This window comes from Styela clava, chromosome 12 (assembly GCF_964204865.1).
Source record: "Styela clava chromosome 12, kaStyClav1.hap1.2, whole genome shotgun sequence".
In the NCBI taxonomy this organism is placed as follows: Eukaryota; Metazoa; Chordata; class Ascidiacea; order Stolidobranchia; family Styelidae; genus Styela; species Styela clava.
Window position 1 is genome coordinate 19,178,565 of NC_135261.1, and position 119,370 is coordinate 19,297,934.

The window sequence follows — 119,370 nt, forward strand, 5'->3', positions numbered from 1 at the left end:
ATATCATTTTAACTGAAGGATGTAATTTTGGTGAAATCAGCGACATAGTTGAAAATGACCTCAATTGAATTACATAGTTGGTTTTTTGTATCTTTAGCATAAGCATAGCTTTGTAGTGTCTCTGTCAAATAACATTTGTGGGAATTAACTACCTGAAAATGGCATAGTTGGCTCAACGAAATTTAGTTTAATTCAAATTTAGAATTGGCTTACACAAAATCACGATCTATATATTGATTTTCAGCGTTTTAAAACACTGCTTGAAAGTCGACAGAACAATTTATCATTGCACCAAAAGAAATTCGTCAAGTGTCAGATTTTCATCACTGAGTGAGATGGAGGCCTATCAAGTCTGAAGAGCAAGTATGTAATCATATCATTTGAAATCTTTCAATTTACATGTCTATAAATAAATAATATGTTGTCTTATTTTTTCGGGAAATCGACAGACAAATTATTACTTTTAATATTTTGAGTATAATCGCGAAATTAACTATTCTGTACTACAAATTAACTGTAGCAATATCCGGTGATTAATGGCGTAGTCAGTATAGCGCTGCACGTTCAGGGGCTAACTGCTGTGTTGTCCCATCTGCTGTTGTTTCGTTTAATCGTCCAAACCGAAAGACCAATTACTATTTTGTAATGTCAGTTTAGGTAAAGTTCATTGGGTCAGCATAAATAAAAGGCGTTTCATCGCAATAGGGCGTCACGTTGTGATTACTACAAACAGTGAATTTTTTTAAAGTGATACTATAAGTTAATCCAGCAGTGTATATCTGCAGAGATACTGAAAGGATTTGAACTATGCCTCGTTGAGTGCAATTCGGTTAAAACACAAACCCAACTTAATAACCATGCAAATATTAAAACTTATTGTTTAATCGTAGTCCTGGTCTTTTTTATTAATCTGATGAGCGTTTTTGCCACAAATGGTAATGGTAATCAAGACTAATTTCTTAAATTTAACTGTAGCTCATCGTGACCTGCACGCTCTGGTAGTAAACAGTTGATAACCATGTCATTGAGGTTCCCAACTATACTTCAAACTGAAATCGCGCCAAATTTCCAATAATGATATTATAAGAGTGAGTCATACTAAGTGTATTAAGATAGCCGTTAATCTTACACCTTAAAGAACTCGTATCCCAACTAAAATTTTCAAAAACGATACTGTGTAAATTATATTCAACCAAGTGTAAACTTTTTTTTGTCCATATCCCCTTGGTAAAAGTGCTAAGTATTCATATGTTCATGACTGTTTAAATTTAGAGACATGGAAATATATGTTATATTTTCCCTATTGTTGGTGCAGGTCACGTCGTGTTATGCCTAACCACGTGTGAAGAGCTTAATTCATATAAACTCTCGTTTATAATCTCTACTGAATGGTGTTAGTTGAATCGTTTATACGGCACACACCGTCAATATAAGATATAGTAGTTTCAAATCTCTGGAATTCTTACTTTTTTAATTAGATATTAGAAACTTGGGTGTCGCTGCTCGATAACCAGTTTAAAGATCACTATATACATGAGATCCCACCAAATTGTAAATCTACTATAGTCAGCCTATATATCCGTTGCTAGTAAGTAGTCTCAGTAATCATACCATCCCATGTTCATAAGTTTTCGAATCTGGAAATATAATTCTTATTTCCTTATCGTTTATTCCGTAGTAATAATCTGTCCTGTTCTTATTTATATATATATATGTCTACAATGTCTGTGGCTGAAAATATTTATTGACCTATATTTTCAGGAAGTTGCTGGGAGGGAAAGACTAGAGAACTTGAAGGTAAAATATAACACACTAATAAACTATTAACTATTTAAGATTTAGATAATGAGATACAACATAGCACACTGACAGATCATTCAAAATAAGTAATATTTATTGATTTGTTGAGGGGCGTAAAGGAAAAATTTGTTAGATTTTTTCTTACCAGCTTAATTTTTGATATTTTCATTTCTTGAATATGTAGCCGTATTTTCAACGTGCTCTTCATGAATATAAATATATTTTATATGAAGTGTTGCAATATTATACGCTGACAAATCATTCCAAAGTAATATTTATAATTTAGAGGGAAATCTGTGAATAATTTGTTGATGAACTGAAAATTAATATTTTCATTTTTATGTATCTAAACTCTAAAGTATAAGCATAGTTTCTCTGTGCTCCTGTCAAATTACATTTTCTGTAACTTATAAACCTCAAACTTAATAATGAGGTAGTTCGAACATCTATATATAATTCAAATCAATATCATACAAAAGTTACCTACATTTCATTATCTCAAATAAATTTCAGCTTTCTGAAACACTTCTTGAAAGAGGGAAAGACAATTCATCATTATATCTAAAGACATGCGGGGTTATTCGTCCGAATATGCATCACTGAGAGACGTGGCTGCCTCGAGTCTAAAGAGCAAGTATGTTATTAAAATCTTTTGAATCTTTCTAATTTACATTCATCACCACTATTCACGGATCCCCACAATCAATTTTAAAATTGGTATCTATTACTATTCCTAAATAAGTTAAAATTACTTTACTTAATTTAAATGCTAAACATTTTAATAGGCTTAATACCAGGTGAATTTGCAACCCAATTTCTTAATTGAAAACCGGCATTATAAAATATTAAAATTAAATCTAAAACGGAAGATATCACCATAAGTTTTGTTCTAGCAGTCTCACAGCAGATTGAAAACGCTTTTCAGACATTGTAAATTTGTGTTATGTTAGGATTTCTTTGAAATGTATACCATATAGGAACTGAAATGGAAACACAGTAAATTGTTCGCGCGATGTACCTTTTGTCTATTTTGAAACTACCGATGGAGCCCAATACGACTTTTTCTCTGTATGTGACGATATATAAGATAATTAATGCAAAATATATCGAACATTTTTTTTTGCAATATTTTAAATTACAATCGTTCGTATTTTGTCGATATCTTTAAAATAATTTTGAGTGCCGAAAAAACAAATCAAATTTGATTAACTTCAAAATACGATTCCGGTTTACTTATAGTTGGCAGTTTGGGACGTATTTCGTGTAATTTTCAAATAGTGATTTTTCATTTATTAAATAATCGTAAAAGTTTTCCCGACTAAAATTCGAGTAACGAAGAACACAAATAAATTACTATGACAAGATATTTTGAATGCTCGCACTGGCTATGAATTGAATATTTTACTCGAGAGACAACTTTTTATCCTCTGCGATCTTACTTATATATAATGTCACATTTGAATTTGCGCTCGTTGTCATATTTCGACACTACTGATGTCAAAGTTTATTAGTGTTATTACTTCTTTGGACAGTCACAAAATTGGACAAGTCAGTATTTTATTAAGTAATCGGAGCGCCTAAGTTTCTCCCACGGAGCACTTTGAGAAATTTTCGTAAAAGTGTTTGAAGTATCGTTGTACATGTTTAATAGCTGAGTTTTAGGCGGAATATTGTACAATTTTAGCATCTCTTTAAAAATTAGCTGTTTGCATCTAATAATAAAATATTCACTCCAGCTCACCATATTAAGATTTTGTGTCAACGCTTCCGAGTGGCCAAAAACTTAATATGGATACGCATTATCGCAAAGTTACCTTATGTCCAGGCTTGTCCATGGGAAACGTGCCATGAGATGGGATGGGATAACACACCTTTGTATTTCCCATGGGACGCGTGGGACACGAAAACCATATGATTTTCAGGCAAAGGATGGTAAAAATTTTCGTTATGGATTTCGTGTCCATATATTTGAGCATAGCTCTCTTGTTAGTTATAAAGAGCAAAACATATTCAGCATTAACAATATACTTCGTGAAAGAGCTGATGGACACATATATAATAGTTATGAATAAAAAGTTAACTAAGTCCGTTTTTTCGGGAAACCTGCTGACAAAGTATTATTTTTATTATATTGAGTATAAGCTCAGCTTCGGATTGTCTGTCAAATGGAATTTGTTTTGGTAAACCCCCCACATACTTTATAATATCATGATTCGGACAACTATCGTTTTTTTGTGGCTAATGAGCGAATAAGACAAGAATGAATTTTAGCAATAAAAAAACCGTGTTTTTGTTATATTACCACCCAATATTCGGAATAAAACTTGCATTACTTTGTTCCAAATTTTGTCAAATTTTCGTCATTGTTGAGAAGGAACTTTTCCCCTTGTGTTTGCAGTAATACTGTTAGTTTAGGCACCAATGCGCGCTAATAATTTTATATGGCAAAGTCTTTAGAACCGGACCAGTGTTCATTTCTCAGTATCGTTGGAATGAAATTTAATAGTATCAGCGATTATTCACTGGGGCAATGGTTTTCAAAGGGTGGGGCGCGCTTTGCAAAAGGGGCGTGGACAATTTTTGAGGGGGCATGTAGCTAATTAAATCTATTTTTTGTTTGTTGGTTTGGATATTTTCATTCCATCCCCGTCCATCCCCGTATTTTCAAGGTATTTTTGAATGAAACATAATATTTGTTATATGTAGCTTATTGCTAGCTAGTTATTTTTGAGTTGTTGCGAGCATTTTCATAACAAGAGTTACATTGTAATCACCACAATTCGTAAAAATATTTCCATAGCTATACTAAACTTATGAAAAACAATTATACTCAAGATATAAGTACCAGTACTTCTTTATCGATTTCTCCTTGAATCCTCCCTTGAAAACGTCTACCTAACTGCTAGAACAGCATTGTATCAATAATAATATAGAGAGGAAATCATTAATTCTAAAACATTGAAACTCATTTCTATGTATAATGAATTAAATTGAGTACACACTGAGTTTTGCGGATACAAGGATGTCTATATATCCTGTGTCATATTTATATGTATATTGCCTTCTTTTATTGATAGCATAGTCATTATTTTCTTGCATAGAATTTATTGATTTAATTTTCTAGGCCAATCTGGCTAATCTTATATATGTAATTTGAAAGTATCATGGTCTATGACCATGGTAGTAACCAGTTAACCGTGTCATTCGTGTTCCAAGCTAGAATTACATTAGCTTTCCAATAACGATGTGATATAAGTAATTCCAACCGAGTGTATCAATGTGAATTCTATACCATTTGGCACTGGTTAACTACGCCATGCAAGCCCCGAACTAAAATATCGTTTCAAGTGGCGATACTGTAACGCAGCAAATCAGCAATTAATTTTATTTAAACGAAAAATTAATATTTTTTTTTTTTTAACTTCTAGTATAGGCTTAGCTACTCTGTGTCCATGTTAATTACAGCTCGGTACAGCCGGTAATCAGACTAATGTCTTAAATTTAACTGTAGCTCATCGTGGTAGTAAACGCTCTGGTAGTAAACAGTTGATAACCATGTCATTGATGTTCCCAACTATACTTCAAACTGAAATCGCCCCAAATTTCCAGTAATGATATTATAAGAGTGAGTCATACTAAGTGTATTAAGATAGCCGTTAATCTTACACCTTAAAGAACTCGTGTCCCAACTAAAATTTTCAAAAACAATACTGTGTAAATTATATTCAACCAAGTGTAAACTTTTTTGGTCCATATCCCCTTGGTAAAAGTGCTAAGTATTCATATGTTCAGGACTGTTTAAATTTAGAGACATGGGAATATATGTCATATTTTCCCTATTGTTGGTGCGGGTCACGTCGTGTTATGCCTAATCACGTGTGAAGAGCTTAATTCATAACTCTCGTTTATAATCTCTACTGAATGGTGTTAGTTGGATCGTTTATACGGCACACGCCGTCAATATGAGATATAGTAGTTTCAAAACTCTGGAATTCTTACTTTTTTAATTAGATATTAGAAACTTGGGTGTCGCTGCTCGATAACCAGTTTAAAGATCACTATATACATGAGATCCCACCAAATTGTAAATCTACTATAGTCAGCCTATATATCCGTTGCTAGTAGTCTCAGTAATCATACCGTCCCATGTTCATAAGTTTTGGAATCTGGAAATATAATTCTTATTTCCTTATCGTTTATTCCGTAGTAATAATCTGTCCTGTTCTTATTTATATAAATATATGTCTACAATGTCTGTGGCTGAAGTTATTTATTGACCTATTTTTTCAGGAAGTTGCTGGGAGGGAAAGACTATAGAGAAATTGAAGTTAAAATATAACACACTAATAAACTATTAACTATTTAAGATTTAGATAATGAGATACAATATAGCACACTGACAGATCATTCAAAATAAGTAATATTTATAATATTAAAATCTGCAAATAATATAGAATGAATGTAAATGGATATCAGTATGCTACAAGTTGTTGTCTTTGTATCTTTAGAATAAGCATAGCTTATCACAAGGGCGTGGACAATTTATTGAGGGGCGTAAAGGAAAAATTTGTTAGATTTTATCTTTCCCGCCTTATTTTCGATATTTTCCTTTCTTGAATATGTAGCCGTATTTTCAGCGTGCTTTTCATGAATATAAATATATTTTATATGATGTGTTGCAATATTATACGCTGACAAATCATTCCAAAGTAATATTTGTAATTTAGGGGGAAATCTGTGAATAATTTGTCAATGAACTGACAATTATTATTTTCATTTTATGTATCTAAACTCTAAAGTATAAGCATAGTTTCTCTGTGCTCCTGTCAAATTACATTTTCTGTAACTTATAAACCTCAAACTTAATAATGACGTAGTTCGAACATCTATATATAATTCAAATCAATATCATACAAAATTTACCTACATTTCATTATCTCAAATAAATTTCAGCTTTCTGAAACACTTCTTGAAAGAGGGAAAGACAGTTCATCATTATACCTAAAGACATGCGGAGTTATTCGTCCGATTATGCATCACTGAGAGAGGTGGCTGCCTCGAGTCTAAAGAGCAAGTATGTTATTAAAATCTTTTGAATCTTTCTAATTTACATTCATCACCACTATTCACGGATCCCCACAATCTATTTTAAAATTGGTATCTATTACTATTCCTAAATAAGTTAAAATCACTTTACTTAATTTAAATGCTAAACATTTTAATAGGCTTAATACCAGGTGAATTTGCAACCCAATTTCTTAATTGAAAACCGGCATTATAAAATATTAAAATTAAATCTAAAACGGAAGATATGACCATAAGTTTTGTTCTAGCAGTCTCACAGCAGATTGAAAACGCTTTTCAGACATTGTAAATTTGTGTTATGTTAGGATTTCTTTAAAATGTATACCATATAGGAACTGAAATGGAAACACAGTAAATTGTTCGCGCGATGTACCTTTTGTCTATTTTGAAACTACCGATGGAGCCCAATACGACTTTTTCTCTGTATGTGACGATATATAAGATAATTAATGCAAAATATATCGAACATTTTTTTTTGCAATATTTTAAATTACAATCGTTCGTATTTTGTCGATATCTTTAAAATAATTTTGAGTGCCGAAAAAACAAATCAAATTTGATTAACTTCAAAATACGATTCCGGTCTACTTATAGTTGGCAGTTTGGGACGTATTTCGTGCAATTTTCAAATAGTGATTTTTCATTTATTAAATAATCGTAAAAGTTTTCCCGACTAAAATTCGAGTAACGAAGAACACAAATAAATTACTATGACAAGATATTTTGAATGCTCGCACTGGCTATGAATTGAATATTTTACTCGAGAGACAACTTTTTATCCTCTGCGATCTTACTTATATATAATGTCACATTTGAATTTGCGCTCGTTGTCATATTTCGACACTACTGATGTCAAATTTTATTAGTGTTATTACTTCTTTGGACAGTCACAAAATTGGACAAGTCAGTATTTTATTAAGTAATCGGAGCGCCTAAGTTTCTCCCACGGAGCACTTTGAGAACCTATGCCTTAATAGACCAGGGAAGAAATTTTCGTAAAAGAGTTTGAAGTATCGTCGTACATATTTGATAGCTGAGTTTTAGGCGGAATATTGTACAATTTTAGCATCTCTTTGAAAATTAGCTGTTTGCATCTAATAAGAAAATATTCACTCCAGCTCACCATATTAAGATTTTGTGTCAACGCTTCCGAGTGGCCAAAAACTTAATATGGATACGCATTATCGCAAAGTTACCTTATGTCCAGGCTTGTCCATGGGAAACGTGCCATGAGATGGGATGGGATAACACACCTTTGTATTTCCCATGGGACGCGTGGGACACGAAAACCATATGATTTTCAGGCAAATGATGGTAAAAATTTTCGTTATGGATTTCGTGTCCATATATTTGAGCATAGCTCTCTTGTTAGTTATAAAGAGCAAAACATATTCAGCATTAACAATATGCTTCGTGAAAGGGCTGATGGACACACATATAATAGTTATGAATAAAAAGTTAACTAAGTCCGTTTTTTCGGGAAACCTGCTGACAAAGTATTATTTTTATTATATTGAGTATAAGCTCAGCTTCGGTTTGTCTGTCAAATGGAATTTGTTTTGGTAAACCCCCCACATACTTTATAATATCATGATTCGGACAACTATCGTTTTTTTGTGGCTAATGAGCGAATATATACAAGAATGAATTTTAGCAATAAAAAAACCGTGTTTTTGTTATATTACCGCCCAATATTCGGAATAAAACTTGCATTACTTTGTTCCAAATTTTGTCAAATTTTCGTCATTGTTGAGAAGGAACTTTTCCCCTTGTGTTTGCAGTAATACTGTTAGTTTAGGCACCAATGCGCGCTAATAATTTTATATGGCAAAGTCTTTAGAACCGGACCAGTGTTCATTTCTCAGTATCGTTGGAATGAAATTTAATAGTATCAGCGATTATTCACTGGGGCAATGGTTTTCAAAGGGTGGGGCGCGCTTTGCAAAAGGGGCGTAGACAATTTTTGAGGGGGCATGTAGCTAATTAAATCTATTTTTCGTTTGTTGGTTTGAATATTTTCATTCCATCCCCGTCCATCCCCGTATTTTCAAGGTATTTTTGAATGAAACATAATATTTGTTATATGTAGCTTATTGCTAGCTAGTTATTTTTGAGTTGTTGCGAGCATTTTCATAACAAGAGTTACATTGTAATCACCACAATTCGTAAAAATATTTCCATAGCTATACTAAACTTATGAAAAAAAATTATACTCAAGATATAAGTACCAGTACTTCTTTATCGATTTCTCCTTGAATCCTCCCTTGAAAACGTCTACCTAACTGCTAGAACAGCATTGTATCAATAATAATATAGAGAGGAAATCATTAATTCTAAAACATTGAAACTCATTTCTATGTATAATGAATTAAATTGAGTACACACTGAGTTTTGCGGATACAAGGATGTCTATATATCCTGTGTCATATTTATATGTATATTGCCTTCTTTTATTGATAGCATAGTCATTATTTTCTTGCATAGAATTTATTGATTCAATTTTCTAGGCTAATCTGGCTAATCTTATATATGTAATTTGAAAGTATCATGGTCTATGACCATGGTAGTAACCAGTTAACCGTGTCATTCGTGTTCCAAGCTAGAATTACATTAGCTTTCCAATAACGATGTGATATAAGTAATTCCAACCGAGTGTATCAATGTGAATTCTATACCATTTGGCACTGGTTAACTACGCCATGCAAGCCCCGAACTAAAATATCGTTTCAAGTGGCGATACTGTAACGCTGTGGTTCTCAAACTTCTTCGTATTGTGACACCCTCCAAAAAATATGATCAAGTTGCGACTTTTCGTGGAAACCGTATTAAACTGTACCTTCTAATATAGGACCTTTTTTGCAATGAGTTTTATTTAAACGATCAAAGAAAACTAAACCAAAGTCAGTAAAATTGCATTTAATGGGATGGGAATACTTGCGTCTTTTTACAACTGTTACTAAACCTTGGTAAGATTTGTGAGAGCCGCACGCATTTCTCTCTCAACATTTACTCGAGATCGATATTTTGTTCGTATTACGACCATGGTCGCAAATCTTGCTTCGCATGAATACGAAATCGCAAAAGGGATCAGAGTGCGCAACGCTTTTTTTTACCAATGAAGGATGATCCTTATTGAAGAAAATCCAAATTTCTTTTTACATCGATTTCGTTTAAAAACGACGAAGAAAAGCAGCAATGTTTTGTTGAAGCAAGATTTTGGCCAGTGAAACATGTTATCTAATAAGCCCAAACGGCATTTAGTATCATCGCATCCCCAGTTGCAACAAAAATCACGGAATTTTACTACTTGAACGATTCAAAGTCCATGTAGCCTACGTCGTACTTGAGTTTTTAGCCTTTTCTTGTTTAGTATCATTTTCACGCTTGTATTATTACTTTTTCTACGTGCCGCAAAAGAGATTCCGCAAAAAAAAAAACTTACGACGCCCACTTTGAAAACCACTGCTGTAACGTATCAATATAGCCGTAAATCCTATTGGTAATAGTTCGTTCATGTTCATAACTGTCTGAATCTAGAAATATATTTCCTATTGGTAATAGTTCGTTCATGTTCATAACTTTTTGAATCTAGAAATATATTTCCTATTGCTATATCGTTGATTGCAGGTACTAATATGTTAGGTTATTATGTGTATACATCTATATAAATGATCCAATAGAATAAATACACGGATTTGTCTATATTTCTTATGTTTTATTTATATGGGTATTACTTTATTGATAACATGGTTCTTTTCTGTGTAGAATTCACTTGTTTTTTTCCACAAAAAAGTATCATACTATAAAAAAGAATCCGACTAAGCGCAGAAATGTATCTGTAAATTTTCATGGTCTATATCAGTGGTGCCTAAACTTTTTATTCGCAGTAATATATACCCACCCAGTTTACAAAAACATTCGAGGTCAGAAACGAATAGAATACAGAACAAATAAACAAGGTAAATCATAGTTTATAGTGTTTTTTTCAATGAGATATATAAGCTTATTGGTCTTCCAGAGAGTATTTTTTTTTAAATTTTTGGTGACATTTTCGTCAGCCACAATCTCAACTCACCGCGTTTACTAATTGAATGGCGATGTTTTTTTTGATAGCACTTGTTTCATTGTTACAAACCCCTTCTCTACCACAAACGAGGTCGTAAATGAAAGAATCCAGGTTTCTGCCTTCTGTCTTTTTTGCATGGTTTGTCAAATTATGAGATATTTTCATTAAAAAGATACATCTTTATAAAAATCACGTATCGATGCATTTCTCAAATATAACATATGGATTTTATTTCCTCATTTCATTGCATTTCAAGGAGCTCCATTTAAATTAAATATTTTCTGCGCTATTGAACCCCTGCCCATTGCAGCGTGACTCATTCGTCGTATTATATTTAAATTGTAGGCTCGTTAAACGATTAACTCTTCACTAAATTATCATGTTATAATATAATTATAACCGCCCACTTTGGGAATCCCTGGTTTATACCACCTGGTAGTAAACAGTTAATAACTATGCCATTCATGTTCCAATCCAGAATCGCAATAAATTTTCAATACTGGTAATATTGGAGTGAGTCTAATCAAGTACATTAATATACCCGTGAATCTTACTACCTTCGATACTGGTTAACCATGTAATTTGTGTCCCAAACTGAAATTTTCAATAAGGATAATATATAAATTAGGCCAATTGTACACCCGACTTATACTTCCCTTGGTAGTCCTAGTAACCAATAACCATACAATTCATATTGATAAGTGTTCGAAGCTGGCAATCGATGGTAGTCCAAGTAACCATACGATTCATATTGATAAGTGTTCGAAGCTGGCATTCCTTGGTAGTTCAAGTAACCATACGATACATATTTATGAATGTTCGAAGTAGGTTGATAAGTGTTCGAAGCTGGCAATATTCCTAATGCGCTGTTATTAAGTGCGAGTATTCATATCTTATATTCGTGCGTGTATGTAATATGTATGACGCTTTATTATTGCAAATATTACGACTCTAAAATCGTTTATCATGAGGTACCAAAGCTAACATGTCCTTATCATTCTGCATACCATATACCATTTTTTTTTATCTCGAAACCCGTTTTCACCAGAGGGTATTAATGTAGTTGTTAATCCCCTCTCCCAAAATTCGTGTCCTAAAATTAAATTTCCTATGATATACTATAGCCGCAAATACCTTATAACCAGTATAGACCTTCATTGGTAGTGTTCCTAGAACCCATGCCCCTCATGTCCATAAGTTTTCAAATCTAGAAATATATTCCCTATTTCTCCATAGTTTATTTCGAGTATTAATATGTTATGTTCTTATAATGAATGTAGAATGTCTACAATCCCTGTGGCTAATTTAGAAGACCTCAATATTAGGTAAATATAACGCACAATGCCTGTGGTACACAAACATTTTAAGCCGTTCAAGTTTGGAATATCTCGCGTCTCGTGTAAATTACTTGTATATCCATCAATAAATAATATCTGCAATTTTTTCGGGAAACCTGCTGACAAAGTATTATTTTTATTGTATTGAGTATAAGCTCAGCTTTGGTTTGTCTGTCAAATGGAATTTATTTTGGAAAATCCTCTAGTCTAAATACTGTATAATATCATGATTCGGACAACTATCGTTTTTTTCTGGCTAATAAGTAATTCCAACCGAGTGTATCAATGTGAATTCTATACGATTTGGCATTGGTTAACTACGCCGGCGATACTGTAACGCAGCAAATCAGCAATTAATTTTATTTAAACGAAAAATTAATATTTTTATTTTTTTTAACTTCTAGTATAGGCTTAGCTACTCTGTGTCCATGTTAATTACAGCTCGGTACAGCCGGTAATCAGACTAATGTCGATGTATTATTTTTATTATATTGAGTATAAGCTCAGCTTCGGTTTGTCTGTCAAATGGAATTGTTTTTGGTAAACCCCCCAAATACTTTATAATATCATGATTCGGACAACTATCGTTTTTTTGTGGCTAATGAGCGAATAAGACAAGAATGAATTTTAGCAATAAAAAACCGTGTTTTTGTTATATTACCGCCCAATTTTCGGAATAAAACTTGCATTACTTTGTTCCAAATTTTGTCAAATTTTCGTCATTGTTGAGAAGGAACTTTTCCCCTTGTGTTTGCAGTAATACTGTTAGTTTAGGCACCAATGCGCGCTAATAATTGTATATGGCAAAGTCTTTTGAACCGGACCAGTGTTCATTTCTCAGTATTGTTGGAATGAAATTTAATAGTATCAGCAATTATTCACTGGGGCAATGGTTTTCAAAGGGTGGGGCGCGCTTTGCAAAAGGGGCGTAGACAATTTTTGAGGGGGCATGTAGCTAATTAAATCTATTTTTTGTTTGTTGGACTTAATCGTGCATTTTTTGGATATTTACATTCCATCCCCGTCCATCCCCGTATTTTCAAGATATTTTTGAATGAAACATAATATTTGTTATATGTAGCTTATTGCTAGCTAGTTATTTTTGAGTTGTTGCGAGCATTTTCATAACAAGAGTTACATTGTAATCACAACAATTCGTAAAAATATTTTCATAGCTATACTATACTTATGAAAAAAAATTATACTCAAGATATAAGTACCAGTACTTCTTTATCGATTTCTCCTTGAATCCTCCCTTGAAAACGTCTACCTAACTGCTAGAACAGCATTGTATCAATAATAATATAGAGAGGAAATCATTAATTCTAACTAACTTGTTGAAGCAAGATTTTGGCCAGTGAAACATGTTATCTAATAAGCCCAAACGGCATTTAGTATCATCGCATCCCCAGTTGCAACAAAAATCACGGAGTTTTACTACTTGAACGATCCAAAGTCAATGTAGCCTACGTCGTACTTGCGTTTTTAGCCTTTTATTGTTTAGTATCATTTTCACGCTTGTATTATTACTTTTTCTACGTGCCGCAAAAGAGATTCCGCAAAAAAAAAAAATTTACGACGCCCACTTTGAAAACCACTGCTGTAACGTATCAATATAGCCGTAAATCCCATTGGTAATAGTTCGTTCATGTTCATAACTGTCTGAATCTAGAAATATATTTCCTATTGGTAATAGTTCGTTCATGTTCATAACTTTTTGAATCTAGAAATATATTTCCTATTGCTATATCGTTGATTGCAGGTACTAATATGTTAGGTTATTATTATGTGTATACATCTATATAAATGATCCAGTAGAATAAATACACGGATTTGTCTATATTTCTTATGTTTTATTTATATGGGTATTACTTTATTGATAACATGGTTCTTTTCTGTGTAGAATTCACTTGTTTTTTTCCACAAAATAGTATCATACTATAAAAAAGAATCCGACTAAGCGCAGAAATGTATCTGTAAATTCTCATGGTCTATATCAGTGGTTCCTACACTTTTTATTCGCAGTAATATATACCCACCCAGTTTACAAAAACATTTGAGGTCAGAAACGAATATAATACAGAACAAATAAACAAGGTAAATCATAGTTTATAGTGTTTTTTTCAATGAGATATATAAGCTTATTGGTCTTCCAGAGAGTATTTTTTTTTAATTTTTGGTGACATTTTCGTCAGCCACAATCTCAACTCACCCCGTTTACTAATTGAATGGCGATGTTTTTTTTGATAGCACTTGTTTCATTGTTACAAACCCCTTCTCTACCACAAACGAGGTCGTGAATGATAGAATCCAGGTTTCTGACTTCTGTCTTTTTTGCATGGTTTGTCAAATTATGAGAGATTTTCATTAAAAAGATACATCTTTATAAAAATCACGTATCGATGCATTTCTCAAATATAACATATGGATTTTATTTCCTCATTTCATTGCATTTCAAGGAGCTCCATTCAAATTAAATATTTTCTGCGCTATTGAACCCCTGCCCATTGCAGCGTGTTCTCATTCGTCGTATTATATTTAAATTGTAGGCTCGTTAAACAATTAACTCTTCACTAAATTATCAGGTTATAATATAATTATAACCGCCCACTTTGGGAATACCTGGTTCATACCACCTGGTAGTAAACAGTTAATAACTATGCCATTCATGTTCCAATCCAGAATCGCAATAAATTTTCAATACTGGTAATATTGGAGTGAGTCTAATCAAGTACATTAATATAACCGTGAATCTTACTACCTTCGATACTGGTTAACCATGTAATTTGTGTCCCAAACTGAAATTTTCAATAAGGATAATATATAAATTAGGCCAATTGTACACCCGACTTATACTTCCCTTGGTAGTCCTAGTAACCAATAACCATACAATTCATATTGATAAGTGTTCGAAGCTGACAATCGATGGTAGTCCAAGTAACCATACGATTCATATTGATAAGTGTTCGAAGCTGGCATTCCTTGGTAGTTCAAGTAACCATACGATTCATATTGATAAGTGTTCGAAGCTGGCATTCCTTGGTAGTCCAAGTAACCATACGATTCATATTGATAAGTGTTCGAAGCTGACAATCGATGGTAGTCCAAGTAACCATACGATTCATATTGATAAGTGTTCGAAGCTGGAATTCCTTGGTAGTCCAAGTAACCATACGATTCATATTGATAAGTGTTCGAAGCTGGCATTCCTTGGTAGTTCAAGTAACCATACAATTCATATTGATAAGTGTTCGAAGCTGACAATCGATGGTAGTTCAAGTAACCATACGATTCATATTGATAAGTGTTCGAAGCCGGCAATCCTTGGTAGTTCAAGTAACCATACAATTCATATTGATAAGTGTTCGAAGCTGGCATTCCTTGGTAGTTCAAGTAACCATACAATTCATATTGATAAGTGTTCGAAGCTGACAATCGATGGTAGTTCAAGTAACCATACGATTCATATTGATAAGTGTTTGAAGCTGGCATTCCTTGGTAGTTCAAGTAACCATACAATTCATATTGATAAGTGTTCGAAGCTGACAATCGATGGTAGTTCAAGTAACCATACGATTCATATTGATAAGTGTTCGAAGCCGGCAATCCTTAGTAGTCCAAGTAACCATACGATTCATATTTATGAATGTTCGAAGTAGGTTGATAAGTGTTCGAAGCTGGCAATATTCCTAATGCGCTGTTATTAAGTGCGAGTATTCATATCTTATATTCATGCGTGTATGTAATATGTATGACGCTTTATTATTGCAAATATTACGACTCTAAAATCGTTTATCATGGGGTACCAAAGCTAACATGTCCTTATCATTCTGCATACCATATACCATTTTTTTTTATTAATCTTGGAACCCGTTTCCACCAGAGGGTATTAATGTAGTTGTTAATCCCCTCTCCCAAAATTCGTGTCCTAAAATTAAATATCCTATGATATCATATAGCCGCAAATACCTTATAACCAGTATAGACCTTCATTGGTAGTGTTCCTAGAACCCATGCCCCTCATGTCCATAAGTTTCTTCATAGTTTATTTCGAGTATTAATTTGTTATGTTCTTATAATGAATGTAGAATGTCTACAATCCCTGTGGCTAATTTAGAGGACCTCAATATTAGGTAAATATAACGCACAATGCCTGTGGTACACAAACATTTTAAGCCGTTCAAGTTTGGAGTATCTCGCGTCTCGTGTGAATTACTTGTATATCTATCAATAAATAATATCTGCAGTTTTTTCGGGAAACCTGCTGACAAAGTATTATTTTTATTGTATTGAGTATAAGCTCAGCTTTGGTTTGTCTGTCAAATGGAATTTATTTTGGAAAATCCTCTAAATACTGTCTAAATACTGTATAATATCATGATTCGGACAACTATCGTTTTTTTTTCTGGCTAATAAGTAATTCCAACCGAGTGTATCAATGTGAATTCTATACGATTTGGCATTGGTTAACTACGCCATGCAAGCCCCAAAATAAAATATCGTTTCCAGTGGCGATACTGTAACGCAGCAATCAGCAATTAATTTTATTTAAACGAAAAATTAATATTTTTATTTTTTTTAACTTCTAGTATAGGCTTAGCTACTCTGTGTCCATGTTAATTACAGCTCGGTACAGCCGGTAATCAGACTAATGTCTTAAATTTAACTGTAGCTCATCGTGGTAGTAAACGCTCTGGTAGTAAACAGTTGATAACCATGTCATTGATGTTCCCAACTATACTTCAAACTGAAATCGCCCCAAATTTCCAGTAATGATATTATAAGAGTGAGTCATACTAAGTGTATTAAGATAGCCGTTAATCTCACACCTTAAAGAACTCGTGTCCCAACTAAAATTTTCAAAAACAATACTGTGTAAATTATATTCAACCAAGTGTAAACTTTTTTGGTCCATATCCCCTTGGTAAAAGGGCTAAGTATTCATATGTTCAGGACTGTTTAAATTTAGAGACATGGGAATATATGTCATATTTTCCCTATTGTTGGTGCGGGTCACGTCGTGTTATGCCCAATCACGTGTGAAGAGCTTAATTCATAACTCTCGTTTATAATCTCTACTGAATGGTGTTAGTTGGATCGTTTATACGGCACACGCCGTCAATATGAGATATAGTAGTTTCAAAACTCTGGAATTCTTACTTTTTTAATTAGATATTAGAAACTTGGGTGTCGCTGCTCGATAACCAGTTTAAAGATCACTATATACATGAGATCCCACCAAATTGTAAATCTACTATAGTCAGCCAATATATCCGTTGCTAGTAGTCTCAGTAATCATACCGTCCCATGTTCATAAGTTTTCGAATCTGGAAATATAATTCTTATTTCCTTATCGTTTATTCCGTAGTAATAATCTGTCCTGTTCTTATTTATATATATATATGTCTACAATGTCTGTGGCTGAAGTTATTTATTGACATATATTTTCAGGAAGTTGCTGGGAGGGAAAGACTATAGAGAACTTGAAGGTAAAATATAACACACTAATAAACTATTAACTCTTTGAACCCTGAAAGCCGCTTCAGCGGCTTTCCTGAGAAAGTCTTCTGACGTTGAAAGCCGCCTTAGCGGCTTTCGCATCCCGTAAGAGGTATGCAACTTTGAAACCTCATATCTCGCGAACCATTTATTATATTTAGACAAGTTTTACATCGTGTGAAAGATGATCTACAGGACTGAGTATAATTTTAAAATTGAGATAAAATATTGTGATCATCTTATGAAAATTGGCAAAATTAAAAAGCATAAAAAACTTCTGAAAATTGCTCAAATCTAATTAACAAAACTTCAATTTGTTTTCGATTAAACCTAGTACATTATCGACAAAATTTGTAGCATTTGAAAATAGCTTTCCAGAGATACCATTAGATTGAACTTATGTTGCACCATTCAAATTTTAGAAGCATTTTTATTCGTGATTTTGTTTGTCGCAAGATCGAGGCGACGTCAAGGTGACGTAAATAACGACCTAACACATTTACGCCGTTACGCAGCGACGTTAAGCAATTACGTTGGCACGTAGCACGTTTACGTTTCATACGGGAAACACTTTTCCTCGCGTGCTCGTAACGTCATTTACTTAAGTTCGTACTCGTGAAGCGACTAACGACTTGTAAACGATACACGGGGAAATTTACCCATTACATCCAGCCTCAAAATCGGTTCGACTAAAACACACAATGCGCAGTGTTATTTCCGTTTTAATTGCATAAAGATATGAAAAATACGAATAGCAAAAATAAGGATTTCTAAAAACGGAATGATGGAACATATCGATGGTTGCATTGTTTAGCGCCATTGCTGAGTTTTATTGTGCCCTATTTTCTTCTTCCGATAGATGAATACTATCCAATATTTCATCTGGACAAAGCTTTCTTTTAAAATCCATTGTAAATATAGCGATATCAGGAATGTAGCGTATACGCAGTAATTTCGAAAATCTAATGAGGCCGCAAACTGTAAAACACTGACCAAGTGAGCTACTGGTGCCACCATGTCTTCCGTGTACCCGTTATCAGTTTTTTTTATTATTCAATTTTCATGATATCCAACGGTGAATAATTAGCCTTGATGTTTCCGGCGGAACCTCATAAATGCATGAGGATCAAATATTTCGTTTTGGCCATTCATTTTCGTCCCATATCCAAATAATAAACGTCTATAAAATGGCCTTTATATTCTAGCAATTTTACTATGTTCAATCAAAATTCGTCTGAAACGGTTTTATCTGCGGCCGAGGATATGATACTGATGCAATGATGACACAATCTGCACTCAAGCTGTGAACGACCAGATGTGCAATTGCGCAATATACCTCACGCAAGGAGTTACGCACGATACGTCGCATGAACGTTATCACGACAATGTCGTCGTCGCCCTTTGCGTCCTTACGCAAACTTGGCGTCAAAATAGTTGATCAATTTTGTTCGCAAACCATTTGAATCGATAGTACAAATTCTGCAATAAAATGAGTTATGCGTATGTTAAGAAAGTCATCCGTATATTCTTCGAAAGGTAATTTTGTCTACTTTTCAAAATTTTACTTATATTGATGATACATTTCTAAACAATGTATTAAATATTACCAAAATACAAAAAAATAGTAGATGGGGCTAAAAATAGGCTTACACATCTCATCAAAACATCTCATGAAAAATAATGCCAGTTAAAAATAAAAGACTAGATAAGCTTTTATATGACATATTACAGACCATCTGATATCTAATGGTTTAGAAGTTATTTTGATTTGAAATTAGGGATATTACAATTTTTTTACGCGTCAAATCGATGCGACGCCGTGGGAGGTCAGGGTGAGAGAGTAGCATCGTTCTGGGGATTCAGAGTTCAAAGAGTTAACTATTTAAGATTTAGATAATGAGATACAACATAGCACACTGACAGATCATTCAAAATAAATAATATTTATAATATTAAAATCTGCAAATAATATAGAATGAATGTAAATGGATATCAGTATGCTACAAGTTGTTGTCTTTGTATCTTTAGAATAAGCATAGCTTATCACAAGGGCGTGGACAATTTATTGAGGGGCGTAAAGGAAAAATTTGTTAGATTTTATCTTTCCCGCCTTATTTTCGATATTTTACTTTCTTGAATATGTAGCCGTATTTTCAACGTGCTCTTCATGAATATAAATATATTTTATATGATGTGTTGCAATATTATACGCTGACAAATCATTCCAAAGTAATATTTGTAATTTAGGGGGAAATCTGTGAATAATTTGTCAATGAACTGACAATTAATATTTTCATTTTATGTATCTAAACTCTAAATTAAAAGCATAGTTTCTCTGTGCTCCTGTCAAATTACATTTTCTGTAACTTATAAACCAAAAACTTAATAATGACGTAGTTCAAACATCTATATATAATTCAAATCAATATCATACAAAATTTACCTACATTTCATTATCTCATATAAATTTCAGCTTTCTGAAACACTTCTTGAAAGAGGGAAAGACAATTAATTCCTCATTATATCTAAAGACATGCGGAGTTATTCGTCCGATTATGCATCACTGAGAGACGTGGCTGCCTCGAGTCTAAAGAGCAAGTATGTTATTAAAATCTTTTGAATCTTTCTAATTTACAATCATCACCACTATTCACGGATCCCCACAATCAATTTTAAAATTGGTATCTATTACTATTCCTAAATAAGTTAAAATTACTTTACTTAATTTAAATGCTAAACATTTTAATAGGCTTAATACCAGGTGAATTTGCAACCCAATTTCTTAATTGAAAACCGGCATTATAAAATATTAAAACTAAAATCTAAAACGGAAGATATCACCATAAGTTTTGTTCTAGCAGTCTCACAGCAGATTGAAAACGCTTTTCAGACATTGTAAATTTGTGTTATGTTAGGATTTCTTTAAAATGTATACCATATAGGAACTGAAATGGAAACACAGTAAATTGTTCGCGCGATGTACCTTTTGTCTATTTTGAAACTACCGATGGAGCCCAATACGACTTTTTCTCTGTATGTGACGATATATAAGATAATTAATGCAAAATATATCGAACATTTTTTTTTGCAATATTTTAAATTACAATCGTTCGTATTTTGTCGATATCTTTAAAATAATTTTGAGTGCCGAAAAAACAAATCAAATTTGAATAACTTCAAAATACGATTCCGGTCTACTTATAGTTGGCAGTTTGGGACGTATCTCGTGCAATTTTCAAATAGTGATTTTTCATTTATTAAATAATCGTAAAAGTTTTCCCGACTAAAATTCGAGTAACGAAGAACACAAATAAATTACTATGACAAGATATTTTGAATGCTCGCACCGGCTATGAATTGAATATTTCACTCGAGAGACAACTTTTTATCCTCTGCGATCTTACTTATATATAATGTCACATTTGAATTTGCGCTCGTTGTCATATTTCGACACTACTGATGTCAAATTTTATTAGTGTTATTACTTCTTGGGACAGTCACAAAATTGGACAAGTCAGTATTTTATTAAGTAATCGGAGCGCCTAAGTTTCTCCCACGGAGCACTTTGAGAAATTTTCGTAAAAGTGTTTGAAGTATCGTTGTACATGTTTAATAGCTGAGTTTTAGGCGGAATATTGTACAATTTTAGCATCTCTTTGAAAATTAGCTGTTTGCATCTAATAATTAAATATTCACTCCAGCTCACCATATTAAGATTTTGTGTCAACGCTTCCGAGTGGCCAAAAACTTAATATGGATACGCATTATCGCAAAGTTACCTTATGTCCAGGCTTGTCCATGGGAAACGTGCCATGAGATGGGATGGGATAACACACCTTTGTATTTCCCATGGGACGCGTGGGACACGAAAACCATATGATTTCCAGGGAAATGATGGTAAAAATTTTCGTTATGGATTTCGTGTCCATATATTTGAGCATAGCTCTCTTGTTAGTTATAAAGAGCAAAACATATTCAGCATTAACAATATACTTCGTGAAAGGGCTGATGGACACATATATAATAGTTATGAATAAAAAGTTAACTAAGTCCGTTTTTTCGGGAAACCTGCTGACAAAGTATTATTTTTATTATATTGAGTATAAGCTCAGCTTCGGTTTGTCTGTCAAATGGAATTGTTTTTGGTAAACCCCCCAAATACTTTATAATATCATGATTCGGACAACTATCGTTTTTTTGTGGCTAATGAGCGAATAAGACAAGAATGAATTTTAGCAATAAAAAACCGTGTTCTTGTTATATTACCGCCCAATTTTCGGAATAAAACTTGCATTACTTTGTTCCAAATTTTGTCAAATTTTCGTCATTGTTGAGAAGGAACTTTTCCCCCTTGTGTTTGCAGTAATACTGTTAGTTTAGGCACCAATGCGCGCTAATAATTGTATATGGCAAAGTCTTTTGAACCGGACCAGTGTTCATTTCTCAGTATTGTTGGAATGAAATTTAATAGTATCAGCAATTATTCACTGGGGCAATGGTTTTCAAAGGGTGGGGCGCGCTTTGCAAAAGGGGCGTAGACAATTTTTGAGGGGGCATGTAGCTAATTAAATCTATTTTTTGTTTGTTGGACTTAATCGTGCATTTTTTGGATATTTACATTCCATCCCCGTCCATCCCCGTATTTTCAAGGTATTTTTGAATGAAACATATTATTTGTTATATGTAGCTTATTGCTAGCTAGTTATTTTTGAGTTGTTGCGAGCATTTTCATAACAAGAGTTACATTGTAATCACCACAATTCGTAAAAATATTTTCATAGCTATACTATACTTATGAAAAAAAATTATACTCAAGATATAAGTACCAGTACTTCTTTATCGATTTCTCCTTGAATCCTCCCTTGAAAACGTCTACCTAACTGCTAGAACAGCATTGTATCAATAATAATATAGAGAGGAAATCATTAATTCTAACTAACTTGTTGAAGCAAGATTTTGGCCAGTGAAACATGTTATCTAACAAGCCCAAACGGCATTTAGTATCATCGCATCCCCAGTTGCAACAAAAATCACGGAGTTTTACTACTTGAACGATCCAAAGTCAATGTAGCCTACGTCGTACTTGCGTTTTTAGCCTTTTCTTGTTTAGTATCATTTTCACGCTTGTATTATTACTTTTTCTACGTGCCGCAAAAGAGATTCCGCAAAAAAAAAAAATTTTACGACGCCCACTTTGAAAACCACTGCTGTAACGTATCAATATAGCCGTAAATCCCATTGGTAATAGTTCGTTCATGTTCATAACTGTCTGAATCTAGAAATATATTTCCTATTGCTATATCGTTGATTGCAGGTACTAATATGTTAGGTCATTATTATGTGTATACATCTATATAAATGATCCAATAGAACAAATACACGGATTTGTCTATATTTCTTATGTTTTATTTATATGGGTATTACTTTCTTGATAACATGGTTCTTTTCTGTGTAGAATTCACTTGTTTTTTTCCACAAAATAGTATCATACTATAAAAAAGAATCCGACTAAGCGCAGAAATGTATCTGTAAATTCTCATGGTCTATATCAGTGGTTCCTACACTTTTTATTCGCAGTAATATATACACACCCAGTTTACAAAAACATTTCAGGTCAGAAACGAATATAATACAGAATTTCAATGAGATATATAAGCTTATTGGTCTTCCAGAGAGTATTTTTTTTAAATTTTTGGTGACATTTTCGTCAGCCACAATCTCAACTCACCCCGTTTACTAATTGAATGGCGATGTTTTTTTTGATAGCACTTGTTTCATTGTTACAAACCCCTTCTCTACCACAAACGAGGTCGTGAATGATAGAATCCAGGTTTCTGACTTCTGTCTTTTTTGCATGGTTTGTCAAATTATGAGAGATTTTCATTAAAAAGATACATCTTTATAAAAATCACGTATCGATGCATTTCTCAAATATAACATATGGATTTTATTTCCTCATTTCATTGCATTTCAAGGAGCTCCATTTAAATTAAATATTTTCTGCGCTATTGAACCCCTGCCCATTGCAGCGTGTTCTCATTCGTCGTATTATATTTAAATTGTAGGCTCGTTAAACGATTAACTCTTCACTAAATTATCAGGTTATAATATAATTATAACCGCCCACTCTGGGAATACCTGGTTCATACCACCTGGTAGTAAACAGTTAATAACTATGCCATTCATGTTCCAATCCAGAATCGCAATAAATATTCAATACTGGTAATATTGGAGTGAGTCTAATCAAGTACATTAATATAACCGTGAATCTTACTACCTTCGATACTGGTTAACCATGTAATTTGTGTCCCAAACTGAAATTTTCAATAAGGATAATATATAAATTAGGTCAATTGTACACCCGACTTATACTTCCCTTGGTAGTCCTAGTAACCAATAACCATACAATTCATATTGATAAGTGTTCGAAGCTGACAATCGATGGTAGTCCAAGTAACCATACGATTCATATTGATAAGTGTTCGAAGCTGGCATTCCTTGGTAGTTCAAGTAACCATACGGTTCATATTGATAAGTGTTCGAAGCCGGCAATCCTTGGTAGTCCAAGTAACCATACGATTCATATTTATGAATGTTCGAAGTAGGTTGATAAGTGTTCGAAGCTGGCAATATTCCTAATGCGCTGTTATTAAGTGCGAGTATTCATATCTTATATTCATGCGTGTATGTAATATGTATGACGCCTCATTATTGCAAATATTACGACTCTAAAATCGTTTATCATGGGGTACCAAAGCTAACATGTCCTTATCATTCTGCATACCATATACCATTTTTTTATTAATCTTGGAACCCGTTTCCACCAGAGGGTATTAATGTAGTTGTTAATCCCCTCTCCCAAAATTCGTGTCCTAAATTAAATTTCCTATGATATACTATAGCCGCAAATACCTTATAACCAGTATAGACCTTCATTGGTAGTGTTCCTAGAACCCATGCCCCTCATGTCCATAAGTTTTCAAATCTAGAAATATATTCCCTATTTCTTCATAGTTTATTTCGAGTATTAATTTGTTATGTTCTTATAATGAATGTAGAATGTCTACAATCCCTGTGGCTAATTTAGAGGACCTCAATATTAGGTAAATATAACGCACAATGCCTGTGGTACACAAACATTTTAAGCCGTTCAAGTTTGGAATATCTCGCGTCTCGTGTAAATTACTTGTATATCTATCAATAAATAATATCTGCAATTTTTTCGGGAAACCTGCTGACAAAGTATTATTTTTATCATATTGAGTATGAGCTCAGCTTTGGTTTGTCTGTCAAATGGAATTTATTTTGGAAAATCCTCTAGTCTAAATACTGTATAATATCATGATTCGGACAACTATCGTTTTTTTCTGGCTAATAAGTAATTCCAACCGAGTGTATCAATGTGAATTCTATACGATTTGGCATTGGTTAACTACGCCATGCAAGCCCCAAAATAAAATATCGTTTGTAGTGGCGATACTGTAACGCAGCAAATCAACAAATAATTTTATTTAAACGAAAAATTAATATTTTTATTTTTTTTTAACTTCTAGTGTAAGCTTAGCTACTCTGTGTCCATGTTAATTACAGCTCCAAAGATTGATAAGGACATAGTTTAAAAGACTATGTCTTTAACCAAATCTCTTTTCTGTATTTCTGTTAAATAGCATTTTTTGTGATTTAAATAACTTAATAGTGTCTTAGGTCAACGAAATTTAGTTTCACCTAAAGTTAGATGGACTCGGTATACACATGAACATAACATTGGATTGATTTTTTTTTATGTATTTTTAATATAAGTTTACCTTTGCTTTACCTCTGCCAAACAGCACTTTTTGTGATTTATAAATCCCAAACTTGATAATGAAACTATATATTTATTTTCAGTTTTCTAAAACACTGCTTGAAGGAGTCATTGCATCAAACAGAATCGACATTGTTAATAGTCTGGTGCATCACGGAGTGAGATTGACGCCTATATAGTCTAAAGAGTAAAGAGCAAGTATATATGTAATCTTATAATCTTTCAATTCATATTTTGTCACGTATAAACTGATATATATATCATGTTCAATCCCGCTAGTCAGGAAGAGCTGCAAATATTTCAATTATCGCACAAGATGTCCAAAATATTATTCATTGGGAACCACTACATTAGACCGTTTTCCTTTATCAATTTTACCCTTTCATTTTTGTTTCGCGAGGCGAGATAAAAAGTGTAAAAGTTCCGTGGCCGAAAAAGTTTGGGAAACGCTGGTCTAAAACAGTAGTTTTTTTTACCTGGGTTCAATCGAATTTTTGGTGTTCGTTGGAGCTGTTCCAGGGGTTCGACGAGGGTTCTTCAAATTAACACAGTTTTATATTATGGCACTTTTCTATCACATCGTCTACAAATTATGCAAATTTAGCTACAGTTCATCTCAGATATTAGAACTTACACGTTCAACAACTAATAAATTAGCAATCAGTAGAGGTTGCGCGAGACTCCCAATCCTTTCTCTATGCCTTTGCGCTAGTGGAATTCACCAATGTGTTTAACATTTATCAATGTGTTCTAGGCTCAGATCTTGATAGCCAGGGTCCTTTTAATGTGATTCTTTTAAAGGCGTTGAATTCTTTTTAGTATTGCTTCTAAATTCTTTTCTTGTGGTAGTTGTCGAGTCCGGAATTTGGCAGGATCCATTCGGATACAGAAGTCACGCGAAAAGACTAATATAACGATCAGTAGAGGTTGCGCGAGACTAACTCCCAATCCTTCCTCTATGCCTTTGCGCTAGTGGATCCGTATGCATGTAATGCAAGGATGCTGTAGCAAGAATAAAATACCATACTATGCAATTCAAGAGTCTGCTGTGCACACTAACACAAATATATTTCTGTAACGTTTCGTCTGACCAAAATCAGACTTCCTCAAAAATCAGACAAGCAGTTTACAACAATGACAAGAAAAGAGCAATCATGCAGTTTAAATATGGCGATAAATAAATTTGTTTGAAATTAATTGTGACCAAACAATGAAAAAACAATTATTGATATTCAGAAACAGATTGCGAAATAAAGAAATGCGATCGGTTCTCAGCATGGAATAATTGTTCCGCGGCGTGCTTGATTTCACAATAAGTTTTACTAGAACATTTATCAATGTGTTCTAGGCTCCGAACTTGATAGGATCTTGATCTTGATAGATCTTGATAGGAAAGGTCTGAGCCTAGAATGATTTTTCAATTCTGATTTTTTTTCGCCAAGTTAGATCGAAACAGCTAGCGAGTCCGATCGAACGCTAGAATACGCGTGTTTCAGCAGTCTTTGGAGTCTAAAAAGCGTTTCTAGGTACGGAAGATTGCCATCTATGATACAGAAAAATCTTTTTTTTTCTTTTTAAGAGGGGAGGGTGGGTCGACCCGCAAAACCACCCCCGGGCTACGCCACTGTACAATGGTTAGTTCACGGGCAGGTGTGCAGTTTTAGCCGGTATGCAATAAATTTTTCTGCTTTGTTAATATATCCAATTCCAATATATCCAATTCATATCTAAATTATCAAATTACATTTTCTGTCATTCATAAACCCAAAACTTGAAATAGTTCATATAGTTCACATAATGACATAGTTCGAAAAATTATTGGTACATTCAAATTTTTACCCCCCAGCCGAAATTAAATCAAAATAATTAATTATTTTTTTGAAATTAATCACATTGAGCCACCACAACTTTTTGTTGAATCAAGTTTTTTTTATATTAGTGCTCGATTTAATGAAATATTCAATTTTTCCCCCGCTATTGTGTTTCATTCCCAATCTCGTTTGCACTGTATATTAAATATTTAAGTATATTACCACAGTTGAATATGTTTCTTTGGAAAAATGAGATTTCGGAAAACACCCCCGCTGCTTTAAAATAACAAATTAATAGTTGTTCAGCTTGGGTTATATGGTTCGGGTTAGGAATGATTTGAAAATTTGAAATCTGCGTTCGGGTGTTTTTTTTTGAAGTTGATGTTTCCATTGGATTGAATTTAAATCTGTCATTAACTTAACTCAATCTACCCGCCCTCTATTTGAGCTAAATCTCATCGGAAAACTTGATTAGGTCGCTTTGTGCCAGACGCTTCCCAATACGCCTTTCGCTCAGCCGTGTCGCGTTGAAAATGAGAGAAATTTTTCATTTTTATTTTTTTTAAGTTTTGTTTTGGTACCGCTCTGATAAATACAAGCAAAATCGACTCGACAACAAAGTCTCTCACGAAAGAAAAAATTACGCCACCGTTCTGGCAAGCCCAAACCTTGCTTTTGAAGCAAAGTGAATATTCAATTAACAAAGGGCGCATGTTTTCGCGAGTAATTTCGAGCGAGCGCATTTAATGTTTGTTTATTATTGTGCGGGTAATGATTACTAGCTTATATACGCGCTGAAAACGATTGCTCGCTAGCTCAAATTACTTTCTTTCAAGTAATAACATATTCCTCTGTGTATTTCTAACTTTGAAATACTTACAGACATAAAACTCGGAGAATTGAAAATATGATAAAGAGAAATTACGTGCTACCGTGGCCACAAACAATCGGACAAGCATATATCATGCTTGAAAACGACGCAAAAGTTTCTTATTGCTTTTGTTTTGATTTACTCTTTTGACTTAGTGCACGATGAGACGTATACGTAAAGGATATTAACTCTTACTCAACAAACATATTAGGGTCACATTTTTATGAGCACCTAAGTGCTTTCCCGGCATAACAAATTAGTAGTTGTTCAGCTTGGGTTCGGGTTAGGAACGATTCAAAAATTAAAATCTTATTCAGGGATGTGTTTTTTTTTCTGAAATTAATTCTTCCATTGAATTGAATTTAAATCTGTCGTAACTTAAATGCCCGACTCAGATTTGTGTTTGGTGAATTTGAATTTTTATTTAAATAGAAAAAAATTCTGATAAATAATAATTTATTTCTGAGTCATTGTCGCATGGATGTCTTAGCTGTACAAAAATACATTGGAAAATGCCCAATGATGTTTATTATTCTTACTTAAGTAAAACAGTAAAGATGGAAAGTAATAATGTTAAGCTAAATATTGGAGAAATGCAAGCAAACGTATCAACAAAAAAGCGCTGAACGTTTCCATGAATTTAAGAAAGAAATGAAATGGTCACTTCTAATTCTCTGATAAAGCGTAATAAATTGGTAGATTTAAAAACACGCAACATGAGGACTTTCCTTTATTTTTCTAGAATTTTCTGATTTTGTCGTATTGATACTGATCAGTTTGTTTTTCATTAGAGCTTGCGAGTACTTTTGCAGAACAATGCTTTATTACCCAATGGTATTTTGCGAAAATCTTAAGCTACGTGGTGAAGAGATGAAAATGAACTGCATAATTCTTGTTCCTAATACCTTGTTTTATTTATACAAGATTCCCCACACTATATCTCCGCCATAACAAAAACGCTTGATCAGATGTTTGAAAGCCATGCACAACAACAGATTCATAAAAAAGCCCAATTTATTGGTGCAAATATTTGACTGAAAACATATTAATTGAAAGCGAAAGTTTTTCGGATTTTGTCTCCATTAGTAAATTCATTAGAACCGTTAAGTTTTAATGTCAGACGCGACATAGTTTTGGTGGTAAAAAATGTAAATCAAACAGCTGGGGTGTACAAATTATAATACAGGAATAATAATACATACATTCATATAGTTTTTGATTGTTATCAAATTGTTGTGTTTGATTATTACTCGATCTGTTTATCCTGGGTTTGTGCGCTTGATATTCCAACGGTTGATGTTTCTGACTCCTTTTCAAAAGGTGCAGTCCGTCTGTCGGGTATCTGATGTAGCAAAGAAATGTGATTTCTTGTGATTGGTTGCTAAATCTGTTGAAGGCTGCAATGTTGCATATATTTGACGCTTACACTGGATATTCATATTTTTGAGCGCATAGAAAACAGTTCCAAACAGGCTGGCAGGCCAGAAAATATCCAATTTAGACTGCACACATGCCGAGTCATATTAATTAAGCCCTCGCTTAATCGTTTGTTCTTCTATTTTAGCTGATCCTCTGCTAATAAGTGGACATTTAAAAACTTGTTTGGGTATACCAAGGGCATGCCACTATACTGTATTATCATACAGTTCTTCAAATAGCCGCGTTTTCATTACTTTAACTTGTCTCTAATTTCAATGTTGGATAGTGTTAGATTAATTTCAGGTTAAAACACGTCCAACTAACTGTTAACTGAAGGCGCTTATATTCACCCAATATGCTGGATAATGCCTCTGCTACAAATGCCTAGCACTGGTTAAACTTGTGCGTGCACTGAAAAATATACACAAAAGGAAACTGATTCATAAGTGAAAGCCGAGATAAAATAATGATTATGAGACAGAATGTGCTTGGGCGCTAAACTGTGGAAAGACAAAGTTTTGGCGTTGGATAGTTTTAAATTTCGCCGACGGAAATGCTTTGCTTTTATTCATTCCGTATCACATTAATGAAATTTGAAGCGTCAAAAAATAAATAAAAATACGCTCGTTGCGTAAATGAGCCTTGTTGGTTGTAATTGTGACAAAATTATACTACTTTGAGCATTTGAAAAAATAAAAATGCGGATTCTACTTGCTTTCATGCAGAGGAAAATATGGAATACATGTAAAGAAGAAAAATGTCTGACCATTCCACATTTTTTTCTGTAGCTTCTTGCGTTTCAGACTTATTCATTTTTTGTTGTTGTCAAGATCGTTTTTGATTTTACAGTTTTTTTTCTCTTGATTTTAAAAAGACCATTTATTGTGAATGTTTACACGCATTTTTTACTCGAGTCTCTTGCTTATCGTTTGTTCTCCTTTTCCCCCTAATAAGAGGTCATCTATGAACTTGTCCTGGAATCACGATGCCATGAAAATATAATGTAATTGTAACTTACGGGTTGTCTTGTGATAGTCTCGCTTTATTACTTCAACTTGGTTCCAATTTTAATGCTCGATTCAAATTAGAATAATTTTAAGTTGAAACACGTTCAAATATTAACTGAGGGCAGCTAAACTAACACAAATTGCTAGGTTCATTTTGCAATAATATCGTCTGGCTTGAATATTAATTTTTTAACGAATGCTCATATTACTATCGTGTATTGTTTACTTGTTTTATTTCATTATTAATTGAGGTATATTGGCTTTTCATTAATTTCAATTTCGGGTTGGAGTGGTTAAATGAGTGTTCGACCTTCTGCTTAAAACAAACATCAATGTCGTTATACAGTCAGTGCTGGTCAAAACTAAATTAAAAGGCTTTTGGTAAAAGGTATCGGGCATCGGTGATAATATTTGGTATCGGTATTCGTATTGATATCGGCTAAATGTAGACTGATATTTCCACGATAAGTAACTTTTGATCAATTCCAGAATGTTTTTAAAAAGTAGCTCGAAATACTGATATGAAAATTATTTTTTGCTTTTCACGGTATTAGCCTCGTTAAGTATGGGCAATGCTGTTTCCCAACCGCGCGAATAGAAACGGGAATAAGATTATGACCTGATTTTAGCCATTTATCAGCCCAACTAATTCGGCTATTTTTGCAGCCCATTTTTTATATTGACATTTTTAACATTACATGGAAATTAAGAGGAAATATATCAAATGGGAATTTTTAGATTTGTAAAATACAAAATACGACGTTATAATGGCATAAAATTCTGCGCACGCAACTCGATGTATCAGTTAGATAGAGTGAGTAAACATTTATTTATTTTACCCCCCCACAGTAGCCAAACCCGATGAGTTTTCTAACCGAACACCGATATTATTAGCGTCAGTGTGCAATGTATTTAAACCAAAAAACGTATCAGGATTCAAATATTAATTTCTTATTATCTGAAATATGTCTCTTTCAAACTGAAAAATTGTGTGGCATGAATAATGCTTGTAAACTGTTACTTCAACTAGTTTGGACTGCACACTTAAATAATAATTACATAGCATGTAAATGTCGGCAATTTCTGCTTTAAAATATTGATATCGGCGTTTTATCGTTGTTGTCGGATCGGTATCGGCGACAAGTGGTATCGGTACATCTCTCTTGTTGGAATCTCTAGTATAATGTAATGGACGTTAATGTTATGTTTAAAATAGACATCCATCCCATGCGTTATTGTATCAAATGATATGTTGTAAAACAATGTACACTTTTACTGCAAACATTAAAACCTCGTATGATATCGAATAGCATCCCTTATTATGCCACAATAGCATGTAATTGGTTACACATACTAATAGTAAGATTCATTTCCTCAGCTACAGACAAAGTTTAATTGTTTTATTCCGTATATATGTTTGATCCGAGGTTATTTTGAAAGTTATCGGCCATTGTACTTTTAGTGAATGACCGTTCATAGACTACTCTCTTTAAGGCAATTTAATCTCCTGTTCGTGGGACGAAAATAAGCATGTTGACGTAAACAAAATCTTGTATCGTCTTGTCTTCTCATATTCTTGTTTGTTTATTATTATTTCGGTATTTCGGATCATTGCAAGTCGGCCATTTAAGAGTTAATGCTCGCATTAGAGGTTTGTAGTTTAAGTAGTGTTAATTTAATTGCCGTAATAAACGGATTGTTTGCTTGTTTTATATTTTGGTTAAATAGGTTCATTCATATTACATAAATTATTAATGTTGCTATTGTTTGCATCTTTTGAAATTAAGTATGTTGTCGACATACTTAGGTTGGACGTAAACTTTAGCAACCCTATACATCTACAATATGCGTTTCGACCTCTACAATAATCATTTTTATCACCACACTATTTGTCGTATTTCATCACATATTATTCGTCTCTCGTACATTGTTCATGTAGATTGGATATTTCATTGCCAGTAATGGACTACAATCTTATTCAAAGTGGTGGAGTTGTTAATATTGTGAAACTAGAAGGTTATAAGTCTGAGGGAGTTGATGACGCGCAGCGTCACCGCCCAACACATTATAGGCGCCTTGTAGAGCCCCATCATACGTAATAAGTTTCTTATAATTTACTTCCTCTACTATAAAAAGGCATAATAACTAAATGTATATATATTTTTACAGGATTACTCAATTATGAAACTTGACGACTCTTTCTGTTTTTCAAAAGAAAATGAAACTCAATTATGAAACTTGACGACTCTTTCTGTTTTTCAAAAGAAAATGAAACTCAATTATTCAAATAGGAAGAAGAGTTTTATTGAAGATAACTAAGATGTGCTAGCCACCAAATGCGTTGAGTCCACACACAAGACTTTGATATAGAAAAATTGACTGTTGGTTTGAAACTGTATCCCATTGTCATACGTACTTTGAGATCGTATGCATGTGCACTGATTACCAATATGTGGTCGCAAACAAATGCACTGGGCAGTACACACGAATGTATTTATATCAAATAAGACTGTTGTTTAAATCTATACCAAAATGCCATACACACTGTAAAAGGATTATAAGCGGAAGTTCAACATGGCTCGACCCGTGAAGAACTATTTATGTAATTTGAATAATTGCAAACAAATTCTTGATTATATATTCATTAATGAATTGAATAATAGCTCAGAAAACTAAATACAATTGTTATTTGTATTTTAACACCCCGTAATGCAATCGTTTATTTGACGTCCTGGTATGAAAAAATTAAAATATTTCTTTCGTTTTACGTTATACTTATATTTTTATTACTGTTATCGTATATTACTGATTTATTATTTATATTATTGTTTTTCACTGATATTGTACATTTTTTAATAAGCTTTTTTTGAAAATATGCTACTTCCATGTTTGGCTATCTTATTTGTTATAATCATTATTTTCTATAGTATTTTTAGATATTTTTTAACAGAAAAACAAGATATCGTGAAGACAAAGGAAAAGTATTTACAGAGATTGCCATGGCTTTTTTTTTAAATATTTGTTTCGTTATAGATAGATTTAGACCCATTTCCGCCATTAGGAAAAATAGGGTTTTTATTAGGCTTAGATATTTTTAATGTTATTCTAGCTTCTCAGACACAGAACTATGAAGGGACCTGGAAAAATTAAGAAAAGACGGATACAAGAAAAATCTACAAATTACATGTAAATATCTTTACTAATTTTATTAGGCTTAGATATTGTTAATATTATCTTAGCTTCTCAGGCACAGAATTTTGAAGGCACTGAAGAAATTGAAAAAAGACGGAACCAGAGACAAATCTAAAATACCGGTAAATATGTTATTATTATTATTGAATAATTATTAATAAAGCTTTTTTGATAATATGCTGTATCCATAATTGCCTATCTTATTTGTCAAAATCATTATTTTCTCTTCTATTTTAGAGATATTTTCAACAGGAAACAAGATATTGTGACACCGACAAAAGAAGAAAAGTATTAACAGTGCTCGCCACGGCTTTTTTACTATAAACATTTTATTTGTTATAGATAGATTTAGACCCATTCCCGCCATTAGGAAAAATAGGTTTTTTTTAGGCTTAGATATTTTTATTGTTATTCTAGCTTCTCAGGCACAGAACTATAAAGGGACTGGAAAAACTAAGAAAAGACGGATTCAAGGAAAATCTACAAATTACATGTAAATATTTTTACTAATTTTATTAGGCTTAGATATTGTTAATTTTATCTTAGCTTCACAAGCACAGAATTTTGAGGGCACTGAAGAAATTGAAAAAAGACGGAACCAGAGACAAATCTAAAATACCGGTAAATATGTTATTATTATTATTGAATATTTATTAATAAAGCTTTTTTCGATAATATGCTGTATCCATATTTGCCTATCTTATTTGTCATAATCATTATTTTCTCTTCTATTTTAGAGATATTTTCAACAGGAAACAAGATATTGTGACACCGACAAAAGAAGAAAAGTATTAACAGGGATCGCCATGGCTTTTTTACTATGAACATTTTATTTGTTATAGATGGATTTAGACCCATTCCCGCCATTAGGAAAAATAGGGTTTTTATTGGGCTTAGATATTTTTAATGTTATTCTAGCTTCTCAGGCACAGAACTATGAAGGGACTGGAAAAATTGAGAAAAGACGGATACAAGGAAAATCTACAAATTACATGTAATTATTTTTACTAATTTTATTAGGCTTAGATATTGTTAATATTATTTTAGCTTCTCAGGCACAGAATTTTGAAGGCACTGAAGAAATTGAAAAAAGACGGAACCAGAGACAAATCTAAAATACCGGTAAATATGTTATTAATATTATTGAATATTTATTAATAAAGCTTTTTTTGATAATATGCTGTATCCATATTTGTCTATCTTATTTGTCATAATCATTATTTTCTCTTCTATTTTAGAGATATTTTCAATAGGAAACAAGATACTGTGACACCGACAGAAGAGGAAAAGTATTAACAAGGCTTGCCATGTTTTTTGTTTTGTTTTCAATATTTTATTTGGTATAGATAGATTTAGACCCGTTCCCGTCATTAGGAAAAAAAAGGGTTTTTATTAGGCTTAGATATTTTTAATGTTATTCTAGCTTCTCAGGCACAGAACTATGAAGGGACTGGAAAAACTGAGAAAAGACGGATACAAGGAAAGTCTACAAATTACATGTAAATATTTTTACTAATTTTATTAGGCTTAGATATTGTGAATATTATCTTAGCTTCTCAGGCACAGAATTTTGAAGGCACTGAAAAAAGACGGAACCAGAGACAAATCTAAAATACCGGTAAATATGTTATTATTATTATTGAATATTTATTAATAAAGCTTTTTTTGATAATATGCTGTGTCCCTATTTACCTATCTTATTTGTCATAATCATTATTTTCTCTTCTATTTTAGAGATATTTTCAACAGGAAACAACATATTGTGACAACGACAAAAGAAGAAAAGTATTAACAGGGATCGCCATGGCTTTTTCACTGTTAACATTTTATTTGTTGTAGATAGATTTAGACCCATTCCCGCCATTAGGAAAAATAGGGTTTTTATTAGGCTTAGATATTTTTAATGTTATTCTAGCTTCTCAGACACAGAACCACGAAAGGACTGGAAAAATTAAGAAAAGACGGATACAAGGAAAATCTACAAATTACATGTAAATATTTTTTACCAATTTTATTAGGCTTAGATATTGTTAATATTATCTTAGCTTCTCAGGCACAGAATTTTGAAGGCACTGAAGAAATTGAAAAAACACGGAACCAGAGACATCTAAAATACCGGTAAATATGTTATTATTATTATTGAATATTTATTAATAAAGTTTTTTATGATAATATGCTGTATCCATATTTGCCTATCTTATTTGTCGTAATCATTATTTTCTCTTCAATTTTAGAGATATTTTCAACAGGAAACAAGATATTGTGACACCGACAGAAGAAGAAAAGTATTAACAGGGATCGCCATGGATTTTTCACTGTTAACATTTTATTTGTTATAGATAGATTTAGACCCATTCCCGCCATTAGGAAAAATAAGGTTTTTATTAGGCTTAGATATTTTTAATGTTATTCTAGCTTCTCAGGCACAGAACTATGAAAGGACTGGAAAAATTAAGAAAAGACTGATACAAGGAAAATCTACAAATTACATGTAAATATTTTTTACCAATTTTATTAGGCTTAGATATTGTTAATATTATCTTAGCTTCTCAGGCACAGAATTTTGAAGGAATGAAGGCACTGAAAAAGTTGAAAAAAAAAGGAACCAGAGACAAATCTAAAATACCGGTAAATATGTTATTATTATTATTGAATATTTATTAATAAAGCTTTTTTTGATAATATGCTGTATCCATATTTGCCTATCTTATTTGTCATAATCATTTTTTTCTCTTCTATTTTAGAGATATTTTCAACAGGAAACAAGATATTGTGACACCGACAAAAGAAGAAAAGTATTGACAGGGATCGCCATGGCTTTTCACTGTTAACATTTTATTTGTTGTAGATGGATTTAGACCCATTCCCGCCATTAGGAAAAATAGGGTTTTTATTAGGCTTAGATATTTTTAATGTTATTCTAGCTTCTCAGGCACAGAACCATGAAAAGACTGGAAAAATTAAGAAAAGACGGATACAAGGAAAATCTACAAATTACATGTAAATATTTTTTACCAATTTTATTAGGCTTAGATATTGTTAATATTATCTTAGCTTCTCAGGCACAGAATTTTGAAGGCACTGAAGAAATTGAAAAAACACGGAACCAGAGACAAATCTAAAATACCGGTAAATATGTTATTAATATTATTGAATATTTATTAATAAAGTTTTTTATGATAATATGCTGTATCCATATTTGCCTATCTTATTTGTCATAATCATTAATTTCTCTTCTATTTTAGAGATATTTTCAACAGGAAACAAGATATTGTGACACCGACAGAAGAAGAAAAGTATTAACAGGGATCGCCATGGATTTTTCACTGTCAACATTTTATTTGTTATAGATAGATTTAGACCCATTCCCGCCATTAGGAAAAATAAGGTTTTTATTAGGCTTAGATATTTTTAATGTTATTCTAGCTTCTCAGGCACAGAACTATGAAGGGACTGGAAAAATTAAGAAAAGACGGATACAAGGAAAATCTACAAATTACATGTAAATATTTTTTACCAATTTTATTAGGCTTAGATATTGTTAATATTATCTTAGCTTCTCAGGCACAGAATTTTGAAGGCACTGAAGAAATTGAAAAAAGACGGAACCAGAGACAAATCTAAAATACCGGTAAATATGTTATTATTATTATTGAATATTTATTAATAAAGCTTTTTTTGATAATATGCTGTATCCATATTTGCCTATCTTATTTGTCATGATCATTATTTTCTCTTCTATTTTAGAGATATTTTCAACAGGAAACAAGATATTGTGACACCGACAAAAGAAGAAAAGTATTAACAGGGCTTGCCATGTTTTTTGTTTTGTTTTCAATATTTTATTTGGTATAGATAGATTTAGACCCATCCCGCCATTAGGAAAAATAGAGTTTTTATTAGGTTTAGATATTTTTAATGTTATTCTAGCTTCCCAGGCACAGAACTATGAAGGGACTGGAAAAATTAAGAAAAGACGGATACAAGGGTAATCTACAAATTACATGTAAATATTTTTACCAATTTTATTAGGCTTAGATATTGTTAATATTATCTTAGCTTCTCAGGCACAGAATTTTGAAGGCACTGAAGAAATTGAAAAAAGACGGAACCAGAGACAAATCTAAAATACCGGTAAATATGTTATTATTATTATTGAATATTTATTAATAAAGCTTTTTATGATAATATGCTGTATCCATATTTGCCTATCTTATTTGTCATAATCATTATTTTCTCTTCAATTTTAGAGATATTTTCAACAGGAAACAAGATATTGTGACACCGACAGAAGAAGAAAAGTATTAACAGGGATCGCCATGGATTTTTCACTGTTAACATTTTATTTGTTATAGATAGATTTAGACCCATTCCCGCCATTAGGAAAAATAAGGTTTTTATTAGGCTTAGATATTTTTAATGTTATTCTAGCTTCTCAGGCACAGAACTATGAAGGGACTGGAAAAATTAAGAAAAGACTGATACAAGGAAAATCTACAAATTACATGTAAATATTTTTTACCAATTTTATTAGGCTTAGATATTGTTAATAATATCTTAGCTTCTCAGGCACAGAATTTTGAAGGAATGGGGGCACTGAAAAAGTTGAAAAAAAAAGGAACCAGAGACAAATCTAAAATACCGGTAAATATGTTATTATTATTATTGAATATTTATTAATAAAGCTTTTTTTGATAATATGCTGTATCCATATTTGCCTATCTTATTTGTCATAATCATTATTTTCTCTTCTATTTTAGAGATATTTTCAACAGGAAACAAGATATTGTGACACCGACAGAAGAAGAAGAGTATTAACAGGGATCGCCATGGATTTTTCACTGTTAACATTTTATTTGTTATAGATAGATTTAGACCCATTCCCGCCATTAGGAAAAAAAAGGTTTTTATTAGGCTTAGATATTTTTAATGTTATTCTAGCTTCTCAGGCACAGAACTATGAAGGGACTGGAAAAATTAAGAGAAGACTGATACAAGGAAAATCTACAAATTACATGTAAATATTTTTTACCAATTTTATTAGGCTTAGATATTGTTAATATTATCTTAGCTTCTCAGGCACAGAATTTTGAAGGAATGAAGGCACTGAGAAAGTTGAAAAAAAAGGAACCAGAGACAAATCTAAAATACCGGTAAATATGTTATTATTATTATTGAATATTTATTAATAAAGCTTTTTTTGATAATATGCTGTATCCATATTTGCCTATCTTATTTGTCATAATCATTATTTTCTCTTCTATTTTAGAGATATTTTCAACAGGAAACAAGATATTGTGACACCGACAAAAGAAGAACAGTATTAAGAGGATCGCCATGGCTTTTTCACTGTTAACATTTTATTTGTTGTAGATGGATTTAGACCCATTCCCGCCATTAGGAAAAATAGGGTTTTTATCAGGCTTAGATATTTTTAATGTTATTCTAGCTTCTCAGGCACAGAACCATGAAAAGACTGGAAAAATTAAGAAAAGACGGATACAAGGAAAATCTACAAATTACATGTAAATATTTTTTACCAATTTTATTAGGCTTAGATATTGTTAATATTATCTTAGCTTCTCAGGCACAGAATTTTGAAGGCACTGAAGAAATTGAAAAAACACGGAACCAGAGACAAATCTAAAATACCGGTAAATATGTTATTATTATTATTGAATATTTATTAATAAAGTTTTTTATGATAATATGCTGTATCCATATTTGCCTATCTTATTTGTCATAATCATTAATTTCTCTTCTATTTTAGAGATATTTTCAACAGGAAACAAGATATTGTGACACCGACAGAAGAAGAAAAGTATTAACAGGGATCGCCATGGATTTTTCACTGTTAACATTTTATTTGTTATAGATAGATTTAGACCCATTCCCGCCATTAGGAAAAATAAGGTTTTTATTAGGCTTAGATATTTTTAATGTTATTCTAGCTTCTCAGGCACAGAACTATGAAGGGACTGGAAAAATTAAGAAAAGACTGATACAAGGAAAATCCACAAATTACATGTAAATATTTTTTACCAATTTTATTAGGCTTAGATATTGTTAATATTATCTTAGCTTCTCAGGCACAGAATTTTGAAGGCACTGAAGAAATTGAAAAAAGACGGAACCAGAGACAAATCTAAAATACCGATAAATATGTTATTATTATTATTGAATATTTATTAATAAAGCTTTTTTTGATAATATGCTGTATCCATATTTGCCTATCTTATTTGTCATGATCATTATTTCCTCTTCTATTTTAGAGATATTTTCAACAGGAAACAAGATATTGTGACACCGACAAAAGAAGAAAAGTATTAACAGGGCTTGCCATGTTTTTTGTTTTGTTTTCAATATTTTATTTGGTATAGATAGATTTATACCCATCCCGCCATTAGGAATAATAGAGTTTTTATTAGGTTTAGATATTTTTAATGTTATTCTAGCTTCCCAGGCACAGAACTATGAAGGGACTGGAAAAATTAAGAAAAGACGGATACAAGGAAAATCTACAAATTACATGTAAATATTTTTACCAATTTTATTAGGCTTAGATATTGTTAATATTATCTTAGCTTCTCAGGCACAGAATTTTGATGGCACTGAAGAAATTGAAAAAAGACGGAACCAGAGACAAATCTAAAATCCCGGTAAATATGTTATTATTAATATTGAATATTCATTAATAAAGCTTTTTATGATAATATGCTGTATCCATATTTGCCTATCTTATTTGTCATAACCATTATTTTCTCTTCTATTTTAGAGATATTTTCAACAGGAAACAAGATATTGTGACATCGACAGAAGAAGAAAAGTATTAACAGGGATCGCCATGGATTTTTCACTGTTAACATTTTATTTGTTATAGATAGATTTAGACCCATTCCCGCCATTAGGAAAAATAAGGTTTTTATTAGGCTTAGATATTTTTAATGTCATTCTAGCTTCCCAGGCACAGAACTATGAAGGGACTGGAAAAATTAAGAAAAGACGGATACAAGGAAAATCTACAAATTACATGTAAATATTTTTACCAATTTTATTAGGCTTAGATATTGTTAATACTATCTTAGCTTCTCAGGCACCGAATTTTGAAGGCACTGAAAAAATTGAAAAAAGACGGAACCAGAGACAAATCTAAAATACCGGTAATAAGTTATTATTATTATTGAATATTCATTAATAAAGCTTTTTTTGATAATATGCTGTATCCATATTTGCCTATCTTATTTGTCATAATCATTATTTTCTCTTCTATTTTAGAGATGTTTTCAACAGGAAACAAGATATTGTGACACCGACAAAAGAAGAACAGTATTAAGAGGATCGCCATGGCTTTTTCACCATTAACATTTTATTTGTTATAGATAGATTTAGACCCATTCCCGCCATTAGGAAAAATAGGGTTTTTATTAGGCTTAGATATTTTTAATGTTATTCTAGCTTCTCAGGCACGGAACTATGAAGGGACTGGAAAAATTAAGAAAAGACGGAAACAAGGAAAATCTACAAATTACATGTAAATATTTTTTACCAATTTTATTAGGCTTAGATATTTTTAATGTTGTCTTAGCTTCTCAGGCACAGAATTCTGAAGGCACTGAAGAAATTAAAAAAAGACGGAACCTGAGACAAATCTAAAATACCGGTAAATCTGTCAATAATATTATTGAATATTCATTATCAAAGCTTTTTTAGTAACATGCTGTATCCATATTTGCCTATCCTATTTGTCATAATCATTATTTTCTCTTCTATTTTAGAGATATTTTCAACAGGAAACAAGATATTGTGACACCGACAAAAGAAGAAAAGTATTACCAGGGATCGCCATGGCTTTTTTACTATAAACATTTTATTTGTTATAAATAGATTTCGACCCATTCCCGCCATTAGGAAAAATAGGGTTTTTATTAGGCTTAGAGATTATTAATGTTATTCTAGCTTCTCAGGCACAGAACTATGAAGGGAATGGAAAAATTAGGAAAAGACGGATATAAGGAAAATCTACAAATTACATGTAAATATTTTTACCAATTTTATTAGGCTTAGATATTGTTAATATTATCTTAGCTTCTCAGGCCCAGAATTTTGAAATCACTGGAGAAATTGAAAAAAGAGGGAACCTGAGACAAATCTAAAATACCGGTAAATATGTTATTATTATTATTGAATATTTATTAATAAAGCTTTTTTGATAATATGCTGTATCCATATTTGCCTATCTTATTTGTCATAATCAATATTTTCTCTTCTATTTTAGAGATATTTTCAACAGGAAACAAGATATTGTGACACCGACAGAAGAAGAAAAGTATTAACAGGGCTTGCCATGTTTTTTGTTTTGTTTTCAATATTTTATTTGGTATAGATAGATTTAGACCCATTCCCGCCATTAGGAATAATAGAGTTTTTATTAGGCTTAGATATTTTTAATGTTATTCTAGCTTCTCAGGCACAGAACTATGAAGGGACTGGAAAAATTGGAAAAAGACGGAACCAGAGACAAATCTAAAATACCGGTAAATATGTTATTATTATATTGAATATTTATTAATAAAGCTTTTTTCGATAATATGCTGTATCCATATTTGCCTATCTTATTTGTTATAATCCTTATTTTCTCTTCTATTTTAGAGATATTTTCAACAGGAAACAAGATATTGTGACACCGACAAAAGAAGAAAAGTATTAACAGGGATCGCCATGGATTTTTCACTATTAACATTTTATTTGTTATAGATAGATTTAGACCCATTCCCGCCATTAGGAAAAATAGGGCTTTTATTAGGCTTAGATATTTTTAATGTTATTCTAGCTTCTCAGACGCAGAACTATGAAGGGACTGGAAAAATTAAGAAAAGACGGATACAAGGAAAATCTACAAATTACATGTAAATATTTTTACCAATTTTATTAGGCTTAGATATTGTTAATATTATCTTAGCTTCTCAGGCACAGAATTTTGAAGGCACTGAAGAAATTGAAAAAAGACGTAACCTGAGACAAATCTAAAATACCGGTAAATATGTTATTATTATTATTGAATATTTATTAATAAAGCTTTTTTTGATAATATGCTGTATCCATATTTGCCTATCTTATTTGTCATAATCATTATTTTCTCTTCTATTTTAGAGATATTTTCAACAGGAAACAAGATATTGTGACACCGACAAAAGAAGAAAAGTATTAACAGGGATCGCCATGCCTTTTTCACTATTAACATTTTATTTGTTATAGATAGATTTAGACCCATTCCCGCCATTAGGAAAAATAGGGTTTTTATTAGGCTTAGATATTTTTAATGTTATTCTAGCTTCTCAGGCACAGAACTATGAAGGGACTGGAAAAATTAAGAAAAGACGGATACAAGGAAAATCTACAAATTACATGTAAATTTTTTTACCAAATTTATTAGGCTTAGATATTTTTTATGATAAGAAGTTCAATTAGATGAATTTTATTAATAAGTTCGATTTTATTGAATATTTTATTAAATGATATTTTTTTCAGAAGATTACTTACCAAGAAATAGAAGAAGCCGAACAATATCTGTGAAGACAATCACGATAAGGTATAATATAATGCATTAATGACTGGGTTTTTATAATATTGGTAAACTCTTGTTTCCCAAATTAGTTAATTCGTTTGGAATTTAAATATGGGCATAGGGCGTTTCAGATTTTTCTGGAGCGCGATAGGACCCCATCAACAAGTCCTAACGAGTGGAAAAACCGACACCTCTTGGGTCCACATGGAAGATCGGTATTTTATTTTGACAATTTAGAAAATACTTTTTTATTTTAATTATTAAAAAATACAATGTTACTATTTGCAATGAATATATATTACTTAATATTTCATTAAATATGTGACAACTGCACTTACTTTGCAATATGTTTTAGTTGTATTTTGCATATATATAATAAATGAAAAAATATATCTGTTTAAGAAAATAACGATTTTGACTGTTTTGTTCTATTCCGTATCGAAATGGCAGATCTAGTCGGGCTATTGAATTATATAAATCTACCCAGCAATTGTCTGTATTAGACAAATATTATAAGTTCGCAATTGATGAGGGTTCCCGAAAGACTACAAAAAGAAATGCATTGAAAGGTCTCCAAGAAAATGGGTGAATTTTACTTTGCAACTTCATGCATGGGTGGTGAGCATAGTCAGTGTTACTTTGAAACGTGGGTGAGCATAGTTAGTTTTACTTTGCAACTTCATGCATAGCAGTTTTGCAACTTTATGAATGCGTGAGAGTTTTACTATGTAACTTCATGCATGAGTGAACATCACTTCATGCATAGATGAATGTAGTCAGATTTACTTTGTAACGTCATGCATGAGTGCATGGGTGAGCATAGCCATTTTTACTTTGTAACGTCATGAATAGCTGAGCGTAGTCAGTTTTACAATGTTATGTCATTCATGGGTGAGCGTAGCCGGTTCTACTTTGTAACTTCATGCATGAGTGAGCGTAGTCAGTTTTACTTTATAGCGTCATGCGCGAGTCAGCGTAGTCAGTTTTACTTTGTAACGTCATGCATGAGTAAGTAAGCGTATTAGGTTCAATCAGTTTTACTTTGTAACTTCATGCATAAGTGAGCAAGTCAGTTTTACTTCGTAACTTCATGCATGGGTGAGCGTAGTCAGTTTTACTTTGTTTTGTAACTTCATGCATGGGTGAGCATAGTCAGTTTTACTTAGTAACCTCATGCATGGGTCAGCGAATCAGTTTTACTTAGCAACTTCATGCATGAGTGAGCATAGTCAGTTTTACTTTGTAACTTCATGCATGGGTCAGTGAATCAGTTTTACTTAGTAACTTCATGCATGAGTGAGCATAGTCAGTTTTACTTTGTAACTTTATGCATGGGCGAGCGTAGTCAGTTTTACTCTGTAAATTCATGCATGAGTGAGCATAGTTATTTTTACTTTGTAACTTCATGCATGAGTGAGCATAGTCAGTTTTACTTTGTAACTTCATGCATGGATGAGCATAGTCAGATTTACTTAGTAACTTTATGCATGGGTCAGCGAATCAGTTTTACTTAGTAACCTCATGCATGAGTGAGCATAGTCAGTTTTACTTTGTAACTTCATGCATGGGTCAGCAAATCAGTTTTACTTAGTAACTTCATGCATGAGTGAGCATAGTCAGTTTCACTTTGTAACTTCATGCATGAGTGAGCATAGTCAGTTTTACTTTGTAACTTCATGCTTGGGAGGGCGTAGTCAGTTTTACTTTGGAACTTCATGCATGGGAGAGCGTAGTCAGATTTACTTTTTAACTTCGTGCATGGGAGAGCGTAGTCAGTTTTACTTTGGAACTTCATGCATGAGTGAGCATATTCAGTTTTACTTTGTAACTTCATGCATGAGTGAGCATAGTCAGTTTTACTTTGTAACTTCATGCATGGGTGAGCGTGGTCAGTTTTACTTTGTAACTTCATGCATGAGTGAGAATAGTCAGTTTTACCTTGTAACTTCACGCATTTTGTAACTTCATGCATGAGTGAGAGTAGTCAGTTTTACTTTGGAACTTCATGCATGAGTGAGCAAAGTCAGTTTTACTGTGGAACTTCATACATGGGGTTGACTTTGTAACTTCATGCATGGGGTGAGCGTACTTTGTAGCTTTATGCGTGGGTGAGCATAGTCAGGTATACTTTGTAACATCATGCATGAGTGAGCGTAGTCAGTTTTACCTTGTAACATACTCAGTTTTAATATAAAACTTCATGCGTCGGTGAGCGTATTCAGTTTTACTTTGTAACGTCATCCATGCATGAGTGAGCTTAGTCAGTTTCACTTTGTAACGTCATGTATGAGTGAGCGAAGTCAGTTCACATTTTTAACGTCATGCATGAGTGAGCGAAGTCAGTTTTACTTTCTAATGTCATGCATGAGTGCACTAAGTCAGTTTACTTTGTAACGTCATGCATAAGTGAGCATGGTCAGTTTTACTTTGTAACGCCATGCATGAGTGAGCGTAGTCAGTTTTACTTTGTAACTTCATGCATGGGTGAACGTAGATACACCAAATAAATTGCTGACTAGCATGACAGAGTATAGCAAGTTAAAAACCATAAAGGGGGGATTCGTTTTTCGTGCTTGGGAAGAATCAGATAAAATAAATAATTGACGAGAGAGTCGTGCTTGAGGAGACCCAATAAAATTTATATTTGACAAAAGAGAGACACCACCATAAGTATATCTCATTCTGCATGTACACTTGTGCAAGTGATCATTTCTATAGAGAATTTTCTTTCTAGGGTCACTTTGGCGACGATCTCCATGTTTAAACCAGAAACGTGACAATTTATAACAACCAATTTCGACACGCAGTTTTGTACATATATGTTGAGCAATACAACAGAGTGTGTCAATATGATATGTAGGGTATAAGCGACTTAGTACTTATGATGAGGATCTACATTCTACAAGAAGCCTATAACGTGTTGGGCGGTGATATTTTGCGCTATTAACTTCCTTTGATGTATCCCCTGCCAGATTTTTCGATAATTAAAAGCTCCACCACTTTGAATATGATTGAAATATATTGCAGTCGATGAAATACCGACAAGTAAATGCGATGAATGAAACAACAAAATTGTGTGGTGATAAAAACAAATGATTCCAGTATAGTAGATATAGACGTGTAAATATTTTTGCAATATAGATGGCCCAATAAATGGATATAGTAATGTTGAGGGTTGCTAAAGTTTACGACCAACCCAACAGGCAGGTTAAAACATACTTTATTCTAAAATATGCAAACAATAGCAACATTAAATTATGCAAAATAAATCAAACTCCTAACACTAAATAAATAGTAAACAGCCGACTGGCAATGACCAAAATAATAAATAAACAAGAATGAGAGAAAAAGAAAAGAAGTATAAAGGGTTTTGTTTACGCCGACAGGTCTATTCCTGCCCACAAACAGATGGTGAAATTGTTTCAAAAAAGGGAGTAATTTATGAGCGGTCAACCAAATAACAAAGCTCAATGACCGATATCTTGAAATAAACCCTGTCAAATATATACAAAATAAAACAAAGAAACTTTGTCTGTAACATGCTACGTCGAGATGGTAATCAATTAATTTCAGTCTCTGCTTAAGATAGTTATTTAACCCAATGTCAGGCATTCAAACTTGCACAAGATTTTAAAATGCCAGATCAAGCCCCATAAACGGCGCTCCAGAAGTGTGTGTACAAATATGGAGGTAACTAATTTTGTTGGGCCACTTTACATCAAGGAAAAAAACCTATGTTAAGGAGTATATTTACTTGACCAACACAGGCAGCCCGATTTCAAAATATAACTAAAATAAGGAAAATCTGAATGAAGGTATGGCTTAACCCAATTCACATACTACGGAAATATATAACTTATAAACTTATAGCATTGTGTAAAATATGAACCAGCTTGCAATTTTTTTTACAATTACCAGAATAATAATGAACGTGAAACTCTTCTAACATTTTCCCCCCATGCTTGTTTTTTGTCACAATATTCAAACATAGGTGAAGCAAGTATTTGCCTGAAGCAGAGGGCTAAGATTTTTGCAATCTTGTAATTTCCATGTCATACGATGCATCTGTTATTGAAGCTGACGTTTGCTATCTGTGTCCAAATCGTACGGTAGCCTACTTTCAGTTGATCAATTTTTGCTGGCACAGTTTCGGAAGAATCACAAAGTTGCAAAATAATCGCAATAACGTTTGTAAATTAGATTGTAGTCTATTATTTATAGGTCAAGAGCAGTGGAATGAAACGTAATGAAGACTTGGATAATGCTGTCAGAAGAAAGAAACATATATAGTCCAGTACCGACAGGCTGTGGCTGCTAGGACGTGTTACCGTAAATGATTGGGAACCACTGCATTAAGTAATAGAATCAGGTGCTTCTGGCAATAATGAAAATGGGCACCACAGAAATATCTGCACTTTAGTAATTTTCATAGACGATTTTTCAATAGGCTCAGTGTTTAGAATTAGACTAATTGGCAGATTTGAATCAGTCAAACCACATATACCTCGATATTGGCCGGTTGAAATAAAATACTCAAATAATAACTTGAATCTGTTTGTGAAGGATGAAAAAGCTGACTGAACGTAAGAAATTTGGTTCGCGGATTCACTTCTCAAATTATCTTACGCATCTTTTCGCAATTACGCATTTTTAACGAAAAAACTAAAATGACCAAGAGCTAAAATGAGATATCATTTTATTTCCACGAATACTGTAAAAGTGTAAAGCCAACGCAAACGATAGTTTCAGATGAACGACTTCCATTCAGCTATAACAACACTTCCTTTAAAACAATCCAGTATGTTTATTGTAATTTTTTAGAGTTAATTAGCCTAGTCGTGGATTGTCATGCGTGACGTTATTGAATAAGCTAGATTCTGATACACCAGGGCAGGGCAGGATCAGCACACGATACAGGTGGTCGTGGTAAAAAGGGAGGGCATGACAGCAGGCCAAGAAACATAAAAATGGTGGTGGTAGAAACCTGGGTAGAGAATAGAAATCAGCGAGTGCGGTCCCGCGGACGAAAATAATAAAAACGAGCAAGCAAATCGTCAGTCGATAAATAATACAATACAAGTAAAATGAAATATGGCGAACTCGGCGACCACATACACCACATAACGTTTGCACCTAATATATGACTAAGTATTCGACTTCGGTACTCCCGAAGTATGTAAACCAATATGGCGGGCACCGGGACGAAGTATGTGTATCAGGTTAGGGTTAGGCCATAATTTTATTCCAGTTTTCCTTATTTTGTTTTATTTCAAGTTAGGGGACTAGTCAAGATACTCTCGTAGTATTTGTACCTGAAATTATGGCCTAACCCCAACGTGGTACATATACTACGTTCCGGTGTCCGCCATCTTGTTACGCATACTTAAGGAGCACCGGCTATCGTGTCCATCTATTTGAGTATCGTTCTTTTATTATTTCAAATATAGTCTGATGGTGAAGATGAATAGAAGGAGGTAAAGTAATTGCTGACGTGTAAGTATGTCCATGGTGCAATATACTGCAAGGAAGTATTGGCTGAAGCAATGAGGTAGCTAGTGGCACATTATAGAGCGCATATGCTGTAGGCAATATGCTTTGTGTATGAAAAAAGTGCAAAGCGAAATAAAGATCGCAGAAAATCGACTTTCAAAGTATACAATGCAGTAAATTTCTACTAGACTCCGTATAGCGAGCGACTCATACGTTGAGTAAGTCTGTTGGCGCTTTTCTAATTTGGTGTTGGCATAATATAATTCGGTGACGTTTCAATGCAGACAAACGTAATCAAGGAATAATGATATGGTAAGAACGCTGGCGTATAATGAAAAATATTATCACAGGGTAAAATCAAATCTAGAAACACATTTATTTATAGAAGTTTGACATTCCTCAAATTCTCGTCTTTGTTCATGTGTCGCAATTCGAAAAATATTCTTTTCCTTTGATGTGTCTGAATAGCTGAGTCAATTAACTGGCCAAGTTTAATTTAAGTCGCCAATCCGAATCAATAAAAAAAGATAGTTCCCAGGTTATTCGTTCCTAATGCGAAGTCTTGAATAAATAGAAAAGTCATAAGCATCTCGAACAGTGATTATCAAAATTTTAATATATATCGTAATTTCTACAGTCTGTACGGCAAAGTTTATTATATTTCCAAACCGCGTAACTATATGACCAGGCTCATTGACTAGATTCGAGCATTGAATTTCCAACTTTTTCGCGGAATATAATGATTCAAGGCATGATGATTCAATGATTAAACAAGAATCGTTTAATTTTAGAAAGTTAGATAAGTCTTTGGCAATATTTAATTTAAGCAAATTCACAAAAGGGTAATTTACCCTGTACAAAGATCTGCTTAATGAATTTCAACACTTGTGACAGGAGCCGTTGTAAGTTGTCTATTTTCGTATATAATTTTTGATAAAATTAAAATAGCACTATAATGTTTTTGTTTCTAATAAATACGTGCATCCCGCCCTTTCTTTACCTCATATATATTTTGACATTTCAGTTTTGTAATGCGAGAATTATCCTCTTTTACTTTTAAGTTGACCTGATATGACTCAACACGGTATGTAACTATGATTTTTACAATACAATATATATTTCCCATTATTTGTTTTTTCAGGGAAAAAATGGGCTTGAAAATATTCGCAAAGGGTTGGAGATATCGTTCAACTCTTCTTATCATATAACGAGGTATTAAAAAAGCTATTGTGGACATTCCAACATCTTGTTCAATATTTGTATCATTGCGGTTGACATACAGACAAAACGAAATTAATCAAAATTACATGAAGAATGTATTACAGGAACAAAACAAAACAGCACCATTTGTTTTGTGAATTATTGAGGAGCTTTAAAAAAATCATCCAATTAGTTTTTGATTTTCAAAAGAATTCTTTACGGCTTTATGCTTAGCAAGAGTTATTTGCAAACTTCAGAATGTGAAATTCAGCTACAGAGCAACAACATTAAAAAATTTAGTTAGATAGCAAGATTTCATTTTAGGTAAATAATGATGCATCATTCACTATAACAGATATTACTAAAGTTGTAGGAGCAATTTACAAGGTAAGGAAAATATTACATTTGGGATATTGTCGTTGAATAGCCATAAATTTGACTTGATAAATTCATAAAAAATATTTTTTCGTTATTATTTGCTATACACTATCAAATACATCTTTTTTGAATCATTTTTAGTTTGAATTGAGTTTCAATTTGACAAACAAACGAAAAAATGAAAATTTCTTCTGTTTTTCAGAATATAATCTTATATTACACGCAATGGATCAGTAAAACAGTTGAAAACTCCGGTCTGTGTTGTATTGTGTTCGAGCATTTTCTGGAAAAGGGCGAATGCCGCTTAATCTACGTTGTAATTGTTTGCACCAAAATTGTTCAGGGAAGAAATATTGTTGGCGGTGAAAATCTCTTGAACTTGTCCCATCCAATTCGTTTTCAATCATTTCAAAAATTATATAATGCTGTCAGTGTTCATCAACCCTGTTAAAGATGCTAATGACGTTATTTTCCAGAATTCGTATGACCCAGCCGATGAGGAATGTATCATAAATGAATTCCTTCGGCGATTAAATGAGGCAGCAAATACAAATATTGAATAGAAGTTGATTTTTCGTCGGGAATATATGCTAACAAAGCCGGCTTCATAGAAAACTAAAATCGAATGAGGAATCTATTAGCGTTGGTTGGCTATGCTTGATAACTAAATATTAATGAAAATAAAGCTGACCAATTGAGACAGACAATCTTAAACGGGAACTTTCACAGTTAGGAGTTTGAAATCTCACACTAAATGTAGATATAATGAGATTTTTGTACGTTTTAGTGAGTTTTTTGGTAGTTTTTGCATGTTTTAGCTTGATAAATGACAAATAACGATCAATGTGTTTGGACAATAAAAGTGCTTGTTTTGTATTGCACTGTTTCCCTATACTTGACACTATTGTGGCCCGCAAACAATACAAAAATAATTGTGGGGCCCGCGTGTACCCATAGAATACGTCAGCGTCGGAAAGTTCTCAACAACTTTTATCATTTTTTTGCTGTTCCGGTGAAGATATCCGGTCAATATCTTTTGTTAAATCACTTTCATATTTCTTCATATCTCTATTCATGAATCGATATTTTTTTCCGTCTATGTAATCAGAATGTAGAAGAAACGTTTTAAAACTGCTTTTTTCGATATTGTAATCGTACAAATGTGATGATACTCCACGTTCGGTTGATTTATAGTCGATGTTTACAGCACATCCTGCGATACTGTCGATCGTTATGTTAGTATTTAGAACATTGAACCATTCTCCGTTTGATATGTCTCCGTTCAGCTGATGCGCCGAATCATGTCCCTGAACACTTTACTCATTGCTGCCATACGTTGCAGTTAAAAATATGAGAACATGAAGCCAAAAAATAAAATGTTCCTTCCCATCTTCACCAACCAACAATAAAATTATTCGGGTACAGTTGTTTGCCAGGGCAACCTGTGAAAACTCAATGCTGCTGGATGCAAGAGAATAACATGTCGTTTTGCTTTATGTGTTTTTTCATTCCGATTGTAATGATATTGAAGACGTACTTAAGGGTAAACAGTACATCTCGCTTTTTATGTGCGATTCAAGCATGGATGAAACTTTTTCAAGCAAGGAATGTATATCGATATACCGTGAATTCACACGACTATCTGATGTATGTTTTCTAGGCATATATATGATAGAACCAACTTTGGGCATATCTTGAATGCATATTTCAAACGTATTTTGCGTATATTATGTAGTTTCTATAATCAGTATAAATAAATCTATATCTTATCTTAGAAAAAGTTTCGACAAGTTCTTTTTCAATATCTCGTTGTTTTGGTAAAATTGCAACTATACCGCCTTCAAAGCCAATTTCCATTTTTTCTAAATTTCTATTTATCAACCGATATTTTCCGTCATCTATATATTTATAATAAACTGGAATTTTTTTGTATTTTTTTCGTTCGATGTTGTGCCAATCGTATCAGCAAATCCTCCGCGCTTGGGTGATTTGTAATTGCCCATTGCCATACATACTTTTATCCTTAGTAATGCAGGTGACAGGGGTACCATCCAAACAAATGCAAAGGATAAATAGCAGCAAACTTGTGAATGATATATCTATTTTCATCTTTAGCAACCAACGTTAAATTGTTGAATCCTTGGGTCTGTCGCTACGACAAGAAAGGCATAATCATGATATGTTCCTTGTTTGCGCGTTTTATTGATTGCAAAAGAAACGTGAAATGATTTGTCGGCAACATTTTTTCGTACAGGGTCTGTAATCTCAAAAAACATACACTATCATCGCATAATTTTGTATGTAGCTAATCAATTGACACGCAGCCCCTGCTCACAGCAACTATAGGGTAATCTATGTCATCCATGCAAACCACGGGAATTCGCACTACAAATGTAAATTTTTATTCTGAAATCTGAACGAATCTAATTAGTGCACACACTCTCAATCTTGAAAAATGGATTGGAAGAAGCATCATGGATTTTGCATTACTGGATGCATTACAAAACGATTACAAGCGCAAAGGATTTGCGTATGAGGTTGACTATAACATCGAAAAGAAAAATACAAAAAGTTTAAGTTCATTACAAATATATAGACGCCGGAAAATATCGGATTATGCATAAAAATTTGGAGAAATTGGAAACAGGCTTTGAAGGCGACATTGATGTAATCTTGCCAAAACAACGTAAAATTGAAGAAGAACTTGTCGAAAATTATTCAAAGATAAGATATAGATTTATCTATACTGATTATAAAAATTACATAATGAATGCAAAATTTATTGACAAAAACATCGAAGGAAACTCGAGAGGGGTTGGGTAGGCATGCGCAATCGATATCCGACTGCAGAAGATTTTTTGCGAGTCTTCAACAAAATGATTGAAATAGGAAATGGATGGAATGCCGTATAATATTGTATTTTAAATTTGTATATGTAGAAAACTAATAAAAATAATTTTTCCGAAAAACGATGTGTTGTATGACATTACTCTCTCTAAAATATTCAGTGGAGTGTTAAAATATATTCAAGTCAACTTTTATCTTTGATGAGTAGTTAAATACTTGATATATATATTATACAGGGTGCCTCAAAGTAAGTAAGTGAAGGTGGGCCACGGGGCACAACAGAAAATCAACTCTCACACTCATACTATACCCGAAATCAGGTCTGCGGTTCAATTTTTGAATCCGCCCTTCGTTGAGTTACAACGTCCTCGCAAACGGACAACGGCTGTGAGCGACGTAAGTTATGAGATAAAATTTGTTTGGAGGGTTGAAACTAAAATTTTAGCATTGAAGTTTTATTGTTTTTCTACCATAGCCTTTCCAACATGACTAACCAACGTCTGATATTTTTCAGCTTCAGTCAGCTGTAAAACATTCAAAACGTTGGCGTTTCGATGTGCATTCCTAATCTCGACGTGGGGTAGTGAAAATATTTGTTCCCTGTGGGGAACAATGGACCGGGGTTTAGTAGAACATGCTCCACTGGGCACAATTCGACAGTTTTTGATTCATCAAGTGCTTGGAAGTCTAGAAATGCGTTATGTTTTGAGCACTATTAGGTTACCTTTTGACCCATAGCTCAATATGAAATGTAAACAAGATTCAATTTGTTTTGATGTGTGTCGCTAGGGAATTTTTTTTTTTTTTTTTTTGCCTTCCTAATTTATATGCTTCTTGCCAAACAGCAATTTTTCACCTCATTTCTTGGGTCAATCTCCTTGTCATTCTGTGGGTTGATGAAAAATGCAAACAATATCTAAATTTTACTTTTAGGATGTTTCTTGATGAAATGAACGCTCTATGATGAGTACCATTTTTTTGCCTTCCTAATTTATATGCTTCTTGCCAAACAGCAATTTTTCACCTCATTTCTAGGGTCAATCTGCTTGTCATTCTGTGGGTTGATGAAAAATGCAAACAATATCTAAATTTTACTTTTAGGATGTTTCCTGATGAAATGAACGCTCTATGATGAGTACCTGAAAAGAAAATCATAATTAAAAGTGTATACTTACTTTTGAGACACCCTGTATATATATATGCTTTATATTTAGGCTTACGTCCCGTTTTAAGCGGGACATTCCCACTTTTCACGTCTTGTCCCGGCGTCCCGACCGTTCAGCCAAAAGTTCCGGTTTGGCGTTAAGTCAGCATAATACACGAACATTACCAATTAGCATGTTCTTGGTACTGTTGTTGCTGTGTAGCGTGCCGGAAGCCTATACTTACTGAAGGCGGTTTTGTTTGTTCCGTTGTTTTCCGCTAACATTGTTGGCGGTTCATTGGTACAATTTGTTACGTGTAATCCCTGTACGTCAAGAGGTTGCTAGTCAGCAGGACATAAAAGTCGTACGCAAGAATGTAACATCGAACAACGTCTTTTTAAAGAAGGTGTTATCTACAGAACAATATGGTTGGGCGAATAAGTAAATTATCATTGCTTGAAAGCGTACATAAAAAATTCTAAATTCGAATTATTGTGTATCGTTAGTAAACAGTAATATAGAGTATAATAAGTAAATTCTCATTGCTTGAAAGCGGCAGGCAATTTTATTATTCTTTTTCTTTTTGCTGTACATAAAAAAAATCTAAATTCAAATTATTTTGTATCGTTAAAGTCAATTCCTTGCTATTTTCGAACTGAACCCGATAATTAGACAGAGAATATGCGCATGAACTCTCGTTTACAATATGGTCAATGAAGACTGTCGGGATGGCTTTAAATGTAGGCTTATGTGGTAAAATCGGAAAATGTGAAGCCAGAAAAATCACAGCTAACGGGGGTTGGTCTTTGGAGGCGTCCCGCTTTGGAGTCATTAAAATATGGTAACTCTATATATATTCCATGTGAATGTAATGAAACGGATATAAGTAAATCACAGCTATTTGCTCGAATTCGGGGTGAGTTTGTCTTGAAGTAACACAGGGCTTTGTATTTTTTTGTGAGAAAAGCAACGTGTGGCAATGAGGAAAGTGTTCAGGTACATGATACTGCGTATCAGATAAACTGGGGCAGATTGGACGGTAAATGGTTCGATGTTCTGAATGCTAACCTAAGAATCGACAGCATTTCAGGGTGTGTTGCAGCAAACGAATATAAATCAACCGAACGTGGTAGATTCTTTTATCAGTTAGATTACAATATCAAAAAGATAAGATTTAAAAAGATTCCCCTAATCTCTGATTATATAGGAGACGACAGATATCGAATTATGAATGGTGATCGGAACAGGTTTGAAAGTGAATTAACAAAAGACATCAGATGACAGAGTAGTTAAACACTTTATAGTGAAAATTTATGTTAAACACTTTATAGTGAAAATAGTCTGCACATATAAATTGGAATGGATACTGGTTGGATTGTGGACGTAGGTGGGTTGCTCGGCTGAGATGGTGCCATACGATTGCAGTGCTTGCATCTTGTCCTCGCAGCTATGATACCATTTGGGATGCCTGGCCAGAAAACGGATGTCTCTGCTCGTGATGTCATGACATAGATGATACCCTTGATGGGCAGAATGAGTGGATTTTAGGATGCGTTCCCTGAGGTACGGTGGAACCACAATCCGGTTCTTGTAGAGCAGGGTGGGCCTTTTTCGGCTCGGGTGCCAAAATCGGCTAAATTTATCGACATAATTCTTCCGCGTGCCTACCAATATAGAAACAATGCTTTGCTACTGTCAAAACAAAAAACTTTTTAAACATGTACAGACAGATCCACTATTCGGTAAAATATCAGTCCTGCAAATAGATTTGATTACTTTTCTTATTCTATATCAGTGAGCCTTCTGCTGCTGCATTACCGCTGATGGAGATTTTACATTGGTTTTATATTTGGTAACTTTCAAAAAAATAGACAAACTACTCGTTTCATCTTTTGGGATACTCCTGTTACGAGACTTAATAAAGTTCATAACTGAGAACAGAGATTCACAAGCACATGTAAATGAAAACATACATGAGTAATGCAGTTGCAAAGTTTTTAAGACACGAAATATTTTTGGCAATGGCATTCCAATCATGCAATAATTCGTTTTCTGCACTTCTCTCTTGTATTCCCTTCTCTAATCGCTTATAGTTCTTTCGAAATCAATTTATAACAGTAAGGTAGCAAATAGTAACTCTAACCAACATGAGCTATACTTCATAAATCAGGCAGAAATGAAGAAAAAGGGCAGCACAGACGAACTATATTACGTAAGAATGTAGCCAAATGAATGCTGCGGTCTTCTCGACAAATTTCTCGGGACCTCACTCTTTTGTTACGTCATAATATAATTCTTTGTAGTCAATTTTGGCACGCGTGCCAGGGGTTGCCCACCCCTGTTGTAGAGTATTATCCCGTCGTAAGTGTGGAGGTCGTTACGAAATCTATGATCTAGTTCCACGGGGAGTTCATACGGAATTCTGGGATGCCATCTTTGATCATAGTCATGAGTTTTGCCTATAATAGCGACATGCCTGGGTCGCTATTAGTGGCTACTTTTACGTCGTCCCATGTAACTGATTGTAGGCTGTTGAGAGCATGGATTGTGGTGGCATTTTCGCAGGATGTGAGAAACTTCTCTGATTCATTAGATATGCAGATGTTAGCAATGAAAGAGCCAGGTAGAAAGGGTATCGAATTATGATCATTAGAATGCTCGATTGCGTTATCTAATGCAGATATGTCATCAATCAATGTCATCTTTGTTGCTTTACCAACTGGATGTCTTGACATGCTGTCAGCCGCTAGTTTTTTTAGGCCTGGAACGTGTATCATTTTGAAATGGTAGCGTAGCAACTTCATTAGGTTCATTAGGTGAGGGTTCGAAATGTTCTCCAGTGATCTGTCTCCAAATATTTTCAAGAGTGGTTTGTGATCAACACCAACTGTAAGGTTCTCGTACCCAAGAACAAAATAGCGCACTCTCTCAAAGGCGTCAACAACAGCTAGGGCCTCGCCTTCTACTGACGCATAGCGTGATACCGACAAGTGTTATTTTCCATCCTGATTTGCAGAAGAATGGGTTTTGTGTGGGACATGAACAGTGTTTTTGAAGAAGCCGGAATCTTATCCCGGCTTTGCTCCAATCAGTGGTTAGGCATGTGGGTCTATCTTTGTCATAGATTTCGATTCAATTTCTCTGGTGATTGTTTTTTTCGATTCCTCGAAGAGCTGGTTAAGTTCTTCCGTCCAGACAAATTTGGTCGACGGCTGGAGCTATTGGCGGAATGGTAACATCTTTTTATCTGATGCAAAAGCGTATGATACCTGGTTCACCATGCCAAACCAGGACCGGGCATCGGTTAAGCTCGAGCCACTGAACAGCTTGGAAAAATGCTTTTTCAATGCTGTCCGACCATAATAATGTGTCATCGATACACTTCGTTTTGTCATAAATATCAGAGGCGATTTTGTCAAAACGTCTGCTGTAGCCATCGCCAGATGCAATATATCCCTGTGGGGCTGTTTTGTAACGGCATCTGCCCCAAGGTGTGATGAAACTTGTTAGATGGCGGTCATCTTTGTGTAGGGGTAGGCTATGGTAGCCGCTCCAAGCATCGAAAACTGTCTTCTTTGTGTTACGAGGTACCTGGTGAGCTTGGTAGAAAGGTGATAAAGTGTGATGTGTTTCGCGACTAGCAAACTTGTTCAGGGGCTGTAGATCAACAGTTCCTCGAGGATTACCATTTTTCTTTGCGCATATAACCATTTCGTGGCACCATGTGACCGATAGGGACAGGTTCGATTACTCCTAGTTGAGTGTTTAGGGAACAAATCAGTATTTGCTATTGTTTTTGTATTTGCGGTTGTTTCTGGCTATTTCTGTTGCTCTCTGATCTGATCTTATGAAGACTATCGTTATCCCCTTTTTCTCTCCTAACGAATGGTCGCTTTTATGCTGGTTTTGGTATCCTTAGGGCATGACACATTATCGTCATCGTACCCTACAGCAAGGGTCCGCAACTACATTTTAGCGCGACCAAAAAATTTTTCAACTTTTCGCGACCCAAGCATTTGGTAAACATGTAATTAGTTATCGATTTTAAGACTATTGTCGACACTAGCATTTTTCTTGCACAAAATATATGAAACTTATCACATAAAAACGTTATTTGATTCTCAGTGGAGAACTTTTGCCGTGTCCTGTTTTTCCGCAGTAAGTACATGTGGCTTGCATCTTATCGGACGTGGGCTTGACTTGAATGCGCCCCTTTCGATATGAGCTGATGGCGTCTGTGGACTGGGAATCGAACAGTCTGAAGGCGGATCTGTTGCCCGATTCTTTGGCTTTGACGAATTTGAAGACTTCTTCCAGGGTCATGTTTTGGTTCGGGTCCCCAAGAAGATCTAGTTGAAAGTCGGAGTTACCTATTCCTCTAGAGAGGATGTCGCGCATAATTTCTTCTGTATAATTCACATCTTGACTGCATGAGGGACTGCATTACAGACTGTCGCTTGGCCACGAATGCGGGCGCCAAAGTTTCTTACAGGTTCGTCTCTGTCTTGTTTCATGTTGGCGAGCTTGACTCTGGCGATCATGGCATTTTCCTTTGATAGCGTTCAGTATGTCTTGTTCTGATTTCCCTGTAAGATTAGGTGAGGTGCGAGTTAGATCTTTGCGCAGTGGATCGTCACAGCATTCCAATAGTTGGAATATTATGTCTTGGCAAAATATTTTTGTGGCAGCTTTGTAGTCTGTTCATCTTGATTCAAAATATGTCCATTCTTCAGTTGAGCTAGCAGATGTGATGGTTGGACGTTTTACTTTCTCAACTTGGGTTGTGGGTTGTTGAGTTTTTTGTGCGCTGTGTGTGGTAGCGTGTAAATTCAGCAATGCAGCAACAATAGAGGCCTCATCCTCTGTTTCAAATTCACATTCGTTGATTGGGCATCTGATCTTTGGCATCTTGATGTCACAAGGTATCCCACATAGGGTAAATCATAGATAATTATATATCACTATTTGTTTATTAGGCTATCAGTAAATAATGATTTACCCACTATATGAAAAGAAAGTATATGGTGAATAACAAATACCAATAAATATATAAACATAAAGAAATGCACAATTGTCTGTTTTTAGCTCTCATTCTAAAAATAGGTTGGCTCTGGTTTTACTTGCGAAATCCTGTTAACAAGCTGGTATATATACTTGTGATGGATCATGGCTAAGGCAACGTGCTAAATTTGTTTTCGATTGATATTCATGCTAAAATTTAAAACAAAATGATATTTTGTAATGTGGTTTAATATTTTGATAAAATTATATTTAAGCAGGATCAAAAAAACGCCGCTCCCGAAGTATGTGCACCAAGATGGCGCACAACCTGAACCATAACCTGGTACAAATACTATGTTCAGGATGTGCGCTATCTTGGTGCATATACTTCTGGAGCTCTGAAAAAAAAAAACGGAGATTGGCAACAGCAAGCGGATGTACTTGATGAATATCCAGCTTGTCAAGTTGAAAATAGTACGATAAATTGACATGTAAAAATAGGAATGATTTAAGACAGAGGAATAAGACTCGGAAGCATGAAAATGTTTTGTGAAACCGTAGGTATATGCATAAGCTGCCTGGAGACAATTATGAACGTAGAGGATAAGAGCATGTATATATACTGGAATGAATTTTCTCGAATCATTGACTATACTCTATCGACCGTAAAGAAGATTTCGAATATTTAAAATTATTAGTATATTTTGCAATAGAAACGTGAATAAAAAGAAAAGTGAGAATCTGTGAATGGCTTGTGTGTAAATCTTGCCAATCCTTCCGACCATTACTTTTTACCGACGGCGTCTATATTAAGAAACGTATAGCAGTCACATCGCATGAACTAAACTGACAACACAATCTTGTCCCAAACCAAGCTAATTCGTGGCGAGTTCGCTTTACGTAATATCAATACTTTTCGAAATTCTCAAAATACCCAAATCAAAACCTAATTAACAATAAATTTGGTCATAGTAATTATATTTAACGTATTTTTTAGCATTTTTTTTTATCAATGGCTAAATTGTCAAATAGTGATATTATCTTACAGGTTACGAGTTAGTCATTATTTTCATTCATATACTGGTGTGATAAACGTAACAACGTAAACGTAATCAATAACATTTTAACATACAATATTCTGAATAATAGCAAACATCGAGGACTGTTGATGAAATTAGTATATATATATATATATAGATATGTAACTAACATTGATAAATAATAGTTGGTTAGCTCAAATAATGACTTCAGTCAGTTTCTGGACATGTTGAAGGAGGAAATTTTGCAGATATTGCGACATCATGCAGGACGTTAATGAAGGCTGCAACCTGTCACAAAGTTGGATTTGGACTTGGAAAAAATCCACGAATCACCTGATGATCTGAACAAAGTAAAGCACACAAGTTTTTTCGATAAGATTCTGATATCACCAGACCTTGCATATATATATATAGCTAAGGCAAAACGAGACTGCTGTTCATGTCCACAATGGGTTGAGAACAAACGTTTGAACTCAATGGAAGGAGTATTTATATTCCGGTATTTGTACTAGTTCATGATGCAACAACAAATACTTCGACTTGGTAATTTAATTTACAATATCTTCCAGTACTTAAAAAGTTTGATATAAGTTTTCATACATTTGTCGAGTGGACATAACAAAGCCGCAAAATAATTTTCATAGTCAGAAAGAAAAACTATAGCTGCATTGTCTAAAAGGTTGTCTGATTAAAACAAATAGAATTAAATGAGTTTAACTGCAGACCAACAAAAGAATAATAATTTATCTATATATCGAATATTATATTATATATGTACATGTATTAGTAATTTTACCCATATTTGACACCGCTTCATTCGCAAGTCCGTTCATTTCCTCTCCCTGCTCGAGGTGAATAAATTCTGCAAACGTTCAATTTGTGTCAAAAAATTAACAAATGTCTTAAATTAGAAGGAAAATAATAAAAGAGTTTACTAGTACTTTGCATTGTTATGCTAATCAATAACTTTCCACGACGTTTTGAAAGCATTCAATTGGGATACATTTTGTGTACACAACATACCATCGTCTGATTTCCTAATATGATAAGTTCCATCTCCTTCATAGTCAACATGAAATTCAAATTCAACATATCTGGCAAATAAAACGGTGTTAAAAAAATTGTCCTTCTATGCAACCTGTTATCTAATTTTATAATTGTGTTTTCGAGAATTTATTGGAAAGCATTATTAATTAGTATGCTATCAGATCCGAGGAAATAGACTCGTAACTCTTGGACGAGTTCTCAGGTAGATTTGGTAATTTAAACAACATATGAAAATGTAGAAGAATACCTATAGGTAAATAATTTATTTTTAATTTTAGCTATTTTCAACAATATTTTACTTATTGTAACACATTTATACTCTGTAGATTTTGCTTTTTGTTTTCATATATTTACCTGGACCCATTTTCCTTTGAAACAGCTTGGAATCCAGTTTCTGTAGACGTGATATTAGTGAATCAGGCACAAGAGACCTTAGACGTTGTTTCATCAGTCCAGAATACCACGTAGTTTTTGATAACTACAAAATGGGAAAAACCTAAATTACGGTGTTTCCCCGAAAATAAGTCCTATAGCCTAGAAATAGGACCTAGCCCAAATTTAAAAATGATTTGAATCCAAGCCCTACCCTTAAAATAAGATCTAGCCGATAGCGTGAAATTTGTTTTGACCTAATCGAAGGCAAGAAATCTCTCTTGCACGTTCCAAATGGTTAAACTAAAACGCATGAGAAAGGAAAAGGTTCAATGAGTAAAATCATCATTGGAATTTATGAATCTAGTGACTGGCATGACATTCCAGAGGATGATGATATGGTCAATTTTGAATAATGGCAGTTTTTTGTTTAATAAAAACGTGTTATTTTTAAGTAAATGGATATCGGGTTTCATATTTTGTATATTTGAAAATCTCGTAATTTTCTACTTTGTAATTTTGTTTTTGATAAATGGCATCCTCCCATATAAGCCCTAGTGTTATTTTTCGAAAGAAAATTAAAATAAGACCCTGTCTTATATTTGGGAAACACGGTGTATGTTAGCATTGGTTGATTAGAATTCAATACTAGTTACACAAAAATGGTTTTGACTAATAACGGATTGGAAGTAATTACTTTAATATTAACTTAAAGAGTCATGTTTTTCATTAAAATCAGCAAAAACAAGTGGGTTCAACACACTTCTATAATTTAGTCTCAATTTGAGTTGTTATCTTCATCTCCACCGTACCTTTCCAGCATCGATTTCCATGCCCTCTGAAATACAGCTTTTCTGTAACTGACTTGCATTTGTTATCAGTGCAATTGATGACAATAGTAAGAGTAATTCAACAATTGAAATCATGCTCATTATTACGCTTCGTGATTTTTCTAATTTACCTGTAACAAATAGGAAAACGTGTTGTTCGTATATGGGTTTGCTTTGTATAAAAGTTCATCTGTATTATATGTATCAAACAAAGATTCTTTAAAACGCCTTATTCAAAACATCTCAACTATATTATCAAAAATTAGAAGTTTATTTCAATGAAACAACCAAAAATAGAATGAACTGTTGTTCACATAGCTGCAATGTGAATGCTGCTATAGTCTATATTCTATTGTGCTGCTTTTATGCCTCCCAAGGCTCTTTTTCATTTCATAGTTCTTGAGTAGAATCTTACTCATTGTTTTGTTCTATCCTTCTATGTTTACTTTACGTCAAAATGAACTGTTTATAATTAGGGTGAAGATTCTCTGAGTCAGAGGACGCACAGGATACACGCAAAAAATCAATTCATGTTGTGACGATACAAATCTGTGGCAGTTACACATAAAATATTCTGATTCAGTAACATTTGAATGAACTAGTTTGAATGAAATATATTTTATTTGCATTGCTCAAATTTTCTGTATATATATATATATATATATACTTTGGAGGGCCTTTATAATACCATCCTTTGTCAGAGTCTTCAATTTTCATGAGCAAAATCTCAAATAGTCACACCCACGCACTGTATATAGACTATTAAATTTACCAATCGGTTTTGATTGCCGTTTTTGAATAGGGTGATGTGAGTATATTTAATTTTATAATATTATAGTACATGATACAACGAGTTCTTAGTCAATAAGATCTTTGCTTTAGTTTTTTTCCACAGTATTTATAGATTTGCGCTTCATGCCTGGCCTTTCCCGCCTATACTTACGCGCTTAGCAACCATATAGACGCCATTTCATGATTGTTCTTTTTTAAAATAGTGAAATTTTATCTTCAACCATTTGTATCTTTTTCAATATTTTTTGATGCAGGACTTATCAACTTCTTTTCACTAATCAGTTCAGATAGTTTTAGGGCTCCTTCTAAAAGTCCTTCACCCGTTAAAGCACTGCAGCACTGTACATGCCACCTTACTGGGAAATCTTTTAGTGTCATAGTTTCTGCAATTTCTTCTGATGATTTGGCGCATTCAAGGTCACTTTTATTAGCGAACACAACTACCGGTATTTTTGAATGTATTAAATTCGACTCGAATATCTCGTCTAGTTCTTCTTTCATTGCGACGAGAGTACGTCGGTTGCCACTGTCCACAATTAGAAGTAATTCTGCAATGTAACGGGAAACTGTTATGACTTATGTACTTGGAGTGTGATCAGAGTTTGGACATATAGATACCGCGTTTACCCGAAAATAAGACAGGGTCTTATTTTCATTTTCTTTCGAAAATTAACATTAGGGCATAGGTTGGGGAAATGTCTTTTATTTTCATTTATCAAAAACAAAATAACAAAGTAGAGAATTACAAAATTTTCAAATATACAAAATATGAAATCTCATATAAATAACACGTTTTAATAATAAATGCTAAACTAATTACTAATCATTTAAAACGTGTGGGAGAGATTTCTTGCAATAGACTATGTCAAGAAGTTGATATACTATTATTTAACTATGGTTTGTATTCATAGTTATATATAGGTATTATTTGCATTTGTGTGTAATATAAAGCTATCGTACCTTCTGCCTTCTTGAGATGATAATTCCAGAGTGGAGGTCGTTTTAAACCGAATCCAATTCCCCACATGGTTAAATTAACACCTTTATAAGGTGTCATCGTCGTAGCAGCATTGCCCATCATCGATCCACCAAAATTAGGGTTGTTTGGAATCAGCTTTTGCAATATTGATGTCATTCCTGGGTTTAAAATATATATTATAGCTTCTTCATACATCTAATTTTGTTTGTTACTTTCTATTCAATAAATAGGCATACCGGAAAATAAAATTTGAATGGTTTCAAAGAGGCAGTATTGTAGGTTAAACAATATAATATATTTTTGTAATTTATCACATGACAACTGATGTCATTGCCCCAACAAGAAAATTATCGAACCAGTATATTTGATGAAATGCTAAGTAATATTTTAAAAATACGAAAGATAATCAGGATATTTTAGAAATTTATTAAAACCATGACGATACACTTTCACCGAAACTTTGGCCGCTTCAAAATTAGATTAGGTGGGAGCGCTTTCACAACAAAATGATTTGTCTTCCTATTTGTCTCCCATATTACTAAACACACTCATTATATAATATGACGAACTTCATTGTGGAAATATATATATATATAAAACAAAACCCAGTCCATTTGGAACTCTTTTATTTTTTTTAGGGGGGGTATGTCTGGAGTACGCTATTGCATAGACTTCAGCTTGTGCGTAGTATGACATAAAAGTGATGAGCTCACCCGATTTCTTTACTCCTATAATGACAATATTTGCTTTCGCTTGCTTAAAGGCATGTACGAGGTCATCTTGTTTTGATGTTTTCTGTCCCATATTTCCAAAATATACAAGGTTTATTAACTGATGGGTTAAGAAAATAATAAATCTCCTATTAGTTGTTTTAAACTACAGTACGCCTCTAATCAATTCAACGTGAATCACTCATATCATATCCTCAATTCAAAAGAAAATACAGTATTTTTCCTTTCTCTGCCAAGTAATGAACGGCGATAAAATGTGACGCAAACGTGCAACTCATCTTTGTATCATTCATATATAACTGTTATTATATCCGTATTAACGTAGATCGGTGACTAACGCATGCTATTAATTATGCGGTAATTTGAATACACTATCAAGCTAGGTAGCCACAACGGAAATGGATCTGGCCATCTTAGGCCTCGGTGTGCGACCTGTAAACCGTGGTGGGCGATAGCGTTTATATATGAAGTATAAATACGTACATCATTTTGACAAAAACCTATAATTAATATAACATTTACAATATTTACCATTTGTTACTACCATATGTTAGCAAGTCATGATGTATATATAGCCTATCTTGTCCTGCGAATTATAATAGAGGAGGTACATTTTTAAATTTCATTATTTCAAATTTTTTAGAACATCTTGTTCGTAGGTGAAATATAATATATTGGCAGTGGGCGTATCTTAATCATTTTGATACACTTTTAGTGGTCGTGGAATCTGAAACCGAGATTGTTCGACCTTTCAGGTACAATCTCCCTAACCACAAGCAATCAAAAATATAAATATTTGAACAGTTCTGTGGTATTGATTGATATTTTACACATTTTGTCCAGTCATGTATACAGGCAAAACATGCTTGAAACATAGCTTATGAGACTATGAATTTTAATTTGAGCCAAATTGCTAGAATTTTACATTTGGCTCAATTTGTTTAATAATTTTAAACCGTTAGGCACGGACTGTACCGAAGTCTTTCTAGCACCTGAGCGAATATATATAGAGGAGACTGAATGAATCTTTTGACTTATGAGCAAAGAGGGTATATGGTCGCGATCGACATTTGAATGGATTCATCCGTGCTCTTGGGCTGCAATATATACATCAGGTTGGATTTTTAGGGCTATTACAATTATACTTTGTCATTCACAGCAATAAAATAGGGAAAAAAATGAGAGAGGGATAATAATGGATTCCATATATAACCATCAAAAACAGCAATGGTACGTCACGCCCACTACACAGGTATGAGTGAAATCGGGCGTACCTTGACTAGAACAACAATAGTCAGATCGTTTGTACAAAGGGTTCGCCACTAATGCCAAAATGGGAAATTTGAGAAAAATAACCCCACCACGTTTTAAATAAAAATTAGTAGTTATTCAGTTGGCGTTTGGAATGATTTGAAAATTTGATTTTCCAGCGCAATCTGCATTCCTAACCCTAACTGGATAATTACAGTACTAAATTCACGTAACGGGTGTGTTTTCTGGTGGGGACTTTGTACAAAAGATTCAAATACTGTAACTGCCTGCTCATTCTACCTTGATCCACTTGCAGTAACTTGAATTATATATTAAATGCAAATGGTTCTGTCGTCGGTAATTCAGGGCACTCGCGTCGATCAACAGCCCGCAGGTTGTTTGTCTCGCCTTTTAATCTCACATACTAAGCATCGTCCGATGTTCAAAAAATATAAGCTCGCTAAAAACGCGTTACACCAGTACAGAGTTCACGCCACTATTTCCTCTTCGTAATAAACGTATATGCGTACTTCAATAGCCTTTGATGACGCATTTGCGTACTTTGGTGCTATATACTGTACCGATGAACGGTATCATTAAAAACTCGTTTCAATAAATGTAGAATGCGATTCCTATGGGCTAAAATGTACATATTGTTGGCTATTGGGTCAAGAAAAGAAGTTGTTGGGCAAAATTTATAGAAGTATAAAGTTATCGTGAAACAGGTAGGTACATTTGATCTTTTCCGGCTTCAATTAAACATTAAAGTATGCGACATGTCATATCAGTACGTACGGAAAGATCCGACTCTGGGATTTTAATTGAGGTTAAAATTTGACAACCTCGTCAATTTGATAAATCCCTTTTTATAGATGCTCGTTCATTCTTCCAAATTGAAGAAAGTCGTTAAAATATATGATCATTATTAGTATTATATTTATTACTCAAGTTTCTAGATCTCTTTCTATATTCAAATACAACACTAAAACCAACGCTCACTTCCGTCATTGACTCAAAGTTGCCACGAGTAGGCGAATAGTTTTGACGCGTGTAAACGTGTAAAAATAATTTTAAAATTTTAGTAGTAATTTGATAGTGAAAATATGCGAATAATGACTCCGACAAATAACCGGAAATGTTTCTATCCGGATATGATAGAAATTAATTCCAACATAACAATTTTTTTTCCATAGTAATGTCTTTTGATAATAAACGATTGCAGCCATGGACGGACTTTCCTGGTACATTCACGACGAAGAGCAATACTACTTGAGATTGCTATTAGACAAGAAAATATTATTTAATATACCGAAATTGAATAAAACAAAATCTTTTTCAGTGGTCTATATGCCATGCATGAGTGAAAAATTTGAGTTGATCTGTCGACTCAAATCCAAATATTGTTTGGTTGAAATAAACTTTTGCTTATTTTGTTCTCAAGCAGGCTATCATTCTAAAACTCTCTATAAATGCTTGTAAGTATGAGTACTATTTCCAAAAAACAAACATGTAAATTAATCATAACTTGCTCCTCAATTAGTAATGAACACTGGAATTTAATCATTGTTATTGAGCACTTTTCGTTCTTATTATTAGTCTTGATGGATACTATTTTGTGTAAATTAGTGCTGTCAATATTTTGAAATAGGGCACCATAGTCCTAAGTGCTTAGAGCCCCCAAATGACACGATCCGTCCGGCCCTTCAAAGATTGTGCACATTGAGGACGAAATAAGTAGATAATCGTGCATTAAATTTTATTGTCCTATATATATATATATATATATATATCAGAGTTGGATCAATTACAGTAATTCAGTTCAATTACAATTACCCCCTTAAATATTTCAATTACATTACAATTACTCTGTGCAAAATATATCAAATTACAACAGAGCAATGCTCAAATATATGGATACGCTACCGATACCCTAATAAAAAAGGAAGGCGATTCTCGGGAAACGCCCTATGGAAAAATATTTCGTTCTTTTTCGTGTTATTTAATTACATCAATTACAAATTACAATTGATCCAACTCTGATATATATACATATTATATTAGGTTGGCAACGAAAAGAGGCGTTCTATCCTGAAAAGCGCCTTATGTCTGGGTTGATCCTGAGGAAAATCGAATACGAGATTTTTCCCTTTCTGTAGTTGACAAACGATAAGAATTCAAGATGCGTGAAACTGATTAATAGATTGTTAGGAATACTTTTTCATTCCGTGTTGCAATGATTGTACTCCCAAGTCCTCGATTATCTTTGGTTTCTTGCATTAGGAACGGAAACACTGATACATATCGGCTCAAAAACGTCCTAGATATACAACAATGCATTTGAACTCGATTCCATGTTTGCAATCAGCCGCTCACAACTGTATTCGTTGCGTTAGAAGAAATTGGAATCTACATGGACTTAATTGTGCAGTATATGGCTTTGTGAATACGAACATCCATACTATATACATAAATTTATTGAGATGAATTGGCATCTACAGATAAACAAAGATTGCAGAATGGGTAGTATTTTAATTGTGGGAGTCCGGAAAAAATGCGATAAAATTTAAAAGCAAACTGCATGCTAATACGGCTTAATATAACGGATTTATATTAAATGATTTAAAATCATCCTTGATCCGGTTATGATTATTCAGGTTTCTCTTTGATTCTTCATACGCAAAGCATGGTTTCACATTGCATACACATTGAAAGTAAGATGATTCAGACAAGCGGCATAAAACTAACATAATTTTTTGTGACTCAAGCCAATCACCAAGTGTAAATTTGTAACTGACTTCTTTTAACGACCATAAAAGTAGATGGCGTTCTACCTAAACCAATCTACATGCCCTAAAACAGCCATGTCCAACACAAATGTCTTCTGGGGCCGCGAATTATACCTAATTTTTGCCGCGGGACCCACATTAGATAGTATTACATAAACCAGGGATCGGCAACCTACGGCCCGCGGAGTAAAATAATCCGACCCGCGACGCTTCACTGAATTTAGCGACAAAACGGCGGTTTCGACGGTTATAATCTACGCTCGAGGAGTAGATTATATTTTTACGTAACAGAATTTATCGTGAGACACGTTTAGACTAAACTATATTATAACCTAACAATTTAGTGAACAGCTACTCGTTTAACGATCCTACAATGTTATTGTAAATAGGCAAATGACAACACGCAGAAAAGATGATTGTGAGTGCAGGGCTTCAAAAGCGCAGAAAATATTCAAATGGAGCTATTTGAGATGTAATGCAATAAGGAAATAAAATTCATATTCTATTCGAGAGATGCATCATTGCTTAATTTTTATAAATATGTATCTTCTTAAAAAAAATCTTTATCAAAATTTGACAAACCATGCATAAAGTTTCACTTCAATGTTTGAAAGTACAATTGTTTTCGAAAATGAACATTATAATGAAGAAACAGAGAACTAGGATAAATGATGCCCATTTAAAAAATGTTCTAATTTTGGCTTCATTCAGTGTGCCGTCGAAAAGCTATCAAGCGTGATGCAGCAACAAGACCGTGTCACATTAAATGTCATTTGTAATTCTTTTAATTCAATAAAACGACTGAGATGAGTTCACGAGTTGTCGCAGTCTTCGCGCGCTGTTCCGTTTTTAACTTTTAAAAAATATGTGTGCCCGCCAAGACTTGCAACCTTCAATTTGGCCCGCGAGCAACAAAAGGTTGCCGACCCCTGACATAAACCCTAAATTACAGTTTTAATTTTTATGAAATACGACGAATAGGAAAAAAAATAAGATATAGACAGCATAGAAGTTTATTCCTAACGCTAGTTCGAACCTGATTTTTGAATGTAATTTCCACACTCTTTAATATCGACTGGAATCTTTGACACTGTGTCACGTAACTGGGCGTGTCGAACGGGCGCCGTAATTTTATTGTGCTTGAGCTCGAAATGTATTATCAACATAATTATAAGACTTTTTTGTAACAGCTGATTTCCGTCTTTCGCTGTCGTTCAGACTAGGGTAAGTTCGGATATCTATAATTTTGACCGTCCGAATAACGAATATATCTGTATATTTCGTATTTTAACTATCGGGTATCAGTAGAGCGGGATTTATTACTGTTTCTGCAATGCATTTCGTATAAAATACAACGCATCAATAGTGCAGTCGTATAAACGAGCCCGAAGTTTTGCGACGAGCAGCCCAGACGCTCTGCATGCGCCGTATTGGCATTGTCTCCAGTCCTGAACCAAAACACGCTTGCCTTGTGCCTCATTTTCCCGACAATATACCCGAATCCTAATGGCAAAACCAGTTACAGCAAAAAAAAAGGTCATCACCAAAATCTTCATCATCACGCCACCCTCTCAAAGCTCTTCAACTGAAATCGTTTACACTTTACACTACGACTACAGCATTGCTCATATTTCCAACGAATGATGATAGCCCCATTGTTCCAACCTAACTTTATAAAGCGTCACAATCACAATAATCACGTTTTGCGTAGCATGTGATAGTGAAGTTTATTCCAGCATTTTGCGGATGACTAAAATATAGGTAAAGAAGTGTGAATAAAAGTTGTTATTCTATGCTCTGGGGGATGTCAGCCGCCACTTAACTAAAAATATCAAAATCACAAATGAGCATATGCATTATTTATGCTACATTTTCATCCGGTTAACCGTCACAATAATATCTGGATATTAGATAGTATAATACCTCTCGGGTAATCCATCCCTAGTTCCGACATAGGCCTCAATAGACATCAATACCCTCGTTCCTGTGGCCCCCAGCTTACGATGTAGCCTACTCCGGACGTGTTACTTTCGTGTGATAGCGTAGCGTCTCAATGGTAGAATACAAAGGAAGGTTATTTTTTATTTCAGGTTTACCCTGGAAAATACTAATCGTAAACAGCTGGTTGAAGATCAGCGTCAATACTTGATTACCGCATGATTCGTCCGCGGGCAGCATGCGGCCCTTTGGTTGACTGGTCACATCCCGGTAAACCAAGACAGAACAAAGCTGAATCTTGAAAACTAGTTTATTACTATGCGAAACATTTGAAAAATCAAAACGGCATTAGAGATTTTATCGACATTTTTGAAATCGCCCTTGACAACGGAGTGTCGGTAGTAAACACATACGGTTTTTATTGCATAGTGATATATTCAATCTTTCCGCAGATTTGTCCGTCAGCCTCGAATATAATCAACTAAGAAAGTATTTCAGGGCCCTACTTGAACCCAATTTCCTCTATATTTTTATCAGCGCTTGTACTGCATATTAGACAGAGTCATTCACTAGAAATTAAACCAATGCCTACTGTTTGCTGATTTCAGGACAGATACTCGAGGATACCGGTAGTAGTAGTACTCATCAACGTTGACCAATTTTACCCCGTATATTTAAAATGAAAATATCGAATAACTACTAAAAGTGGAGTTGTTCCATCCATACACCGAGTATCATATTTATAACCCAAATCATTGAATCATTTCCGACGTTGCTATCTAAATCAATGCAAAAACAAGCTAGCTGAAGTTTTTAAATTTATATATAATTAAACCCGTAGCTGATGGAAGAATTGAAAAAAAAAGTTTCTTGAGTTTGCCTGTTTATAATTATATAATGACTGGAACAAAATGCACGTTCCGGAAATTGAATTTGAAACATTAAATATTTCTTGCACTTCTTGTAAGCATTGCAATGCATCTTCCCCGAAAATTCGGCTTGTCATTCAGACCAGTGCTCGTCCACGGATTTTGTGTATCACTTGACTTTAATTCTCGTTCAGTGTCCTCGTGGGCGTTAGCTTCCCGTTTTAGGCGAGATAATTTAACGCCAATAAAATCTCCATTGCCCAACAGCCAACTGCTTGAAAAAAACACGAGAACAAGCTAATGATTACAACAAATCTGTCTGAGTGAAAAAGTGTCCGTAGGGATCATTTGTCATGTCACCGTTGACATCTTAGTGATTAGCCAAAACTAAAAATTAACCGACAAAGTCGATGCTCGGCGAAACATCCACTGCTTCGGAATTCAAAATGAGAAGGATTCAAAGCTCCCGTAGTATTGAGAATGTATTTGTGTCGATTATTTAAAATCCTCTTATACCTTGACAATTTAAGACAGCAAGAAGATGAGCCTGCAATTATTTTTAATCGTGTTTGAATATCACGAAAAAGAAATAATCTTTGGTACTTGGTCCGAGAGCTGCAAATCATCTGTATTGAAGAATTTATTTTTCTGGCAAGTTCTGACTGTTGGTTCGAGGCACCAAAAATAGCATTACCATCACTAACTTTTTGTCGCCAATTACAAAGTGGGAAGGTTGCTGGTATTTCTTTGATGAATTGTCAATAATTTCGGGAACTCCAGGTTTTTCGATATAGGATAGGATTTACATGTTTATCCCGGCATATAGGCTACGATATTTTTGTTTGCGAGAGTAGTACCGATTTTTTTGACTTTGAGCAGGGGTGGGCAAATTACGGCCCGCGATCGGGATCCGGCCCACCAAAGTGTTTCATCGGGCCCACTCGTGCCTGCTGCAATTACGACTATAGTTTTCGCGGACATATATTTTCGTTGAAAATAACGATAAAATAACGGCATAATAACCCCGATTGTTACACTGTGCTTATTATAATTATATAAACATTAGCCTAGCAGCCTAGCTTTTGTAAATGAACTGTTTTTATTTATAATAAATTTTGAGACTCCGACCCAGTAACCAAGTCTGTTATCTGTAACTGGCCCACTCAGAAAAGTCCGTAACTAGCCTATACAATTAGTTTTGTAAAAAATATGTTGGCCAATGCGACAATATGTTGCAATGTGACCAAGGTGCAACATTGCCAATTTATCGTTCTAATAGGAGTAATTGATACGGACGCATCGTATTATAATTATAACCATTTAGAAACCATTGCATTGAAGGTTGAAGCCATGCATTGCACACAAGGGTGCGGTATCTAGGCCCAGCCAAAGTGACTATTATAGTCACTTTGGGCCCAGCGGGGTGTGTGATTGACGCTCATCTGCGAACCGGTAATAGGCAAAGCTCTGCCGCCTTTGGTTCTACTATCTGTACCGGTATCGTATCGCTTGTGTGGTGGCCAAACTGTCATGCTTTTAGGGCTTCTGAAGTTTGTACAGAGACAATGCATAAATGCTATGTAAAATCTATGGTCTGTAGGCTACCGGTACTGATTTGACCAACTTCGCATGTGTCGCTAACGTCAGGATGTATAATGCCTTCCTCGCATACCGGTACCGGTATGGGGGTCTCCCCAAAACCAGGCACTTTTTTAGAAACCATTTCAGGCATTTTGACATTATTTTTAGTACGGTAGTTTATTGGGGTTTCAGTATCTCGAATAAAGCTGTACATTCCTATCTCGCATGGACAGTATAGAAGCATAATATAATATGTTTGTAAATCAAACTTCTCAATTTAATAAGGTACCGGTACCGGTATAATTAATTTTTTAATGGTAAATCATGAAATTTCAGGCACTTCATAAAAATTTATTTATCTTTGTTTCTGCTTTTTTTATTTTTTGCTTTCAAACTAATTATAAGCATTACTGCATTAGGATATAGTTTTGACAAAATGCGTGAAAATTCAAAAGTGCCTGATTTTGTATTGGGCGTTGGTGTTGCCATATTTTACTATCGAAAAATTAATTATACCAGTACCGGTACGTACCGTACCATACCGTACCGTAAAAGCAGGTAACTTCGGATGATTTCACTATATTATGAACAATTTCTCCGCCGTTTATCGTTCAATTGAAGCCAAACTTGGAATATAATACATTGAAGCCTTTCTCCTCGCGATAAACTCGGTTTCATATCAATCAATACTTTTTTTCATTCAAATTATTGACTTTATTTGCCTGCCGATCTGTATTCCAAATGTTTATAACTTCGGATGGCCACTTTTCGCTTTGCGTCACTTCGTCGTGAGAGAGAAATGTCTGCGTGATCAGTGACGCGTGATAACGTCGCTGCGTAGAACTTACGACGCCGTGATCCGTTTTGCGTGTCGCACACTGACGTTCATCTATGCCGGCCGTTTTTGTGATTATTAATTCTTCCGGGTCGGCGGACATCAAAGTTTTATATATCTGGTGTACCCGTGTGTTTACATCGGCAACAGCTCTTGAAGACAAGAAGGACTGATTTCAAAACCCAAATTAATTTTGTTCTGATTTAATCTTATGTGTTGGCTTTGATCTTACTTATCACCGTTTGTATACTATTAATCGTTCGAGTTTAAAGCGAACGGTGATATTATTATCGTCGCCGAGATGGAGATATTTATTAAGACGATGATTGATGTTGTTATGCTTTGCACCCGCGATTGTGCGAATACTGAATTTTTATTTATAATAATGATTGAATAAATCGGCCGTTATGCATTTATACTTGTCATAAGGCTTTTGGTCCTGATAGCGGGTCGGACACTAATTGTAACTATTTCCCTCGAGTTTTAACTTTTTTTTGAACAAAACAATACCCCAACGGTTATTATAGCTAAAACCGTTACCGACTAATTCACAATTTTATCTGCGGAATTTGCGAACTCAGCACTTTACTCGACGATTTTGACAGTGTCGCGCCATAATTATTACCGCTAAATGCTTCAAAATACAACGCATGTAATAATTTTGCCCAGCCCTATTCCTGACGTTTCGCAAAACTAAACCATTTATCTCTTGACTATTCTTAATTTCATGAAAGTGCTATATCTTGCTATTATGATCGTTTCAATACGAAACAAAAATGAGACAACATGGGACAAATGAAAATAAAAAACGGACGAATAAAATAAGTCGTAAAAGTAAAAATGGAAAACAATTTTTAATACAAAACAAAAATGAAACGAATGAAAATAATAAAAAAGAAAAATGGATGATGAATTACGGTAGGTAGTAAAAGTAAAAAAAATGGAAGTGGACAACAATATGGAACAGTGTAGCTTGTGGCCGTGTTGATAATTCAGATATAATGTATTCACAGGCAGATAGACATGAAACGGATAAAAACGCCAAAAACCTCCAACCTCCTGCTGTGTGCACCTGTGCAGAGTTTCATGCTCACCTGTGCAACATTCTACTCTTAATATATTATCATCGCCGATCGTAAAACCTTGTCATTGTGATAGTATAGATACGCGTATCTGGCTGTTCATCAGCCTTACGTATCAACAACATCTATACGGTCGAAGAATGCCGAAATGTTAACACACAAATTTAATGTGCATTAATCGGATTCACAATAAATAAACAGCATATGACCGGGGCTATAATTAAGTTTTTGTAGGATTTGGTGACGAGGATCAGGTAGGAGTTTTCACTTTATATTTAACTACACGTGGCGCCACATAGTCTGGCGTTCAAATGTCGCAGCGAGTTACGCACGAGCTACGCAATGTGACGTCGGCCTTAAATGGAGCGAAATTGAATCACGTTGTTGACGTCACGTTCAGCGTAAGCACCGTAACGTCGATATTTTGACGAAATTTTTAAATCAAAATAATATATTTAACTTGAATCTCGTACGACATCTCGTGATCACTGTAATTTTCCTTGTACATTGTGTATGCCCTCTAGCGATTGACGGTCTTTTAGTGAAGTTAGCGTCGATAGAAGTCGCTATTTTAGCCGCTCAAAAGCGAGGTGTCAATTTTTGGCAAAAAGGTGATTTTTTGTGTCAAAAAATAAATCCTATTAGGCGACTGAATATGATAAGAGATTAAGATATATAAGGACTCTCTATAGAAACTGCCAGAAGCAGAATATGACGTAATTTAGTCGAGATATAAACGATTGAAAATTTCATCCGAAGTTATAAACCATCCGAAGTTACCTGCGTTTACGGTATGCCTTATTAAATTGGGAAAAAGGTGCTTTACTGCGATATGAAAATGCACAACTTTATTTTAAGTCTAACAAAACTGAAACCCTAATGAACTACGGAAAAAAAAAAATTTAAAGTGCCTGGATTTAGGAAAACCTGAATATGGTACTAAAATATATTCTCCAAGAAAGAAAATTAACTCTTCTAATTAACTTGTTTTTTAAACAAGCTCAAAACTGTAAAAAGTATTGGTTTTATTTTTTAGGAAATTGTATCATTTATTTTATATTTGGTATTGTAGTGTAGCTCAGTCAGTCGGTAGTAATCGTGTATGCGAGAAGTATCACGGTGTAAAATCTTGGCAGCATCTATTGTGTTTAAATAAACTCCACGCCCCACCACAATTTCAAAAACTCGGTAACGGCAAACAAGTGCACCTTTCTCACCAGTCAGCCAGTGCGACTTTGATTTAATTTATGGAAATGAATGCTATGTGAAAATGACTGTTTTAATTTAATTTCAAAATATTAATAATTTAATTTTGTGATTTTGCAAAATTTATTTTTTTAAAAAATTTGGCTCACTTGAAAAAAAGATTGGGAACTACTGCTGTAGTCAATATCAGTATATTCAGCGGCATACCTTTGATTAGAAAAATTTAGAATTTCAAGCAATCTTAACTCTCATATGATACCTGGCTGGATATTATGATATTTTTCTGAAACAATATTTTTCAAACATCAAATTTAATTAGGGAAGTCAGCATAGTACAGTAGTACGGTATTGGTATTCAATAGGTTTCAAGTTCTGAAGTTAGTAATACAAGGAAGAAGCTTTAATATTGACCTTACTTCTGTACTTGTTCCCTATTATTTACATTTTTTAAAAATGGAGGCATTTGTGATAACATTACTACTGTGTGTATATAAATGTTCAAAATGACAATTTCACAAATAAGACTATTCTGAATTATTCTAAAATTATTGATTAAAATATTTTTAAATTAAGTAATTAATCCATTTTAGACATCCATGCTTGGGCCTAACCATGAATTTGATTAAATGTTGTTTTTATGAATTTTCAGCCTTCCGAGTTGTGTCATTGTCAACTACTGTTAATGAGCTATTGTAGCTAATTAATATTAAGTCAACCATGTCAACTTCTACCTATGCTGAAGATGGATTTGATCAAACTGCTGACAGTTTTTTTGAAATAGGCCAGTTCAAACGAACTGTATCAAGAATCGATAATGGGCACAAGCAATGTGACGAACTTATGTCATTTTTGAAAGATCGTGCCGCCATCGAGGAGCAATATTGTAAAATGATAAAAAGTTGGGGTGCAAAGTATACAAAAATAATTGAAAAAGGATCTTGCTATCACACGTTGCAACATGCGTGGTTAGGTATAATTAAGGAATCTAACAAAATTGCCGATTTACACCATGAAATGGGAGAAAAAATTGTCCAAGATGATGTAGAAAAAGTCAAAACCTGGAAGAAAAATCATTATCATAGCTTGACACTAGGTGGCTTGAAAGAGAGCAAAATATGTGCAGATGAGTTTACAAAAGCTCAAAAACAATGGGCGAAACTTTATAAAAAAGTTGCGGAAACCAAGAAGAATTACTATACTGCATGTAAAGAGGAAAGGTCCGCTCAAACTCAAGAAAACACTGCAAAAAGTGACAGCTCTATCCCGCCTGAAAAAGTGAAAAAACTGCAAGAAATGGTTGAGAAAAAGGGAAATGAACGACAGAAGCACAAAGATAAATATGAAGGTGCTTTGAGCGATCTTGACAGTAATAACTCTCGGTACATGGAAGATATGGAGCAAGTATTCACTAAATGTCAAGATTTTGAACATGAGCGCCTGGCATATTTCAAAGATGTATTATTGGCTGCAGAGAGTCATCTCAATGTTTCAACTGCACCAAATCTGAGCGAAATGTATGGAAACATTCGCCAAGCAATAAACGTGGCAAATGTTGATAATGATTTAGATTGGTGGCGGACCAACCATGGCCCTGGAATGCAAATGAATTGGCCTGTTTTTGAAGAATATGATGCAGAGCGGCTACACATGCAGAGAGTTAGTCGAAAGCAAACGACCAAAGCGTCCAAGTATGTGGCTGGTGGTGTAGATGGCATTAGTGCAGCACAATTCACACAAAATAGTGAATACGCATCGTCGTATCCCGCCAACAATGGTGAATCCGATCACCGACCAGCATCCTGGAGTGACGATGAACAAAGTAATCCCTTCGATAATGATGCTATGAACGATGCTGCCGGTGTTCCTGTTGTAGCATTGTATGATTATGCAGGAGCAGAAGAAGATGAACTTTCTTTCAAGGCTGGAGATCAACTATTTAAGTTAGAAGATGAAGATGAACAAGGATGGTGCAAAGGAAGGACAGCTGATGGTAACGTTGGACTTTATCCAGCAAATTACATGAAAGAGGTTTAAAGCAATCAAGTCACTTGATGGTATTGCAATAGATTTTTATTAATTTGAATAAAAACTTTTTTGTGTAAAATTCACAATCGAAATGATTGTGACAGTATACTCTTGATTAAATATGTTTTAGCTACTTGATTATTTTATGTCAAAGGTACCAATATTTTATTGTGTATTGTAATTTCATTGAGAACTGACTTTAAGCTGGTATTAATGAAATGTTTTCCACTAATTTGTTCAGAAATTTTTACCAGATGGTAGATTTTTTATGTGTTCTACTCGATGAAATGGTAAAATTATTGAGATAAAATCTTTTCTTCAAGCCCATGGTCTAGATTTTTTTTCGAATTCACAATGTCCTGATTATGATCGTGCAGTTCGTTTAGCAATTCCAAATAATAATAATTCCTTATATTAAGTCTATTTCTTTCACATTAATGAATCTTAAAGCAATCCAAATGTGTTCCCTTGATCTGTAATTCTACTATTACAATTTAACGATTCATTGAAATATGAAATTTCAGTAATTTGGGTTTATTGGTTTTATATATTATGAACAGTTCTTAAATATAGATATTTGATTCGAAAAAGTTTGCATCAGGCTAAAATGAATATTGAATTGATTTTAGTATTTCAAATTGTTTTTATGAAAACTAAGTATAAGGTATTGATTTGTGTAGTGGATTTGTGCATTTCCATAGCTTACTCTGTCATGTCATCCTCACAGCATAGCAATGTATGGAATGTCAGAAATATGCTAATTGGCTGTTATGTAAAATAGTCAATTCACTTCGGTATACAGGTCAAATATGGCCTGTTAAAAGTAGTTAAGATAATAATTATGTTAGAGAGGTTCTATGTTAGGAATTTGAAAAAAAATTGTGAATTCAGTTACTATAACTTATGTAGATTTATTGCTTATGCTTTTCTGGCATAATGACTCCATTTTATCAATCAATCATTTAATCAGTTTTAATCTGACATAGTATAATGAATATTTCGCCACATTCAAAAGTTTACATAATAACACATAGGGTTTAACGTTGAGAACATACTATGTGGCAACACCCTTTTACTTGCTTTGTAAATTTATGTATTTGTTGTGAGTAAAACTGGTGGCGTCCATTTGATAAATCTCAGTTATTTATTTTGGATTGTATGTTGCCATAACTATTCCTATTCAAGCTCTCAAAGTTACGGTATGTTAAACACAACAGCCCAACAGTCTTTTGTTGAAACCCTTGTCCTGCTACACATACTACACAATTATTTGGCTATAATTTTAAAATAACAAGTTTATTTATATGAGATATTAAACGGCCAAGTTGAGTTGTTTGCCACTGAGTGTAGTGCTGGCTTTTCAGGAAAATAGGATTCATTTCAACTTCAAGGAAGATCTGATTTTTTGTGCTTTGCTTCTAAAAATTGGTACTTGATATGTGGATAAGTATATTGAATATATGTAATTCAATGTATTTTAGATATTATCATTATTTACAAATTTCTTTTTTCACAAAACTTAGACATTATTCTATATATTTTTTTGTGTGCGTAACTTGTGCCAACTATATGAAATATTGATAATTGTTTATTTATTTTCGGGTAGTTTTTAATATTTAGGAAGAGTCTTAGGTATATATGGCATGACTCACACTTACAATGTAAAGTGGTAAATATTATATTTGTATACATACTCGTAATAAATATGTGTGTAATTTTTCTGATGTCTTTTATGGTCACATAATGTAGACAGAAAATATTCTCAAAAAGTAAATTATGGTAGATTCAATTGTTCAAGATAATACTTCTGATATTATTCTGAACTATATACTTTTATTTTACAAGATCAACTAATGGTTTTATTTACCAAGTTTCCAAGATAACAAAACAACAGCCACGTATTGTCGTTGGGTTTGGCCCTTGTAAGATTTGATATATACTGGGTGACCCCCAAAAAATTACCTCTCGAAAAAGAAGAAAATTACTTAACACATGAACTTCTGTTTGTGTATGATTCATTAATCTAGGAAGCTTTAAATGAAAAATATTTTCTCGCTAAATTATGTTCCAAATTACCTAGGTTCTGTTTTTGTGGTCACTCTTTATGGATTTCTAACATGTCAGTTATTGCTTTTATTCAAATTTAAGAAAGATAAAAAAATTCAAATAAAAGAAATTCAAATAAAAATTCAATTCAATGCTCGCAATCTTTATGTTAAAACCTGTTGTCGAAGATATTTTCATTTTTCAATTGTACTAAATGTACATATTAATGTTTATGAATTTCGCACTTTTTTAATTTCCTTTATTCCTATTGCTATCAGAAAGTGAGCTATAATCATTTTATATCTTTAGTTTCAATGATAAGTGAAAAAATGTTTTTTTAGGTATATGGTGGGCTTGATCTGAATGTACCAGTTAGACGCATTGATAAGTCAAAATTGATATTCATTGTCATTTAAATTGATAAATATTCTAGCAAAGCAGAACATATTTTTTTAATTGTGATATTTACCGCCTATGTTAAATTGGGAAAAGTATATTCATAAGTTCTTTCAAGGATAAAATATTTCAACAATGCTAGAGTTAATTCCATTATTCATAATCTAAATGTCAAAAATAATGTCCACTTCAATTGCAATTAAAAATGGACTGCTGGTAATATTTGTGTCTTTCGCACCATAATCAGAAAATATATTTCTTGAATAATATTTAACCATTGTTGTTAAATGCGTTAAGAAGTGCGGAGAAAAAAAGATAATTTCCATCCTATAGATTGCTCCCATATCCCATCCTATCTCAGGTTCAACTTTGACAAACAAAAACAATATTTTCTCATGTTTTCTGTAAGTTGTGTTATTTTTGCATGATTAGTGTATTGTAGAGATTTCATGACTATAATATTATCACATAGATTTATTTTATAATTTGCAGTCACCCATTATAGATGATCATAATATTCTTGTGTTTTTTGTGATTATTTTTATTATTTTTTTCTGGTGACAAGTTGATATATACTATTATACTTTGTGTATCATTAAGGACAACTTTCATGTGCTACATTAGTTTTTGTCAAATTTGATATAAATATGGTTATGCTGCCTAAAAATCAATTTTAGATATTATGAGAAAACGAAGAGTGGGTTTAACCACCTCTTTTATTGGCATCTTGAATAGCCCCTATTCATTTTTCCATAACTAAATTATAATCCTAAAATATTTGTCGAAATATTCTGCTATTATTATAAAAAATGGACGCTCCAGAAGTGTGTGGACCAATATGGCGGTAACTAATTTTGTTCGCCCACTTTACATCAAGTTGTGTGAAGGGACTGTAACCCATGGACAGGGGGTATATCCACTTGGTTAACACAGGAACTTGTAATAGAACTAAAATAAGGAAAATCTGAATAAAACCATGGCCTAACTCTAACCTGGTACACACACTACGGGAGTACAGTAAAAATGACCCCCACTTGATTGTTATGTATTATCCTCAATAATTGTATAACTGTATAATATTAAAGTGTTTTCTTTTATTCATAATCAATAGTTTTAATATTGATTTTGTCTTATAAATCGTGCATTGCTTGATTACTTTTTTAATAAAATGTAACATTCTGTAAATAGAACAATAATTTCGAACTGTTACGTTAATCGAAGTAATTTTTTGTCTTTTCACTTTAGATTCAATGTTACGATTAATCTATCTGCCCTAAAGCAATTAGTTGAATTAAAATAACCTATCCTATCACTGGTAAAACTAATAAAGGAATGAAAACCATCGACATCTGTGCCTCTGGGGATTATTTATAGCTCAATAAAGACATGCTACTACTCATATGGAATATACTTCAACAGATTGTCAAGAGTACATGGTAAAATAATGCAGTGCAATAATCCTCATTGTATGACATGTATAATCCTATAAGGAAGGTCCTTATGCGTCAAAGCTTTGGAAGCACTTTTCATATCATAATATGATGGCTTCAAACCGAAAGGGTGAAACTTAAAATGCTGTGCTGAGGAAATTAAATTCTGCAACTTTTCATTGAAATATGTTTCGATAAAATATTTTTGAATATACTGTCCCTACCCTTCTGTCTTCAAACCATCAATTGATATGTTTTAGCTGTATGAATATGAAAAAAATTCTTATCAAAGATAATATGAATTTGAGTAAATTTTTCATTTGACTGTTTGATGAATTCTTATTGGTTAATTTGCGAGCATATCATGATTATGCTACATGATTGGTAAGATAAGTATATACAAAATAAAGGTGACATGTAGATGCTATTTGAATATTACATCAGGTCTGCAGATTTTGAATTAATTTTACTTCAATTTATGAATAATAGGCGTTATCAATCTATTCATCAGTAATTCTTTTTGTATCAAATTTTGTTTGATAATTGCATTGATCAAAAAAATTGATTTTAATGTTTCTCTGTATTGTGCATCATTTGTCTCTAACTTCAGTAAAAATGACATTTATCAGCTTAACTGCGAGTTTGGAAATTGTCAAAACTATGAACTCAAACTTGTCGGTACTCCCGTAGTATGTGTACCAGGTTAGGGTTAGGCCATAATTTTATTCTGATTTTCCCTATTTTAGTTCTATTACGAGTTCAGGACTGTCTGTGTTAGCCAAGTGAATATACCCTCTCCCCATAGGTTTCAGTCCTTTTACACAACTTGATGTAGAATAGGCAAACAAAATTGGTTACCTCCATATTGGTACACATACTTCTGGAGCACCAATTTGTCATTTTCAACCCAGACAATCACAAAGACACACAGCTCACTCTTCTAAATTTCTACTGTGGGTTATTTCACAATTTGAAAATAGATGACTTTTTATGCAATATTCTCTGTAAAGACAAACCATAAGTCTTAAGCATGTATTATAGACTTCTTTTACCACAGCCTCATTATGTTTGTGATATCTTGTTTGAGTGTACAATTATGTCATTGGTTAAACAATCGCACATTAATAATTGAACATCTTGATATAATATTTGGGGACCCCACCCATCCTATGTAAAGTTTTTTCTTGACATAAATTGTATCAAATTGTAAGGATTGGTCTCCACTTACAATAAATCAAGTTTATATCATAATAGTTTTCACAGTGTATATATCCTGCATAGAAAATCTTTTTTAAATATGGTGTTTGCCTCAAGTGTTACATACTATTTTATATTATGATTCTTCCATTTGGACCATTTTTGTCAAAGAATAATTTCTGATGAAATCATATACTGTACTACAAACTTCAATCAATCGTCTCATAAAATTTGATCAATTACAGGCTGAATATTTATTTTGAAGTCAGTAATGCTATTAATAATGTTATATTTACGGATGGGACAGAGAATACTAAAAATGGTCTTTACATTTTTTGAGTATCATATCATGTTTTTGTGTGTGAATGAGTGTCAGTGCAGTGTATACCTTAATTAATTAAGTCAAAACAAACAAATAAAATTTTTCTTCAAAATTATGATATAGCCTACATCACTACATGATTAGTTTACTTTTTATTTAAATGTTTCACTTTTCAATTGTACATCTTTCCACCACAGCATATTCATTTTAAAGACTTCATTTTTAATCTGCATTATAAGATATGCAATATTTGATATACCATAGCTTTATATAAGGTTAAACAAACCACAGAAGCTTATTTTCAGTCTCAAGATACATTTTTAGTAAAAATTTTCAATCAGTTCTTGCTGCTGGGAAATACTTTTTAATTCTTCGAATACATTCTATTTGTTGAAAATTTTGTATCATTTTTCTTGCTTATTATGTGACCTACTGAGGAATTTTTCTGTTATGTCATTCTAGCTGATAATGTACATATGTTAAGGAAGATGTATGACGTAATACTACATCTTGTAAGAAACATGAATTCTTGTATCAGTGATATACTACCGTTATTTACCGTTAGTTTTGAATGACCTTCGGTATAAATTCTAAGTAGTGAGAATAAAACAAAAAACTGATATTATTCTAGTTGTCACTTTCTTCTATCTTATACTATAATGGTAAAAATTCTGTATTTGCTATCAACAACTTTTGATTTTCTTTTTCAGATATTCTCTTGACTGAGAAAGCAGCTTTTGCTCTGTTATTTATTCGATTATGTGTATATTTGACCTCATTCCATCATATAAATTAAATTTATAATGTATTTGTGCTCAAAAGTATGTCGCTGAAAGATGTCTTTTTTGATAGAATTTATATTTCTTGAACAGGAATTCAAAATGAATAGCCCAATATTCAGTAGGCTATACGTTGAAAATTATTCACAAAATACAAAGGAATCTTGTGTTCACAGATTTGTTAATAATTTGTATTTATCTTTATCATAATGGACAAACAGTCTATGATTTCCAAAGGATGGAAATCTATTTCTTGTGACAAAAATATTCTTAATATTGACTATGTGCTGTGTTCTGGACAAAGTTTCAGATGGAAGAAAGTTGATGGGATTTGGGTTGGTGTTCATCAAAAAAAATTATGGAAACTAAAACAAGATAATGACTGTATTTGGTTTAGGGTTGCACACAATACGCAAAGCTCATCTACCCCATCACTGCAACTGAAAAATGATAAACTGACAAAAGCAAATATCAGGAAACGTTCAATGTGTAACCCGAAACAAAAAACTGCCAAAGTCATCAAACTTGATAAAAATAATAACCATACGGTAATAGATGCTGACTCACAAAAAAATTTTCCCATTGAAAATGAATTTAACGAAGAAGCTATTTTATGTGACTATTTTCAATTAGATATTGACCTGAATAGTCTTTGTAAATCATGGTCGAATGTGGACAAACATTTTACCATGATACATAAAAAATTTCCTGGTATAAGAATGTTACGACAAGATCCGGTGGAAAATTTATTTTCATTCATCTGCTCATCAAATAACAATATTTCGCGAATATCATCTATGGTTGAAAATATGTGTTCAAAGTTTGGTGACGTTATCTGTAAAGATGGAGAAATTACATACCATTCTTTTCCCACTGTTGACAGCTTTGCAAAAAATGGCACAGAAGAGGTATTACGTGGACTTGGGTTTGGGTATCGAGCTAAATACATTTACCAAACTGCGATACAAGTTCGCGAAAGAGGCGGTGCTGCTTGGCTGAATAATTTACGACTGTTGTCGTATTGTGATGCACATTCAGAATTGGTTAAATTGCCTGGAATCGGTGCTAAAGTTGCAGACTGTATCTGTATGATGTCACTAGATAAACCCAATGCAATTCCTGTTGATACTCATGTATGGCAAATTGCTGTTCGAGATTATGACATTAAAACATTAAAAAAGACAAAAACTTTGACAGCAACTTCATATAGAGCAATAGGGGAACATTTCAGAAACCTTTGGGGTGGTTATGCATCATGGGCAATGAACTTTCTATTTGTAGCTGATTTGAAGCAATTTAAGCATCCTTTTTCACAAAAATAGTTGTGAAATGGTAGTTTCGCAAATTCAGGGAGACACAATTTCTATAGATTGGGGATCAGAATTGAGAGCTTTTGTAGCAAAATCTTGACAATGTCAACTTGAAATTCGTCTCAGCGTTTTATTTTTGGCTTTGCTTTTTTGATCAAGGTGATTTTGAAACTACTAAATAACACAGGGCAACATTGAAATAAAACAGCCTTTTGCCCATTATATAAATAGAAAAGCATTGCATACTTTTATAAAATCTATTCTGTAAAAGCATATCACAAAGAAATATTTTGACACTTTGCTTTGAAAGAACTCCTGGTTAATTTCAATTTTGATCTATGCCTCTATATAGCACATATTGATGCTTATTTCTTTTTCCAATATCATTCCAATATTTGTTAGATTAATTTTCATTTTCTTTTGTTTTATAATTTTCGTCTGGTATAATTCATTTCTGTAAAACTTAAATTGAAGGCCATATTATGGCTGTATACTTTAGACCCGAATTGCAACAGTTGAGCTATATGTACATGTAGGTGTGTCATGATTTTCTTACGGATCTAGTGTAAACATTATGTTTTATTTGCCTCAGGACAGATTTATATAATGTTTGCTTAGACATCCACCATAAATGCAAATAAAAGTGATTTTCAATTGGGAGGTATGACAGTATATAGCTTACATTTAATTAAATTGTTGTCAAATGAATTTTTTGTGGCCATTGAAACCTATAAATAAAAAGCCATGGTGACATTTTGTCGACATCATTTAAATATAAGGGCAGACAACAAACAAAATATTCGGCTTTGTATTTTTTACAATAATACCAATACTGAAATGACATTGTAAGTTGCTATATTGTACTCGGTAAAACGGTACTAGGGAAATTTCATGACTATCGTATTGTAAAGTTATAAAGGATGCTAAGAATGTTAAATATTTGCTTTTCCGTTCAGATTGTTTGCAACATTCGACAATATACCGGCCCTAAACTAGTTGATGAGGCACTTTCTGTTTTAAACCATTTGAAATAGATTCAATATAGATTATGTTACATTAATGTTTGATTTTCCGAAGTTTGTGGATACCTTCTACATTAAACTTTTCTACATAATCCACTATGTCTGCTTGCTCATCAACTAAGACTAGTAGATATAGAGAAATTGAATTTCACTGAATCTCAGCATATTAACTGGTTATGATAAAACTAGTAGCCGACCACTGATTGTAAAGTGAGATTTATCTAAAACTACTCTGTGATAAATATAATCGTGATTTTGAAATATGTTATCATTTTACTATATTATAAAAAGTTCCCTGTTTATAAATTCCCAGTCCTACTTATCGTCTGCAAAAATCACCATTCACAACAAATAAAATATTATTAGTATGACAAATACTTGGAAAACTAATAATGGTATTGTTACATTAATAAGAAATCGCGGTTTAGTTTAAATATGCTTGTTCGAGGAGGTCTGATGCTGATTAGATAACCATTCAAATATATATAAAATTAACATTATCAATTACTGTCCCATGATTCAATCCGTGATGCAATGTATTTTTAGTCGACCTGAACTTCTATTTTAGTATTAAGAATTAAAAAAACTTTTTTGAATACAATTCTTTTCTTTGTTTAAGTTATTGAATAACTATATTCATTTTTGTATCTTTAACAGACTATACCAGTAACTTGTCGAGAAAATGCTAAGAGGTACAGTTGCTGGTAGCAGTTCTGGTGGCCCGCCACAACAAAATATTGCTGAGATCATACAGCTGCTTGAATCCAACAATGTGAGTGTTATCGAAGAAACAACCACACTAGTTCGAGATAGTCTCAGTTCAACTAATGAACCATGGCTACTTAATGGCCTCACAGACTACTATATTGCTTCAGGTAACATTTTGGTGCGGCGTATGCTTACTGGTATCAGGCAACCTCAACATAAAAACCTTCTGGTAAAACTGGACGAATATTTACAAAAAACAACTACTCGCTATGCTGCATTGAATCTATTTGGTCACATCGTTCGCAAAGATCCATCCTGGATACCTCAAGTTGTACAATCTCGTGCATTTGCCACAATTTTAAAATGCCTTCAACTAGATAACGATGTTGCCGCATTGACTGTTGCTATGTACGTTGTAGCCACTTTGCTGCCAAAAGTTCCTACACAGATGGGACCAAATTTGAACCATTTGTTCGGTATTTACATAAGACTGGTTTCATGGAAAACTGTCAGGGGTCCAGATATCAGCAATCTAAATATGTCAAATTTTGATGTAGCCTTGTATGCATTTTTTCTTTGTCTATATGGCATGTATCCTTGTGGATTTGTGGAATACTTGCGGAATTATTACTGTAAGTCTAAAGGAAATGATGTCAGTCGGGTTACCGATGCTCAAATTCAAGTTCCTGCTACCACTGCAGGGGGTGAACAAGTATTAATGGAAAAGAAAAGACATGAAATTTTTCAAACTCGTATTCTGCCTATGTTGCAACAAGTTAGACTTCATCCCAATTTGATACTTTATACCAAGGAAATGGAAGTTACTAATGATAAATGGAGGAAAATGGAATGCCATGATATTATGGCTGAGATTTCTCAGATTCCTATAGAAATCTCCCAGGAAAAGGTACAACAACAATCAGATGACAAAATTGTGTCACGCTCTGTGCAGTCTGATCAATATTTGTCACATAGTCAAAGTAATGCTAGTATTGAGTCTGAAACTTACAGTACAAATTCGGAACCAAGTACTGAAACTACTACAATATGGAGTCCGTCAATGGAGATTGGTTTATCAACACCACCTCCTTCAAGAAGTATATCACCTACTCGTGAGTTGTCTGATGATAAATCGAAAGCTGATGTCTCCGAAAATATAAATAAGTCCAAGTCTCGGCCAAATACTCTTGCTATTTCTCATTCATTTAAAGGAAATAATTTGTCGACACCCTGTACTCCAACTCAATCATCTTTGTCATTTGAATTTGATAAAGGCGATGGTGAAACAAACTTTCTAATGGTTGGTTTTGCAGGTTCATCAGGAGATTTGAGTTCTACTGGCAGTCGAAAATCTTCATCTGGTGACATTGCCAATGAGGACAAGACAAAACTTGCAAAAACTCTTGACATCTCTAAAAAGAATGCCCCCGCTAATGTTTCAACACCCGAAGTTAAACTGACCTTCTCTGAATCTGCTGGTGAATCCTGCATAACAGATTTTTCACCAGCACTCCTGCCATCATCAGATCATTTGACTGCTCCTTCGAAGACAGCAATAATTTCAACAAACAAGAGTGATTCTTTATTTATTGGGAAAGACAATCCTACTATACATGACATATTACATACAACTGATTTAAACCTTCACAAAACCCTATCTGCGCGGGAGTTAGTTGAAAAAGAAATTCAGCTTGCCATAAAAAGTGATAATGTGAAGCAAAATACAGATATTGATTGGCTTCATTTTGGTCAGAGTCGATTAAATGAGAAAGACTTGCAATCACTTGAAGCTGGTTATCTTCAAATTCATTGTGCATTGCTCTATGAACAGCACAGAAGACAACAACATGCAATAAGAGCACGGAGATTAATGCGTAAAATCTATGAATCGTCAGCATTGCAGGAGAGAAATAAGGCACTTTGCGATACACTTTCACAGAAGAATAATGAAATTGCCCAGCTAAAAACTATAGTAAAAAACTTGAAATCTGAGTATTCAAAAAAGGAAAAAACAAGTCAAAATTCACTTGATACTTTACAAAATGATTTGTCTCAATTATCAAGTAGGTTGAAATCTCTTCACGAAGAGAATATGAAACTGAAGCACGAAAAGGAAACTGACTTAGCTGCTATCGCTGCAGCGCAGGAGTCAGATAAGCAAACACAGGCAGAATTATATCAATGCAAACTGCAGTTTCAATCCGATGCAAAGAACAAAGAAGCAAATAAAGATCTTCGATTACAAGTTGAACGATTGCAGAAAGAAATGTTGGTCGTCGAAGAGCTAAGTCGTAAAATGGAAACAATACATAAAAGTGAAACCGATTTCAAAGTAAAAGAGGTTGCAAAACATGAAATGATGATTCAATCGTATGAAAAAGAATCTGCTAGACTGAAGGACGAATTGCGAAAAACTACTGTAACTTGTGATTACATGAGGAGCAAATCTGAAGATATGGAGAAATTGGTCATAAAAAAGAATAGACTTTTAGAGGATCAAAAGAAATACTTGGAAGATGTGAAATCGCTTGCAAGAAGTCAAATTCAGGCAATGGAGAGTAAATATCAAGCACAGAAGAGTATTTCTATGAGGATGGAAGTACAAATCATGGAACTATATGGTAAACTTATTGCTTTGGAGGGTGAAAATGACATCACTGAATCTATAAGCCAAACTCTTGCCAAACCAATTCAACCCAACCCCCTCAGTATGCAAAATAGATATGGACATTTATTAGAAGCAAGTCCGGAATTGAGTCCTCCAATTAAGCTCAGTATGCTTGAGGAGACTTCAGTTGCCACCTCTGAACTGGAAGCGAGTACTGGCACAGACCAATAAATACCAACATTTTTTTTATATAAAGCATCTTTCCTTGTTTAAATTCTCTGGTATTTTTGCGACTGCCTAATAAGATGGATGCAGTTGACGTATTTGAAATTTCTTTTTGATTCCATGTTATCATTTGAGTTAGCCCTCCACTGTTATTATTTACAGTTATTTCAGTAGCTATGAAACTAATTTCTAATGTTCCTTCCATGGCTAGTCGAAAAGGCAGTTTGGATGACAAAATTGTTTATTTGAAGATCATTCAAATGTAGTGAATGCGCTTCATTCCAAAACAATGTGTTTGCCGTACTATTGATTGCAAGACTTAATGTGACCCCTTTCTAATAAATAATTACACTGTGACTACTTGATAAATAGTTTGACCAGAGCAAGAATAATGATTTGAAACTTTGCATATACAAACCATAAATAAAACGATAAGCTCTGCAGTTGACATGACATTCCTTCGAAGGGAAATACCTATAATCCTAAAATTGAATCTCAATTTAACTTCTAATGGGACAGAAAACTTCATTTATTTCATTATTTACGTTCCATCCACGTATTTTCAAGGAGTTTTTGAATAAAACATCCTTTCGCCTTACTATTCGTTATTTGTAGCTTATTGTTAGCTAGTTATTTTTGAGGCGGAGCTCGAGACTTGACAAATTCTGAAAAGAGGGCGCGGCGGGGGACCACTGGTCTACACGAACACGAAATTGTTTCTATACTATCATTCAAAAGACTTAGTCGTTTGAGGACTGCAAAGTGAGGTCGAACAGAATAGCACTTGTCGATGCTCATGAAATCGTCAAATAATTCAGGTTTGTCTACAACGGCAATAACTACCGGTAATTGAAGCTCTGCAATGGCAACTAAAGAATTACTAATACCGTAATAATGAACAAAAGTTGACGACGGAGATGGTTAGCCACTAGGACAGAGATATGTTAGATTAGTCCATGCTTCCGAAAACAAATAACTGGATACGGTAAGTAATCCCATGGACGTTGGTTCGAAAAAATTCTTTAGAAGTAGTTGTATATCGTTGAGTCCTATTATGGACGAGCCTGTTATTTACGTAAAACTAAGCATGGCTCACCGTGTATACCTACAAATTTTGAAGTTTAGACAACTCGTAAAATAGCTTAAGCATGTGTAGGACCTGTCCGTGGCGGTTATACCTCAAATCCGGGTATGTGGCCCGCAGCTTCATCATCTGTGGCCCGCGTCGCATTTTGTGTTGTTTCATCATAAAAATAAACCAGATCTTTTGACATATTGTTACATCACTAATGTCACTAAATTGACTAGTGTTATGGCGAGCTGAAGCAACTAGTGGAGTTGAATGATGTGCTCGACTAGTGTAAAATGTTAACTGGCTTTCTATGCTTTTTGGTCAGAAATATATGCTAACGATATTGGCATCATAGAAAACTGAAAATCGAATCGAAAATCTATTAGACAAGATTGGCTATGCCTGATAACTAAATGGTAATGTTATGACCTAACAATATGATACCTGTCGGGTGTTTTTTGCAACCAGCCTAAACGGTATAACAAAAAATGCTGTCAGAATGATGTCAGAAAATTTATTAATTACCCTCCTGTACCTCACATTTGTTAGTTATTTTGTAAAAATGTTTTTTAAAAAAAAAGCTGACCAATTCAAACAGATTTTTAACTGGATGTAAGAGGGAAAATATAACAATGCTTGCTTGATATGTCGACAAGTTGTGTCGGTGACAAAATAATATAATCTAAACGGCATTTAGGAATCTTGTGAGCAATGAGCATTTTCCAAAGTTAAGGGATTTTGCTTTATTGAATCTTATCGGTGTTCGAAACCACTTACATTTGCGGAAAAACCCAGAAGCACTTGAGATCTTACACTAATGGTGGATATAGAAAAGACTTTTGCACGTTTTAGTGAGTTATTTGGTGGTTTTTGCATCTTTTAGCTTAAATAACGAATATTGTCAATGCGATTGCATAATAAAAGTGTTTGTTTTGTTTTGCACTGTTTACCTATTCTTGGTATTATTTGCCTGCGAACAATGCAAAAATAATTATGTGGCCTTCGAAGCTGAAAGACAACCTTGGTCCACCCTGGGGTGTACAAGTGGTACACGTGGGACACGACATTTTGGAGACACCGTCCACCCTGCCCTAGTTCATTGGTTTACATACCAGAGTTCCGCCACAACAGTGCAGGGGTTTCGCGATTTTCCTTTCGGGTCGAGAGCCTATATATCAGGGGTCGACAAATACGGCCCGCGGGCCGGATGCGGCCTGCGGAGCAGTATAATCCGGCACGCGACGCTTCACTGAATTATATTAAAAAACAGCTGTATTGGCTATTAAATTTTTTACGCGACAGAATTTGTTTTGAGACACTAAATTATATCATAACCTAACAAGTATATATATAATTCACATTTCACAGTCACTCGTTTAATGAGCCTCAGTATAATTGATTATAATTAGACAAATGGCAACAGAACGTAAAAAAAGTCGATGCTGAGTGCAAATGGTTTAATGACGCAGAAAATATTCAAATGATCAGTCTTCGCCAGGTCTTCGCACTGCTTGAAACTTGTGAAAGAAATCTGTGTCGTCATCATCATTAGTATGTAAGTTGATGATCGTCACGAATATCGCACGCTAAGGCGTACCTTCGTAAGGTAGCGATTTTAGATGCTTCGAAATATTTTAGGTTGATGTGAGAAACCTTGGCGTTTTGAGCTGAGTATTTGCATGAACGGCAGCTTACTCGTGATCTACTAATGAAATAGCTTAGTTTTTCGGACAAGTTGCAAAGCAGAAGTAATTGTGCATGAATAAATATGAAATCATGGAGTATTGAAAGTTTAATAAATGATAGATTTTGCGGCAAGAAATATTCTTATGGAAGAGCTGATCAAAATTATAATCCTCCAAGCTGGACGACTTCAATATGGCGCTAAGTCATATAATATTTTTATTTCTGTGAAACAATGGACAATGAGAGAGAGAGAGAGATTTATTGAGTTGTCAACCGAAAAACCAACAATGGTATACAAAATATTATATACAATATACACAAAGTTAATTCGGTATAGACTGGGGGGAGCGATACGACCATAAGGTCATCGGAGTCAGCTCCCCCTAATGCTTTTGTCCGCTTCGAACTGTAAACTTGAAAAAGAATGACTTGAGTCATCAATTCTATCAAGACATGAAATTCTTGCTTTGGCAGCTTTCCCCCTCACGGCCATGCAACAGAAAACATCTGTCTCATAACGTATCTCGTGGTGGCCGTTGCACAATAATGGGTATCGGCGTTTGACACAGTGTAAAAGTATTTAAGGTAGTAGCGGCACCCATAAGCAAGTCTAACAAGGAAATAATAACAAAAAAAAGTCGAACTGTGTATATACAGTATCATATATACGTTAATTTCAAAATAAATATAAATACGTCAAGGCATTCCAAATAGGTATGCAAAATAACAATCCTACAATACCTTCTGTAGTTTGAAGCTATTTTGTAGATTTTAGTCGATCGCTGTCGGAAGCAAGTTGGCCACCCCTGGTCTAATATATATATGATAGTCACCAGATAATTTTTTGATATAAACATAAGCACAGCCGGTGTAAGGGGGCAGCCGCCCCGGGCAGCACGTTAATTGTAGGAGGCAGCAGAACCAAGCTGTAGACGTTATTACACATGTTTTTCTCGATGTGTTTTTATTTAATTAGAAGCTGACATTATGTATTTAGTCTTATGCGACTGACTGTGGTGATGGTGAGTCAACAATGGATGTTTTCCCGACCCTTGACCCAAGAAAAATTCTTCCTATCCTATTTTACAATTGCAACTTTTTGGTGCTCATTGTAAGGGTGATTTCGCGAGTTAGCGCCTTAAACTGGTTTATATGTTTCAAACAATCATTTTAATTCAAAATATTCAAACCTGTTATTGAAAAGTACCGGTAAAAAGGTTTAGCCTCGTTTATCAAAGCTATTTTTGAACTATTTTTTGATTACTGCAATTAAACTATATGAGAAGACAGTATGATCCTTGGATTCCATTATCTTTGGACCCACGTACTTTTGCACCCACGTACATTTGCATCAATGAACAATTGCACCCGCAGATTTTACCACCCACATACAGATTGCACCCATGGAAATTTGCACCTATGTACTTTTGCACCCACGGACATTTGCACCCAGTATATTTGTACTCGAGGACATTTGGACCCGCGTATATTTGCACCCACATACCTTTGCAGCCGCGTACATTTTCACCAACGTACAATTGAACCCGCGTACATTTACATCCATGAACATTTGCGCCCACGGATATTCGCATCTATGGACCCCTGCATTCATGGAATTTTGCATCCGTAAACATTTACACCTATTGATACCATTGATTGTCTTTAAGGTAAAATGCTCTATTGCCAATTGTGCCGAAATAGGGACATCCTAATGTAATATTTTGTATTGAAAACGAAACTCACTGCAAACTTGAACGTACCGGTATATGCGGGTGGTAAAATTTATGGGTGGAAATATATGGGTGCAAATGTGGGTGGGTGTAAAAGCATGCAGGTGCAAATGTCCTGGGTGCAGTTTACGGGAGCAAATGTGCTGTCACCTAATCATTGAGTTATTTGATTCGTTCTGAAATTTCCAAAACACAACCAAGAACTAACAAATGGCATGTGAAAACGAGGTAATGTTTACAACCATGCCAGAAAATCTGTCTGTGCGACTACTAAAACGTCTACTGTTAGGTACGTCGCTTTTCCGAAGTGGAAACAGAGCTTTTCCAAGAAATGCTAAAGATTTTCTTGCTTTATGGGTTAATACCCGCATGTTTTTTCAACTTTGTGCATTGCATATTGTTTATTATACTTACAATCGGCTACTCAATTGATAGTTGCAAACGATCTTCCTCAAAGTTGAAACAGTTTCCATGTTACTTTTGGTGAGTGGGCTTTGGAGAATTAGCTACCAACATCGCTTGATAAAGATTACAATAAAGTGCCATCAGACGACCAGTTGGATAGGGCACCGAATTTTAATCGCGGTCGGTGTCGGGCCATCATTTAAGTTTTCACGGTTTCAGTAGTAGTTTTCCAGCCAGTTTTCTGAAACACACCAGGATGTGTGTACTGTAGATGGAAATGCTGTTGGTGCCAACGTTGGTACGTGGTTCAAATAAACTGCGTTTAATTGATGAGCGCTAACGTATGGAAACAAATGTGCGTTAATGCAAAAGTGCTGTCAGTCGTTTCCTGTTCACTTGCAGAAGGTATTTTAGAAAATTTGAGCGCAAAAATAAACAATTATACACGCCGAGTAGTCAATGTTATCATGAAGCATGCTACTAAGAATAAGGTCAGGAGAACAATTAGCACACCCTCAAATAAGCACTTGTGGTAGGCGCGTCCATCGTATGGAGACTTTGCGGCAAAAAGCATTAAGAAAATGTCAAAGCAAAAAATATCAATAATGCACACCTACATCCACCTTGCTTGCGGGAGCAATATAATTGGGATTGTGAGAAGGAAAACAATATTAGCATTTTGTTAGCCGATCACATCGTGTCTTAAACATTTAGGTTATTGGCATGAAATGATTCACACGATATTCGAGAATATTGCAAGAGGTAGACTGAGACTACATGAAACAGCAATGTACATGAAACATATGTTTATTTGAGGTATGACAGTAAAAAATATTTGGCAGGCAGAGGTGTCAAGACAAATTAGGCAAATAACGGTTAAAAATACTGATAATAAAATCCACGCAAGTCTCACTACGATACGCCGTGATAGAATTACGTTTATACCAAAACGTAAAGAGTTATTTTGTGAGTAAGCTAAATTTCTAATTGAAAAATAGGCGCTAGAACAAAGCTGCCGCGGAGCTCGAGTTACATGTCTTCAACAAGTAAGTTATTTTTGTTGGCACGTTTGGAATTGACGGTTGTTTTGCTGGAGCGCTATTTGGTTCTGCCAGTTGTTCCAGTGGGCATGGTGTGTGAGGCGTTTCGGAGTCACAACAAAGAGTAAATCGAGTTACAGTCGTAGCTGGATTTAGATTAGACTCACTATTAGAGGGTACTTTTGTGGAAGGGGCATTTAATATCTATGAACAAATTACTGCAAGCGTATAAGGTTATAACAATTAGTTATAGGCCGCTTCGTTCTCTGGTCATAAAACTGCGGTGGACACCATGGACAAGTCACTCTGCAATGAGCTCTTGGATATCTTGGACATGAGGCTCTTGTACATTGTGTTGGGCATAGAGAAAATTGATTCAGTCCTGGCTGGCACGATGCTGAAAGTATAAAATGTGAAAAATAACTGCCACTGTCTTGTAGTAGTAATAATACAGTAACAAGAATAATGATTTTGCCCATAAACCTTTTATAGTTATCTTCGAAATTTGTGTAACATGTTCAGAATTACCTTGATTTTTTTATACCGGCAATATAAACTATACTTGCCTGTGAATTGTGCTACAAAATTGTTTAAATGCCATATTTATCAAAAAAAAAATTTGAGAAAATAAGGAATGCAACGTGGGGATGACTCAATAAACCAGTGTCAGTTGAGACTCAAATGTATTAACATTTTGACAATTTGGAAACGAGAGTCATTGCACAATCAACGCCAAGAAATAACATTTTGGCATTTGGAAACGAGAGTCAATGCACAATCAACGCCAAGAAATAAGAAGTTATAACTCAATACCACTCTAATTGATGAACTAAGAATAAATATTAAATGCAAAGAATATTAGGCCAGCTTAACAAGAATACAAATTATAGTCCGAAATCGTTTTTTCGTGAGGATGGGCGGACCGAACGTCTGCAACTCGGTTCATTAAATGTTCGAGTTTAGACGATTATATATCCCGAGCAACTCTTACCCGTCCGAGAGCATGATACACGTCGTCCAAAGCTATCAAAAAACTGAAGCCAACATCCACCACAGCTGTATACGCGGCATCTAGCCTGAGAATTGGTAGCACATCTAATCCCATTACACAGGTAACTTCCACATCCTGGCGATGGAGGTCTACCGGGTGGACACACAGCTAAATAATGAAAAGTTTTCAAAGATTCAATGTTGAGATAAACCAGAAAAATTTTACTGTGATTTTTACAAATTTAACTACAGACAACGCTGCAGATTAATCATATTATATTAGCCGAGATACAGCATAAGCATGTATTACTGTTTGTATAGTTACAGGGTGGTCCAAGGTTGTCGGCTCCGCGGGCCACAAAATTATGTTTGCATTGTTCGCGGACCACAATAGTGCCAAGAATAGGTAAACAGTGCAATACAAAATAAACACTTTCATTGTACAAACACATAGTTATCAGGCATAGCCATTCTATGCTAATAGAATCCGCATTCGATTTTCAGTTTTCTATGATGCCTGTATTGTTAGCATATTATATTCCCGACCAAAAAGTTAGAAAGTCAGATAACAATTTAGACTGCCAAGCACATCCTTCAACTTCGCTAGCTTTCCCAGCTAGCCATAACACTATTTAATTTAGTGACATTAGTGATGGCAATATGTCAAAAGATTTCTCTGGTTACTTTTATGACGAAACAACACGAAATGCGATTTTTTGATTACTCTTCGAATGTGACGCGGGCCACAGATAATGAAGCGGCGGGCCACATGAGGCCCGTGGGCCTGGCTTGGACCACCATGGTATAGTACAACAATTAGTGAAATCCTTATAAGACTGATACGTTGAAACGAAATCTGAACAAAACTAGCTGATTATACATACGAGCAGAAGAGACTGGTCGTTGACGTCGTTGTAGCAATTGAAATACTGTTAAAGTTCTCAGGAGATTTCGATCTAGAATAAGATAAACTGTAATCAGTGTTATAGTATATATAAACATATTCAGATTATATATTTTATTTCCTAATTTATGGTCGAAATATTAAATGACGAGAGGAGGTCGATGTTAACATCGTTCAAAAATGAAAGAACATTTTCTTTCCTTCAAATTTTGTTTGAAGCATGGCAAAAGTTATATCAAAGACTTGCAAGTTAGAATGCTTCCCATTACATAGTTGCTATCAAATTGTCCACATTTTATGGAGAGAAAATGCATAGGCCTACTTCGATTTGGTGGTTCCGGTGTTGGAACAGCCATGCAAACTGATGCACAAGCGTTCGGACAACAAATTTTCCCCTCATTGCAATCTCCATTATTATTGCACTCGTCTATGCAAGGCTCAGTAGCAGATGATGTTGGACAATCAGGATCGAATACTGTAATAAAGATATAAAGCTAAAGAAACATAAATATAGACGTTTTAGTTGAAATATAATTTAGATATTAAACTCTAAGCCAGACTCTTGTTTATTTAATTAATGATGGCAAATAAACCGTATATTTGGATTCCTAAACTTTTTCTTCCATTTTCTTTTGATTTCAGCTATTTTAAAATGATTGAATATGTCAAGATTGGAAAGATAAGGTAGGCTACAAATCTCCAAGATAGCTCTATTAGCGAGTATAGGTATACTATGGGCATCCAACAACAGCTAATATCACCAGAAACTCATAATGATCTGGTAAATAAGTTAGTTTGAAGTACGTATTGTACTATTAAGGAATAAGGCATAATGCTGAAAGAATCACAATGGACTTTCCATTCCACGAATCTCAAAAAAACAACTTGGTAACCAATCCCATATAAGACATTGAATGGTAACCAGATGGGTTTGCCATAAGATTAAGCCTTTATATCGGCTTTTCCTCTCCCCCTGAATAAATAAGTAAATCCTATTCAGGGATAAATATATATGTAAATCTTTTTACGTAAGATTAAAAATACCCACATTTGCATTGAGGTATATCGTGAGACCATTTTGAATTTGACTGGCAGAATAATATTCTTTCTCCAAATAATGTAATCCCCGATGCGCACGAAAATCTGTAAAATAGAATATATCGGGAAAAATATGGAATTAGGGCAGGGCGTTAAAAACTGATATATATGTCGAAACGGCGCTGTTTCAACCCTCGAAGCGGGTTATCACTCTATAGAAAATATGGTAACCGAATTAAGTCCGGGGAGAGATTATTACTTATCGATCTTAAGATCGGTAAGTATGTTGATAGGTATTTGTCTGTTTGTTTGTTTGTCTGTCTGTTGGATGCACGCGATATCTCACGAAAGCGAGGTTAAATCTGCTTCAAATTTACATGTGCATTCATCATAGTTCGGATCAGAAGCCTATTGATTTTCGATGAATTATGTCGTATACTTAGCGAGTTATTAATTAAATAGTGATAGGACACACTGTGTCACTATGGAGTAAGAGCGCTGTTTTGGGGGATCCCTTAACCTTCGATCGATAAGTCTTTGGTCTCCGACCGATATTCTCGTTTAAGATATTGTTAGATATCAGTGGCTGCTTCTATCTGGCATTTTTTGATCAAAAGAAGCGAGAAAGCGTCGTATTACGAAAAAAAATTTGCCGGATGCCTACGCTCTTGCTATGTCATTTAGCAGCGAAGATTTTTTTCAGGATTTATTACTTTCCTATAGTGCAGTGTTTAATTAATTAAAGCCACATTCGATAAATCAAATTCTGAATTCCCCGACGTCAAATCGACCTATTTTTGAGATTAGATTCATACTATTTTATATGGATATGTACAGAGGAAGCCAAATTATGTTTTGATAAAATTATAATATACTGACGTGCATAGACTAGCATAGTTCTGACCATCTGTACATTCGATCACCCCATCCTCTATCGTCAGATCGGGACAGAACACGTCTAAAAATAAAGTAATGGTCAAATGTTTTTTGAACATGATATGTGACAACTGTGAGCCATAAGTTAATGTTACCTTTGCATGTAGGTACATTTCCATTCCAATCTCCACTTCCTTGGCAAGTTAAAGATGATGTTCCGGTCAGATCATGTCCAGGAACACACTCGAAGCTTAAAATAATAAAATCAGCTTATGATTTATAATTTTTTGTATGACAATAGTACTTTGTGGTATTCAACTCGATGATATGTATCAAATTATATTCCGTTCACCCGTGGGATTCTATACCAGACAACATGGTGAGAAGTCAACCGTTTTTTAGCTTATTGCAGACCGATAAAATTTCAACACTAATTTTGCGGACCTGTAAATATCTCAGTTTCTCACATAGGTATGTTGTACAAAAATCAGCAGTAATTTTTAATGGCATTGTCACTGAGCTCAGAATATTCTTTTCAAGCGATATCCAAAACTGTAACAATGGCAATGGGTTATGGATGTTCGCCGGTATGACGCAATAGATTTAACAAAACATCCAGCCCTTCGTAGGACCTCTAAGTTTGATTCACGTATCAATTGGAGGTACACTAACAAAATAAATGAGCAGGCCATCCGTGGCTTGAAATTGAAATATAATATTGAAATATATTTGGTGGACCGCGGCAGAAAAGTTGATTCGGGCCGGCGGTGGAGAACCACTATAATAGAAAATGAAAAGAGTACCCCAAGTCAGCCAATAAGCCCAAAACAGAAAGTACTTTATTGTAATTTAAGTAAAAATAAATAATAATTACCTGCAAGTACTGGGATAACTAAATCGTGGCAAATTATCATCGCAAGTCATAGTACCCGGTTGATCACTAAAGTCTAGTGCAGGACAATAAATTCCTAAAAAATAAATTCTTTTTCTATTACCATGCAAAAATGATGAACGATGTTCTAAAATATAATGACAATTTATTTCGTGACTTCAAGTCAATAATTTCAAGTGGTCGAATTCCGTAACAAAACAGTAATTCAGGCAGTGTAAATTCATTAAACGGTTAAACTTTAATTTTACTTGAAATATTTTTTTCGGGATCCTAATTTGATAATGATAATTTTACATGATAAAATTTGCATAAAGCGCTGTTTTGTAATGAAATAGAAGTTGGAAATTCGTAAAATTTTAATAAATAAATAATTGATGCATTTATATTAGATTCTCAGCTTCAAAAACACGTTAAATTTTTACTTTGGCATTTGGTTGCAAAAAATAGGTCGTCATTTTACTTCCAATGATGAAAAGATGATAGGAAATTATTTTCATATGCTTTTTAGACAATACTTACGTTCACATCTTAGCGGCGGACCACTCCATTGTTTTGATGCCTCACATTCTACATATTCTGGACCAGCAGCTTTGTAAGCGAAATTACATGAAACACTAAAAACATTTACCGTATACGTAACTAAGATAGAAAGTTGGGCGATCGGAAATAAATATAAGTTAGATGCTGTATTGATCATAAATAGAGAAATACTTACATGAACAATACAATGGAAATCATGCGCCAAATTAAATAAGTTATTTTCTGTTAAGAAAACACAACAGCGTGGCTCATATACATTAATATTCTAGTAAATGTGAGTCAGTGACACGATGATTTTTTCTAGGTTTGTAACATGGCATACTGCACTAATTCACACAGCTTGCCGATCCGGTTCTATTAGAGCTCTACCCTAGCTGTAAGAAGAGTAAATAACTAATGATTTGTGAAATGTACAAAAATCGAAATTACGTGCAACGGCCTCCAAAATTAATACTGTCACAATTTGCTTGTCCGTTTTCAACTTCGCCATAATCACCACAGCTGATCGCTAAAAAATAGAGAAAAGTGCAAAAAGTTTGCACATAGTATCTAAAGATACCATATCTACATATACCATATACCACTACTCATTATTCTTGTGGACTTTAACGAGGTAAATAAAAATTGAAGTATAATTAAGCAAAAATTCACTTTTATAAGTTTTGCCCTCGAACCTTTGACATCACCCTCTAGATATCGACTAGGAATTTGTGAAAAGAAAATGGCCAAAATGCAAATAAATTAGATATGATAACTGTAATACGATACACCATGAAGTCAACTGCAGGCTTGAATTTGGGAGATTTTTAAGAAATAAAACAGGCATGGGACGATAATAGCCTAATACCTTTGACGAATAAAATTTTTATAGTCTACTGCGATTCACAAAAAGTGACCATAAACCAATACTATAATTAAGTCATTTTGGATTCACATTAGCTTCTAAAAATAAAAGTGTAAAATGCATCAGCTCACGATCGCATGACGATGGCATTGATCCTGACCATTGCTTATCAATTTCGCATTTCATGACCTTTCCGGTCACGTCTGGTTCTGTACCAATTGGACATTTAAAACTGTTAATATAATAATAGTGATATTACCTTAGTTCGATAATACCTAACCATCCATATATAAATATAATATTTGGTCTATATATACCTCAACAGATAATTAGTGGACGATAGATTATGCACACATACCATAAAGTGATCGTTCAGGCCTGGACTATTAGCCTAAATCATTCTGATCTGAGCTCCTAATAAGGGACACTCAACTATTTAATTATAAGAAAAAAGGGGAAATGTAAATGAGTTGAAAGACGCAATATTTCTTAATGTTAGATGTTGAGAAAACATTCTCAATTCAACCGGCCCGCGGGCCATAGCTTGCCCATGTCAGTTCTATAAGCACTATTGAAAATTTATTTTTCACATTCGATTGTATATAGACTAATTACCTGCACTCGCTATGATAGTCAAAACCATTGGTGCATACAAAGATCCCGGGCGGAAAAACAAGTTGTTGACACATAACGACTAAAATGAATAAAGATTTAATATATAACTAGTATGACTGTTTTTCAATAAGATGTCAGAGTAAATTCAAATATAGTCTTATCATGAAAAAATTTAAGTGTATATCTCCAATAACATATTTGTTCCAAAAACATGTGCAACTAATCTTTCAGGAACATTAATTTTGATGATGGCATCATATTGTATACCAATTCGAATGAATCAGAATGCATTATTGTTGGAGAGAATTTCAATTTATATCAAAATTATAAATAAGACCATAAATAAACAGCTCGTTTAATTTCAATTTTTCAACTAGTAATGTGCGACACAGTAATGTGCGACACAATTCAGTATTCACAAAATCTAGCAATGGACTGTATTTCAAGGCAACGAATAAAACCATCCGTTCGCGTGACTATTGCAATGCAACCAATTGCTGTGTTGGGTTTGATATTCGAAATAACGTTAGTTTCTATGCAATTCGGACGTCTTAGTGTCATATCACTCATATATATCTATTTCACTGTTGTTTATATGATCGACTCGATATTTGAAATTTGATGGGACTCGTCTTGACTTCCAGTCGAGGTACAATGTACGAGTTGCATTTTCTGGTAGATTGTCAACAAATATAAAACGACCCGCCTGTCTATGATTATATGTTCATGTAATAAAGGAATGTTTGAATTGACAATAAATTTTTTTCCCCATACCTCCGCATTGTAGCTGATCACCCGACCATTGACCATCAGATTCGCACAACGTTTTGTCGCTTCCTCCTATCGGTTCTTTGCCGTCTGGACAAGTATATCTGTAAAATAAGCAATATAATTACGATTCAGCTGAAAATTAAATAATATGATAAAATACTTTATATACATTACAATATACATCACTTCTGATAAAGCATAACTGCCAATTACAAATACACATAGAAATCAAACTTACGAACAAATTGTCCCAAAGTTTCTGCCATCTGGTGGAGTACAATCTATTGTTCCTTCAAATTGGAGTTCAGTACAAGTCCTTACTGAAATAAACAATGGCGATCAAGTCAAACAATACCAGTTCATACTTGATGTGGTTAGAAGTTGCAGAATAGAGTAAATGCAATAAATCAGCTCAATTCCGGAAAACGTATCGAATTAAAGGTAATACGTTTTCTAATGAATACAACAGACCGCTCCCTTTGTCATTTTCAGTATAGCATGACGTTATGTTCGCACAGTTTGATATGTTGAACTAAGCGGATAACAACAACAACAACACGTTTTAGCCAAGAGGCAAATGTAGAGCACTAACATTGCATACTCCAGAACAAGTAAAACAGTGCATGGGCTTAATTTCGAATCCAATCACAATCCCCACTCCCCAGCCTAGAACATTAGATTGTAGCTGATCGACTATCATAATATCCTCGTGAAATTAATGAATATGCAACGAGAGTTTGTTTGTACACACATTTTACTTACTTATGCATGAAGGGTTTGATGGAGGTGAAGGCTGCCATAAAGAAGTATCTGTACATGTAACATCAATAGTGGATCCTAATGTTGGAGTTGGACTTAGGTCGTATCCGTCCATACATCCATATCTAAAATAGAACACCAAACTTTAGCCCTACATATCTTCGTTTAATGATTAACATCTCAATACTGCATTGGCACTTTGAATATAGATCTATTATTGGAATACGTGGACAGAAAAACACCAAGATATCTGATAGGCACAGCGTATTTTAATACAGAATTACATAGTTTGATATCTTCATTTGAAATACGCAACCATTTGCTGGGAATGCGAAAACAAAAACAAATTTACACTCACGTGCAGACACCACCCCATAGGTTGCCAGTCGTGCAAACAAATGTTGTTCCTTGGCCGACAAAGCTTAATGTCATGCAGGTGATTTCTAAACAATTAAAAGTTAAATTTCACAAGTAATAAATCTAAACCAAAATGTCATATTTTTTTATGGTTCCACAATGTGGATTATTCAATAATCAAAGAATATATATATATATAAAAAAATGTCATATTTTAACAAGAAAATTTTACACTACTCAATTCACATCAAAATAAATTAAAATTACAATGTCTTACGCGAACATGTTGGTGCATCGCCGGGTTCCCAACTCTGACTATTTAAACACGTCATAGAATCTGTTCCAACCAATCGAAAACCGTCATTGCAGGTAAAGCTGTAAACATCAAATTCAAATTTAAATGCAATACTAAAATATATGTTTATGTAAGTTTTAACAAAAATTAGAAATATACTAAGTGTATATATTACATAACTAATCTTACTCGCATTTACTTCCAGCAAAATAGTTTTTGTCACAATTTTCTTGTCCATTTGTTTTGTCAAATCCTGTTTCTCCACAATTTACATCTATTGTTGGATAAAAAAAGGTTAATGACTAAATTTCGAAATGCGATGAGATTCGAACATGACTCAAGACTCGGATGGACCGTGTCTCGCGACTCTAGGTTTAGATATTTGCACCCAACAACTTGCCTATTCCTAACTGCATTTTTGGTCGATCGTCATCGCAAATAAAATGATCCACCAGTTTCTCACTGCGTAATTTCACGATTTCTCAGAATCGTGTAATAAACCAGCGTTTCCCAAAGGGTGCGCCGCGAAATTTTAGAGAATTGGATTAAAAATAACTAATATATGATTGAATATTGTAAATATTGCGTTTATAATAAATGTTTGATTGTATCTTATTTTAAATGCTGTGTATATAAATCAATAAATTCATTTTATCTTTTTATGTCGTTTACTTTCTTTCACGTAATGTCTGCCTCTATTGTTGCGCAACAATATAGGTAGACACTACTTGCTGTAATTTTGTGGGCTGCACTGCTGCAGGTTAGGCATCTGCTAATCCGAGGTTACGGAACATGAGTGATATTTTAGCATTTCAAGAGAAAATAGTGCAGAGGTAATTAAGAAGAGTTGACCATTTGCCTTTAGTCCTTAGACCTATATGTTAATCAACCTCAAAAGGCATAAAGTATACGTTACAAATTTCGTGTAAGTGCACCGTTTTATTTTTTTCCGTAATAATTTTGCGCCGCACGAACAAAAAGTTTGGGAACCGCTGTAATAAACGATTGCTTAAAATTTAAATTAATTTTCTTTTCCATACCGTCGCATTGAAGTTGATCACCAGACCATTGACTATCAGCTCCGCACAAAGTTATTTCGTCTCCTCCTGCCGGCTCTTTGCCGATCGGACAAGTATACCTGTAAAATAGGCAATAGTAGATTAGATTTATCCAAAAATGCTATAATATAATAGGCAATCTTATAAGATATACGTAAATATACGACACTTATAATAAGGTTCAACTACTAATTACAAAAATGCAATAAAAATAAAACTTACGAACAAATTGTCCCATAGTCTCTGCTATTTGGCGGCACACAAGTTATAAATCCTTCAAATTGCAGTTCAGGGCAAGTCCTTACTGAAATACATAATATGCGCCTTAAGTACATTAGCGATCAGGCCGAACAATTGCAGTTCATATGTACTTAATGTAGCGAGAAAACAGAGCCGCAAAAGATAGATCAAGTCAAGCTAGAAAATTAAAGGTAATGAGTTTTATAATGAATACTACTACTACAGAATAAATTACAAGCATATGAACTTTACAACACGTTCCAAACTACAAACGTAAAGAAGAGAGCGATTCTCAAATGTAACGACACGAAAGCCTAAGCAAAATTTTTCAGTCACAATTGCTCCCAAAATCGTAACATGAAAGAAGCTGAAAATGTGGAACAGCTACCGTAACTTACCAATACCGGTACCCCGAACTGTCCAGTTACTGCGAGGAATATGATAAATGAGTCCGGTCACATCGTTATCGAAAATAACAAATGGAACAATGTAGCCTGTGTTGATCGGCGATTATCGAATGTTTTGTAAAAACGCATTACATATAGCCAACGAGAATTTAAAATGAAAGTTTTCCTTATAGAACACACGGAACAAATACATACCAAATTACCAGTTCACTATTTGTTTCACTTACTTATGCATACTGGGTTCGATGGAGGTGAAGGCTGCCATGAAGTATCATCGGTACATGTAACATCAATAGTGGATCCTAAGGTTGGAGTTGGATTTAGGTCGTATCCGTCCATACATCCATATCTACAATATAATACTGTACTTTGGATATTTGTGTACAATAATCAAAATCGAAATACGCAATTTAGGAAATATCGATTTCCCAGATTTTTAATATGTTTGCGCATTTTATGAATGTGACTTTGATTTAACTTAAGAAGAACCTCAATCCATATTGTATAATTTTGATGTAACGAAATATCCATAAACACGGAAAATATTTGTGTTATTACTATTAGAGTGCAACAAAGCGTATTCTTGTACAGAATTTGATATCTTCATATAAAATAAGCAACTACGCGCTTTCTTTCAATACATCTGTGACGATTTAAAAAACTTTCGTTTTTATAAATTGCTCTCAATGATTATAGATGTGAAGTAGAATTAACCAAAGTTTTCATGTAATTTATACTCACGTGCATACGCTTCCCCATAAGTTACCATTCGTACAATCAAATGTCGTTCCGTCACCAGTAAAGCTTAAGTCCGGGCAAGAGATCTCTGAACATTATATAATTTTGTCTAATATTTGATGTATATATTAAAATGTACTCCCATATAATATAAATCTGTAGTAAAATTTCTTACGTGAACACATTGGTGCATTAACGGGTGTCCAACTCCCGCTATCATACATAGAACATGTCATAGAATCTGGGCCAACCAATCGAAAACCAATATTGCACGTAAAGCTGTAAATAATTTAGACCCTCAACGTAATAATAATATATCTATGTTTGATAAAAACAAGTCCATCGGGAATGTCTAAAAAATAAGATAATCTCTTGATTCATACCCATTGTTAAATTTATGATGGGTGTGCTTACATCTTGCTTGAATAAAAACCCCTTCAAGCTTATTCTACTCAAGACTTATGGACCTACTAAAACTTGTTTGCCGAACTTTAAGAGTTCGACTTTATAATACCAATCAATGTATGTCATCAGAATTGGAAAAACATCAGAAATCTCAATAGCGGCATTTACGAAAAAGGGCAACAAAATTTAATAAAATGATCCATGCACCGTAAACAAATTACAACTGTGATCCTAACTACTGCTCCCACTTGATCCGAACTAGTGTTTCGACTAAATATTTTGAAAACGTACCTGCATGTACTTCCAGCAAAAAAGCTGTTATCACAATTTTCTTGTCCATTTGTATTGTCAAATCCCGTTGTTCCACAACTGACAACTGTTGTTAGATAGACAGCGTTTAATTAATGATTGCCACTGAATGTCATTCTCACGAAAATTGCTTTAATCAAATTGGGTGATCCGTCTTATACTTAAGTTCTACAAGTTCAGTATTAGTGTTTATCTAACCACACGATCTAGAATTGCTCTTAACAAAGTTTATTTTGTAAGATTAAGGACTCAAATCATAAAATGTCTTAGAATGAAAAGCATTAAAAAGCAAGAAAACAAAACGAGATTTTGTGCTCAATATGAAAGTTCTGGAGTCAAGCGAAAACTTGAAACTGAACAATCAATTAAATAGTTTTTCTTGTTGTGGCAGCGTGTTTCTTCTGATTTGCAAAACTTCAGACCACGTTTTATTAAACAATTGTTAAAACTCGAATCCAAGCTTTCGACTTACAAACTTGTGGCAGTCGTACCATTTATTATATATATATACTTACGGGGGCAACAACTACGTTCACCCGATCCTTCACATGTTGCACTATCGTACGCTAGTGGACAGAAATTTGAAGAATGCCTGCAAGTACCGGGAACATTTTGACATGCGGGATCAGTATAACTTTGTTCGGTTGTCTGACCTATAAATGGTTGATAGATATGGTACATACAAAACTATATAGTCTGTTGACTGTGCAGATACAGATGCTTGCATGTAGGCCTATTGACAGACATAAATGGCATTCATTTTATGGCGCTCCAGAAGTATGTGTACCAATATGGAGGTAACTAATTTTGTTCGCCTTATTTACATCAAGTTGTGTAGAAGGGCGGAGCCGTATGAACAGGGGATATATTCACTCGGCTAACATAGACAGTCTCCGAACTCGTAATAGAACTAAAATAATAAAAATCGAATAAAATTATGGCCTAACCCTAACTGGGTATTCATACTACGGGTATACCCATTTCATTGTACATGAGTCTCTTGTAGTGCCGAGTGCTAAATTGATTTTTTACATGCCAAGGGTGTCGTTGCATCAAAAATATGGTCTGTTTTAGAGGTATAACTCACATGTACTATCACAAGCACGACAGCATTTTGAGTTTGCTTCGGTACATAACCCTTCTTCGTAACCAGCAATGCATACGTTTATAATCCAATTTTGACAAGTCCCTCCAATGTCCAAACATTGCCAGTCTGGACCTAAATAAAGCAAACTATTACAAAAAGAATACTTAAAGCACCCGACATGTTACCATCTAGTATAAAAATGCCAATCAGAAGTAGCATTTAAAGCAACTTTTGAAATGTGAATTGTTCTGCGGTTGCCTTTGCATACGGTAACTGCAGTACCGTACAAAGATCATCGAAATTGCATAATGATAAGTTGTCATTTGAAATTACAAAGGTAAGTCCTTCAAATTAACTAGCTTACTGATCACAGATTCAATTTTTTCGTTTTATTTTATTTGCCATTATTTTTAACCTAGCGATCGACTTAAATGAGATCATGTAGCATTAACTGTCCGTCCATTTATTTCGCTTTATTAAGAGGTTTATTGACATAATTCCCGAAAACAAGTCTGACATCGCAACACAACATGACCAAACATTAGCAAAACATATAATACATACCAGGGCAGCAATCGCGTCCCTGCCCATCGCATTTTCCTGTGATATAGTCTCGAGGACAATAGTTTGAATTGTGCATGCAAACGCCACCAAGATTTTCACAAGCTGTATTGTCATAACTATTTATTTCATTTTGGCCTGTAAACATAATATGTTAAAGACAGCAATGCGTTAGAAGATAAAACATATATATGTGAACATTCAACAAGTCAAGAATTGGTTTTATTATTTTACTCTGTGAAAGAAACAAAAATTTAGCAAAATGTATGTTTAGGTCATAATGATGCCTCCACTGAAAACTGTTGATAATAAGGGAAACACGTAAAATGATAATTTCCCAGTGATGGAGGTGTCGAAAGTGGTTTTTTATTGTATCCAAAACTGTCGGTTCACTCGGTACATGAGATATTAATTTTTTATCATTAATCAGCGACATTAAAACTGATAACAACCGAAATAAGTTGAGTTAAAAAAGCATGATAAAATATAACAAAAAAACGTAAATCTTTGAAGATAACTTTTTGATTAGCATTAGCTGTATACACTGAGTATTATGTCGTATATTATAGTTATAAATCAGAAAATAATACTTACATGCCCCATCACATGGTAAGCAACATTGCCTAAACTGATTTCCTGAACAAAATCCAGGTTCATAAAGTCTCGTGCATCGATTTGAAACAACATCTTGACAAGTCCCTCCCTGTTGCAAGCATCTATAATCACCACCTATATATACAATTCATTTTGTTCAGAAGACGTTAAAATTTATACATCTTCGCGCATTAATTAGGTTGGTACAACTACTTTTCGAGACAAAGAAACTATTGTGTCAGTTCCCAATGTTCGTGTTTTTAACGGTCACAATTTGGCTGGGGGAATAAACTGCAATATGCGTAACACAATTATCACAATAATTTTCTCTAGTCGCGTTGATAGGATCATCAGTATGATTTTATTCTTATACTTACCAGGACAGCATTGGCGGCCGGCTGGTCCGCCACATCTTCCTGCTATATATCCTTGTGGACAATAGTTCGTGTTATCCTGACAGTTTCCTCCTAAGGCAATTTCGCAAGCATCATCATTGTAACTATCTTCATTACTCTGACCTATGTATCAAAAAACAATTATGCCCACAAAGAAGGCATACATTAAAACAATGAGGCTAGAAAATGATTCAAAAATAGAATAAATGGAGAGATTATGAAAGTACTATATATAATAAATTAATGAATTTTAGAAATAAACTGCGATTATTTGACAGAGTTCTATTCTTTGGACAAAAGAAAATCACATCATAATATTTTTGGCATGAATCATTTAGGAAATTTAAATATGTAAATAAGCACAACTAGAATAATATGATAAAATAAAATCTTCGAAATTTATCGAAAGAACTACACTAACATTGTAGTTTTACATTTTTTGTATAATTTAATTTTCCGTTCATAAAACTTTCAGTAAGATTACGAGGCCTTCGTTCGAAGAGGATTCTAAATTGTTCAAATGACCTAACTAATAAAATTTGTTCAATACATCGCCTAATATAATTATTATAATAAAATTCATTACGGCATAGCACACTCACAAGTCACATCGCATGGAAGGCAACATCTTCGGAAACTACCCCCAGAACACTTCCCAGTTTGGTATCCTGCAGGGCACACGGTGAAGCGATAATCAAGGCAAGCACCTCCGCATCCGTGGTCACCTAATTGAAAAGTAAATGTTATGTATTTCTTAATTGCGGATTTTCATATGCATAAAAGAGTATTCAGGTTCGCGTCCATATAAAAAAAAACGTAATCGTTCGAAAAAATCCTGGCAAGTTAAAGTATGATTTACTTATTTTTTGTATAACTGTTAGGTAAAGACTGATCTCGAAACAGAACAATATAAAGTGTAAACGTTATTTCTTTATGCGCTTGACCCAAGAATTGGATTATCTACATATTGTCTGCATATAAAATCTTTGTCGTTAAGCATTAGGGAAAGTTTCAACTGATTAAACTAGTTCTCTATATACACTCTGACTCTGACGTTATCATTGTTCTGGTGCTTCACTAAGATTCCACTTTTAAGAGGTAAAAAATCTTAAAAATTGTAATATGTTAGGTCCTTTTTCTTGAGCCTCTTTACTAACCATTGCACAGTTTCCATATTGATGACGCGAAAAAGACCAAATAAAATGTCCAACTTCCCATACTGACAGCTTTTAACTACAACACCGCTTAGACCAAAAATTCGTGTGTGCATAGAAACGGAGACAAGTAGGGAGTAGTGATCGTCTGAATGAAGCCAAATTTGGTCAACAAAATCCTACCAGAGGGCAAATACGTGACCAAAATTGTTTATGCTATAGGTGAAATTACATTGTTTTTATTTGCATGGTGTCCAGCGGTACGACATTAAAGGAAGGGACATGAAGGCTTAAGCTTGTAACAACACTATTTTATTGTACTTTCATATGTGATATATAGAACCTCATTTGTATCTGTCTGTGTCAAAGCTGGAAAACATTTTTCAACACAACATATAAGACCTATTGTCTTTGAGCTCATTAGATGTAGTCTCGCATTATAGTACAAATTAGATTTTTAGTGAAATATTGTAAAAAAGGTCAAATGAATTGAGCTATAAACACTTTCAGATTGGCCATTGTTGTTTTACGTGCCCGACATTTCGAACGACAGTAATTCGATGTTATGTTCATATATAAAATGAAATGAGATATACTATAATGCACACGAAGCCCTCTTCTGGGTGCAAAATTTTATGAAGAGAAAATCTGTGACGCTGTTCAACATAGAAAACGTATACATGTATATCAGGGGTCGGCAACCTTTTGTCGCTCGCGGGCCAAAATTAAGGGTTGCAAGTATTGGCGGGCCGAACATATTTCTAGAAGTTAAAAACGGAACATGGCGCGAAGACTGCGACACTTCGTGAACTCAACTCAGTCGTCTTATCTAAAGAAAAAAATTACAAATGACATTTAATGTGACACTACATTACGCTTGGTTGCCTTCTCGACATCGACGGCACACTGAATGAAGCCAAAATTGGAACATTTCCTATATGGGCATCACTAATCCAAGTGCTCTGCTTGTTCTATGTAAAGTTCATTTTCAAAAATAATTGTTTGCACACATATGTACTTTCAAACATCGAAGTGAATTTTTTCGCATGCTTCGTCAAATTTTGATGGAGATTTTCTTTGAGAAGATACATTTTTATAAAAATTAAGCAGTGATGTATCTCTCGAATAGAATATGAATTTTATTTTCTCATACATTGCATCTCAAGGAGCTTCATTTGAATATTTTCTGCGCTATTGTACCCCTGCACTCAGCATCAACTTTTCTGCGTGTTGTCATTTGTCTAATTATTAATAAATTGTAGGCTTATTAAACGAGTAGATGTTCAATAAATTGTTAGGTTATAATATAATTTAGTCTAAACATGTCTCGCGATAAATTCTTTTACGTAAAAAATATAATCTGGTCCTCAGGCGTCGATTATAAAATTAATTAATCTTCAAAACCGCCGTTTTTTCGCTATAATTCAGTGAAGCGTCGCGGGCCGGATTATTTTACTCCGCGGGCCGTAGGTTGCCGAGCCCTGTTGTATATGATTCATATGTGATTTACCTTTCGGTGAGCAAACTGAGCGTGCGTCGGTCTTCATTCAACCAATACGAAATTTCTGTTCATTGTTTGCACAATGTTTCCTTAGCCAGTTTGGACAGGCATAAATTTGCCCTCAAGGTATACAACACGGTTTGATAAACATGTCTTCAATTACTGTATTCTAATTATACTTCTTTTAGGACGGGAGAACCATAATTATGCATTTAAAGAATGATTGATTGCTTTTGCAGGAAAATTCATTAACAGTGTTTATCTTAAAATTCCCAGACGACGTGTGCAGAAATTTATATGGTATATTTATGAGCGAGCAGAATAACAAAAATTCCTGATTTCGAGAAAAATGTTAATCATGGGCTAACTGTGGATAACGTTGGGATCACCACTGAAACGTCTTATGTTATAACTACTAATTAAACTAGTTAGATATTAATCTGACTCCAAACAGAATAGATAAATAGGTTACGTGTTCGACTGAAATGTCTGTTAATTTGATACAACAGCAAAAGTATCCAAAGAGTTGCCTGTATAGATTTTATTTCCTTGATAATATATTACAATAACTTAAATCAAATAAACCAACTCACAATTCTAACTTATTATTGTTACTTATCGATCTTAAGATCGGTAAGTATGTTGATAGGTATTTCTCTGTTTGTTTGTCTGTCTGTTAGATGCACGCGATATCTCACGAAAGCAAGGTTGAATCTGCTCCAAATTTCATGTGCATTCATCATAGCTCGGATCAGAAGCCTATTGATTTTCGATGAATTATGCCGTATAATTAGCGAGTTATTAATTAATTAGTGATAGGACACACGGTGTCACTATGGAGTAAGAGCGCTGTTTTGGGGAATCCCCTAACCTTCGATCGATAAGTCTTCGGTCTCCGACCGATATTCTCGTATTGATAGTTGACTAGTAGAGATTATCAGATTAATTGTACCTAATGAATGATCTCTTGTTCGTTTGAGATCGCATTTTAAAGTATATCACAATTCAAACAGTCTTTTCTCGATGATTCTAGAGAAATCCATGTAAAACGGGGGTGATTCATCATATCATATGAGAATTATTCACTTTTGCATACGGCTATGTGTCGAAATATTATATTAGAACGTTCTAGAACAGGGGTCACCAAACTACGGCCCGCGGGCCGGATCCGGCCCGCGACGTCATTTTATCCGGCCCGCGGCGTCATTTTATCCGGTCCGCAATAACACGCAAAAATGGCTAAATTTTTTTCCAAGGAAGATTTTACGAGCATCGTCGTCCTTGTTTATTTCGTAACATTGGCCGATCGGCAAGATGCAGAAAAGTGACGTAATAATAGGCCTTTCCGCATCTGCTCAGACACTTTTGTCACTCTGACAGATTTTCAGTCGTGGTTGTAAACAAAACTTCGTTTTTGCGACTTTGAACGCTACCAGTACGTAACGTTTTCTGCGATACACTTGTACACTCGTGGCGCTTGCTTTCGACGAAACTGTTTGTTTTTCGTGCTAAAATAAACATCGAATGTGCATTTTGTGCTAACAGTACTGTAATCCCTCGCGTACTGCTCCAATTTCAAAAGCCACACTAACTTTGTACTGCTTTAATGCGGATATTCATGTAGGTATGTTACAAAAAAATTGAAGTTCATCCGATTTAAATAAAAACTGCTCCAGTGGAAAGATCTGAGTAAAAATAGAAAACAATACCAAGTTTGGAATAAACGGTCAAGAAATAACGGAGATATCGGAATTTTAGTACCGCCCGACAGCCAATTTTTTCCATAATGATTGTATTACTTTTTTGATAAGAACTGAACTAAATATGAAAAAATAACACATATCAATCACTAATCTTTCGATGTGCGTCACATCTATGGTATATTGAGACTATTTCAGAATTTTATTCTGGCAACGGTCATTGACACCGCCGAAAGATCGTCGCAAATAAACGCTGGAGTTGTGCATGATAGTTTGACAGTGGCTCAATGTGGGTAATAATTAACGATGTTCTGATTGTACGAACTTCATAAAAATTGGTAAGTATCAAGTTAGACAAGAAATACACACGTCGATATAAATTTTATTGGTGTCCGTAGACAATATCATTAATTTGCACTACGTATAACTGGAGCGTAATATTTAAAAGCGTCGAATGTTGGGAAATTTATGCGCTAATGAAAAAATTCAAATACCAGATAATAGTTGTTTATTTTATCTAAATCATGTCAAAATTTCATAGAATTCCAAGCTACAGCAGGCAGTCGTTTTTATGAGCGGTATTTCAACACGGCGTAACGGTAGACGTGATGCGTACATTTTTTGCCGCGGATTTTGTAACATTTCTAATTCATGAAAGCAACGTTTTGATAACAGCTAAACTCAGGATAGTTGTCTAGATATAGAAATCTTGTTAATTTTTTTTTCCTGGGTTGTTCTCGATCTATATTCTGCGATATTCCCAACTTTTGTGAATTTATTGTATTGCATTGACAAAAATATTCATCCGGCCCGTTTCAACACAATTTGAGTCATACCCGGCCCGCGGTCAAAAAAGTTTGGTGACCCCTGTTCTAGAATAATCTTCAATATTTTATGACGTTGAAATTATTTTTAGATTTGATGTCATTATTTCCAAAATTATTGGTGAATTTGTTACATAATTATCCCGATTTTCTTTATTTTAGTTCTATTACGAGTTCGGAGACTGTCTGTGTTAGCCAAGTAAATATACCCACTGTCCATAGGTTTTAGTCCCTTTACACATCTTGATGTAATATAGGCGAACAAAATTATTTACCACCATATTGGTACACATTCTTTTGAAGCGCCATTTCTTTAGTTTTTATATTTTCGAGTGTATAGTATTAGGCATATCGCTTATCATTATATTGAAAAGCAGTGGACTGATTACGATCCCTTGAGGAATCCCGTTTTCTAATGAGAAAATATTTGAAAGACAATGAGCCTCGTGCCAAACTAAATTTAACCGCAATGTCAACAAATTCCTTGATCTATTTTAGCTGAAACATCACAATTTGATTTCAGTTTGGTTGTGGCAGCATCAGGCGGGCCAGATCGAATTACCCAATGGGCCGGATTTGGCCCGCGGGCCGTACTTTGCCCATGTCTGATAGATATGGTATGTGTGTGGTAAATATCGTGTTTGCTATTGACATGCGCTTCAGCAAATATATCTCTAACGAAGCATACAATCTAAATTATCTCCTATAGGAAGTAGTGCGATATTAAACACACAATATGGGATGCATTGAAATAAACTTACCCAGTCAGAGAATTTATGCGCATAAAAAGCATTCGAGTGGGATAAACAATGTCGTAAGTCAACCAACTGCGTTTACATATACATTTTTTCGACGCATCCAATCATGGCAACAAATTACGCTCTATATAAGGTATCAAACGAGATTTGTTTTAGTTTGTCAATGTAACACCAACTAAGTAAAAGAATAGTTGAAGAAAATGTATGTACGGCGGTGCATAAATGATTTTTGAGACGGATACAGAGACGATGAGGTATTAATGAATGACAGCACCGCAAAGATTTACAAATTCCTTCGATAGGGGTCGTAACTTGCCATATATATATACAGCCAGAAATATGCATATAACGGCAACTCATACGCAGCCAACCAAATAGACATATACTGCCAAGGTCCCATGCATATACAGCCAACTCAATCCACAAATACAGCCATTTGGTTGACGTGGAGATACTGCCAATTTTTTCCTTAAGCATACAATATATACCCTGATGTAAGGTTGCCTACAAGCTATATGAACATTACGATAAATAAAAAATCTACAATTCAAGGTGGATGGACAGATATATGAGAATTCGCAATCTAATAAATCATAATTTTCCGCAACAGCTGATAGCTCATATAATTAGTGCGTTGAAAACGCGTACAAAAACTATGAAACGGCTATTGATAGAATTTTTTTTTTTCATAAGCACTTCGCAATGAATGCATTTCGTGCAGACCAAATAATATTCACACTTTACATGAATATAAGATATAAGTTAGTACATTTATCATCAAATACACAACCCAAATATTGATTGCAAAACTATGCACCGCATGAGGATTTCTCGTGTTCTGTTACAAGCGGTTACCATCGAGGCGAATTATTATCACAGAGGATAACTTTGGTCGTAAGGTAAGTATCGGTACCGGTACCGTAATGCTGAGTGAAAGTAGTGACAGAAATATTAGGAATTACATAAAATAATTATGAGGTAGACGTAATATAATGCCATGATATATTCATTCGCGCCTAGTCTACAAGTTAAATGCTCACATTATGACATAAAACCATAGTTTACTGAATATAGTTCGCTCACGGTCGGTTCGCTACGCAGGAGTGATGCGTTACTACGTCATCAGTTTGCTATATTTTGAAGCCCACGGTAGAGGATTTCCGTTTGAATTTATTTGCATATTTGTAATGGTTTTGTTGGTTGAAATAATTGAAAAGATATACTGACGCATTAGAATAAAGTAGGGGGTCGTGGCATCTGCCAATCATCTCTGCGTCGGTACCATAAGTTATCAAAGTGGAGTAGGGGCAGAGTAATTCTGTTATTCTGTGATTGCATTTATTGGATGGTAATTAAAGGTTTATACCGGGATTATGGCACAAAAGTGAGAATTCAGATACTCCCAAGTATGGGCGATATAAAATACCGAATCCGGAGGATTTGAATACCTAGGACTCGGTTTCCGTCTCTTCGGTTCCGTGCGTCAATTTTTGTACTTCGGATTTATAATTTATTAATCAGGGACGAGCGTTATTCTCTCGCGACGAAATCTGTCTCGCGTGATTATACGAGTTCTCCCGGAAAATGACGTGTCCATATATTTGAGCATTGCTCTCTTGTTTATGTAGGATGTAGCTATCGATGATCATTGACGAATTGGGGTATCGAATATCTCGCTTATTTTTTTTTTGCCGTTGTCCACCTTTTGTTTGAAAGTATTTTATAATTATTGGACACGTGGGTGGACCTATGGATCGTTTTGATATTATGTTGTTGTTTTTGTTGATACTCTTCTTTTTCGTCATGATAAAGTCGCTTTTTTTTCGAATACTGGACCAATTGCTTTGGAATTTTCAGTAGTTGAAGATTGGTTTTACTCTATTACTTTTATTTATTCCTAA

The 119,370-nt window shown here is 34.1% G+C and overlaps 6 protein-coding genes across 9 annotated transcripts; 3 read left to right on the top strand and 3 right to left on the bottom strand.

The window, feature by feature from the left end:
* Positions 1-61,428: 61,428 nt before the first annotated feature.
* On the bottom strand, positions 61,429-63,635 carry LOC144430675 (uncharacterized). Its single transcript, XM_078118699.1, has 3 exons — positions 62,789-63,635; positions 61,959-62,082; positions 61,429-61,651 (listed from the first exon to the last, which is right to left on the bottom strand). Exons 1-3 carry the CDS (start codon positions 62,906-62,908, stop codon positions 61,548-61,550), a joined length of 348 nt encoding a protein of 115 aa, XP_077974825.1. The 5' UTR covers positions 62,909-63,635; the 3' UTR covers positions 61,429-61,547.
* A 136-nt stretch (positions 63,636-63,771) lies between these two features.
* On the bottom strand, positions 63,772-65,418 carry LOC120330451 (ADP-ribosylation factor-like protein 3). Its single transcript, XM_078118698.1, has 3 exons — positions 65,291-65,418; positions 64,559-64,735; positions 63,772-64,146 (listed from the first exon to the last, which is right to left on the bottom strand). The coding sequence occupies exons 1-3, from the start codon at positions 65,379-65,381 to the stop codon at positions 63,815-63,817; spliced, it is 600 nt and encodes a 199-aa protein (XP_077974824.1). The 5' UTR covers positions 65,382-65,418; the 3' UTR covers positions 63,772-63,814.
* Positions 65,419-77,482: 12,064 nt separating this feature from the next.
* Positions 77,483-82,569, top strand: LOC120329573 (protein kinase C and casein kinase substrate in neurons protein 1-like). Its single transcript, XM_039396227.2, has one exon. It carries the CDS (start codon positions 77,574-77,576, stop codon positions 78,888-78,890), a length of 1,317 nt encoding a protein of 438 aa, XP_039252161.1. The 5' UTR covers positions 77,483-77,573; the 3' UTR covers positions 78,891-82,569.
* Positions 82,570-82,708: 139 nt separating this feature from the next.
* LOC120329574 (N-glycosylase/DNA lyase-like) lies at positions 82,709-87,890 on the top strand. Its single transcript, XM_039396228.2, has one exon. It carries the CDS (start codon positions 85,261-85,263, stop codon positions 86,371-86,373), a length of 1,113 nt encoding a protein of 370 aa, XP_039252162.2. The 5' UTR covers positions 82,709-85,260; the 3' UTR covers positions 86,374-87,890.
* A 150-nt stretch (positions 87,891-88,040) lies between these two features.
* On the top strand, positions 88,041-91,522 carry LOC120329572 (hamartin-like). Its single transcript, XM_039396226.2, has one exon. The coding sequence runs from the start codon at positions 88,066-88,068 to the stop codon at positions 90,928-90,930; it is 2,865 nt and encodes a 954-aa protein (XP_039252160.2). The 5' UTR covers positions 88,041-88,065; the 3' UTR covers positions 90,931-91,522.
* A 4,913-nt stretch (positions 91,523-96,435) lies between these two features.
* On the bottom strand, positions 96,436-113,025 carry LOC120329943 (P-selectin-like). 4 transcript variants are annotated; one of them, XM_039396745.2, is made up of 31 exons: positions 112,690-113,018; positions 112,135-112,257; positions 111,515-111,655; positions 111,138-111,272; positions 110,547-110,681; positions 109,983-110,114; positions 109,411-109,548; positions 108,878-108,962; positions 108,357-108,460; positions 108,185-108,269; positions 107,671-107,792; positions 107,019-107,100; positions 106,779-106,876; positions 105,928-106,012; positions 105,721-105,818; positions 105,445-105,529; positions 105,090-105,211; positions 104,566-104,647; positions 104,331-104,428; positions 103,557-103,635; positions 103,073-103,173; positions 102,527-102,605; positions 102,077-102,171; positions 101,540-101,633; positions 100,821-100,915; positions 100,669-100,747; positions 99,800-99,894; positions 99,074-99,226; positions 98,732-98,803; positions 97,849-98,016; positions 96,436-97,254 (listed from the first exon to the last, which is right to left on the bottom strand). In XM_039396745.2, the coding sequence occupies exons 1-31, from the start codon at positions 112,748-112,750 to the stop codon at positions 97,073-97,075; spliced, it is 3,303 nt and encodes a 1,100-aa protein (XP_039252679.2). In that variant the 5' UTR covers positions 112,751-113,018; the 3' UTR covers positions 96,436-97,072. The 4 variants fall into 4 exon arrangements, 3 of the variants coding, with proteins under 3 accessions (XP_039252679.2, XP_039252680.2, XP_039252681.2); XM_039396746.2 differs by lacking the exons at positions 103,073-103,173; positions 103,557-103,635 and having other exon boundaries at positions 112,690-113,021; XR_005567788.2 differs by lacking the exons at positions 96,436-97,254; positions 97,849-98,016; positions 100,669-100,747 and having other exon boundaries at positions 112,690-113,025.
* Positions 113,026-119,370: the final 6,345 nt, after the last annotated feature.

Coding starts and splice junctions, on each gene's coding strand:
- LOC144430675 (XM_078118699.1), bottom strand. CDS start 62,908: ATGAGCATGATTTCAATTGTTGAATTACTCTTACTATTGTCATCAATT. Junction 62,083..62,788: donor TGGAAATCGATGCTGGAAAG/GTACGGTGGAGA, acceptor CCCATTTTGTAG/TTATCAAAAACTACGTGGTA. Junction 61,652..61,958: donor TCAAAGGAAAATGGGTCCAG/GTAAATATATGA, acceptor TTTATTTGCCAG/ATATGTTGAATTTGAATTTC.
- LOC120330451 (XM_078118698.1), bottom strand. CDS start 65,381: ATGGGACAGAAAACATCAAAACAAGATGACCTCGTACATGCCTTTAAG. Junction 64,736..65,290: donor TATAGGAGTAAAGAAATCGG/GTGAGCTCATCA, acceptor TTTTAAACCCAG/GAATGACATCAATATTGCAA. Junction 64,147..64,558: donor TCATCTCAAGAAGGCAGAAG/GTACGATAGCTT, acceptor GTTACATTGCAG/AATTACTTCTAATTGTGGAC.
- LOC120329573 (XM_039396227.2), top strand. CDS start 77,574: ATGTCAACTTCTACCTATGCTGAAGATGGATTTGATCAAACTGCTGAC.
- LOC120329574 (XM_039396228.2), top strand. CDS start 85,261: ATGGACAAACAGTCTATGATTTCCAAAGGATGGAAATCTATTTCTTGT.
- LOC120329572 (XM_039396226.2), top strand. CDS start 88,066: ATGCTAAGAGGTACAGTTGCTGGTAGCAGTTCTGGTGGCCCGCCACAA.
- LOC120329943 (XM_039396745.2), bottom strand. CDS start 112,750: ATGGGAAGTTGGACATTTTATTTGGTCTTTTTCGCGTCATCAATATGG. Junction 107,101..107,670: donor ATCGAACCCAGTATGCATAA/GTAAGTGAAACA, acceptor TATGTATTTCAG/TAAGGACTTGCCCTGAACTG. Junction 103,636..104,330: donor TGATCAGCTACAATGCGGAG/GTATGGGGAAAA, acceptor TATTCATTTTAG/TCGTTATGTGTCAACAACTT.